General features: G+C 43.4%; 2 pseudogenes; both read left to right on the top strand.

The window, feature by feature from the left end:
- Positions 1-9,794: 9,794 nt before the first annotated feature.
- LOC123450809 lies at positions 9,795-10,312 on the top strand (annotated as a pseudogene).
- Positions 10,313-19,329: 9,017 nt separating this feature from the next.
- On the top strand, positions 19,330-126,921 carry LOC123450808 (annotated as a pseudogene).
- The last annotated feature ends 1,764 nt before the right edge of the window (positions 126,922-128,685 follow it).

The raw sequence follows: 128,685 nt of genomic DNA, 5'->3' as shown, positions 1-128,685 counted from the left end.
GCTCGTTGATCAAAGATGGTCAAGGTTTCCTGGCCATAGGCAAGTGTTGTCACTTGATAACGGGATCACATCATTAGGAGAATCATGTGATGGACTAGACCCAAACTAATAGACGTAGCATGTTGATCGTGTCATTTTGTTGCTACTGTTTTCTGCGTGTCAAGTATTTGTTCCTATGACCATGAGATCATATAACTCACGGACACCGGAGGAATGCTTTGTGTGTATCAAACGTCGCAACGTAACTGGGTGACTATAAAGATGCTCTACAGGTATCTCCAAAGGTGTTCGTTGAGTTAGTATGGATCGAGACTGGGATTTGTCGCTCCGTGTGACGGAGAGGTATCTCGGGGCCCACTCGGTAATACAACATCACACACAAGCCTTGCAAGCAATGTGACTTAGTGTAAGTTGCGGGATCTTGTATTACGGAACGAGTAAAGAGACTTGCCGGTAAACGAGATTGAAATAGGTATGCGGATACTGACGATCGAATCTCACGCAAGTAACATACCGAAGGACAAAGGGAATGACATACGGGATTATACGAATCCTTGGCACTGAGGTTCAAACGATAAGATCTTCGTAGAATATGTAGGATCCAATATGGGCATCCAGGTCCCGTTATTGGATATTGACCGAGGAGTCTCTCGGGTCATGTCTACATAGTTCTCGAACCCGCATGGTCTGCACACTTAAGGTTCGACGTTGTTTTATGCGTATTTGAGTTATATGGTTGGTTACCGAATGTTGTTCGGAGTCCCGGATGAGATCACGGACATCACGAGGGTTTCCAGAATGGTCCAGAAACGAAGATTGATATATAGGATGACCTCATTTGATTACCGGAAGGTTTTCGGAGTTACCGGGAATGTACCGGGAATGACGAATGGGTTCCGGGAGTTCACCGGGGGGGCAACCCACCCCGGGGAAGCCCATAGGCTTTGGGGAGACACACCAGCCCTTAGTGGGCTGGTGGGACAGCCCCAAGGGGCCTATGCGCCAAGAGAAGGAAATCAAAGGAAAAGGAAAAAAAAAAGAGGGAGGAAGTGGGAAGGGAGGGGGACTCCTCCCACCAAACCAAGTCCAACTCGGTTTGGGGGGGAGTCCTCCCCCCCTTGGCTCGGCCGACCCCTTGAGGGTCCCTTGGACCCCAAGGCAAGGTCCCCCTCCCTCCTCCTATATATATGGAGCTTTTAGGGCAGATTTGAGACGATTTTCTCACGGCTGCCCGACCACATACCTCCATAGTTTTTCCTCTAGATCGCGTTTCTGCGGAGCTCGGGCGGAGCCCTGCTGAGACGAGATCATCACCAACCTCCGGAGCGCCGTCACGCTGCCGGAGAACTCTTCTACCTCTCCATCTCTCTTGCTGGATCAAGAAGGCCGAGATCATCGTCGAGCTGTACGTGTGCTGAACGTGGAGGTGTCGTCCGTTCGGTACTAGATCGTGGGACTGATCGCGGGATTGTTCGCGGGGCGGATCGAGGGACGTGAGGACGTTCCACTACATCAACCGCGTTCTCTAACGCTTCTGCTGTGCGATCTACAAGGGTACATAGATCACTCATCCCCTCTCGTAGATGGACATCACCATGATAGGTCTTCGTGCGCGTAGGAAAATTTTTGTTTCCCATGCGACGTTCCCCAACAGTGGTATCAGAGCTAGGTTCATGCGTAGATGTCTTCTCGAGTAGAACACAAAAGTTTTTGTGGGCGGTGATGTGTGTTTTGCTGCCCTCCTTAGTCTTTTCTTGATTTCGCGGTATTGTTGAATTGAAGCGGCTTGGACCGACATTACTCGTACGCTTACGAGAGACTGGTTTCATCGTTACGAGTAACCCCCTTTGCTCAAAGATGACTGGCAAGTGTCGGTTTCTCCAACTTTAGTTGAATCAGATTTGACCGAGGAGGTCCTTGGATGAGGTTAAATAGCAACTCATATATCTCCGTTGTGGTGTTTGCGTAAGTAAGATGCGATCCTACTAGATACCCATGGTCACCACGTAAAACATGCAACAACAAAATTAGAGGACGTCTAACTTTTTTTTGCAGGGTATGCTTGTGATGTGATATGGCCAACGATGTGATGTGATATATTGGATGTATGAGATGATCATGTTGTAATAGAAATATCGACTTGCACGTCGATGGTACGGCAACCGGCAGGAGCCATAGGGTTGTCTTTATAACTAACGTTTGTGCTTGCAGATGCGTTTACTATTTTGCTAGGACGTAGCTGTAGTAGTAATAGCATGAGTAGCACGACAACCCCGATGGCGACACATTGATGGAGATCATGATGATGGAGATCATGGTGTGGCGCCGGTGACAAGAAGATCGTGCGGGTGCTTTGGTGATGGAGATCAAGAAGCACGTGATGATGGCCATATCCTGTCACTTATGAATTGCATGTGATGTTAATCCTTTTATGCACCTTATTTTGCTTAGAACGATGGTAGCATTATGAGGTGATCTCTCACTAAAATTTCAAGACGAAATTGTGTTCTCCCCGACTGTGCACCGTTGCTACAGTTCGTCGTTTCGAGACACCACGTGATGATCGGGTGTGATAGACTCAACGTTCACATACAACGGGTGCAAAACAGTTGCGCACGCGGAACACTCGGGTTAAGCTTGACGAGCCTAGCATGTGCAGACATGGCCTCGAAACACATGAGACCGAAAGGTCGAGCATGAATCGTATAGTTGATATGATTAGCATAGAGATGCTTACCACTGAAACTATTCTCGACTCACGTGATGATCGGACTTGAGATAGCGGATTTGGATCATGTACCACTCAAATGACTAGAGAGATGTACTTTTTGAGTGGGAGTTCTTAAGTAATATGATTAATTGAACTAATTGTCATGAACATAGTCTAATGGTCTTTGCGAATTACGGTGTAGCTTGCGCTATAGCTCTACTGTTTTTATATGTTCCTAGAGAAAATTTAGTTGAAAATTGATAGTAGCAACCTTTGCAGACTGAGTCTGTAAAACCAAGGATTGTCCTCATTGCTGTGCAGAAGGCTTATGTCCTTAATGCACCACTCGGTGTGCTGCACCTCAAGCGTCGTCTGTGGATGTTGTGAACATCCGACATACACGTTTCTGATGACTACACGATAGTTCAGTGCAAAGTACTTAATGGCTTAGAAGCAAGGCACCGAAAACGTTTTAAAACGTCACGGAACATAAGTGATGTTCTAAAGAGATGAAATTGTGATTTCATGCTTGTGCCCTTGTTGAGAGGTACGAGACCTTCGACAAGATTCTTTGTCCACAAAGTAAAGGAGAAAAGCTCAATCGTTGAGCGTGTGCTCAGATTGTCTGAGTACGACAATCACTTGAATCAAGTGGGAGTTAATCTTCCAGATGAGACAGTGATAGTTCTCCAAAGTCACTGCCACCTAGCTGTGAGAGCTTCGTGATGAACTATAACATATCAAGGATAGATACAATGATCCTTGAGCGATTCGCGATGTTTGACACTGCGAAAGTAGAAATCAAGAAGGAGCATCAATAGTTGATGGTTTGTAAAACCACTAAGTTTCAAAGGGCTAGAAGGGACACTTCGTGAAACGGCAAAACAGTTGCTGCGCTAATGAAGAGACCCAAGATTAAATCCAAACCCGAGACTAAGTGCTTCTGTAATAAGGGGAACAGTCACTGAGGCGGAGCAACTCTAGATACTTGGTAGATAAGAAGGCTGGCAAAAGTCGAGAGAAGTATATTTGATATACATAATGTTGATGTGTACTTTACTAGTGCTCCTAGTAGCACGAGGGTATTGGATACCGGTTCGGTTGCTAAGTGATTAGTAACGCGAAATGAAAGCTACGGCATAAACGGAGACTAGCTAAAGACGAGGTGACGATACGTGTTGGAAGTGTTTCCAAGGTTGATATGATCAAACGTCGCACGCTCCCTCTACCATCGGGATTGGTGTTGAACCTAAATAATTGTTATTTGGTGCTTGCGTTAAGCATGAACATGATTGGATCGTGTTTATTGCAATATGATTATTCATTCAAAGAGAATAATGGTTACTCTATTTGCTTGAATAATCACCTTCAATGGTTTATTGAATCTCGATTGTAGTGTTACACATTGGTACCAAAAGATACGAGTTAATGATGATAGTACCACTTACTTGTGGCACTGCCGCCTGAGTCATGTTAGTATAAATTGCATGAAGAGGCTCCATGCTGATGGATCTTTACTCACCTGATTTCGAATCACTAGTGACATGCAAATCATACCACATGAGCAAGGCCTTGTTTTCATTGAGATGAAACAAGATAGTAACTTATTGGAAGTGATACATTATGATGTATGCAGTCCAACGGGTGCTGAGGCACGCAGTAGATATCATTATGTTCTTACTTCACTGACGACTTGAGTAGATACAGGAGTATTTACTTAATGAATCACAAGTCTGAAATATTGAAAAGTTCAATTCCGTTTCAGAGTGAAGTTCGTCGTAACAAGAGGATAAACTGTCTACAATATGATCATAGAAATGAATATCTGAGTTACGAGTTTTGGTACGCAGTTAAGACAATGTGGAAATTGTTTCGCAGTTCATGCCACCTGGAACATCATAGTGTGATGATGTGTCTGAACGTCACAGCCACGCACTATTTGGTATGGTGCATACTATGATGTCTCTTATCGAATTACCACTATCGTTTATGGGTTATGCATTAGAGACAACCGCACTCACTTTAAATAGGGCACCGCGTATTTCCGTTGAAATGACGCAGTATAGACTGAGGTTTAGAGAAATCTAAACTGTCGTTTCTTGAAAGTTTGGGGTTTCGACACTTATGTGAAAAAGTTTCAGTCTGATAAGCTCGAACCCAAAGCGGATAAATGCTTCTTCATAGGGTATCCAAGACAGTTGGGTACATCTCCTATCTCAGATTCGAAAGCAAAGTGTTTGTTTCTAGAAACGGATCCTTTCTCGAGGAAAGGTTTCTCTCGAAAGAATTGAGTGGGAGGGTAGTAGAACTTGATGAGGTTATTGAACCATCACTTCAACCAGTGTGTAGCAGGGCGCAGGAAGTTGTTCCTGTGGCGCCTACACCAATTGAAGTGGAAGCTGATGATGGTGATCATTGAGCTTCGAATCAAGTTACTACAAACCTCGTAGGTCGACAAGGTCGCGTACTGCTGCAGAGTAGTACGGTAACCCTGTCTTGGAGGTCATGTTGTTGAGCAACAGTGAACCTACGAGTTATGGAGAAAGCGATGGTGGGCCCAGATTCCGACAAATGGCTGGAAGCCATGAAATCCGAGAGAGGATCCATGTATGAAAACAAAGTGTGGACTTTGAAAAGAACTACTTGATGGTCATAAGACTATTGAGTAAAGATGGATCTTTGAAAGGAAGACAGGCCATGATGGTGATAAGTCACTATTAAGAAAAGCTCGACTTGTCGCAAAGATGTTTCCGACAAGATCAAACAGTTGACTATGATGAGACTTTCTCACTCGTAGCGATGCTAAAGGTCTGTTAGAATTATGTTAGTTGTTGATGCATTATTTATGAAATATTGCACGTAGGATGTCAAAAACATTGTTTCCTCGACGGTTTCCTTGAGCAAACATTGTATGTGATACAACCAGAAAGTTTTTGTCGATCCTAAAGATACTAGCAAGTATGCAAGCTCCAGTGATCCTTCAATGGACTGGTGCAAGCATCTCGGAGTTGGAATGTACACTTTGATGAGATGATCAAAGATTTTAGGTTTGTACAAGGTTTATGAGAAACTTGTATTTCCAAAGAAGTGAGTGGGAGCACTATAGAATTTCTGATAAGTGTATGTGGTAGACATATTGTTGATCAGAAGTAATGTAGAATTTCTGTAAAGCATATAAGGTTGTTTGAAAGGAGTTTTCAAAGGAATACCTGGATTGCGCTACTTGAACGTTGAGCATCAAAGATCTATGGAGATAGATCAAAAGCGCTTAATGAAAGTTTCAATAAAATGCATGCCTTGACAAGTTTTTGAAGGAGTTCAAAGTAGATCAGCAAAGAAGGAGTTCTTGGTTGCATTGTAAGGTGTGAATTTTGAGTAAGACTCAAAACCCGACCACGGCAGAATAAAGAGAATAGACGAAGGTCGTCTTCTATGCCTTAGCTGTAGACTCTAAAGTATGCCATGCTGAGTACCGCACCTGATGTGTGCCTTGACTCAAAGTCTGTTGAGAGGTACAGAAAGTGATCCATGATTGAATCACTGATCAGCGGTCAAAAGTTATCCTTAGTAACTAAATAGACTAAGGAATTTTTCTCGATTATGGAGGTGGTTAAAGAGTTTGTCGTAAAGGGTTACGTTGATGCAAGCTTTGACACTAATCCGAATAACTGTGAGTAGTGAAACGGATTCGTATAGTAGAGTAGATATTTGGAGTATTTCCGAATAGCACATAGTAGCAGCATCTATAAGATGACATAAAGATTTGTAAAGAACGCACGGATCTGAAAGTTTGAGAACCGTTGACTAAAACCTCTCTCACGAGCAAGACGTGATCATACCCCAGAACTATATGGGTGTTGGATTCGTTGGAATCACATGGTGATGTGAACTAGATTATTGACTCTAGTGCAAGTGGGAGACTGTTGGAAATATGCCCTAGAAGCAATAATAAATTAGTTATTATTATATTTCTTAGTTCATGATAATCGTTTATTATCCATGCTATAATTGTATTGATTGGAAACACAATACTTGTGTGGATACATAGACAAAACACTGTCCCTAGTAAGCCTCTAGTTGACTAGCTCGTTGATCAAAGATGGTCAAGGTTTCCTGGCCATAGGCAAGTGTTGTCACTTGATAACGGGATCACATCATTAGGAGAATCATGTGATGGACTAGACCCAAACTAATAGACGTAGCATGTTGATCGTGTCATTTTGTTGCTACTGTTTTCTGCGTGTCAAGTATTTGTTCCTATGACCATGAGATCATATAACTCACGGACACCGGAGGAATGCTTTGTGTGTATCAAACGTCGCAACGTAACTGGGTGACTATAAAGATGCTCTACAGGTATCTCCGAAGGTGTTCGTTGAGTTAGTATGGATCGAGACTGGGATTTGTCGCTCCGTGTGACGGAGAGGTATCTCGGGGCCCACTCGTTAATACAACATCACACACAAGCCTTGCAAGCAATGTGACTTAGTGTAAGTTGCGGGATCTTGTATTACGGAACGAGTAAAGAGACTTGCCGGTAAACGAGATTGAAATAGGTATGCGGATACTGACGATCGAATCTCGCGGAAGTAACATACCGAAGGACAAAGGGAATGACATACGGGATTATACGAATCCTTGGCAGTGAGGTTCAAACGATAAGATCTTCGTAGAATATGTAGGATCCAATATGGGCATCCAGGTCCCGCTATTGGATATTGACCGAGGAGTCTCTCGGGTCATGTCTACATAGTTCTCGAACCCGCAGGGTCTGCACACTTAAGGTTCGACGTTGTTTTATGCGTATTTGAGTTATATGGTTGGTTACCGAATGTTGTTCGGAGTCCCGGATGAGATCACGGACGTCACGAGGGTTTCCGGAATGGTCCGGAAACGAAGATTGATATATAGGATGACCTCATTTGATTACCGGAAGGTTTTCGGAGTTACCGGGAATGTACCGGGAATGACGAATGGGTTCCGGGAGTTCACCGGGGGGGGCGGGCAACCCACCCCGGGGAAGCCCATAGGCTTTGGGGAGACACACCAGCCCTTAGTGGGCTGGTGGGACAGCCCCAAGGGGGCCTATGCGCCAAGAGAAGGAAATCAAATGAAAAGGAAAAAAAAAAGAGGGAGGAAGTGGGAAGGGAGGGGGACTCCTCCCACCAAACCAAGTCCAACTCGGTTTGGGGGGGGAGTCCTCCCCCCCTTGGCTCGGCCGACCCCTTGAGGGTCCCTTGGACCCCAAGGCAAGGTCCCCCTCCCTCCTCCTATATATATGGAGCTTTTAGGGCAGATTTGAGACGATTTTCTCACGGCTGCCCGACCACATACCTCCATAGTTTTTCCTCTAGATCGCGTTTCTGCGGAGCTCGGGCGGAGCCCTGCTGAGACGAGATCATCACCAACCTCCGGAGCGCCGTCACACTGCCGGAGAACTCTTCTACCTCTCCGTCTCTCTTGCTGGATCAAGAAGGCCGAGATCATCGTCGAGCTGTACGTGTGCTGAACGCGGAGGTGCCGTCCGTTCGGTACTAGATCGTGGGACTGATCGCGGGATTGTTCGCGGGGCGGATCGAGGGACGTGAGGACGTTCCACTACATCAACCGCGTTCTCTAACGCTTCTGCTGTGCGATCTACAAGGGTACGTAGATCACTCATCCCCTCTCGTAGATGGACATCACCATGATAGGTCTTCGTGTGCGTAGGAAAATTTTTGTTTCCCATGCGACGTTCCCCAACACAGATATGGCCTCTATGGTCAAGTCTTCATATAATTTGCAGCGGAAAATCTTTGATATCGTTAACCCATGCCATCTACCTTAACCCTACACGCATTCTGACTGGAAAGCGTACTAGCTCGCACGTACGTCACTGGGGTAATCTTCATCATATCATGTTTCCATTACAAGAAATAAGCTCATTTATGACAAAAAAATAATGACGGCGGTTTTATTGGTCATAGATCTATGAGTAAAATTGATAAAAAGTTCATGAGGTGTCTAAGAGGGTCCAAACTGTAAAAAAAATTGACCATCTCTATCAAGAAGGTCATAATCCCATTGCCCAAAATGGTCATTGGCATGTGTAGCTCTATTTATGCCCGCATTGTAGGTCCTCCATGACAAAATTAAGAAGGTCATAGACTTAAATAGAGGTGACAAGGCCACAAATGGAAAATGAATTTTACGTCCAAACAAAACGAAAAGTCCCTTTAACAACATTGTTTGCCATTCCAAGATGCATCCTTGTGCAAAATTGTTTGACCGATTTCCTTCCGATTCTATCTGATTTCCTTCTGATTCGGTAGAAAACCGTTTAAATGGCAAAAATAGCTTTAAAGAGCAAAATTGAAGAAGTTGGTTATCGCCCATTAAATGTGGTATTCTTGAGTAAAACATTTAGTGATGTCGTTTGGGAAAATATTGTTGGTACATGTTTCACAAACCCCTTCTATTTTTAGCACTTAGAAATTATTTTAGGTATCACCTTTCTCTAACAATTCAGGACCCAGAATCCCTCTCCCTCGGATCACACCACTGCAGACCATCTGAGCCGTTCACGCGATACGTATCCAACGTATCTCACCCACCTATCCTTCATGTGATAAAGACATGTAGATTGGTTTCCTAGTGACACATGAATCCGCAGTACTACGAGGTACGTTCGAATCGAAAAAGGTTTCAGAGGTCGTATGCTACACATGAATATCCTTTCCCAAAATCAATATCTGCTTGCCGTTCACGTACATGTGCATACCGTTTTTTTTCTTTTAAGAGGAAATGTGCATAAACAAACTTGGTATGCATCTGTCTATGTACATGTTAAATCTCGAACCAATCAAGACGCAGAAAACTCTTCCCACGGATCACCCCTTGTAGCCAATCTGAGCCGTCCACGTCTTACCAATCTGACGTCTCTCATTCACCTCTCTTAGAATAATTGAATGGGAAAAAAAGAGAGAGCCCCCTTCTCCCCCGTGATCTCTCTGTGTCTCACCCATGGCTAGGGTTTCAGCCGCCACCCCTAGGTTCGTCGGGATCTGCCACATCGCACGCCGCTTGCACGACGGAATCTCCACGCATGTCGATGGCGTGTGGGCTGCCGCTGCTGGAGTGTGTCTACTGCCTGGGGTGCGCGCGGTGGGCGTGGATGCGGTGCGTCCACACCAGATACCACGACAGCGCCACCTAGGGCCACGCCGCCACTGCCGACTTCGCGCCCATCCGCCGGATGTGCCGCCTCGTCATGGCGAACTACGAGCCCGACCTCGCCGCCCCGCTCCTCGACCCCTCCAACGTCGTGCACCGCCGCACCTACGCCGACACCGGGGGGCGGGTCACGCCCTACCTGCTCTACCTCGACCTCGGCCGCTCCGGGGCCTCAACCTCGGTCGCGAGTCCGACTACGCACTGCTCCTCGACAACCGCCTCGGCAAGCGCCGCTTCGACGGCGGCTACGTCCACAACGGCCTCCTCCGGGCCGCTGGCTGGGTGCTCGACAAGGAGTGCGACCTGCTCCGGGACCTCCTCGACCGGTACCCCGACTACACGGGCCACTCCCTCGGCGCTGTCATCAGAAATTGGTTGCAGAAGTCATGAGAATTGGTTACATGCCTGTCATCAGAATAGTTACGCGACGACATCATATTCCTAGCAAGGGTTCAGCGCTTCAGTGGCTTCCTAAATTTTGCATTTGCATGTACCTGTACATACTATATAGTTGAAACAATCTTCCAATCCAGGACAAACTGGTCCGATGTACATTGTTTGTTCCAGAAAGAAAATAGCTTAGTTAAATATATTTTGTGTCAGAATTTTTCTTAAAAGACCAAATACTCTATTTTGTGCCAGAATTTAACTCTATTGCTACTAATGTCACTCTCTGTTAACAAATAACTTTTTTTATTTTGTATCTTTTATCATTGACAAATTCATGTTCAATGGCCTTTACTTTTAAAATGTTTGCACAGTAGAAGAAAAAATGACACCAAATTGCTAGACTTCTCTTGATTATGGATCGGATGAATAGTTGCATGGAATTTAGATTGAGATTTCAATGTTTCATAGATAGATAATATGTTTTTAACCAATAACGTATTACCATAAATTAGTACAAGAAATGATTTTTCCTTTATTAATAGTTCGAGTATAGATAAACCAACCCCGTCCAAGAAATAACTAGACAAGTGAATATTAGTGTAACATAATTCGTAAACTACACATATATGGAAATTGTATGTTTAGGAATTTATTTACTCATAAATCCATTCTACCACGCCGTAAACAATACACATAGTTCCATGTTATTGCTTGCAATAAATCAAAAATACACTACAATTAGTATCTTCCCTCTTAATTTCAAACAAGTGTTACCATGAAATAAATATTAAAATAAGTCCAACCTATATACATCTATCAAAAATAGGCCCGTGCGGATGCACGAGTTGACGACTAGTATAGTCTAACGAAAGGGAGACCAAAGGGAGCACGTCTCGTGTAGATTCTTTTTTCTTTTCACAAGCGTAGAAGGAAAGACCAATGGGTAGACGTCTCCTGTTTCATCCTATGGCTACAAAACAACTGCATATTAGTTGGACGTTTGGAATTTTTTTACTTTCTAGGTTTAACGTGGAGTCGGTACCATTTTCTTCTTGCAGGCGGCAATGGCAAGAGCATATTGTGCAGAAGAAGATGATGAGAAGAAACTTGTGGTTCTCATTCAATCTTTGTGGAACTCTCTTTACGTGTGATTGTGCACTTGTTGGGTCCTTTTTCTGTGTACTTGCACTTGCAGAAGTATTCTGTTGTGCAGATGTAAAATTATTTTGATGTGCCCTTGTTAGGCGTTGAATCTTAATGTGTGGATGATGTATTGTGTTTGATGTGATATGCTACTGAAATGAAATATACATTTTATTTGCAATCTTTTATTTTGTTGTATTTATTTTTAATGGGCCTATCTTGAGATGTGCGTGCTTCTAGCAAAAAAATGCTTCAACCCAAACAAATCATACATTTTCAATAGTAAAATAGGTATTGGGCCAGGCCCATGTAGGCTAGATTGGTGGACAGAGATCTGAAATTTATGATGATTTCATTTGGTCACTAGCAATGCCACATCAGCTTGGCCACGTCAGATCCTACGTGGCACACAGAAATGGGTAATGACCAAACCAAAATTTTGGTCGATAGAGACCTACGACCAAAATTTTAGAAAGGTCATGTTTGTTCATTCTTGACGGCCAACTATTGAGGTTGTAAATTTGGTCAAAAAAAGTCAATAAACGACAACAATGATGAATCGATGACCAATATAGGGATTCATAATTGACCTTATTTCTTGTAGTGTTCTCTCATGCCTAGCCAATAAAATAACTAGTGACAAGACAATGAGTACTTTGAATGTACTCGCAAGCAACTCATGTTTGGAACAAGGCAATAACAAAGCATGATATAACACTAAGTAGGTAATTTGAAGAAATCTAATTTTGAGTGCAATGACATGATCAATCTTGTAAAAGCATACATCAACGTGTTGTAGATATCGAGATGAACAAGTTATAGATATCATCATAAGCACGGGTTGAACGTCCCATGTTCATTTGCCATGTCAAGTCATCTGACTTAACTCAAGTATCATAGTAAGCAGGGGTTGAACGTCCACGTTCATTTATCATGCCAAGTCGTGTGACTTAGCTCGAGTATCATCTTACACACACAACCATCTTTATCTCTCACACACACTTGGTTTATGCGAAAACAAGTGGGCGTAGTTTAAGCAGGATTAGCCAACTGTCCTTGACCGTGAACACGACTATTTGAATAGTTTTACACTCTACAAAGGTTGCGTGTTGTACCCAAGAGACTCGGGGAACTTCCGTGTCATCCACGACTCGCGGTATATTATTGTTGGAAATATGCCCTAGAGGCAATAATAAAATGGTTATTATTATATTTCCTTGTTCATGATAATTGTCTGTTGTTCATGCTATAATTGTATTAACCGGAAACCGTAATAGATTTGTGAATACATAGACCACAAAATGTCCCTAGTGAGCCTCTAGTTGGCTAGCTCGTTGATCAATAGATGGTCCTGGTTTCCTGGCCATGGACAAGACCCAATCCTAAGCATAGCACAAGATCGTGTAGTTCGTCTGCTAGAGCTTTTATAATGTCAAGTATCATTCTCTTAGACCATGAGATTGTTGATGACGAGATGATGAATATACTTCTCGCTCCTCGTTGGTTACCCCAAGTGGAAGGTGGAGATGTAGTCAGCAGCAAGTTTTCCCTTACACGGAGACTGTAAGGTTATCGAACCAGAAGGACTCTGAGGATCAACAAGTAGGTGTCCCCTGCCCTGGCGCAAGCAGAAGACGTGGACCTGCACACACACAAATAACTTTGCTCCCAACGAGTACACAGAGGTTGTCAATCTCTCTGGCCTTGTAGTTTGCAAAGGATCAAAACACAAGCGGGAATAGTGATATAGTGATTGCAACGGAAAAGTAAATGAAAGCGGTAAATGATGGAGGTGTAAGCAATGGTGGTGATATGGACCTGAGTCACATGATGTTCACTAGTGATGTATCTCTCCCAAAAGACGATAAACAACTATGCTTGGGTAAACAAATTACAGCTGGGCAATTGACAGAATTATGAACGCACCGCAATGCTAATTATGCTACTTGAAATTTAGAGGCTCAATAGTAATGGGCAGTATGCCAAGACAAGCAGACCGTTTATTCATCAACATCTACTTACTAATCATCCACCTTGAGATATCTATCCAGAACACCTCGCTCGTATTAAGTTGTGAGCCCCACCCAAAGTGTAAACTCAAAGCAACGGACAACTGCATTAACGGACTATGTGTAAGGTAAACAATCCTTGCGACCGTGGTCACAAACACCGTTGTTTTATCCCTGGTGGCAACAACACATCCCCTAGTCTCATGTTTCTGTCACTCAAGCTAGACATCAGGGGGCATGAACCCACAATCATGTATAACGCTCCCTCTTGGAGTTACAATCTACTACTTGGACAAAGCAATACAAAGCAACGGAGAACATGCATGAATCACTAAAGAACATAATATAAAAGGATAATCAAATATATAACTCATAACAATCTGAACATAATCTCATAATCCATCAAATTCCAACAAACCGAGCATAGCAATAGCATGAAAATTACATAGATGCCTTGATCATGTAGGGCAGCTCACCAGGGCTAATCATTGAAGCACAAGATTGGAGAGAAGACATCACATAGTTACTGGTCATGGACTCATGGTCCAAGGAGGACTACTCACGGCACGTCCGGGAAGCGTCCATGGCGGTGGAGAAGCTCCCGGAGGTCAATCCTCCCTCCGACAAGGTGCCGGGAAGAGGTCTCCTGACACTCTCGATCTCGGAAGCGCTGCGGCGGTGGAACGATGGAGAAATTCGCGATTATGGATGTGATGGAAGGGTTTCCTCACGGAGGAGTAAATATAGGCCAAAGGAGGGCGTCAGTGGAGGTGGGCCCACCCAGGCGGCCTGTAGGCGCGGCCAGGGGCCAGGCCGCGCACGGTGGCCGCATGGGCACCCCTTGGCTCCCCTGTGGCCCATCTTCGGTGATCCGAAAGCTTTCGTTACGCTGATTTTTATATATTTTTCTCGGGGTTTTTGGGGCTCCGAAAAATTGGGTAAAAGCCCCTGCAAAAAAGACATCAGCGGACAGAAATTGACACTGGGTGCACTGAGTTAGTTGGTTAGTCCAAATATGTGTAGAAGATATAAAAATGTAGCAAACCATATAACAATGTCATCCAAAAGATCATGGAACAAGCAGAAATTATAGATACGTTTGGGACGTATCAATTGTGCAACTCCCGGACACCGTAGGAATGCTTTGGGTGTATCAAACGTCACAATGTAACTGGGTGATTATAAAGGTGCACTATAGGTATCTCCAAAAGTGTTTGTTGGGTTGGTATGAATCGAGACTGGGATTTGCCACTCCGTGTGACGGAGAGGTATCTCTAGGCCCACTCGGTAATACATCATCATAATGAGCTCAATGTGACTAAGGAGTTAGCCACGGGATCATGTGTTACAGAACGAGTAAAGAGAGTTGACGGTAACGAGATTGAACAAGGTATAGGGACACCGACGATCGAATTTCGGGCAAGTATCATACTGGTAGACAAAGAGAATTGCATACGGGATTGAGTGAATCCCTGACATCGTGGTTCATCCGATAAGATCATAGTGGAAAATGTGGGAGCCAACATGGGTATCCAGATCCCGTTGTTGGTTATTGGCCGGAGAGGTGTCTCGGTCATGTCTGCATGGTTCCCGAAACCCTAGGGTCTACACACTTAAGGTTCGATGACGCTAGAGTTGTGATGGGAATTGTATATGTGGTTAACAAAGGTTGTTTGGAGTCCCGGATGAGATCTCGGACATCACGAGGAGCTCCGAAATAGTCCGGAGGTAAATATTTATATATGGGAAGTCCAGTTTTGGTCACCGGAAAGGTTTCGGGGTTTATTGGTATTGTACCCGAACCACCAAAAGGGTACCAGGGGTCCACCGGGAGGGTCCACCTGTCCCGGAGGGCCACATGGGCCGAAAGTGGGAGGGAACCAACCCCTGGTGGGCTGGTGTGAGCCACCAAGTTGGGCCCAAGGCGCCTAGGGCTAAACCCTAGGGCATGGGGCTGCCTCCCTCTTGCTTGGGAGGTAAGCCACCCCTAGGGCTGCCGCCGCCCCCTCCTCCTAGGGCTGCCGCCGCCCCTCCTAGGGTTTTCCTGGGGTGGTCGGCCCCTCTCCCCTTCCTCCTATAAATAGTGGGAGTTTGGGAGGGCCGCGACACCCTTGAACCTCTCCCCTTGGCGCAGCCCTACCTCTCCACTTCTCCTCCTCCGCGGTGCTTGGCGAAGCCCTGCCGGAGAACCACAAGCTCCACCGCCACCATGTCGTCGTGATGCCAGAGTTCTCTCTCAACTTTTCCTTCACCCTTGCTGGATCAAGAAGGAGGAGACGTCACCGGTCTGTAGGTGTGTTGAACACGAAGGCACCGTTCGTTCGTGCTTGGATCGGATCGCCGCGAGTACGACTCCATCGACCGCGTTCATAGTAACGCTTCCGCTTAGCAATCTTCAACGGTATGAAGATGCTCTCCCTCTCTCGTTGCTGGTATCTCCTAGATAGATCTTGGTGACACGTAGGAAAATTTTGGAATTATTACTACGTTCCCCAACAATTACGTACCTGAGGTAAGCACCCGAACAATGCCTTTCCCCTAGCGACACTAAACAAAGTGTCCACTTGATTGGTACCCGACCCTCATTATGTACATCATATGAGCCTCGCTCTAGATCATATCTGTCACACCCAAGATGCGACCCTATCCTCAATTTGGCACGGAGGCCTCGTCAGGGATAGAAGCGCATCTCGTCGTGTCGCAAGAATGGATATCGTTACAAGTACATGTACTAAAAAGAAGAGATATATAAATAGAGTTGGCTTACACTCGCCACAAGCTACATCAGAGTCACAGCAGTACAATACATAATCATCATGAAGAAGAGCAGGGTCCGAATACGGACGAAAACAAACGAGAAAAGAAGAATGACGTCCATCCTTGCAATCCCAGGCTGCCGGCCTAGAACCCATCCTAGATCGATGAAGAAGAAGAAGAAGAAGAAGCAACTCCAGATGAACAATCAACGCGCTCACGTCAAGTAACCTTTACATGTACCTGCAACTCGTGTTGTAGTAATCTGTGAGCCACAGGGGACTCAACAATCTCATTTCCAAAGGTATCAAGACTAGAAAAGCTTAATGGGTGAGGTATGGTTAAGTGGTGAGGTTGCAGCAGCGGCTAAGCATATATTTGGTGGCTAAACTTACGAGTACAAGAAATAAGATGGGGAAGATCTACGCATAACAGACGTGAACTACAGATGATCAAATGAATGATCCTGAACACCTACCTACGTCAGACATAACCCCACCGTGTCCTCGATCGGACAAAGAACTCACGAAAGAGACAGTCACGGTTACGCACACAGTTGGCAAGTTTTAATCAAGTCAACTTCAAGTTATCTAGAACCAGTGTTAAACAAAGTTTCCACGTTGCCACATAACCGCGGGCACGGCTTTCTGAAAAGATTTAACCCTGCAGGGGTGCTCCAACTAGTCCATCACAAATTACCACAAGCCGCATAGAAATCCTCGATCACGAAGCTCGCGATCTCGTCGGATTCCCTAGTGGAAAACCTCAACTCTGAGATTATCCAAAGCATCACCGGAATCCCGATGCACATGATATCTCGTCAAAGGTAAAACTAATCCAGCAAGGCCGCCCGACGTGTCGACGTACCCGATAGGAGCCGCGTATCTCGTTCTCAGGACACGACGGATGGAACTAGCTACGAGTGCCAAAAATCGAGTTTCCTCGCGGTGGCCCCGCAGGCAGACCGTTTGGGACCAACACCATCAGCACTGGCCCCCGTGTTTATGTAAAATTACTCCTCGGGTAGCGCTAACTCCCTATGCATTACAATATTATCAAAATTATTATGTTGGGCAAATGTAAAACCAATGTTGGGCCTTGCCAGACCAGCTTTAATCTAAACAAATTATCAAGGGGGTCCCTATAACAACCCCGATCGTGTTAGGAGCGCTCATTTATGGAACATAACACTGGTAGCCGAAACTAAGGGGGCAAAGGTGGAACAAAACACCAGGCTAGAAAGGCCGAGCCTTCCACCTTTTACCAAGTATATAGGTGCATTAAATTAAATAGCATTTAATATGGTGATATGACAAGGAACCCATGTTATCACATGGAAGCAACTGCACCTGCCACTAGCAACGCTACTCAAGGTTAAGCAAGCGGTAACATAGCCAATCAGTGGTTTGCTAGGTTGAACAAGTTGAAGGTTTCATGGCATTGTTGAGGGGCTGATATTTAACATGTGGTAGGCAACGAGACATAACGATAGAGACGGTAAAACTAGCATGGCAATGATAGTAATGGTATCTGGGGAAATGGTCATCTTGCGTGAGATCTCGCTTGGAAGAAGAATGCCTCCGTGAAGCAGACGAACCGACGTAGTCGAACGGGTCCTCACAATCCGACACGCTTGCGGAACTCTAACGAGACGAAGCAAACCGGAAACAAGTATCAACACACGGAATTCACCACACGATGCAACAACACAAATGATGCATGAGCAGCTGAATAAATGCAAGTCACGGCATGACAAATCACACAATCTAACACTACACATTAAGTGAAGTTCAATATGCAACGAGTTGCATATCGACGAAACTCCACGTTTAATTATTAGTTCACTCCCGTTTAATAACACGACAATATTAAAATGTTGTTAACATGGCAAGCGGTGAAGCACAAATTAAACTACCTATCTAGGCATTTTAAATGAGGTCGGAAATGACATATAGAGTCTCCGAGACGACCTCACATGTTAATTTACAATTCTGTCCAGATTTGTCCTAATCACATTTTAAGATTGTTAAACGTCGAAACAAAGTGGTTCACGTGAAACTACATGTCGTTCTAGCCCATTTACATGTATGGCTCATCTCCAACGGAGCTACGGATAAATAGCTATGGCCTAAATCGTTTATACTACGTCGACACACAGACCGAAGCAAACAACAAGCTAACAGTTTTAAACGTGCATGAGAGTTGGAAATTATTGTTCTGCGCAAAAATCCACACGCTCTACATATCTACGGGTTTTGCATATGAGGCGCCGTTAAAAAGTTACAAGCATATTAATATTAACCATCTATAATCCCTAGTGCAACCAACACCACAAAAAAAGACAACGATAAATAATATGGGCTTTGCTAGGATTTGAACCACAGATCCCTAGGATGGACACTAGTAGCCCAACCACAAGACTGAATAAGAAGCTGTGGCAAAAATAGACTAAACAACACAAAAATAACATACCGAAGCTGTTGCGCTCGAGAAGCACAAATCCTAAAAACAAAACTATGCATCGATGGGGATTTTATCCCTGGATCCCATGGTAAAACTAACCAGCACCAACCACTGCGTTATTGCATACTATTGTGTCAGAACATAACGAGTAAGCTAAAGCCTAGATATGCCACACGGATTAGGCTAAAAAACAGAGTTGAGATCGGATCTCACAGCAGGGAAACGAGACGTCGACCACCAAAACGAGGCTGGCCCTTGTCTGGCTCGTCCCGGCTATTAAAAGGGAGAGAGCCGAGGTGAGCGCTCGTCCTCCTCCCTGGCTGCACGCACAAGAGGCAACGGCACGAGGTAGGGGCTGGGACTCCGGCGGAACAGCAGGGAGAACTCCGTCAACAGTGGCTCAGATTCGTGCAAGGGGAACTTGTTCCTGGGGCTGGAGACCACGCGCGGAGCTCCTGGCGGTGGTGTTCATGGCATCGGCGGCCATGGGCGCTTCTGCTGCTGCTGACATTGAGAGAAACAAAGCGAGATGAAGGTTGAGAGAGCAGAGAAGGAAGGGAGAGAAAGAAACAGAGATGGGAGAGGGAGAGGAACAACACAGGGGCAGCCTGCTGCTCCGGCGAGGCGGGCTGGAGAGCTCTGACTGGCATGGGGCTCCAGCGCCGTGGTCAAGGCGGGGAGGGGTTAGGTGCTCGGATGGGCTCCGCGGCGCTGCGGGTACGTGTACGCCCCGCTGCAAGCGTTGGACGCGTTCGGCGGCTCTGCTCGCGAGGAGCTCCTGGGAAGAGCAGAATCGGGGATCTGGTGGTAAGGATTGGCTAGCTGAGAGGGGATTGGGTAGGCACGCAAACGTTTGAAGGTGGAGAAAACGAGGTGGGTGGCGGCGGCGCGGCTCGGGATTGGGGATAGGACAGACCTCCTAGATTTTAGGGTTGCTACCTATATATATATACACGAGATATGATAGGATGGGGCTATCTCATCCCTTTGATTTAAATCGAACGGTCGAGATTATAGGTTAGGGAGTCGAGTGGACAAACCGATGACGGTTTGCGGTATAACGGGGTTGATTCGGACCCAACGGTCACGACCGTCGGGTTCGGGTTCCGGGAGGTTTTTGGACTGGGCTGCGCGTAGGGTCGATGCACTGTGCAGAGGGGCAGGGCGGAGATGAGAGGGAAAACGGGCACCCGGCAACATATTTTAAAAACACCGACAACCTTCCGACGGTAGTCCGAATACGGTGCCGCTACGGTCGACCGCTCGGGTACTAGACAGACTCCGATCGCGACGATATTTGACAGGCGGTCTAACTATAACTAATCACGACCGCATGCCAAGTTTCACCCCGAACAGAGAAAGTTTTACGCACACTTTTAAAACAGGGTTCGACGATGCCGCGGGCGCGTGCGTGTGTGAACGGGCTCAAAACGAACTACAACGAGAACCGACAACTAACAACGGTTGCAAGTTTTGAAAACTGGCGGCAACGGAGATGTCGATGCAATGTTGATGATGCGCATGATGAGATGATGATGCAACAAATAAAATAAGACACATGACGAAAATGGAATAGAAGGGGAATCTTCTGGAACGTCGGCATCGGGCTGTCACAACTCTCCTACACTACAAGAGGGTCTCGCCCAGAGATCCAAGAATGAAAGAGGGAGAGGATGAGAAAGAACAAGAGGTAAAAACTTAGTAGCTTCTTTTACAAACGAGTGAAACCAACGATCCTTGAAGGTTGCAAGGCGATGAGGAATGATATGAGAAAGAAGCAAGAATTCACGAAAAATTTCGGCAGCACTTCGGTAGGAAAAAGGGACAAAAAAATTCGATAAGATGGAAGAAATAGACAATATTCACAACAAACAAGTAAATAGAACAAGGGAACACCATGATCTTGATAGAACAACATAATAGACCCAAAAGAGCAACAACACAATGCCTCCGGAAGAAGAGAATATGAACTAGCTCATACAGAAGAACAGAATGAAGAGAGAATGACAAGTATCATCACAATAGAATTGAAGAGCCTCCAGACAGAGAATTGACGTAGTAGTTGGAAAACCAACAACGAAAAGAACCAGATAGTAGTGGGCTTATGAAAATCATCTCAGCATCTATGAGGTGACAACCAACCACTAAAAGAAACAAGGATAGATTGGGAGAAACAAGATATGAACAGTTCTTACACCAAGAGGATACATTGAGAACTCAGAATAATGACAAGCACCATGATAGCAACAATCCATAGGAAAAGCTTTAGGTGAAATCCAAACCAAGATAGCTCAATGAAGAAATCATGAGTTAAGAATAATCTCATGATCAAAGGATTGGTGGTTTTAATTATCTCATACTTGAAAGGGAATCTCTTCAAGGCTCCTACACTAACAAGAATGCTATAATACCACCTCAAATGATAAAGGAAGAACAATGCACTTTGAAAAGCAAGAGAAGAAAACTTGAGGTACTCCAACAAGAATCTTGAGGAACACTTGAGAATGGATTGAAACCTTGATGAACCACCATGAAGGACCTCCGTATACAAACGAATGATGCAACGATATGAAGGTAGAAAAGAATAAGATTATGACCTTGCCAAGATTTAGATGAGGCCTCACCAAGTGAAACTTAAAAGAACTTGACACTCCGGAAAAGAAAGATAGGCACTTGAGAAAAGAATTGATATCATGAGCCCTCCGGAAGAAGAATTGAAATCTCTTGGAAGAAGGAGAACAAGAACAAGAATTATGTTATGCTTATCCTTCATCAAGTTTGAATGATGACAAGCAACGGATTTAGCGTAACACTTATTCTACTAGAAATGAATCTTGAAGAGGCAGACAGATAAGCACCACTTGAGGCATGATTGAAGGACGCACCGGTAAGAATTCACAACTGAATGGGAACACCACGAATTAATGGAGAAACATGAGAACGAAGAGATAATGAGCCACCTGAGAGAAAACTTGAATAAGGCACCGGATAATCGAGAGACGAACGGAGAGACAACAATTGAGGATGAAAGCTGAAAGCTGAGAACGAAGATTCTTCTCAAATAATGGCCTTCGGAGAATCGAGAATGAAACAATTCAGAAATGCACCGGATAGCAAGAAAGGGATACTCATGATTGGAGACAAATTCAAGATGATAAGACGAAGCTGAAATGATGAATCTTCAAGAGAATGGACCAAGATTTGAGAGAAACACTCCTTTAGACTGCAAGCTGAGAATGATGACGAGAACAACACCAAGAATTACTGAGACACTCCGGAATAATGAAGAATGAAAGGTTGAGCCAACTATGAGAATTAATTCAAATAGATCTTGAGAAGGAATATGACTGATGAAATTCATACTTACGTCATAGTTGAAAAAAATTAGAGAACTCCGGGAAAAGATTAAAAGAGCCAGGAAAGATCGTGGGAAAACTTGTGGGTTATGGGCCCACTCAAAGAAACCACCGTAGAAAAGATTGCTTAGAAGAGAGATATTGCGCTGGTATGAAGAGAACTAGATGAGGTTGAGCGCCTCGAAATAATTAAAGATCTGAAACAAGAAACTCCGAGATATCTTCAACACACCGGATAGAAAAAAGATGAATGAATAACAGGATATGTTGATAAGAATCTCCAACATAGGAAGAATTTACAAGGATGAAAAGGATATGATGAACACGGATAACTAAATTAAATTCACCGGTAAGGATGACAAGAATGAATAAATATGAACACGAAGCTCCTGAGAATCTTCACAATGAATCACCAGGTAAGAGAGAAAAGAACAGACCGCGGAAGCACAAAGAAGAGAAAACTCTTGGATGAAAATTGAATCACTGAAGAAAAGGGCGGGAGGGCGGGGAAAAACAAAGACAACTTGGGACAGATGAGATGAACTCCGGAAAGAAAAGAGAGAATGATCCGCAAAAACTAGAGAAGATTGAATTTAGTTGAAGAGAAGCACACCGGTTGAATGGAATTGACACGATGACTCCGGTTGAAAAAGGAAATGACATGACAACTCCGGTTGACAAGAGTTGACAAGACAACTGACTAAGCAAAAGGATTAGCATTCACATAAAAATATGAGAACACCTCTTAGGATAGATCTGAAATCACCACTTGACATCGAAGCAACACGAATTACCATATTCCAACAAAACAAAGGGAGAGGCTTATGAAACAAGCCAGAACAAACTCATGAGAAAGATTTCGTCCGATATTTTTGTGGACAGGAATCCACTAGATGTCGAACCCCAACCTAACATCATGCGTTTGTTGGAAGATAGTCCTATAAGGAACTACTTGAATTCCCACCTAAGAATTCCCGAAATATCTGGTCATGCAATCTGGTACACGGATACAAGGAGTAATATCACACAACTCCTATACTAACCCATCACCTGTATCACATCCGTCAACACACGACCAGAATCTCGGACCTTCATCTACAACAGACCCTCGTGATCACAACAATACAAGTATGGCAGTACTCCCGAACAATCTGCACCAGTACTGGGGACATCGGGGTTATCTCGCCACTACTAGTATTGAAGCAATTACGAACATCCTTCGTCCTGAGATACTAAGAAATCTGAATGATAACGATGTGCTCAAGAATCCCCTGGAGCTCAACTCCCCTGAACTTAAAGCAGATAGGAGGCACCAAGACAGAACTCCGTCACATCGGCATCATATAGATACCAAAAATATCCGCGTGATCCTAAAAAAATTTTGAGTGGGGAGAGGAGTAAAATAAGTTATTACGTCAAGATTCCTCACCAGAGCATAGAAGAGGAGAAAAAAAGAATCCTACTCTCCGATATATAACTAGACTCAAATAGTTTTTCACTAGACTCGACTCGTCCAAGTTCGATCAATCAAGGAGGCTCCTAGGTCGGTACTGCTCTGATACCAACTTGTCACGCCCAAGATGCGACCCTATCCTCAATTTGGCACGAAGGCCTCGTCAGGGATAGAAGCGCATCTCGTCGTGTCGCAAGAATGGATATCGTTACAAGTACATGTACTGAAAAGAAGAGATATATAAATAGAGTTGGCTTACACTCGCCACAAGCTACATCAGAGTCACAACAGTACAATACATAATCATCATGAAGAAGAGCAGGGTCCGACTACGGACGAAAACAAACGAGAAAAGAAGAACGACGTCCATCCTTGCAATCCCAGGCTGCTGGCCTGGAACCCATCCTAGATCGATGAAGAAGAAGAAGAAGAAGAATCAATTCCAGATGAACAATCAACGCGCTCACGTCAAGTAACCTTTACATGTACCTGCAACTGGTGTTGTAGTAATCTGTGAGCCACAGGGGACTCAGCAATCTCATTTCCAAAGGTATCAAGACTAGCAAAGCTTAATGGGTGAGGTATGGTTAAGTGGTGAGGTTGCAGTAGCGACTAAGCATATATTTGGTGGCTAAACTTACGAGTACAAGAAATAAGAGGGGGAAGATCTACGCATAACGGACGTGAACTATAGATGATCAAATGAATGATCCTGAACACCTACCTACGTCAGACATAACCCCACCGTGTCCTCGATCGGAGAAAGAACTCACGAAAGAGACAGTCACGGTTACGCACGCAGTTGGCAAGTTTTAATTAAGTTAACTTCAAGTTATCTAGAACCAGTGTTAAACAAAGTTTCCACGTTGCCACATAACCACGGGCACGGCTTTCCGAAAAGATTTAACCCTGCAGGGGTGCTCCAACTAGTCCATCACAAATTACCACAAGCCGCATAGAAATCCTCGATCACGAAGCTCGCGATCTCGTCAGATTCCCTAGTGGAAAACCTCAACTCTGAGATTACCCAAAGCATCACCGGAATCCCGATGCACAAGATATCCCGTCAAAGGTAAAACTAATCCAGCAAGGCCGCCCGACGTGTCGACGTACCCGATAGGAGCCACGTATCTCGTTCTCAGGACACGACGGATGGAACTAGCTACGAGTGCCAAACCTCGAGTTTCCTCGTGGTGGCCCTGCAGGCAGACCGTTTGGGACCAACACCATCAGCACTGCCCCCCCTGTTTATGTAAAATTACTCCTCGGGTAGCGCTAACTCCCTATGCATTACAGTATTATCAAAATTATTATGTTGGGAAAATGTAAAACCAATGTTGGGCCTTGCCAGACCAGCTTTAATCTAAAACGAATTATCAAGGGGGTCCCCATAACACCCCCGATCGTGTTAGGAACGCTCATTTATGGAACATAACACCGGTAGCCGAAACTAAGGGGGAAAAGGTGGAACAAAACACCAGGCTAGAAAGGCCGAGCCTTCCACCTTTTACCAAGTATATAGGTGCATTAAATTAAATAGCATTTAATATGGTGATATGACAAGGAACCCATGTTATCACATGGAAGCAACTGCACCTGCCAGTAGCAACGCTATTCAGGGTTAAGCAAGCGTTAACATAGCCAATCAGTGGTTTGCTAGGTTGAAGAGGTTGAAGGTTTCATGGCATTGTTGAGGGGCTGATATTTAACATGTGGTAGGCAACGAGACATAACGATAGAGACGGTAAAACTAGCATGGCAATGATAGTAATGGTATCTGGGGAAATGGTCATCTTGCCTGAGATCCCGCTTGGAAGAAGAATGCCTCCGTGAAGTAGACGAACCGACGTAGTCGAACAGGTCCTCACAATCCGACATGCTTGCGGAACTCTAACGAGACGAAGCAAAACGGAAACAAGTATCAACACACGGACTTCACCACACGATGCAACAACACAAATGATGCATGAGCAGCCGAATACATGCAAGTCACGGCATGACAAATCACACAATCAAACACTACACATTAAGTGAAGTTCAATATGCAACGAGTTGCATATCGACGAAACTCCACGTTTAATTATTAGTTCAATCCCATTTAATAACACGACAATATTAAAATGTTGTTAACATGGGCGGTGAAGCACAAATTAAACTACCTATCTAGGCATTTTAAATGAGGTCGGAAATGACATATAGCATCTCCGAGACGACCTCACATGTTAATTTACAATTCTGTCTAGATTTATCCTAATCACATTTTAAGATTGTTAAATGTCGAAACAAAGTGGTTCACGTGAAACTACACGTCGTTCTAGCCCATTTACATATATGGCTCATCTCCAACGGAGCTACGGATAAATAGCTATGGCCTAAATCATTTATATTACGTCGACACGCAGACCGAAGCAAACAACAAGCTAACAGCTTTAAACGTGCATGAGAATTGGAAATTATTGTTCTACGCAAAAATCCACACATTCTACATATCTACGGGTTTTGCATATGAGGCGCCGTTAAAAAGTTACAAGCATATTAATATTAACCATCTATAATCCCTAGTGCAACCAACAACACAAAAAAAGACAGTGATAAATAATATGGGCTTTGCTAGGATTTGAACCCCAGATCCCTAGGATGGACACTAGTAGCCCAACCACCAGACTGAATAAGAAGCTGTGGCAAAAATAGACTAAACAACACAAAAATAACATACCGAAGCTGTTACGCTCGAGAGGCACAAATCCTAAAAAGAAAACTATGCATCGATGGGGATTTGATCCATGGATCCCATGGCAAAACTAACCAGCACCAACCACTCCGTTATTGCATACTATTGTGACAGAACATAACGGGTAAGATAAAGCCTAGATATGCCACACGGATTAGGATAAAAAGACAGAGTTGAGATCGGATCTCACAGCAGGGAAACGAGACGTCGGCGACCAAAACGAGGCTGGCCCTTGTCTGGCTCATCCCTGCCGTTAAAAGGGAGCGAGCCGAGGTGAGCGCTCGTCCTCCTCCCTGGCTGCACGCACAAGAGGCAACGACATAAGGCAGGGGCTGGGACTCCGACGGAACAGCGGGGAGAACTGTGTCAATGGTGGCTCAGATTCGCGCAAGGGGAACTCGTTCCTGGGGCTGGAGACTACGCGCGAAGCTCCTGGCGGTGGGGTTCATGGCATCGGCGGCCATGGGGGCTTCTGCTGCTGCTGACATTCAGAGAAACAGAGCGAGATGAAGGTTGAGAGAGCAGGGAAGGAAGGGAGAGAAAGAAACAGAGATGGGAGAGGGAGAGGAACAACACAGGGGCAGCCTGCTGCTCCGGCGAGGCGGGCTTGAGAGCTCTGGCTGGCATGGGGCTCCAGCGCCGTGGTCAAGGCGGGGAGGGGTCAGGCGCTGGTACGGGCTCCGCGGCGCTGCGGGTACGCGTACGCCCCGCTGCAAGCGCTGGACGCGTCCGGCGGCTCTGCTCACGAGGAGCTCGTGGGAAGAGCAGAATCGGGGGATCTGGTGGTAAGGATTGGCTAGTTGAGAGGGGATTGGGTAGGCACGCAAACGTTTGCAGGTGGAGAAAACAAGGTGGGCGGCGGCGGCGCGGCTCGGGATTGGGGATAGGACAGACCTCCTAGATTTTAGGGTCGCTGCCTACATATATACACGAGATATGATAGGATGGGGCTATCTCATCCCTTTGATTTAAATCGAACGGTCGAGATTATAGGTTAGGGAGTCGAGTGGACAAACCGATGACGGTTTGCGGTATAACGGGGTTGATCCGGACCTAACGGTCACGACCGTCGGGTTCGGGTTCCGGGAGGTTTTTGGACTGGGCTGCGCGTAGGGTCGATGCAGTGTGCAGAGGGGCTGGGCGGAGATGAGAGGGAAAACGGGCACCCGGCAACATATTTGAAAAACACCGACAACATTCCGACGGTAGTCCGAATACGGTGCCGCTACGGTCGACCGTTCGGGTACCAGACGGACTCCGATCGCGACGAAATTCGACAGGCGGTCTAGCTATAACTAATCACGACCGCATGCCAAGTTTCACCCCGAACAGAGAAATTTTTACGCACACTTTTAAAACAGGGTTCGACGATGCCGCGGGCGCGTGCGTGTGTGAACGGGCTGAGAACAAACAACGACGAGATTCCGGCAACTAACAACGGTTGCAAGTTTTGAAAACTGGCGGCAACGGAGATGCCGATGCAATGCTGATGATGCGCATGATGCGATGATGATGCAACAAATAAAATAAGAAACACGACGAAAATGGAATAGAAGGGGAATCTTCTGGAACGTCGGCATCGGGCTGTCACAGTATCATCCATGAAGGGACCAACGGTGTGACCGGTGCATGTGAAAACAGCTCATGGTCTCCCTACCTGGCACGACCCTATCTCGAGAGGGTGACTCGGCCTTCCCGCCACTAGTAATGCGGGCTCTTTGCTAGCATCGACCAAGGTTATCTACAAAGCCCCGTCCCATAAGGGGTATCGTGGTCGCACATGTATGGTTGGGATGGTCAACAATTCTTAAATCTAATCCCGTTTTCGAAACCACACACACAAAACTTTTCTCGGTACACCATTTCTTTTCCAAGTGGTCACCCATCTCAACACCATCTCCCTCACGCATTACTGGCACCCGACGGGGTTTTCGAAAATCCTCTAAAATAATTTCTTCCATGGTCACCATGCATAGTCCCATCCCATTTGCATAGCAGCTACTAGCAACCTAAATACTTCCCACCCGCACAACCCTCATAGTGGTAGGGTCGTGCCCAAGTCCAAGTATCAACGAGGAGTATCTCGGAGGCAACCCACCAAGGTGGTCGCCGACTCATCATGAATCAAATGCAACAAAATATAGTGTTATATGGCATGCAAAATAAATGGTTTCTTAGACATGGTCAAAGGGCAGTTTGCCTGGTTCAGCAAAGTCTTCGAGGCCTTCTCACGCTTCTCGTCCAACTCCGAGCACTTCGTCTACTTCGTCAACTATCACCGGAAACTACCACGATAAGCCACGCAACAAGCAAAAAAATAAAGTGCTCCATAAATAGTAGTTTTTTTCTTGGACATCTCTGGTCATAAGAAAAATTACCTAAAGTTTTCTAAGGGATTTGGGCCACCAGAGATTTTTAAACGATGAAAATAGAGGAATTGGTGATCCTATAAGAAGTCTACAGAAAACATTTTTATAAAAATGGGTGGATGTGCCTATCACTTGGGGGATGTTTTTAGAAGAATGTAGGAAGTTGTTTCACTGGATTTGGAGTTGGGATGTTTCCCTATGACTTTTCTAAGATGGAAATAGTAGAAAAAAGGGGTTGTTTATTTTGTGTAACAGGAATAATGCATGTAAAAATGTTGACTGAGGCTAGAAAATTAGAGCATGATTTTAAAGTCACCTAGAAATTGGAATCACTCCGTTTGGAGTTGATTTGATCTCTCTCGGAATTTTGCAAGGTGGGGTTTGAATGACTCAAATTCAATTTAGAATTTGATTTTTACACAGAAGTTTCTGGAAAAAATGTGCAATGCACATATTTGGATAGCCCTTGATTTTTAGAATGTGTATGAATTTGAATCACCCATTTTGGAGTTCATGTGAATTTTCTAGCATTTATTTTGTCTACTAGTAAAAAGAAAAGGAGAAGGGAATTTACCGAGAAGGCCAAACTGCACCCAGGGCGCAAGATAACACTTGGGCCGACCTCGTGATGGAAATGGGTACCCATTATCTGCATACCCAGTGGGTATTTACCCATTAGGGTGAGGGTATGGGAAAAAAATCTTTACCCATGGGTAAATAAATGGTAAAAAGTATGCACCCGTTGGGTATTGCGGGTGCGGGCATGGTACATCAAAACCCATACCCGCGTACCCACATACCAGGTATATATGATACGTGGGTCTGTGAACCAAGGTAATTATTAAAAAAGGTCCCAAATAAATATATTAGTCCACGGAGATGCAGTCACGCGTCGTCTCAAGCTTGGGGATGCCCAAGGCATCCCAAGCCAAATTCAAGGACACCAAAAAGCCTAAGCTTGGTGATGCCCCGGGAAGGCATCCCCTCTTTCGTCTTCAATCCATCGGTAACATTACTTGGAGCTATATTTGTATTCACCACATGATATGTGTTTTGCCTGGAGCGTCTTGTATCGTAGGAGTCTTTTCTTTTTGTTGTGTCACAATCATCCTTGCTGTACACCTTTTGAGAGAGACATGCACTCATCATGAATTTGCTAGAATACTCATTGTGCTTCACTTATATCTTTTGAGCTAGACAATTTTTCTCTATGTTCTTCAGTTAGATCTTTTAGAGCACGGTGGTGCGTAACTTGGTAGTTGGCTTGTGCTATGAAAGTAGTCCCAAAGGTGATAGGCACCCAAATAGGATACAATAAAACTTCCATCTTCATGTGCATTGAGTAGAAAGAGAAGTTTGATTCCTCTCAATTAGTTTTGAGACGTGGATTCGGGAATATTAAGAGTTATGTTAGTAGGGTGTTGTGAATCTAGAAATACTTGTGTTGAAGTTAGTGATTCCCGTAACATGAACGTATGGTGAACCGCTATGTTAGGAAGTCGGAGCATAATTGATCTATTGATTGTCATCCTTTGTGTTGCGGTCGAGATCGCGCGATGGTTAACACCTACCAACCCTTCCCCTAGGAGTATGCGTTTAGCACTTTGTTTCGATTACTAATAAAAACTATCGCAACAAGTATGTGAGTTCTTCATGACTAATGTGAGTCCATGGTATAGATGCACTTTCACCTTCCACCATTGCTAGCCTCTCTAGTACCGCGCAATTTTCGCCGGTGCACAAACCCACCATATGCCTTCCTCAAAACAGCCACCATACCTACCTATTATGGCATTTTCATAGCCATTTCGAGATATATTGCCATCCAACTCCCACCGTTCCGTCTCATGAGATATATAGCTAGCGAGATGTTTCAACGTCATACGCCAAGCAAGATCGTTGCACATCCCGGTACACTACCGGAGGCATTTCCTATAGAGTCATCATCGTTCTAAGATTTGAGCTGTGAGTAAATAAAAGTGTGATGATCATCATTATTAAAGCATTGTCCCATGTGAGGAAATAAAAAAGAGAGGCCAAAGTTGCCCACAAAAAAAAAGAGAGATATGGAAAGAGGCCAAAGAGCCCAAACAAAAAAAAGAGAGAAGGGACAATGCTACTATCTCTTTCCGCACTTGTGCTTCATAATAGCACCATGTTCTTCATGATTGAGAGCCTCTCGTTTTGTCACCACCATATGCTAGTGGGAATCTTTATTATATAACTTGGCTTGTATATTCCAATGATGGGCTTCCCCAAAATTGCCCTAGGTCTTCGTGAGCAAGCAAGTTGGATGTACACCCACTAGTTCTCCTTTTTGAGCTTTCACATACTTATAGCTCTAGTGCATCCTTTGTATGGCAATCCCTACTCATTCACATTGATATCTATTAATGGGCGTCTCCATAGCTATTTGATATGCCGAGTCGATGTGACCATCTCCTCCTTTTTGCCTCACAACCTCCACCACACTCTATTCCACCTATAGTGCTATATCCATGGCTCACGCTCATGTATTGCGTGAGAGTTGAAAAAGGTTTGAGAAAGTAAGAGTGCGAAAACAATTACTTGGCCAATACCGGGGTTGTGCATGATTTAAATTCGTTGTGTGGGGATGATGGAGCATAGCCAGACTATATGATTTTGTAGGGATAACATTCTTTGGCCTTGTTATTTTGAAAGTTCATGATTACCTTGCTAGTTTGCTTGAAGTATTATTCTTCTCATGTCAATAGCAAACTATTGTTTTGTAACTTATGGATCTGAATATTCATGTCACATGAAAGAAGTTACAAAGGACAACTATGCTAGGTAGCATTCCACATCAAAAATTCAGTCTTTATCACTTCCCTACTCGAGGACGAGCAGGAGTTAAGCTTGGGGATGCTTGATACGTCTCCAACGTATCTATAATTTTTGATGGTTCCATGCTATTATCTTGTCAAACTTTGGATGTTTTGTATGCCTTTTCTATCTTTTTTTGGGACTAACTTATTAACTCAGTGCCAAGTGCCCGTTCCTGTTTTTTCCGTGTTTTTGACCCTTTTCAGAGGACAATTTTAAACGGTGTCCAAACGGAATAAAACTTCTGAAAAGATTTTTTCTGGAACAGAAGATACGCAGGGGACGTGAGAACCAAGGCAGAGGCCACTAGGGGAGGCCACAAGCCCCCTAGGCGCGGCGAGGGGGGCCCGCGCCTAGCAGGCTTCTGGGCCCCGTGTGGCTCGTCTGCCGTACCTCTCCTGCCTATAAATTCTCGAAAAATCCAAAACTACGCGAGAGATCCACAAAAAACTTTTCCACCGCCGCAAGCTTCTGTCTCCGCAAGATCCCATCTGGGGCACGTTCTGGTGCCCTGCCGGAGGGGGATTCGGATACAGAGGGCTTCTTCATCAACACCATGGCCTCTCCGATGATGCGTGAGTAGTTCACCATAGACCTTCAGGTCCATAGCTAGTAGCTAGATGGCTTCTTCTCTCTCTTGGATCTTCAATACAAAGTTCTCCATGATCTTCATGGAGATCTATCCGATGTAATCTTCTTTTGCGGTGTGTTTGTCGAGATCCGATGAATTGTGGATTTATGATCAGATTATCTATGAATATTATTTGAGTTTCTTCTGATCTCTTATATGCATGATTTCATATCCTTGTAATTATCTTCGAGTTGTGGGTTTTGTTTGGCCAACTTGATCTATGATTCTTGCAATGGGAGAAGTGCTTGGTTTTGGGTTGATACCGTGCGGTGACCTCACCCAGTGACAGAAGGGGTAGCGAGCCACGCATCGTGTTGTTGCCATCAAGGGTAAAACGATGGGGTTTACATCATTGGTTTGAGTTTATCCCTCTACATCATGTCATCTTGCTTAAGGCGTTACTCTGTTCGTCTTGAACTCAATACACTAGATGCATGCTGGACAACGGTCGATGTGTGGAGTAATAGTAGTAGATGCAGACAGTATCGGTCTACTTGTCACGGACGTGATGCCTATATGTATGATCATTGCCTTAGATATCATCATGACTTTGCGCGGTTCTATCAATTGCTCGACAATAATCTGTTCACCCACCGTAATATTTGCTATTTTGATAGAAGCCTCTAGTGAACACTATGGCCCCCGAGTCTACTTCACACCATATTTTCAGCCTTACACTTTTACTTCGTTGCACTTTCCGCCTTCATATCTCACTTTGCAATCAATCTTGAAGGGACTGACAACCCCTTTATAGCGTTGGGTGCAAGCTTGTTTGTGTTTGCGCAGGTACTCTGGACACTTGGCTTGATTCTCCTACTGGATTGATACCTTGGTTCTCAAAACTGAGGGAAATACTTACTGCTACTGTGCTGCATCACCCTTTCCATTTCAAGGGAAAAACCAACGCAAGCTCAAGAGGTAGCAAGAAGGATTTCTTTCGCCGTTGCCGGGGAGGATCAAGTCAAGAATAGTGTCCCGTCAACGTGTCAATCTCTGGCACCGGGGACTATTCTAGGTGAAGCTTATCCAAGTAAGTGTCGCAAACTCATCTCTTGCATTTACTTTTTTTTACTCTCGTTTTCCTCTCCCCCACTTCTGAAAACAAAAATTTACAAAAATATTTTCCGTTTTCGTTCGCCATTTTCTCCCGCTTGCTTTTTGTTCGCTTGTGTGCTTGTTTGCTTGCTGAAGCCACCATGACTGAAAACACCAAACTTTGTGACTTCTCGAATAATAATAATAATGATTTTATTAGTACTCCGATTGCTCCCGCCACTTGTGCGGAATCATACAAAATCAATGCTGCTTTGCTGAATCTTGTTATGAAAGAGAAATTCTCCGGCCTTCCTAGTGAAGATGCCGCATCCCATCTTAATACCTTCATCGAGCTTTGCGACATGCAAAAGAAGAAAGATGTGGATAATGATGTGATTAAATTGAAGCCTTTTCCGTTCTCGTTGCGAGATCGAGCAAAAACTTGGTTTTCATCTTTGCCCAAAAATAGTATTGATTCTTGGAACAAGTGCAAAGATGCTTATATATCCAAGTATTTTCCGCCGGCTAAGGTTATCTCTCTCCGTAATGATATCATGAATTTTAAGCAACTTGATCATGAACATGTTGCACAATCTTGGGAGAGAATGAAATTGATGATTAGAAATTGTCCCGCTCATGGCTTGAGTCTTTGGATGATTATACAAATCTTCTACGCTCGTGTGAATTTCGCTTCTAGAAATATCTTGGACTCCGCCTCAGGTGGAACGTTCATGGAAATCACATTAGGAGAAGCCACAAAACTCCTAGACAATATCATGACAAACTACTCTCAGTGGCACACTGAAAGGTCACCTACTAGTAAAAAGGTACACGCTATAGAAGAAATTAACTCGTTGAGTGCTAAGATGGATGAGTTAATGAAATTGGTTGTTAGTAAAGGTGATCCTTTAGATCCTAATGATATGCCCTTGTCTTCCTTGATTGAGATTAGAAATGCAAGCTTGGACGTTAATTTTGTTGGTAGGAATAATTTTGGCAACAACAATGCTTTTAGAGGAAACTATGTTCCTAGGCCTATTCCTTGTAATCCCTCTAATAACTTTGGCAACTCCTGCAACAATACTCATGGAAATTACAATAAATTACCCTCTGATCTAGACAGTAATATCAAAGAGTTTATCAACTCGCAAAAGATTTTCAATGCGTCCATAGAGGAAAAACTACTCAAAATTGATGATTTGGCTAGGAGCGTTGATAGAATGTCTATTGATATTGATGCTTTAAAAGTTAGATGTGCTCCTCCAAGATCAATATGGATGAAACTTTGAAAGCTATGCATGTTTCCATGAATGAGAGCAAAGAAAGAACCGCCCAAATTCATGCTAGACATGAATGGCTTAAAAAGGCGTGTTCTCGTGATAAGAATCACGAAGATGTTAAAGTGCTTGGTGTGACTCCCATTGAATCCTTGTTTTCTAGTGTCAAACCTAATGATGATGGGGTTGAATATGAATCCACTTTCGTTGAAAAACTCCCCAATGATTCGGAGTCCATCTATCTTGATGCTAAAAGCATTGAAAGTGGAGTAGTAGATATCAAAACTTTGAGTAGTAATGAAACTACTACTTTGGATTTCAAGGAATTCAATTATGATAGTTGCTCTTTGATTGAATGTATTTCCTTGATGCAATCCATGCTAAACTCTCCACACGCTTATAGCCAAAACAAGGCCTTTACTGATCATATCGTCGATGCTATGATAAAATCTCTTGAACAGAAACTTGAGTTGGAAGTTTCTATTCCTAGAAAGCTTCATGATGAGTGGGAACCTACTATCAAAATCAAAATAGAAAAACTATGAATGCAATGCTTTGGGTGATTTGGGTGCTAGTGTTTCCGCGATTCCAAAGTCTTTATGTGATGTTCTAGGCTTTAATGAGATTGAGGAGTGCTCTCTTAATTTGCATCTTGCGGATTCTACGGTCAAGAAACCCATGGGAAGGATCAATGATGTTCTTATTATTGCAAATAGGAACTATGTACCCGTGGATTTCATTGTGCTTGATATTGATTGCAATCCTACATGCCCTATCATTCTTGGTAGACCTTTCCTAAGGACTATTGGTGCTATCATCGATATGAAGGAAGGGAATATTATGTTTCAATTTCCTTTAAAGAAGGGCATGGAGCATTTTCCTAGAAATAAAATAAGATTGCCTTATGAATCCACGATAAGGGCTACTTATGGTTTGAGTACCAAAGACGACGATACGTGATTCCATCACCTTATGCCTAGCTAAGGGCGTTAAACAATATCGCTTGTTGGGAGGCAACCCAATGAATTTATCTTTTTCTTTATGTTTTGTTGCATCCACACCATCATAATTCTGCTATGATTGTGTCTTTTGTGTTTCTTTTTGTGTTTGAGCCAAGCAAAACCTTTATGACTAGTTTGGTGTTGGTTGTTTGATCCTGCTGGAAAAAGACAGAAACTTTTCACTCATGAAATTATTTTTTATTTTTATCCAGAAAGAGATTTTGAGTTGATTCTTTTTTGCTTCTGGTTGATATGCCTTTTGCCCAGGCTGTCGTAATTTGTCAGAATTTTTGAGGTACCAGAAGTATACGAAGTATACATATTGCTACAGACTGGTCTGTTTTTTACAGATTCTGTTTTTGTTGTGTTGGTTGCTTGTTTTGATGAAACTATGGATAGTATCGGGGGTACTAGACATGGAAAAGTGAGGATACAGTAATCTAACACCAATATAATATAAATCAAGATTTCTACAGTACCTCAAGAGGTGGTAGTTTGTTTTCTTGTGCTAATGATATCACAAGTTTCTGTTTAAGTTTTGTGTTGTGAAGTTTTCAAGTTTTGGGTGATGTTCTCATGGACAAAGCAATAAAGAGTGGAAAGAGCTCAAGCTTGGGGATGCCCAAGGCATCCCAAGCCAAATTCAAGGACACCAAAAAGCCTAAGCTTGGGGATGCCCCGGGAAGGCACCCCCTCTTTCGTCTTCAATTCATCGGTAACATTACTTGGAGCTATATTTGTATTCACTACATGATATGTGTTTTGCTTGGAGCATCTTGTATCGTAGGAGTCTTTTATTTTTTGTTGTGTCACAATCATCCTTGCTGCACACCTTTTGAGAGAGACATGCACTCATCGTGAATTTGCTAGAATACTCATTGTGCTTCACTTATATCTTTTGAGCTAGACAATTTTGCTCTATGTTCTTCACTTAGATCTTTTAGAGCACGACGGTGCGTAACTTGGTAGTTGGCTTGTGCTATGAAAGTAGTCCCAAAGGTGATAGGCACCCAAAGAGGATACAATAAAACTTCCATCTTCATGTGCATTGAGTAGAAAGAGAAGTTTGATTCCTCTCAATTAGTTTTGAGACGTGGATTCGGTAATATTAAGAGTTATGTTAGTAGGGTGTTGTGAATCTAGAAATACTTGTGTTGAAGTTAGTGATTCCTGTAACATGCACGTATGGTGAACCGCTATGTTAGGAAGTCGGAGCATAATTGATCTATTGATTGTCATACTTTGTGTTGCGGTCGGGATCGCGCGATGGTTAACACCTACCAACCCTTCCCCTAGGAGTATGCGTTTAGCACTTTGTTTCGATTACTAATAAAAAATTCCGCAACAAGTATGTGAGTTCTTCATGACTAATGTGAGTCCATGGTATATATGCACTTTCACCTTCCACCATTGCTAGCCTCTCTAGTACCACGCAATTTTCGCCGATGCACAAACCCACCATATGCCTTCCTCAAAACAGCCACCATACCTACCTACTATGGCATTTTCATAGCCATTCCGAGATATATTGCCATGCAACTCCCACTGTTCCGTCTCATGACTTGTGCCGTCACCCTCATATTGCCATTGCATGATCATAAGATAGCTAGCGAGATGTTTCAACGTCATACGCCAAGCTAGATCGTTGCACATCCCGGTACACTGCTGGATGCATTTCCTATAGAGTCATCATCGTTCTTAGCTTTGAGCTGTAAGTAAATAGAAGTGTGATGATCATCATTATTAGAGCATTGTACCATGTGAGGAAATAAAAAAAAAGAGGCCAAAGTTGCCCACAAAAAAAGGAGATATGGAAAGAGCCCAAACAAAAAAAACAGAGAAAAGGAGAGAAGGGACAATGCTACTATCTCTTTCCACACTTGTGCTTCATAATAGCACCATGTTCTTCATGATTGAGAGCCTCTCATTTTGTCACCACCATATGCTAGTGGGAATCTTTATTATATAACTTGGCTTGTATATTCCAATGACGGGCTTCCTCAAAATTGCCCTAGGTCTTCGTGAGCAAGCAAGTTGGATGCACACCCACTAGTTCTCCTTTTTGAGCTTTCACATACTTATAGCTCTAGTGCATCCTTTGTATGGCAATCCCTACTCATTCAAATTGATATCTACTAATGGGCGTCTCCATAGCTCTTTGATATGCCGAGTCGATGTGACCATATCCTCCTTTTTGCCTCACAACCTCCACCACACTCTATTCCATCCATGGCTCACGCTCATGTATTGCGTGAGAGTTGAAAAAGGTTTGAGAAAGTAAGAGTGCGAAAATGGGTTGCGCATGATTTAAATTCGTTGTGTGGGGATGACGGAGCATAGCCAGACTATATGATTTTGTAGGGACAACTTTCTTTGGCCTTGTTATTTTGAAAGTTCATGATTATGTTGCTAGTTGGCTTGAAGTATTATTGTTCTCATGTCAATAGCAAACTATTGTTTTTAATCTTACGGATCTGAACATTCATGTCACATGAAAGAAGTTACAAAGGACAACTATGCTAGGTAGCATTCCACATCAAAAATTCAGTCTTTATCACTTCCCTACGCGAGGACGATCAAGAGTTAAGCTTGGGGATGCTCGATACGTCTCCAACGTATCTATAATTTTTGATGGTTCCATGCTATTATCTTGTCAAACTTTGGATGTTTTGTATGCCTTTTCTATCTTTTTTTGGGACTAACTTATTAACTGAGTGCCAAGTGCCAGTTCCTATTTTTTCCGTGTTTTTGACCCTTTTCAGAGGAGAATTTTAAACGGTGTCCAAACAGAATAAAACTTCTGAAAAGATTTTTTACGGAACAGAAGATACGCAGGGGACGTGAGAACCAAGGAAGAGGCCACTAGGGAAGGCCACAAGCCCCCTAGGCGTGGCCAGGGGGGCTGCGCCTAGCAGGCATGTGGGCCCCCTATGGCTCGTCTGCCCTACCTCTTCCGCCTATAAATTCTCAAAAAAATCCAAAACTACGCGAGAGATTCACGAAAAAACTTTTCCACCGCCGCAAGCTTCTGTCTCCGCAAGATCCCATCTGGGGCACGTTCTGGTGCCCTGCCAGAGGGGGGATTCGGATACAGAGGGCTTCTTCATCAACACCATGGCCTCTCCAATGATGCGTGAGTAGTTCACCATAGACCTTCGGGTCCATAGCTAGTAGCTAGATGGCTTCTTCTCTCTCTTGGATTTTCAATACAAAGTTCTCCATGATCTTCATGGAGATCTATCCAATGTAATCTTCTTTTGCGGTGTGTTTGTCGAGATCCGATGAATTGTGGATTTATGATCAGATTATCTATGAATGTGATTTGAGTTTCTTCTGATCTCTTATATGCATGATTTCATATCCTTGTAATTCTCTTCGAGTTGTGGGTTTTGTTTGGCCAACTTGATCTATGATTCTTGCAATGGGAGAAGTGTTTGGTTTTTGGTTCATACCGTGCGGTGACCTCACCCAGTGAAAGAAGGGGTAGCGAGGCACGCATCGTGTTGTTGCCATCAAGGGTAAAAAGATGGGGTTTACATCATTGGTTTGAGTTTATCCCTCTACATCATGTCATCTTGCTTAAGGCGTTACTCTATTCGCCATGAACACAATACACTAGATGCATGCTGGATAGCGGTCGATGTGTGGAGTAATAGTAGTAGATGCAGATAGTATCGGTCTACTTGTCATGGACGTGATGCCTATATGTATGATCATTGCCTTAGATATCATCATGACTTTGCGCGGTTCTATCAATTGCTCGACAGTAATTTGTTCACCCAGCGTAATATTTGCTATTTTGAGAGAATCCTCTAGCGAACACTATGGCCCCTGGGTCTACTTCACACCATATTTTCAGCCTTACACTTTTACTTCGTTGCACTTTCCGCCTTGAGATCTCACTTTGCAATCAATCTTGAAGGGATTGACAACCCCTTTATAGCGTTGGGTGCAAGCTTGTTTGTGTTTGCGCACGTACTCTAGACACTTGGCTTGATTCTCCTACTGGATTGATACCTTGGTTCTTAAAATTGAGGGAAATACTTACTGCTACTATGTTGCATCACCCTTTCCTCTTCAAGGGAAAAACCAACGCAAGCTCAAGAGGTAGAAACCTATCGTGGTGATGTCCATCTACGAGAGGAGATTTGGATCTACGTACCCTTATAGATCGCACAACAGGAAGCGTTAAGAGACACGGTTGATGTAGTGGAACGTCCTCACGTCCCTCGATCCGCCCTGCGAACCGTCCCGTGATCCGTCCCATGATCCGCTCCGATCTAGCGCCGAACGGACGGCAGCTCCGCATTCAGCACACGTACAGCTCGACGATGATCTCAGCCTTCTTGATCCAACAAGCAAGACATAGAAGTAGATGAGTTCTCCGGCAGCGTGACGGCGCTCCGGTGGTGGTGAAGGATCTACTCCTGCAGGGCTCCGCCCGAGCTCCGCACAAATACGATCTAGAGGTAAAACTATGGTGTCTAGATCTGAGTTGCACGTGGCAAAGTTGTCTCAAATCAGCCCTAAATCACCAGTATATATAGGAGGGAGGGGGAGGGACTTGCCTTGAGGGCTAAGCCCCCAAGGTGTGCCGGCCAAGAGGAGGAGTAGGACTCCTACTCCAATCCTACTCAAAATAGGATTGGAAAGTGGAGTCCTTCTCTTCCTTCCCACCTTTTCCTTTTTTTCTTTCTTTGGTTTTCTTTACATGGCACATAAGCCTTATTGGGCTGTGATGACCCACAAGTATAGGGGATCAATCGTAGTCCTTTCGATAAGTAAGAGTGTCGAACCCAACGAGGAGCAGAAGGATCTGACAAGTGGTTTTCAGCAAGGTAAAATCTGCAAGCACTGAAATTGTCGGTAACAAGTGATTGTGTGGTGAGATGAATAGTAGCAAGCAACAAGTAACAAAAGTAGCAACGGTGCAGCAAAGTGGCCCAATCCCTTTTGTAGCAAGGGACAAGCCTGGACAAAGTCTTATAGGAGGAAAAACGCTCCCGAGGACACACAAGAATTTCTGTCATGCTAGTTTCATCATGTTCATATGATTCACGTTCGTTACTTTGATAATTTGATATGTGGGTGGACCGGTGATACGTCTCCAACGTACTATAATTTTTTATGGTTTCATGCTATTATCTTGTCAAACTTTGGATGTTTTGCATGCTTTTTATTTATTTTCTGAGACTAACTTATTAACTCAGTGCCAAGTGCCAGTTCCTGTTTTTTTCCATGTTTTTGACCCCTTTCAGACGAGATTTTGAAACAGAGTCCAAACGGAATAAAATCCCCGAAAAGATTTTTTGGAACGGAAGAAGATCGGAGAACTTGGGAGCCAAGCCAGAGGAGTGCCATGGGCCCCACAAGCCCTTGTTGGCCCCCTGGAGGTCCCATGACCTAGATATTGCGCCTATATATTTCCAAATATTCCCAAAAAAATCAAGAGACGATCACAATCACTTTTCCGCCGCCGCAAGCTTCTGTCTCCGCAAGATCCCATCTCGGGCACATCCTAGTGCCCTACCGGAAGGGGGATTCGGACACGGAGGGCTACTTCATCAACACCATGACTTTTTCGATGATGCGTGAGTAGTTCACCATAGACCTACGGGTCCATAGCTAGTAACTAGATGGCTTCTTCTCTCTCTTGGATCTTCAATACAAAGTTCTCCATGATCTTCATGGAGATCTATCCGATGTAATCTTCTTTTGCGGTGTGTTTGTCGAGATCCGATGAATTGTGGATTTATGATCAGATTATCTATGAATCTTATTTGAGTTTCTTCTGATCTCTCTTATGCATGATTTCATATCCTTGTAATTCTCTTCGAGTTGTGGGTTTTGTCTGGCCAACTAGATCTATGATTCTTGCAATGGGAGAAGTGCTTGGTTTTGGGTTCATACCGTGCGGTCACCTCACCCAGTGACAGAAGGGCTAGCGAGGCACGCATCATGTTGTTACCATCAAGGGTAAAAATATGGGGTTTTCATCATTGGTTTGAGATTATCCCTCTACATCATGTCATCTTGCTTAAAGCGTTACTCTGTTCGTCATGAACTCAATACACTAGATGCATGTTGGATAGCGGTCGATGTGTCGAGTAATAGTAGTAGATGCAGAAAGTATCGGTCTACTTGTCTCGGACATGATGCCTATGTGCATGATCATTGCCTTAGATATCGTCATGACTTTGCGCGGTACTATCAATTGCTCGACAGTAATTTGTTCACCCAGCGTGATATTTTCTATTATGAGAGAAGCCTCTGGTGAAGACTATGGCCCCCAGGGTCTACTCCACACCATATTTTCAGCCTTATACTTTTTACTTCGTTGCACTTTCCGCCTTCAGATCTCACTTTGCAAACAATCTTGAAGGGATTGACAACCCCTTTGAAGCGTTGGGTGCAAGCTTGTTTGTGTTTGCGCAGGTACTTTGGACGTGACAAGGCCCTCCTTCCGGATCGATACCTTGGTTCTCAAACTGAGGGAAATACTTACTGCTCCTGTGCTGCATCACCCTTTCCTCTTCAAGGGAAAAACCGACGCAAACCAGAGAAGTAACAAGAAGAATTCCTAAGCGCCGGGGAAGGACTTTTGTTGCCGTAGCAGAAGAATTTCTGGCGCCGTTGCCGGTGAGGAAGATCAAGTCAAGAACTCATTCAAGTAGGTGTCGCAAACTCATCTCTTGCATTTACTTTGTTTGCGAGTTGCATCTCGTTTTCCTCTCCCCCACTTAACCAATTTTCCTTTTTTAGTTTGCCTTTTCGTTCGCCCTTTTTCTCGCCTGCTTTTTGTTTGCTTGTGTGCTTACTTGCTTGCTGAAGTCACCATGAACGAAAACACCATACTTTGTGACTTCTCGAATACTACTAATAATAATGATTTTATTAGTACTCCGATTGCTCCCGCCACTAGTGCGGAGTCATACGAAATCAATGCCGCTTTGCTGAATCTTGTTATGAAAGAGCAATTCTCTGGCCTTCCTAGTGAAGATGTCGCATCCCATCTCAATACCTTCATTGAGATTTGCGACATGCAAAAGAAAAAAGATGTGGATAATGACGTGATTAAATTGAAGCTTTTTTCCTTTCTCGTTACGAGATCGTGCAAAACTTGGTTTTCTTCTTTGCCCAAAAATAGTATCGATTCTTCGGATAACTGCAAAGATGCTTATATATCCAAGTATTTTCCGCCGGCTAATATCATCTCTCTCCGTAATGATATCATGAATTTCAAGCAACTTGATCATGAACATGTTGCACAAGCTTGGGAGAGAATGAAATTAATGATTAGAAATTGTCCCGCTCATGGCTTGAGTCTTTGGATGATTATCCAAATCTTTTACGCTGGCTTGAATTTCGCTTCTAGAAATATCTTGGACTCTGCCTTAGGTGGAACGTTCATGGAAATCACGTTAGGAGAAGCCACAAAGCTCTTAGACAACATCATGACGAACTACTCTGAGTGGCACACTGAAAGGTCACCTACTAGTAAGAAGGTACACGCTATAGAAGAAATTAACTCGTTGAGTGCTAAGATCGATGAGTTAATGAATTTGGTTGCTAGTAGAAGTGCTCCTTTCGATCCTAATTATATGCCTTTGTCTTCTTTGATTGAGAGTACAAATGCTAGCTTGGACGTTAATTTTGTTGGTAGGAATAACTTTGGCAACAACAACGCTTTTAGAGGAAACTATGTTCCTAGGACTTTTCCTAGTAACTCCTCTAATAATTTTGGCAACTCCTACAACAATACTTATGGAAATTACAATAGATTACCCTCTGATCTAGAGAGTAATATCAAAGAGTTCATCAACTCTCAAAAGATTTTCAATGCGTCCATAGAGGAAAAACTACTCAAAATTGACGATTTGGCTAAGAGCGTTTATAGGATTTCTTGTGATGTTGATGCTTTCAAAGTTAGATGTGTTCCTCCCAAAATCAACATGGATGAAACTTTGAAAGCTATGCGTGTTTCCATGATTGAGAGCCAAGAAAGAACCGCCCAAATTCGTGTTAGACATGAATGTCTTAAAAAGACGTGTTCTCATGATGAGAATCACGAAGATCTTAAAGTGCCTGATGTGACTCCCATTGAATCTTTGTTTTCTTGTGTCAAACCTAATGATTATGGGGCTGGATATGAATCCACTTTGGTTGAAAAGTGCCCCAAGGATTCGGAGTCCATCTTTCTTGATGCTAAAAGCATTAAAAGTGGAGTAGAAGACGTTAAAACTTTGAGTAGTAATGACATTACTACCGTGGATTTCAAGTAATTCAATTATGATAGTTGCTCCTTGATTGAATGCATTTCTTTGATGCAATCCATGTTGAACTCTCCACACGCTTATAGCCAAAACAAAGCCTTTACCGATCATATCGTCGAAGCTATGATAAAAGCTCTTGAAGAGAAACTTGAATTGGAAGTCTATATCCCTAGAAAGCTTCATGATGAGTGGGAACCTACCATCAAAATCAAAATCAAAAACTACGAGTGCAATGCTTTGTGTGATTTGGGTGCTAGTGTTTCTGCGATTCCAAAGTCTTTATGTGATATTCTGGGTTTTAATGAGATTGAAGAGTGTTCTCTTAATTTGCATCTTGCTGATTCTACTATCAAGAAACCCATGGGAAGGGTCAATGATGTTCTTATTATAGCAAATAGGAACTATGTACCTGTGGATTTCTTTGTGCTTGACATTGATTGCAATCCTACATGCCCTATTATTCTTGGTAGACCTTTCCTAAGGACTACTGGTGCTATCATCGATATGAAGGAAGGGAATATTAGATTTCAATTTCCTTTAAGGAAGGGCATGGAACACTTTACTAGAAATAAAATAAGATTGCCTTATGAATCCAAGATGAGGGCCACTTATGGTTTGAGCACCAAAGACGACGATACGTGATTCTATCGCTCCTATGCATAGCTAAGGGCGTTAAACAATAGCGCTTGTTGGGAGGCAACCCAATGAATTTATATTTTTCTTTCTTTTTTGTTGCGTCCACACTTTCATAATTCTGTTGTGATTGTGTTTTTTGTGTTTCTTTTTGTGTTTGAGCCAAGCAAAACGTTTATGACTAGTCTTGGTAATGGTTGTTTGATCCTGCTGGAAAAAGACAGAAACTTTTCGCTCACGAGATGATTTTTACTTTTTATTCAGAAAGACATTTTGAGCTGATTCCTTTTTCTGCTGATTAATATGCTTTTTTCCCAGACTGTCGTAATTTTTCAGATTTTTTGAGGTACCAGAAGTACACTAAGTATACAGATTTCTACAGACTGGTCTGTTTTTGACAGATTCTGTTTTTGTTGAGTTGGTTGCTTGTTTTGATGAAACTATGGTTAGTATCGGGGGGTACTAGCCATGGAAAAGTGAGAATACAGTAGCCCATCATCAATATAGATGGAATTCAAGGTTGCTACGGTACCAAAAGAAGTGGTAGTTTGTTTTCTTGTACTAATGTTATCACAAGTTTCTGTTTAAGTTTTGTGTTGTGAAGTTTTCAAGTTTTGGGTGACGTTCTCATGGACAAAGAGATAATGAGTGGAAATAGCTCAAGCTTGGGGATGCCCAAGGCATCCCAAGCCAAATTCAAGGTCACCAAAAAGCCTAAGCTTGGGGATGCCCCGGGAAGGCATCCCCTCTTTCGTCTTCAATCCATAGGTAACATTACTTGGATCTATATTTTTATTCACCACATGATATGTGTTTTGCTTGGAGCGTCTTGTATCTTAGGAGTCTTTTCTTTTTGTTTGGTCACTATCATCCTTGCTGCACACCTTTTTGAGAGAGAAAGACATGCACTCATCGTGATTTTTCTAGATACTTTTGCTCTAGTGCTTCACTTATATCTTTTGAGCTAGATACTTTTGGTCTTGTGCTTCACTTATATCTTTAGAGCACGGCGGTGCGTGATTTGGTAGTTGGCTTATGCTATGAAAGTAGTCCCAAATGTGCTAGGTACCCAAAGAGGATGCAAAAACCTCCATCTTCATGTGCATTGAATAGAAAGAAAAGTTTTGATTCCTCTCAATTAGTTTTGAGACGTGGATTCGGTAATATTGAGAGTTATGTTAGTAGGGTGTTGTGAATCTAGAGATACTTGTGTTGGAGTTAGTGATTCCCGTAGCATGCACGTATGGTGAACCGCTATGTTAGGAAGTCAGAGCATAATTGATCTATTGATTGTCATCCTTTGTGTTGAGGTCGGGATCGCGCGATGGTTTACACCTACCAACCCTTCCCCTCGGAGTATGCGTTTAGCACTTTGTTTCGATTACTAATAAAAACTTTTGCAATAAGTATGTGAGTTCTTCATGACTAATGTGAGCCCATGGTATATAAGCACTTTCACCTTCCACAATTGCTAGCCTCTCTAGTGCCGCGCAATTCTCGCCGGTGCACAAACCCACCAAATTCCTTTCTCAAAACAGCCACCATACCTACCTACTATGGCATTTTCATAGCCATTCGGAGATATATTGCCATGCAACTCCGACCGTTCCGTCTCATGACTTGTGCCGTCACTCTCATATTTCCATTGCATGATCGTACTAGATCGTTGCACATACCGGTACACTGCCGGAGGCATTTCCTACGGAGTCGCAATCACTTTTCCGCCACCGCAAGCTTCTGTCTCCGCAAGATCCCATCTGGGGAACGTCCTGGTGCCCCGCCGGAGGGGGGATTTGGACATGGAGGGTTTCTTGATCAACACCATGACCTCTCTGATGATGCGTGAGTAGTTCACCATAGACCTACGGGTCCATAGCTAGTAACTAGATGGCTTCTTCTCTCTCTTGGATCTTCAATACAAAGTTCTTCATGGAGATCTATCCGATGTAATCTTCTTTTGCGGTGTGTTTGTCGAGATCCGATGAATTGTGGATTTATGATCAGATTATCTATGAATCTTATTTGAGTTTCTTCTGATCTCTCTTATGCATGATTTCATATCCTTGTAATTCTCTCCGAGTTGTGGGTTCTGTCTGGCCAACTAGATCTATGATTCTTGCAATTTGAGAAGTGCTTGGTATTGGGTTCATACCGTGTGGTGACCTCACCCAGTGATAGAAGGGGTAGCGAGGCACACATCATGTTGTTGCCATCAAGGGTAAAAAGATGGGGTTTTCACCATTGGTTTGAGATTATCCCTCTACATCATGTCATCTTGCTTAAAGCGTTACTCTGTTCGTCATGAACTCACTACACTAGATGCATGCTGGATAGTGGTCGATGTGTGGAGTAATAGTAGTAGATGCAGAAAGTATCGGTCTACTTGTCTCGGACGTGATGCCTATATGCATGATCATTGCCTTAGATATCGCAATGACTTTGCGCGGTTCTATCAATTTCTCGACAGTAATTTGTTCACCCATCGTGATATTTGCTATTATGAGAGAAGCCTCTAGTGAACACTATGGCCCCGAGGGTCTACTCCTCACCATATTTTCAGCCTTACACTTTTTACTTCGTTGCACTTTCCGCTTTCAGATCTCACTTCGCAAACAGTCTTGAAGGGATTGACAACCCCTTTGAAGCGTTGGGTGCAAGCTTGTTTGTGTTTGTGCAGGTACTTTGGATTGACGAGGCCCTCCTTCTGGATCGATACCTTGGTTCTCAAACCGAGGGAAATACTTACTGCTCCTGAGCTGCATCACCCTTTCCTCTTCAAGGGAAAAACCGACGCAAACCAGAGAAGTAACAAGAAGAATTCCTAAGCACCAGGGAAGGACTTTTGTTGCCGTAGAAACCGGTGCTTGGGTACTTTCCTTACTTGGAAAAGCATCCCACTTATGATTAACCCCTCTCGCAAGCAACCGCAACTACGAAAGAAGAATTAAGACAAAGTCTAACCATAGCATTAAACTAGTGGATCCAAATCAGCCCCTTACGAAGAACCGCATAAGCTAGGGTTTGAGCTTCTGTCACTCTAGCAACCCATCATCTACTTACTACTTCCCAATGCCTTCCTCTAGGCCCAAATAATTGTGAAGTGTTATGTAGTCGACGTTCACATAAAACCACTAGAGGAAAAACAACATACAACACATCAAATTACCGAACGAATACCAAATTCACATGACTACTATTAGCATGACTTATCCCATGTCCTCAGGAACAAAAGTAACTACTCACAAAGCATAATCATATTCATGACCAGAGAGGTAATGAGTAGCATCAAGGATCTGAACATAAACTCTTCCACCAAGTAATCCAACTAGCATCAACTACAAAGAGTAATCAACACTACTAGCAACCTTACAAGTACCAATCGAAGTCGCGAGACGGAGATTGATTACAAGTGATGAACTAGGGTTTGGAGATGAGATGGTGCTGATGAAGATGTTGATGGTGACGAGTCCCCTCCGATGAGAGGTGTGTTGGTGATGACGATGGCGACGATTTCCCCCTCCGGGAGGGAAGTTTCCCTGGCAGGATCGTCCTGCCGGAGCTCTAGATTGGTTCTGCTCAAGTTCCGCCTCGTGGCGGCGGCGAAACCACGAAAAAACTCCTCCTTGATTTTTTTCCTGGACGAAACCCTTCATATTGCAAAAGAGGGGGGCAAGTGGGCCAGCAGGGTACCCACAAGCCCCCATGGCGCGGCCTGGGGGGTGACCGCCGTGCAGGCTTGTGGCCACCCCCTGGCGCCCCTCTGGCACTTCTTCGGCCCAGTATTTTTGATAAATCAGGAAAAAAATCCTCGTTGATGAAATGAAATAATAGCCCAAGAATTGTACCGTGAAGTGAAATAATAGCCCAAGTAGCGATAAATATCAACATGAAAACATGATGCAAAATGGACGTATCAACTCCCCCAAGCTTAGACCTCGCTTGTCCTCAAGCGAAAGCCTAGCTCACTAAATATGTCTACATGTTTAGGGAGAGAGGTGTCGACAAAACAAGATACGAACATGCATGCATCATGATCATGATCAGAACAGCAATACGAACATATAATCTCTCATGCTAAAGTGATAATTCCTTCACAAAGTAAAGCATGGATCAAGAACCTTACCGAGAAGTAACAACCGATAGCCTTTAGTCATTGAAGAAACTGCAATTTATCACAACATCTGAAAGAGTCAAATAAGAGCTTGTAAAGCAAATTCACATACTCAATCATTCTTTCGTTCTCTACAATTGCTACAACTCACGTGGTACTCATGAGATCAAAGTTTCAGCTGGACACAGAGAAAGATAGGGGCTTACAGTTTTGCCTCCCAACTACTTACCTCAAGGGTAATGTCAGCAATAATAATTCATGAATACTTACCTCCAAGTTGACATATGCATATAGATCTTTCCCAAGCATATGACGTTAGCCAAGATAAAGGCGAGATAGGGAATTGGTGAAGATCACCATGACTCTTTCAAGGGAAAAAAGTAAAGGTACAAGATTGGCCCTTCGCAGAGGGAAGCAGAGGTTGTCATGCGCTTTTGAGGTTTGGATGCGTGTCCTCTTAGTGCGAAGGAACGTCACTTTATATTGCCCCCTGTGATAAAGAACTTTATTATGCAGTATGTCGCTTTTATGTCTTCCTCATCACAGGTTCGTACAAAGCTTATTTTCACACACTAATAGATCATACAAAATAGAGAGCAATTTTTATTGCTTGCACCGATGAAAACTTACTTGAGGCATCTTATTCAATCCATAGGTAGGTATGGTGGACACTCATGGCAAAACTGGGTTGAAGGTTTATGGATGCACAAGTAGTATCTCTACTTAGTGCGGGAGTTTTGGCTAGTATGAGGTGGAAGCCATCGTCACATGCTGAGGGATCTCTAATCATATAACATTGTTCGGAGCCAAGCAAACACAATTCATTATGTTGTCTTCCTTGTCCAACATCTACTTCTAGGCATGCAATAGTTTAGTGAGTGTTCACAATCATAGATGGTGTCAAAGATGATATATTTATATGTGAACCTCTCCTTCTTTATCACTTCCTATTAATTGCAACCATGACCAAGGTCTACGTTTGCCTACCCTCAGCAAGTTTCAATCCTCATTCTTTTTATATGTGAAGCCATCACTTCCCATAAGATCATTACATGATCTTTCATGCTTTTGTTCTATTCTCACTCTTTTGATCATGGCAAGAGGCAAAGCCCTTGAACTAAGACACTCTTTATTATATGGCTCACGAGCTCGAATACATCGGGGGTGACACAAGGCAAAACTCAATACTAAAACACTAAGAATTTTAATCTACTAGAGAAAGAGAAAACTGAAAAGGAAAACTAAAACAAAGGTAAAGGCAAAAGATGTGATGGTGATACGATACCGGGGCAACTCCCCCAAGCTTGGCACAAGCCAAGGGAATTCCCATACCAATGCTCAGTTGTCTTCCTTTGGTGGTGGTGGAGGAGTTGTTGCAACATGGGTTTGATCCTCCGTATTCCAAGGCATAGGTGCTCCATCATGGAAAGATGAACGAGTCTCCGGAATCCTCAAATCTGCAGCCAACCGTATTGACTTAAATCTATACTCATACTCACAGTTTTGGTTCTGCAGGTCATAGATCTGGGCCTGGAGTTGATCAATCCTGTCATAGAGCCTGGAGAGGTGCTTCCCAATGTCATTGGCATCAATCCTATGCTTGTTGGTGAACTCCGTGATCAATATGTGGTTGGTGTTGAGTCCACGCTCCACCATCCCTTGGCACTTGAAGACTTGTTGCTCCATTGCTTCGAGCCTCGTCTCCATGCTTCCGGTCTTCTTGGGCCCCTCAACATCACGGATGTGCAACATCCCCTCACGCATCTGTAGTAATTAACCTAGTTGTAGTCTAAACGTACACGTGTGTCCTAATTTGGTTAGTATTGCAAACCGAGTAGGATTAGTAGTAGTATTGCAAACCGAGTCGGTTTGCAGTAGGCCTAGCTTAGCAATATATATACGTATACCCCTGTGTAATCTTTGTATCAAGATCAGAGAGATCAAAGAAAAGTTAATACGCTCGATACGAGCTTGCGGCTATCGATTCGTTTTCGTTGAGTTCCGTCAACACCGCTGAAAGAAACTCGACCGACTAGAGCTAGCTAGCAAGCCAGGTTCAAGAATCCATTAACCTGCTTGCTTGCTTGCTTCAAGCCAGCTTTACACACGTCCGTGTATTAGCTTTGGTCGTGATTTGATCTATGGTTTAAAAGCCAACAGCATCTCGATAGACTGAGGGTGTTGCAGCACTCCCGTGAGGTCGGGATTGATGACCTTCTCGAAGATCTTGTCCTTCGGAGCTTTTGGGGAAGTCATAGCGATCTAGATCTACAACAGAAACAGGCTCGAAACAAAAAACAGAGGAAATCTGCGTGATGCAGGGGTCAGACCAAACGGGAGTATATATATAATCATTTTTTCCAGACCAGAAGGAGTACCCTGCATGAAAACGGAGTCCGGGAGGCGCACGAGGTGGCCACAAGCCCTCACGGCGCGGCCAGGGGGTGGGCTCGCACCGTGCAGGCTTGTCGCCTCCTCGCGCACTTTCCGGACTACTTCCAATTTTTGTATTTTTTTCAAATATTCCAAAACAGAGAAAATTTCCTACTAGAAAAGTTTTGGACTCTGTTTTCTTACCGAATCACATACCTCTTCGTTTCCGGAGTCTGAAACAGGCTGATAAATATCCCTTAGGTATTCTTCCGGAGTTATGGTATTGATGATATTGCTTTCAACTTTTATGGGAGTACCTGAGATATAATGCTTGATTCTCTGCCCATTTACCACTCTCGGACAATTACCCTCCGTGTTGTTGATCTTGATAGCACCGGAACGATATACTTCCTCAACAACATAGGGACCTTCCCATTTAGAGAGAAGCTTGCCTGCAAAGAAGCTTAAATGAGAGTTATATGACAAGAGATAATCACCTACATTGAACTCACGCTTTTGTATTCTCTTATCATGCCACCTCTTAACCTTCTCTTTGAACAGCTTGGCATTCTCATATGCCTGAGTTCTCCACTCATCAAGCGAGCTAATGTCAAATAACCTCTTCTCACCGGCAAGTTTGAAATCAAAGTTGAGCTCTTTGATTGCCCAATAAGCTTTATGCTCTAGCTCAAGAGGTAAATGACATGCTTTACCGTACACCATTTTGTACGGAGACATGCCCACGGGATTCTTATAGGCAGTTCTATAAGCCCACAGTGCATCATCGAGCTTCTTAGACCAATTCTTTCTAGACCTGTTGACAGTCTTTTGCAGAATTAGTTTAATCTCTCTGTTGCTTAGCTCTACTTGACCACTGGACTGAGGGTGATAGGGAGACACAATTCTATGGTTGACATCATACTTAGCAAGCGTTTTACGGAAGGCACCATGAATGAAGTGTGAACCACCGTCGATCATTAGCTATCTAGGGACTCCAAATCTAGGGAAGATAACTTCTTTCAGCATCCTGATAGAGGTGTTGTGATCAGCACTACTAGTGGGGATAGCTTCTACCCACTTAGTGACGTAATCAAGAGCAACTAGGATATGAGTATACCCATTGGATTTGGGAAAAGGTCCCATATAATCAAAGCCCCATATATCAAATGGTTCAATGACAAGTGAATAGTTCATAGGCATTTCCTGACGTTTGTTAATATTACCTATTCTTTGACATTCGTCACAAGACAAGACAAACTTACGGGCATCCTTGAAGAGAGTGGGCCAATAGAAACCTGATTGCAATACCTTGTGTGCAGTTCTATCTCCCGCATGGTGTCCTCCGTAGGCCTCGGAGTGACACTTCTGTAGGATCTGTCCCTGTTCATGTTCAGGTACACAACGTCTATTAACACCATCTACTCCTTCCTTATAAAGGTGAGGATCATTGCAAAAGTGGTGTCTCAAGTCAAAGAAGAATTTCTTCTTTTGCTGGTACATGAAACTAGGTGGTATATATTTGGCAACAATATAGTTTGCATAATCAGCATACCACGGTGCACTACGTGAAGCATTGATGACATTCATTTGCTCATCGGGAAAGCTATCATCAATAGGTTGTGCGTCATTAAGAACATTCTCCAACCTAGACAAGTTATCTGCTACTGGGTTATCAACACCCTTCCTGTCAACAACGTGCAAATCAAATTCTTGTAGCAAGAGAACCCATCTGATAAGTCTAGGTTTAGCATCCTTCTTCTCCATGAGGTACTTAATAGCAGCATGATCAGTGTGAATAGTGACTTTGGAATCAACTATGTAAGACCTGAACTTTTCACATGGAAACACGACTGCTAAGAATTCCTTTTCCGTAGTACCATAGTTTCTCCGGGCACTGTCTAGAGTTTTACTAGCGTAGTGAATAACATTCAACTTCTTGTCAACTCTTTGCCCTAGAACAACACCAACAACATAGTCATTAGCATCACACATGATTTCAAAAGGCAAGTTCCAATCAGGTGGTTGAACAATAGGTGCAGTTATCAAAGCCCTCTTAAGTATTTCGAAGGCTTCCTCACAATCATCGTCAAAAACAAAAGGAATATCCTTTTGTAAGAGATTGGTAAGAGGCCTAGAAATCTTAGAGAAGTCTTTGATGAACCTTCTATAGATACCACCATGACCAAGGAAACTTCTTATACCTTTGATATTTGTGGGGTATGGCATTTTCTCGATTGCATCAACCTTAGCCTTATCGACTTCAATACCTCTTTCAGAAGCTTTATGTCCTAAGACGATGCCTTCATTAACCAGAAAGTGGCACTTCTCGCAATTCAAGACAAGATTGGTATCCTTACATCTCTGTAAGACTCGATCAAGGTTGCTGAGGCAATCATCAAAGGAAGACCCGTAAACGGAAAAGTCATCCATGAAAACCTCAACAATCTTTTCACAGAAGTCAGAGAATATAGCCATCATACATCTTTGAAAGGTGGCAGGTGCATTGCATAAGCCAAAAGGCATACGTCTATAAGAAAAGGCACCCAAAGGGCAGGTGAAAGTGGTTTTCTCCTGATCAGGTTGTGCAATAGGTATTTGGGAGAAACCAGAATAACCGTCTAGAAAGCAGAAGTGTGTGTGTTTAGACAACCTTTCAAGCATTTGGTCGATAAAAGGCAAAGGGTAATGATCTTTCCTAGTGGCTTTATTCAATTTCCTAAAATCGATCACCATCCTATAGCCAGTAATAATCCTGTGTGGGATCAATTCATCCTTATCATTAGGGACAACGGTAAATCCTCCCTTCTTAGGGACGCAATGTACCGGACTCACCCAATCGCTATGAGCAACATGGTAGATAATACCCGTTTCCAGTAGCTTTAGTATTTCTTTTCTTACTACTTCTTTCATCTTAGGATTTAATCTCCTTTGATGATCAACAACTGTGTTGAAATCAGGATCAGTTTTGATCTTGTGCTGGCATATAGTGGGACTAATGCCCTTAAGATCATAAAGAGTATATCCAATAGCAGCACGGTGCTTCCTAAGAGTTTTTAGCAACTTCTTTTCTTCATGCTCTGAGAGGCTAGCACTAATAATAACAGGATATATCTCCTTTTCATCAAGATAGGCATACTTATGAGTATCACGCAACTGTTTATTCTCGAACACAGGATCGCCCTTTGGTGGGGGTGGATCCCCAAGCAGTTCAACATGCAAGTTATTCTTAAGGATAGGATATTGTTCTAAGACAACTCTATCTATTTCATCCCTTTCATCCATATGCATATCATTTTCATGCTCAAGCAAGTATTGCTCTAAGGGATCAGTAGGAGGCACGACAATAGAAGCTAAGGCAATAGTTTCATCCCTACTAGGCAACTCTTTTTCATGAGGTTGTCTACCAAACTTGGAGAAATTGAACTCATGTGACACACCTTCAAAGGCAATAGTGACAGTTTGCTTCTCACAATCAATATGAGCATTGACAGTATTGAGGAAGGGTCTGCAAAATATGATGGGACAAAAGCTATCTTGAGCGGTAGCAAGAACGAGGAAATCAGCAGGATACTTCGGTTTACCACACAAGACTTCAACATCCCTAACAATTCCCAGAGGGCAGATAGTATCTCTATTGGCAAGCTGAATAGTGACATCAATAGGCTCTATCTCAACAGGTGCAATCTTGTCTTTGATTTCATCATATAAGGATTGAGGTATTGCACTAACACTAGCACCAACGTCACATAAACCATGATAACAATGATCTCCTATCTTAACAGAAACCACAAGCATGCCAACAACAGGCCTATGTTTGTCTCTAGCGTGATGTTTAGCAATTCTAGCAGCATCTTCACAGAAGTGAATATTATGTCCCTCAACATCGTCGGACAGGAGATCTTTGATAATAGCAATGCTAGGTTCAACTCTAATTTTCTCAGGGATGTAGGTGTTCTAATATAGCCTCTACGTATTGATACGTCTCAAACGTATCTATAATTTTTGATGGTTTCACGTTGTTATCTTGTCATCTTTGGATGTTTTATGTACCTTTTATATCTTTTTTGGGACTAACTTATTAATTCAGTGCCAAGTGCCAGTTCCTGTTTTTTCTGTGTTTTTGGCTCTTTTCAGATCTGATTTTGGAACGGAGTCCAAACGGAATAAAATCCCTGAAATGATTTTTTCCCGAACGGAAGAAGATCATGGGGCCTGTGGGCCAAGCCAGGAGGGCTCCAGGGAGCCCACAAGCCCCTACTCCGCCACTAGGGGGAGGCGGCGGTGCCAGGGCTTGTGGCCTCCATGAGCGCCCCCTGACCTAGATCTTTGGCCTATATATTCCCTAAAATACAACAAAAAATTAGGGGAGCCTCGAAAATACTTTTCCGCCGCCGCAAGCTTCCGTTTCCGCGAGATCTCATCTGGAGACCCTTCCCGGCGCCCTGCCGGAGGGGACTTTGGAGTTGGAGGGCTTCTTCATCATCATCATCGCCCGTCCAATGAATCATGAGTAGTTCACTTCAGACCTACGGGTCCGTAGTTAGTAGCTAGATGGCTTCTTCTCTCTCTTGGATCTTCAATAGAAAGTTCTCCATGATCTTCATGGACATCTATCCGATGTAATATTCTTTGGCTGTGTGTTTGTCGAGATCCGATGAATTGTGGATTTGTGATCAGATTATCTATGATATATATTTGAGTCTTTGCTGATTTCTTATATGCATGATTTGATATCCTTGTAAGTCTCTCCGAGTCTTGGGTTTTGTTTGGCCAACTAGATCTATGATTCTTGCAATGGGACAAGTGCTTGGTTTTGGGTTCTTACCATGTGGTGACCCTTCCCAGTGACAGTAGGGGCAGCAAGGCACACATTGAGTAGTTGCCATCTAGGGTAACAACATGGGCTCTGTTGTTGATATGAGATCGTCCATCTACATCATGTCATCTTGCTTAAGGCGTTACTCTGTTCTTTTGGACTTAATACACTACATGCATGTTGGATAGCGGTCGACGTGTGGAGTAATAGTAGTAGATGCAGACAGTATCGGTCTACTTGTTTTGGACGTGATGCCTATAGATATAATCATTGCCATAGATATCATCACGACTTTGTGCGGTTCTATCGATTGCTCGACAGTAATTTGTTCACCCACCGTCTACTTGCTTTCATGAGAGAAGCCACTAGTAAACACTATGGCCCCCGGGTCTATTCACATCTATCGTTTACACCTTCGCTTTTACTTTGCTTTGTTACTTTGTGCTTCAGTTCTCACTTGGCGAACAATCTATAAGGGATTGACAACCCCTTCATAGAGTTGGGAGCAGGTTCTTTGTGTTTGTGCAGGCTCTTGTGATACTCCTTCACTGGATCGATACCTTGGTTCTCAAACTGAGGGAAATACTTACCATCGCTGCGTTACATCACCCTTTCCGCTTCGAGGGAACACCAACGCAAGGCTCCAAGGCCACGGGGGAAATCCTTTGCATATTTGCCTAGGAAGTCCCTTAAGGCGTAGCCGTAGCAGAAGGTTTCTTGGTGCCGTCGACACACCTATTTCTGGCGCCATTGGAAGGTCTTTTGTTGCAGTAGCACAACTGACATCAGAAGCATTTCTGGCGCCGTTGCCGGGGAGGGAGAGATCAAGATCTATCCAAGTAGGTCTCACAAACTCATCTCCTGCATTTACTTTTTTGCCAGTTGCCTCTCGTTTTCCTCTCCCCCACTTCACATTTGCCGTTTTCATTTGCTTTTTCCGTTCGCCCTTCTTCCGCTTGCTTTCTGTTTGCTTGTGTTACCATGTGCCTTCTTTTAGCTTTCATCTTTGCTTGCTAAAAATCCATTGATATGGATCCTCACCCACTAGCTAATCTCTTTAAGAGACCCACTTATGTGGAACGAATTGCTAGTGATTTGAGGGCACTTGACTTTTTCTATGGAGTTTTGCTTGAGATGCGTGAATCTGAAAATCGTAATGAAGATATTCACGAAGTGATTCACGAGGGCTCCTTGGATGAAAAGCATGATTGCAATGATTTCACTATAAATCCTATTAGTGACAATCATGCTAAAAATATGCAAAACCCTAAGCTTGGGGATGCTAGTTTTGCTATGTCCACTACTTGTTGCAATAATCATGATTGGGGTGATGATCTTTCTTATGATCTTGAAAATTTGTTTAAACCTCATGATGAATATGATATTTGCAATATTATTGAAAGTGGGTTTGGAGAAGTCATGACTTTAGATGATAATCCCACTATTTTTGAAAAGCGTCAACTTTGCATGCATGTGGATCATGAAAAGAATATCCTATTGGATAGCTATTGATGTTTGTTGTGTATCCCTTGCAATGGTGCCACAAATAGTTGTGTCGACGGCACCAGGAATCCTTCAGCTACGGCCACGCCTTAAGGGACTTCCTAGGCAAGTATGCAAAGCATTTCCACCGTGGCCTTGGAGCCTTGCGTTGGTGTTCCCTCGAAGCAGAAAGGGTGATGTAGCACAGCGACGGTAAGTATTTTCCTCAGTTTGAGAACCAAGGTATCAATCCGGCGGAAGAGTATCTCAAGATCCTGCACAAACACAAAAGTTTGCACCCAACGCTATGAAGGGGTTGTCAATCCCTTATAGATTGTTTGCCAAGTGAGAATGGAAAGCAATAAAGTAACAAAGCAAAGTAAAAGCGGAGATGTAAATGATGGATGTGAATAGACCCGGGGCCCGTAGTGTTTACTAGTGGCTTCTCTCATGAAAGCAAGTAGACGGTGGGTGAACAAATTACTGTCGAGCAATTGATAGAACTGTGCAGAGTCGTGACGATATCTATGCAATGATTATTTCTATAGGCATCAGGTCCGAAACAAGTAGACCAATATTTTCTGCATCTACTATTATTACTCCACACGTCGACCGCTATCCAGCATGCATCTAGTGTATTAAGTCCATGAGAACAGAGTAACGCCTTAAGCAAGATGACATAATGTAGAGGGATAATCTCAAACCAATGATAAAAACCCCATCTTTTTACCCTTGATGGCAACTGCTTGATGTGTGCCTTGCTGCCCCTACTGTCACTGGGAAAGGTCACCACATGGCAGAACCCAAAACCAAGCACTTTGAGCCATGCACCGCTGCGCTCTAAAAGATATAAGTGAAGCACATAGAGCAAAATTATCTAGCTCAAAAGATATAAGTGAAGCACATGTGAGCTGAATTGTCTACCAAAATATATAAGTGAAGCTCGACAAAATCAGTGTGTGCATGTCTCTCTCTCTAGGTGTGCAGCAAGGATGATTGTGACACAGCAAAAATAAAAGACTCCTACGATACAAGACGCTCCAAGCAAAAACACATAACATGTGGTGAATAAAAATATAGCCCCAAGTAACGTTACCGATGGATTGAAGACGAGAGAGGGGATGCCTTCCCGGGGCATCCCCAAGCTTAGGCTTTTACGGCATCCTTGAATCTCTTGGGGTGCCTTGGGCATCCCCAAGCTTGAGCTCTTGCCACTCTTTATCTCTTTGTCCATAAGAACTTCACCCAAAACTTGAAAACTTCACAACACGAAACTTAAACAGAAACTCGAGATAACATTAGTATGAGAAAGAAAACCACCACTTCCTTAGGTACTGTAGCAAACTTTCAATTCTACTTGTGCTGATGTTGGATTACTGTACTTTTAATCTTCCATGGCTAATACCCCCCGATACTATCCATAGTTTCATCAAAATAAGCAACCAACACAACAAAAAACAGAATCTGTTAACAGCAGACTAGTCTGTAGCAATATATATGTTTCGTATACCTCTGATACTTCAAAAATTCTGAAACATTACGACAGTCTGAAGAATTTGCGTAGCAATCAACAGCAAAACACAATCAACTCAAAATCTCTTACAGAAAAAATGACAATTCTTTTCGTGAGCAGAAAGTTTCTGTCTTTTCCAGCATGACCAAACGATCATCCCCAAGACTAATCATAACGGTTTTGCTTGGCACAAACGCAAAAAGAAACACAAAAGACACAATCATAACAGAATTATGATGGTGTGAAAAACACAAAACAGAAAGAAAAATGATAGATTCGTTGGGTTGCCTCCCAACAAGCGCTTTTGGTTAACCCCCTTAGCTAGGCATTGAATGATGCTCACACAAAAGACAAGAATTGAAGCACAACGAGAGCATCATAAAGCATGTGAAAATCACATCTAAGTCTAACATATTTCCTATGCATAGGCATTTTATAGGAGAACAAATTGGCATGACAACCAATAGTTAGCAAATGCAAGGAAGAAGAAAGAGACAAGAGCAATCTCAACATCACGAGAAGTGATTTGGTAAAATGAAAGTTTCTACCAAAATATTTTCCTATCTCATAGTAATTACATGTGGGATCATATTCAAATTCAACAATATAGCTATCCCATAGGATATTCTTTTCATGATCCACATGCATGCAAAGTTAACGCTCTTCAAAAATAGTGGGATTATCATCAAATAATGTCATGACTTCTCCAATCCCACTTTCAGTATTGTTGCAAATATCATATTCATCATGAGGTTTGAACAAATTTTCAAGATCATAAGAAAGATCATCACCCCAATCATGATTATTGCAACAGGTAGTGGACAAAGCAAAACTAGCATCCCCAAGCTTAGGGTTTTGCATATCTTTAGCATGATTGTCACTAACAGAATTTATAGTGAAACCATTGCAATCATGCTTTTCATCCAAGGAGCCCTCGTGAATCACTTCATGAATTTCTTCATCGCGATTTTTAGATTCACACATCTCAAGCAAAACTCCATAAAAATAGTCAATTGCCCTCAACTCACTAGCAATTCGTTCAACAATAGTGGGTCTCTTAAAGAGACTAGCTTGTGGATGAGGATCCGTATCAATAGATTTTCAGCAAGCGAAGATGCAAGCATATTGAAGGCACATGGCACACAAGCGAACAGAAAGCAAGCGAGAGAAAAAGGGCGAACGAAAAAGACAAACGAAAATGGCAAATGTGAAGTGGGGAAGAGGAAAACGAGAGGCAACTGGCAACAAAAGTAAATGCAAGAGAAGAGTTTGTGAGACCTACTTGGATAGATCTTGATTTCTCCTCCCCGGCAACGATGCCAGAAATACTTCTGATGTTTGTTGTGTATCCCTTGCAATGGCGCCAGAAATAATTGTGTCGACGACACCAGGAATCCTTCAGCTACGGCCACGCCTTAAGGGACTTCCTAGGCAAGTATGCAAAGGATTTCTCCCGTGGCCTTGGAGCCTTGCGTTGGTGTTCCCTCGAAGCGGAAAGGGTGATGTAGCACAGCGACGGTAAGTATATCCCTCAGTTTGAGAACCAAGGTATCAATCCGGTGGAAGAGTATCTCAAGATCCGGCACAAACACAAAAGCTTTCACCCAACGCTATGAAGGGGTTGTCAATCCCTTATAGATTGTTTGCCAAGTGAGAACTGAAAGCAACAAAGTAACAAAGCAAAGTAAAATCGGAGATGTAAACGATGGATGTGAATATACCCGGGGGCCGTAGTGTTTACTAGTGGCTTCTCTCATGAAAGCAAGTAGACGGTGGGTGAATAAATTACTGTCGAGCAATTGATAGAACTGTGCAGAGTCGTGACGATATCTATGCAATGATTATTTCTATAGGCATCACGTCCGAAACAAGTAGACCGATACTTTCTGCATCTACTACTATTACTCCACACGTCGACCGCTATCCAGCATGCATCTAGTGTATTAAGTCCAAAAGAACAGAGTAACGCCTTAAGCAAGATGACATGATGTAGAGGGATAATCTCAAACCAATGATAAAACCCCCATCTTTTTACCCTTGATGGCAACTGCTTGATGTGTGCATTGCTGCCCCTACTGTCACTAGGAAAGGTCACCACATGGCAGAACCCAAAACCAAGCACTTCTCCCATTGCAAGAATCATAGATCTAGTTGGCCAAACAAAACCCAAGACTCGGAGAGACTTACAAGGATATCAAATCATGCATATAAGAAATCAGCAAAGACTCAAATATATATCATAGAAAATCTGATCGCAAGTCCACAATTCATCGGATTTCGACAAACACATCGCCAAATAAGATTACATCGGATAGATATCCATGAAGATCATGGAGAACTTGGTATTGAAGATCCAAGAGAGAGAAGAAGCCATCTAGCTACTAACTACGGACCCGTAGGTCTGAAGTGAACTACTCACGAGTCATTGGAGGGGCGATGATGATGATGAAGAAGCCCTCCAACTCCAAAGTCCCCTCCGACAGGGTGCCAGGAAGGGTCTCCAGATGAGATCTCGCGGAAACGGAAGCTTGCAGCGGCGGAAAAGTATTTTCGAGGCTCCCCTTATTTTTTGCGGAATATTTGTGAATTTATAGGCCAAAGACCTAGGTCAGGGGGCGGCCAGGGAGGCCACAAGCCTGCCCACCGCCGCCTCCCCCGTGGTGGTGGAGTGGGGGCTTGTGGGCTCCCTGGAGCCCACCTGGCTTGGCCCAAAGGCCCCCTGGTCTTCTTCCGTTCGGGGAAAAATCATTTCGGGGTTTTTATTCCGTTTGGACTCCGTTCCAAAATCAGATATGAAAAGAGTCAAAAACACGGAAAAACAGGAACTCGCATTTGGCACTGAATTAATAAGTTAGTCCCAAAAAAGATATAAAAGGTACATAAAACAACAAAAGAAGACAAGATAACAGCGTGAAACCATCAAAAATATAGATACGTTTGAGATGTATCTGCTATATTGTTGAATTTGAAAATGATCCCACATGTAATTGCTATGAGAGAGGAAAATATTTTGGTAGAACTTTCATGTTACCAAATCACCCTTCGTGATGTTGAGATTGCTCTTGTCTCTTTCTTCTTTCTTGCATATGGCAGCTATTGGTTGTCTTGACAATTTGTTTTCCTATATAATGCATATGCATAGGAAGTATGTTAGACTTAGATGTGATTTTCACATGCTTTAGGATGCTCTCGTTGTGCTTCAATTCTTGTCTTTTGTGTGAGCATCACCTTATGCCTAGCTAAGGGCGTTAAACAAAAGCGCTTGTTGGGAGGCAACCCAACGAATCTATACTTTTTCTTTCTGTTTTGTGTTTTCTACACTTTCATAATTCTGTTATGATTGTGTTTTTTGTCTTTCTTTTTGCGTTTGTGCCAAGCAAAACCGTTATGATTAGTCTTGGGGATGATCGTTTGGTCATGCTGGAAAAAACAGAAACTTTTTGCTCACGAAAAGAAGTTTCATTTTCTTTCTGTAAGAGCTTTTGAGTTGATTCTTTTTGCTGCTGATTGCTACGAAAATTCTTCAGACTGTCGTAACTTTTTAGAATTTTTGAAGTAACAGAAGTATACGAAATATACAGATTGCTACAGACTGGTCTGCTGTTAACAGATTCTGTTTTGGATGTGTTGGTTGCTTATTTTGAACAAACTATTGATAGTATCGGGGGGTATTAGCCATGGAAGATTGAAAATACAGTAACCCAACATCAGCACAAGTAGAATTTAAGTTTTCTACAGTACCTAAGGAAGGGGTGGTTTTCTTTCTCATACTAATGTTATCTCGAGTTTCTGTTTAAGTTTCGTGTTGTGAAGTTTTCAAGTTTTGGGTGAAGTTCTTATGGACAAAGAGATAAAGAGTGGCAAGATCTAAAGCTTGGGGATGCACAAGGCACCCCAAGAGATTCAAGGATGCCATAAAAGCCTAAGCTTGGGGATGCCCCGGGAAGGCATCCCCTCTCTCGTCTTCAATCCATCGATAACGTTACTTGGGGCTATATTTTTATTCACCACATGTTATGTGTTTTTGCTTGGAGCGTCTTGTATCGTAGGAGTCTTTTATTTTTGTTGTGTCACAATCATCCTTGTTGCACACCTAGATAGAGAGACATGCACACACCGTGATTTTGTCGTGCTTCACTTATATCTTTTGGTAGACAATTCAGCTCACATGTGCTTCACTTATATCTTTTGAACTAGATACTTTTGCTCTGTGTGCTTCACTTATATCTTGTAGAGCGCAGCGGTGCATGGCTTGGTAGTTGATCTATGCTTTGAAAGTAGTCTCAAAAGGGGTAGTTATCCAAAGGGATACGAAAACTTCCACCTTCATGTGCATTGAATAGTAAGAGAAGTTTGATTCATCTCAATTAGTTTTGAGTTGTGGTTTTGGTAATATTGAAGTTATGCTAGTAAGGTGTTTTGGATCTAGAAATACTTGTGTTGAAGTTAGTGATTCCCGTAGCATGCACGTATGGTGAACCGCTATGTGATGAAATCTAAGCATGATTAGTCTATTGGTTGTCATCCTTTGCGTGGCGGTCGAGATCGCGCAATGGTTTATACCTACCAACCCTTCCCCTAGGAGTATGCATTGAATGCTTTGTTTCGATTACTAATAAAACTTTTGCAACAAGTATATGAGTTCTTCATGACTAATGTTGAGTCCATGGTTTATATGCACTTTCACCTTCCACCATCACTATCTTCTTAGTGCCGTGCAACTTTCGCCGGTGCACAAAAACCCACCATTAGATATACCTACCTACTATGGATTTTTCAAAGTCATTTCGAGATATATTGCCATGCAACTACCACCATGACATCTACATTGCCATTGCATGATCGTAAGATAGCTAGCATGATGTTTCCATTAATGTCTATGCCATGCTAGATCATTGCCACGGTACAGTACCGAAGGCATTCCATATAGAGTCATAGTTGCTCTAAGTTTTGAGTTGAAAGTGTGATGATCATCATTAATGGAGCATTGTCCCATGTGAGGAAATAAAAGAGGCCAAAGAAGCCCACCAAAAAAAAGAGGCCAAAGAGCCCACCAAAAAATAAAATAAAAATCAGAGAAAAATAGAGAAGGGACAATGTTACCACTTTTTCCACACTTGTGCATATTAAGCACCATGATCTTCATGACTGAGAGTCTCTCGTTTTGTCACCACCAGCTAGTGGGAATTTTTCATTATATAACTTGGCTTGTATATTCCAATGATAGGCTTCCTCAAAATTGCCTTAGGTCTTCGTGAGCAAGCAAGTTGGATGCACACCCACTAGTTTTCTTTAAGAGCTTTCACATACTCGTAACTCTAGTGCATCATTTGTATGGCAATCCCTACTCAATCACATTGATATCTATTGATGAGCATCTCCATAGCTCATTGATATGCCTAGTTAATGTGACTATCTTCTCCTTGTTTGTCTTCCAATCTCCACCACACTCCACACCACTTATAGTGCTAAAACCATGGCTCACGCTCATGTATTGCGTGAGATTGAAAAGGTTTGAGAAAGTAAAGGTGTGAAACAATTACTTGGCCAATACCGGGGTTGTGCATGATTTAAATTCGTTGTGCAATGATGATAGAGCATAGCGAGACTATATGCTTTTGTAGGGATAACTTTCTTTTGGCCTTGTTATTTTGAAAGTTCATGATTACCTTGCTAGTTTGCTTGAATTATTATTGTTTCCACGTCAATAGAAAACTATTGTTTTGAATCTAATGGATCTGAACATTCACGTCATATAAGAGGAGTTACAAAGGACATCTATGCTAGGTAGCATGAAACATCAAAAATTCATTCTTTATCACTTCCCTACTCGAGGACGAGCAAGAGTTAAGCTTGGGGATGCTTGATACGTCTCAAACGTATCTATAATTTTTGATGGTTTCACGCTGTTATCTTGTCATCTTTGGATGTTTTATGTACCTTTTATATATTTTTTGGGACTAACTTATTAAATCAGTGCCAAGTGCGAGTTCCTGTTTTTTCTGTGTTTTTGGCTCTTTTGAGATCTGATTTTGGAACGGAGTCCAAACGGAATAAAATCCCCGAAATGATTTTTTCCCGAACGGAAGAAGATCAGGGGGCCTGTGGGCCAAGCTAGGAGGGCTCCAGGGAGCCCACAAGCCCCCACTGACCTAGATCTTTGGCCTATATATTCCCTAAAATACAGCAAAAAATTAGGGGACCTCGAAAATACTTTTCCGCCGCCGCAAGCTTCTGTTTCCGCGAGATCTCATTTGGAGACCCTTCCCGGCGCCCTGTTGGAGGGGACTTTGGAGTTGGAGGGCTTCTTCATCATCATCCTCGCCCCTCCAATGACTCGTGAGTAGTTCACTTCAGACCTACGGGTCCGTAGTTAGTAGCTAGATGGCTTCTTCTCTCTCTTGGATCTTCAATACAAAGTTCTCCATGATCTTCATGGAGATCTATCCGATGTAATCTTCTTTGGCGGTGTGTTTGTCGAGATCCGATGAATTGTGGATTTGCGATCAGATTATCTATGATATATATTTGAGTCTTTGCTGATTTCTTATATGCATGATTTGATATCCTTGTAAGTCTCTCCGAGTCTTGGGTTTTGTTTGGCCAACTAGATCTATGATTCTTGCAATGGGAGAAGTGCTTGGTTTTGGGTTCTTACCATGTGGAGACCTTTCCCAATGAAATTAGGGGCATCAAGGCACACATTGAGTAGTTGCCATCAAGGGTAACAAGATGGGCTCTGTCGTTGATATGAGATTGTCCATCTACATCATGTCTTGCTTAAGGCGTTACTCTGTTCTTTTGGACTTAATACACTAGATGCATGCTGGATAGCGGTCGACGTGTGGAGTAATAGTAGTAGATGCACACAATATCGGTCTACTTGTTTTGGACGTGATGCCTATAGATATAATCATTGCCATAAATATTGTCACGACTTTGCGCGGTTCTATCAATTGCTCGACAGTAATTTGTTCACCCATCGTCTACTTGCTTTCATGAGAGAAGCCACTAGTAAACACTACGGCCCCCGGGTCTATTCACATCTATCGTTTACACCTCTGCTTTTACTTTGCTTTGTTACTTTGTTGCTTTCAGTTCTTACTTGGCGAACAATCTATAAGGTATTGACAACCCCTTCATAGCGTTGGGAGCAGGTTCTTTGTGTTTGTGCAGGCTCTTGTGATACTCCTTCACTGGATCGATACCTTGGTTCTCAAACTAAGGGAAATACTTACCATCGGTGCGCTACATCACCCTTTCCGCTTCGAGGGAACACCAACGCAAGGCTCCAAGGCCACGGGGGAAATCCTTTGCATATTTGCCTAGGAAGTCCCTTAAGGCGTAGCCGTAGCAGAAGGATTCCTTGTGCCGTCGACACACCTATTTGTGGCGCCATTGGAAGGTCTTTTGTTGCCGTAGGACAACTGACATCACGTATCACAGTTGAAGCTTTAGAATGATCCTTTATCCTAACAGGGAAAGGTGGTTTCTCAATGTAAGCACTGGGAACCACAGGATCATTATAGGCAATGACTTTCTCTTCAACTCGAGTGGGTTTAACTACATTGACTTCTCAAGGAGGATGATATTTAAACCACTTCTCTTTGGGGATATCAATATGAGCAGCAAAGGATTCACACAATGAAGCTACTATCTCAGAGTCAAGTCCATACTAAGCGCTAAACTCACAAAAAGTATTTGTCTCAACAAAGGATTTAACGCAAGCAAATGTGAAATTCATACCTGACTCCTTACCTTCTTCAAGCTCCCAATATTCAGAGTTGCATTTAATTCTCTCCAATAAATTCCATCTGAAGTCAATATCTCTCTTCATAAAACAACCGATACAAGAAGTGTCAAGCATGGTGCGATCATCATGAGAAAGCCGAGCATAGAAGTTCTGAATGATAATTTCTCTCGAGAGCTCATGCTTGGGGCATGAATATAACATTGATTTAAGCCTCCCCCAAGCTTGAGCGATGCTTTCTCTGTCACGAGGCCAAAAATTATAAATATAATTCCGATCACGATGTACTAAATGCATAGGATAAAACTTTTGATGAAATTCCTATTTCAACCGATTGTAGTCCCATGATCCAGTATCATCACATAGCCTATACCATGTCAACGCCTTACCCTTAAAAGATAAAGGAAATACCTTCTTCTTGACCTCATCCTCGGGCAAACCTGCAAGCTTAAATAAACCACAAACTTCATCTACATAGATTAGATGCAAGTCTGGATGTGATGTTCCATCTCCTGTAAAAGGATTAGCCAGCAGTTTCTCAAGCATACCCGAAGGAAATTAAAAGCAAATATTTTCAATAGGTGCAGCAGGTTGAGGAGCAACTCTTTGTGCTTCCGTTCGAGGTGAATATACCCCGAACAAGCCCCTCAAAGGATTAGTATCCATAGTGACAAGTGACAATAAATTTCAGCACACTATATGAATGTTTCCTTACCAAGTTCCACTTACCAAAGGCGCTTCACTCCCCGGCAACGGCACCAGAAAAGAGTCTTGATGACTCACAAGTATAGGGGATCAATTGTAGTCCTTTTAATAAGTAAGAGTGTCGAACCCAACGAGGAGCAGAAGGATCTGACAAGTGGTTTTCAGCAAGGTAAAATCTGCAGGCACTGAAATTGTCGGTAACAAGTGATTGTGTGGTGAGATGAATCGTAGCAAGCAACAAGTAACAAAAGTAGCAACGGTGCAGCCATTGGCCCAATCCCTTTTGTAGCATCCGCAACTATGACAGAAGAATTAAGACAAAGTCTAACCATAGCATTAAACTAGTGGATCCAAATCAGCCCCTTACGAAGCAACACATAAACTATGGTTTAAGCTTGTGTCACTCTAGCAACCCATCATCTACTTACTACTTCCCAATGCCTTCCTCTATGCCCAAATAATGGTGAAGTGTTATGTAGTCAACGTTCACATAACACCACTAGAGGAAAAACAACGTACAACACATCAAATTAACGAACGTATAACAAATTCACATGACTACTATTAGCATGACTTATCCCATGTCCTCAAGAATAAAAATAACTACTCACAAAGCATAATCATATTCATGACCAGAGAGGTAATGAGTAGCATTAAGGATCTGAACATAAACTCTTCCACCAAGTAATCCAACTAGCATCAACTACAAAGAGTAATCAACACTACTAGCAACCTTACAAGTACCAATCGGAGTCGCGAGACGGAGATTGGTTACAAGTGATGAACTAGGGTTTGGAGATGAGATGGTGCTGATGAAGATGTTGATGGTTATGAGTCCCCTCCGATGAGAGGAGTGTTGGTGATGACGATGGCGACGATTTCCCCCTCCGAGAGGGAAGTTCCCCAGCAGGATCGTCTTGCCGGAGCTTTAGATTGGTTCTGCTCAAGTTCCGCCTCGTGGCGGCGGTGAAACCACGAAAAAGCTCCTCCTTGATTTTTTCCTGGACAAAACCCTTCATATAGCAAAAGAGGGGGGCAAGTGGGCTAGCAGGGTGCCCACAAGCCCCCATGGCACGGCCTGGGGGGTGGCCACGCCGTGCAGGCTTGTGGCCACCCCCTGGCGCCCCTCTGGCACTTCTTCGGCCTAGTATTTTTGATAAATCAGGAAAACAAATCCTCGTTGATTTTTTCGGCGTTTGGAGTTGCGCAGAATAGGTATCTCAAACTTGCTCCACTTTCAGGCTAGAATTCCAGCTGTCGGCATTCTCCCTCTTCATGTAAACCTTGCAAAATAAGAGAGAAAAGGCATAAGAATTGTACCATGAAGTGAAATAACAACCCAAGAAGCGATAAATATCAACATGAAAACAAGATGCAAAATGGACGTATCACGATGTCCCACCAGCCCACTAAGGGTTGGTGCGCCACCCATAGGTCCTTTCGGCTTCCCCCGAGAGGGTTGCCCCCCTCCCGGTGAACTTTCAGAACCCATTCGTCACTCCCGGTACATTCCCGGTATTGCCTGAAAACTTTCCGGTAACCAAATGAAGTCATCCTATATATCAGTCTTTGTCTCCGGACCATTCTGGAAACCCTCGTGATGTCCGTGATCTCATCCGGGACTCTGAACAACATTCGGTAACCACGCATATAACTCAACTATACTAAAACATCGCCGAACCTTAAGTGTGCAGACCCTGCGGGTTCGAGAACTATGTAGACATGCCCCGAGGTACTCCTCGGTCAATATCCAATAGTGGGACCTCGATGCCCATATTGGATCCTACATATTCTCCGAAGATCTTATCGGTTGAACCTAAGCGTCAAGGATTCATATAATCCCGTATGTCATTCCCTTTGTCCTTCGGTATGTTACTTGCCCAAGATTCGATCGTCGGTATCCGCATACCTATTTCAATCTCGTTACCCGCAAGTCTCTTTACTCGTTCTGTAATACAAGATCCCGTGAATTACACTTAGTCACATTGCTTGCAAGGCTTGTGTGTGATGTTGTATTACCGAATAGGCCCCGAGATACCTCTCCGTCACACGGAGTGACAAATCCCGGTCTTGATCCATACTAACTCAACGGACACCTTCGGAGATACCTGTAGAGCACCTTTATAGTCACCCAGTTACGTTGTGACGTTTGATACACACAAGGCACTCCTCCGGTGCTAGTGAGTTATATGATCGCATGGTCATAGGAACAAATACTTGACACGCAGAAAACTATAGCAATAAAACAACACGATCAATATGCTATGTTCATAGTTTGGGTCTAGTCCATCACATGATTCTCCTAATGATGTGATCCAGTTATCAAGCAACAACACTTTGCACATAGCCAGAAAACCTAGACCATACTTGATCAACTGGCTAGCCAACTAGAGGCTTTCTAGGGACATTGTTGTGTCTATGTATCCACACATGTATCTATGTTTTCATTCAATACAATTATAGCATGGATAATAAACGATTATCTTTAAACAGGAAATATAATAATAACTATTTATCATTGCCTCTAGGGCATATTTCCAACAGTTTGGGCATATTTTTTTCCTTTGTAGTGATACTCACTGAATATTTTGTAAAAATGATGCTCACTGAATATGTAATTTGTGAATGATGCTCACTGAATATATATTTTGCTTTGTAGTGATACAACTAGCAACAGCCTGGCTCATGGCCGCTCTGATTCTGTTTTTCAATGCTTAATGGAGTTGAGACATCTTCATATGAGTGTATGGAAAAGGTTGATGACATGGTTGCTAGTCTGCATGCATTGAGAGAGGAGTATGAATTGGAAGATGATGCATATCACCCGAGTGAAGATAACACGATTACTACAACAAAACTCCTGAAATCATGAATGTCTTCCACAATATTGTAGCTCAACAAGCACCTACAACAGGTAGACTTCAAGGTGAAATTGAGCATTACTTGAGCGATGCCTTATTGCCTTGAGTTAAAAAGTTCAATGTGTTGGACTGGTGGAAGGTTGCTGGCACAAGATATCCAACTTTGAGGAAGGTAGCAAGAGATGTATTTCCTATTCCTGTCACAACTATTGCTTTAGAATCAGATTTTAGTACAAGTGGTCGAATAATTAATGAGCATAGGAGCCTCTCATATCTCATATGTTGGAGGTCTTAATGTGCTCACAAGATTGGCTTAGAAACAAGTTCAAAGGTAATCAAATAGTGCATTTTATTGACAACCCCTCTTTTTTTCTCGTTGCTCATATAGTCATACTCCTCCAATTTATTTATAGTTTCTCATAATGGAGAAGCTAGCTTCTAGACATGTCTTCAAGACATCCAAGAGGGGATGGAGGTTTGTACTTACGATTTACCAACAGATCTTTGTGTAATTTAAATATTCAAACTGTTGTCATGTTCTCATGTTTCGCAATTTTGTTTTTTGAACTAGGATTTGGCACTTTGACTTGGAGGAACTTGGAGACTTGCGTTGGTTTGCTTTCTAGAGGCGTGGAGAATTGAAGCAATTTATTAATGTGTGATAAACTTAGTTATATCTTATATTCCCTGTCATATGGACCTTTATGGTAAATTGTAATCGTTAAATTGCGGACTTCTGAAGTTGATTCTGGCATACCATGTGATTGTTTTGCACATGTGTTGGCCGAGGTTAGAACTATATATATATGTGTTATGCTTCTATGCACCTTATGTTGGGCTGCAGCCTCTGCATTAATGTTATTTTCGAATTACATAGTGTTGTTATTTTCATATACATCATAGTGTTGGAATTATGCCCTAGACGCAAGAATAAATATAGTTATTATTATAATTCCTCTATCAAGATAATAGTTTATTATCCATGCTATAATTGTATTGAATGAAGACTTATATACATGTGTGGATACATAGACAAAACACTGTCCCTAGCAAGCCTCTAGTTGGCTAGCCAGTTGATCAAAGATAGTAAGGGTCTTCTGATTATGAACAAGGTGTGGTTGCTTGATAACTGGATCACGTCATTAGGAGAATCACGTGATGGACTAGACCCAAACTAATAGACGTAGCATATTGATCGTGTCATTTTGTTGCTACTGTTTTCTGCGTGTCAAGTATTTGTTCCTATGACCATGAGATCATATAACTCACTGACACCGAAGGAATGCTTTGTGTGTATCAAACGTCGCAACGTAACTGGGTGACTATAAAGATGCTCTACAGGTATCTCCGAAGGTGTTCGTTGAGTTAGTATGGATCGAGACTGGGATTTGTCACTCCGTGTGATGGAGAGGTATCTCGGGGCCCACTCGGTAATACAACGTCACACACAAGCCTTGCAAGCAAAGTGACTTAGTGTAAGTTGCGGGATCTTGTATTACGGAACAAGTAAAGAGACTTGTCGGTAAACGAGATTGAAATAGGTATGCGGGTATTGACGATCGAATCTCGGGCAAGTAACATACCGAAGGACAAAGGTAATGACATACGGGATTATATGAATCCTTGGCACTGAGGTTCAAACGATAAGATCTTCGTAGAATATGTAGGATCCAATATGGGCATCCAGGTGCCGCTATTGGATATTGACCGAGGAGTCTCTCGGGTCATGTCTACATGGTTCTCGAACCCGCACGGTCTGCACACTTAAGGTTCGACGTTGTTTTATACGTATTTGAGTTATATGGTTGGTTGCCGAATGTTGTTTGGAGTCCCGGATGAGATCATGGACGTCACAAGGGTTTCCGGAATGGTCCAGAAACGAAGATTGATATATAGGATGACCTCATTTGATTACCGGAAGGTTTTCGGAGTTACCGGGAATGTACCGGGAATGACGAATGGGTTCCGGGTGTTCACCGGGGGGGGGGGGGCAACCCACCCCGGGGAAGCCCATAGGCATTGGGGGTGGCGCACCAGCCCTTAGTGGGCTGGTGGGACAGCCCAAGAAGGCCCTATGCGCCATAGGAAGAAAATCAAAGAGAAAAGAAAAAAAAAGAAGAGGAGGTGGGAAAAGGGGGAAGGACTCCACCTTGCAAACCTAGTTGGACTCGGTTTGGAAGGGGAGGGTTGCCCCCCTTGGCTCGGCCGAACCCCTTGGGGGTCCTTGGAGCCCAAGGCAAGGCTCCCCCTCTTCCCCCTATATATACGGAGGTTTTAGGGCTGATTTGAGACAACTTTGCCACGGCAGCCCGACCACATATCTCCACGGTTTTACCTCTAGATCGCGTTTCTGCGGAGCTCGGGCGGAGCCCTGCTGAGATTAGATCACCACCAACCTACGGAGCGCCGTCACGCTGCCGGAGAACTCATCTACCTCTCCGTCTCTCTTGCTGGATCAAGAAGGCCGAGATCATCGTCGAGCTGTACGTGTGCTGAACGCGGAGGTGCCGTCCGTTCGGCACTAGATCGTGGGACTGATCGCGGGACGGTTCGCGGGGCGGATCGAGGGACGTGAGGACGTTCCACTACATCAACAACGTTCACTAACGCTTCTGCTGTGCGATCTACAAGGGTACGTAGATCGAATACCCCCTCTCGTAGACGGACATCACCGTGATAGGTCTTCGTGCGCGTAGGAAATAATTTGTTTCCCATGCGACGTTCCCCACCACATAGTATATCATGTTGAGTTTTTTTGGTGGGTTTACACGTGGGTTTTTAATACCCACATGGGTACGGGTATGGTATAAAATTTGTACCCAGACGCTGGTGCGGGTGCGGGTGTGGTTAAAATTTGAGGACATGGGTGCCGGTTTGTATCCTTAGTAACTAATGGACTAAGGAATTTTTCTCGATTATGGAGGTGGTGAAAGAGTTTGTCGTAAAGGGTTACGTCAACGCAAGCTTTGACACTAATCCGGATAACTATGAGTAGTGAAACGGATTCGTATAGTAGAGTAGATATTTGGAGCATTTCCGAATAGCACGTAGTAGCAGCATCTATAAGATGACATAAAGATTTGTAAAGAACGCACGAATCTGAAAGTTTCAGAACCGTTGACTAAAACCTCTCTCACGAGCAAGACGTGATCAGACCCCATAACTATATGGGTGTTGGATTCGTTGGAATCACATGGTGATGTGAACTAGATTATTGACTCTAGTGCAAGTGGGAGACTGTTGGAAATATGCCCTAGAGGCAATAATAAATTAGTTATTATTATATTTCTTAGTTCATGATAATCGTTTATTATCCATGCTATAATTGTATTGATTGGAAACACAATACTTGTATGGATACATAGACAAAACACTGTCCCTAGTAAGCCTCTAGTTGACTAGCTCGTTGATCAAAGATGGTCAAGGTTTCCTGGCCATAGGCAAGTGTTGTCACTTGATAACGGGATCACATCATTAGGAGAATCATGTGATGGACTAGATCCACACTAATAGACGTAGCATGTTGATCGTGTCATTTTGTTGCTACTGTTTTCTGCGTGTCAAGTATTTGTTCCTATGACCATGAGATCATATAACTCACGGACACTGGAGGAATGCTTTGTGTGTATCAAACGTCGCAACGTAACTGGGTGACTATAAAGATGCTCTACATGTATCTCCGAAGGTGTTCGTTGAGTTAGTATAGATCGAGACTGGGATTTGTCACTCCGTGTGACGGAGAGGTATCTCGGGGCCCACTTGGTAATACAACATCACACACAAGCCTTGCAAGCAATGTAACTTCATGTAAGTTGCGGGATCTTGTATTACGGAACGAGTAAAGAGACTTGCCGGTAAACGAGATTGAAATAGGTATGCGGATACTGACGATCGAATCTCGGGCAAGTAACATACCGAAGGACAAAGGGAATGACATACGGGATTATATGAATCCTTGGCACTGAGGTTCAAACGATAAGATCTTCGTAGAATACGTAGGATCCAATATGGGCATCCAGGTCCCGCTATTGGATATTGACCGAGGAGTCTCTCGGGTCATGTCTACATAGTTCTCGAACCCGCAGGGTCTGCACACTTAAGGTTCGACGTTGTTTTATGCGTATTTGAGTTATATGGTTGGTTACCGAATGTTGTTCGGAGTCCCGGATGAGATCACGGACGTCACGAGGGTTTCCGGAATGGTCCGGAAACGAAGATTGATATATAGGATGACCTCATTTGGTTACCGGAAGGTTTTCGTGCATTACCGGAAAAGTTTCGGGCTCATCGGTAGTGTACCGGGAGTGCCGGGAGGGGTGCCGGGGACCATCGGGAGGGGTGTCACGCCCCAAGGGGTCTCATGGGCTATGGGAAGAGATAAACCAGCCCCTAGTGGGCTGGAATAAGTTCCCACTAAGGCCCATAAGGTTTGAGAAGGAAAAAACACAAGGTGGAAAGAGTTTCCAAGTGGGAAGGTGGAATCCTACTCCAAGTAGGATTGGAGTAGGACTCCTCCACCTCCAATTTCGGCCAAACCTTTAGGTTTTGAGGCTGCCTCCTCCCCTCCCTCCCACCTATATATACGGAGGTTTTAGGGCTGATTTGAGACGACTTTTCCACGGCAGCCCGACCACATACCTCCACGGTTTTTCCTCTAGATCGCGTTTCTGCGGAGCTCGGGCGGAGCCCTGCTGAGACAAGGTCATCACCAACCTCCGGAGCGCCGTCATGCTGCCGGAGAACTCTTCTACCTCTCCGTCTCTCTTGCTGGATCAAGAAGGCCGAGATCATCGTCGAGCTGTACGTGTGCTGAACGCGGAGGTGCCGTCCGTTCGGTACTAGATCGTGGGACTGATCGCGGGATTCTTCGCGGGGCGGATCGAGGGACGTGAGGTCGTTCCACTACATCAACCGCGTTCACTAACGCTTCTGCTGTACGATCTACAAGGGTACGTAGATCACTCATCCCCTCTCGTAGATGGACATCACCATGATAGGTCTTCGTGCGCGTAGGAAATTTTTGTTTCCCATGCGACGTTCCCCAACAAGGACAGGCCCGACGCTCGCTGTGGCGGCTCCGGTCAACTTCGGCGAGGCTGCGCACGTCGACGAGACCGTGAGGCGACGCCGCTTCCATCACGGGGATTGGCGCGTGCAGAGGAGGGTTGCAGCAGCGACGTCATGGATGGCCGTAGAGGATGTCGCCGACCATTGTTGGCCACGAACGCACGACGCTCTAGGGCAGAAGGTGGGCATGGGGGCGAATTTTGAGGTGAGGATGACGGCGGGCTTCGACTATTGATGAGGATGGAGTCCATGGGAGCATAAATTGGGGGGGGGGCTCTGGGAGTTTTGCAGGAGGGAGAGAGAGTCAAGGGAGATCAGAGGGGGGCCGAGGGAGGCCTTATATGGCCGTGGGTGTGGCTCACCGTGGACAGCACTGACGACCACGATACCAACGCGATTAGGGGCCATGGGGAGCCCTAGGGCATGTTTATGGTCTCCGTGGGGGTGGTCCACGACCATAAGAGAGAAGAGAGGGAGCGGAGCATGACCAGAGGCGCGTGCGTGCGGGGGCACCGATTGGAGGCCTCGGGCGTCCGTTGTGCATGTGAAGGAGGGGCATCACACACAGAGAGAGGAGGGGGCGACAGCCAGACGTCTCACGCACGCCGAGGGCAGTCTACTAGCGAGCGGGAGGGGCTCGAGGTGGCCAGTGTTGTTGCATCGGTGCTTGAGTGTCCTGCAGCACACTCCAGAGCAGGCATTTGGCCGGCATGGGCGCGTCTGCACGCGCTCTGGCGCGGCCACTCGCGTCTTCGGCACGACAAAGTTTGTCCACGAGCTGCAGGAGGGTGCAAAAGGGTGAAAAGGGGCTTTGGATGCCCTAGGTGCTGACTAGAGAAGGGGGGAGGCTGAGAGAGGGGTGGTTTCTTGCTGTACAAGGAAGGAATCCTGGGGTTTCATGCTCCAATGATTGTGCCACGCCCATGCAAAGCTTACTGGAGGTAAAGGGGGGCTAGGAGGGTTTGTCGTAAAAAATGAGCTCAAGGAGAATAGTGGAAGGGGCCAAAGCAACAAGTTTGGTAAGTGAGAAAAATGTGTTTGATGGGTGTTAGGGCTAGCATTCGAGGCCACTTGTTGTGAAACATAATAGGATCACATGTTAGGTGAAAATGAGGTTGGACACCACATTTGGGATTTATTGGAGAAAGTTTTCAATGTAAACTAGGAAAACCCTAGAAATGGGCAAAAATGGTTTTCTGTAGTTAAATCCATGCAAAGTAAATCCCATTAATGCACCACTTGGTGTGGTGGTATTATTTGAGTATTATGGCATGCCCAATTTTTTTGGGACCAATTGGAAAAACTTCACAATGTAAATTTTCCCAATTCAAGAAATGATCAGAAGTGGTTTTGAGGGGCTTGGGGTAAGTTCCTCTCGTCTCCTTGATGCACCACCTTGTGCGGATGTATTATTAGAGTTTTAGAACATGTCCACAAAATTTGTGCGCAATTGGAGACACTTGGCAATGTAGAGTTGCTCAAATTTGATTATGTATACATAGCATTTTGGAACATTTAGGTGAACCAAATTAACTTGGGTTGGGATAAAACTTTGCAGGATCACCACATGTAATTTTGCTAGAATTTATTGAGAATATTTCCTATTGAGGTATTTCAAAAGCTTGAAATAGGCAGAAAGGATTTTGAAGGGTTTTGTCCAATTTTTTTAACATGACCATGTGTTGAAACTCTTATATATGGAATACATATGTCCACTGAGTTTTCCTAAATTTTCACAAATATTTTAAAAGCAAAAAAAATATTTTTTCTTCATAAAAGACCATTCCCGGCCTCAGAAAAAGGTATTTAAATAAAATAGGAAAATAACTTTTAAAATATTATTTTTGTGGTTTTCGGAAGTCTTTTTGATAATAGGACTTAATAAAATATTCGAGGGCAAAAAACTTTCCTAATTTGAGGAACTGTAATACAAATCCCAACTGAGGGGGTTTTGAAAGCTTAAGTTAAATAAAATATTTTTGATCAAAATAATATTTGGTAAAAATAGTTTTAGGTCCCATACACATGGTATGATCATTTGGCAAAGGTTTGGGTCAAGGATATGTGTCTAGAAAGTAGGAGGAGTTTTAGTGATTTAAAACACAAGCACATAAGCAATCAAACAACAATCAGTTCAAGCATCACATCACACTGGAAAAGTTTTAATTGGTCATAATTTTTGAGATAGGTTAACGTAGAAAAGTAGGGCAAAACACAGGGTGTGACAGACCTACCCCCTTACAGGAATCTCGTCCCCGAAATTCCTTGGATAGGCGTTAAAGAGATACAGATTTTTGTGTCTGGGGTAGCCTTCACGTCCCAATGTTGCTTCTTCTTCGATGTGATTGCTCCATTGGATCTTCAAGTTCTTGATGATACGGCTTCAAATGTTTCGCTCGTCTTCATCTAAACATGAACGGGGTTCTTGCAATCAGTTAGGCTTGACTAAGGGTCAAGGGCATTGTGAACTAAGTTCTGACAAGGGTCTAACTTGCATGTGTATTCCAAAGTCGTAATATGTGGCAAAGTAGTGTGTCCTTGTGTTGGTCCTATGGTTGCTTATGTTGGTTAGTGACATCTAGATGTCTCGTGTTAGACTAGAAGGGTCGGGTCTTGGTGTAGCTCCCCGTTGACGGAGATGTCCTTGACTTCCTTAAAGCATGTGATCTTCAATTGGAGATGGTCTTCAGTCTTGAGAGTCTTGAAGTGTGTCAATGTAGCCTTCCCATCGAGATCTTCTACTTGAGTTGTGGCCCAAGCATGTCCTTCATTTTTCTTCAACCATTTGTCTTTATCGTCGCGTACGGACGTTTTTGGCGTGTCTTCAGATGCTTGGTCTTCTAGCCGCTTCGTAGCTTCTCGTGAGAAAGTCTGGGTTGGGTCTCGTCCATAAGTATAAGTTTAAAGATTTGGTGTTAGAACGGGTTCTATTATACCATCTAGGGAGGTTTTTTGGGAACGTTGCATGGGAAACAAAATGTACCTATGCACACGAAGACCTATCATGGTGATGTCCATCTACGAGAGGAGATTAGATCTACGTACCCTTGTAGATCGCTCAGCGGGAAGAGTTAGGAAACGCAGCTGATGTAGTGGTACGTCTTCACGATCCGTCCCTCGAAACGTCCCACGATCCGTCCCGACCTAGCACCAAACGGACGACACCTCCACGTTCAGCACACGTATAGCTCGACGATGATCTCAGCCTTCTTGATCCAGCAAGCAAGACAGAGAAGTAGATGAGTTCTCCGGCAGCGTGACCGCGCTCCGCTGGGTGGTGATGATCTACTCCTACAGGGCTCCGCCCGAGCTCCACAGAATCCGATCTAGAGGTAAAACTATGTGGAATAGGCTAGAGTTGCACGTGGAAAATTTGTGTCTCAAAAAGCCCTAAACCACCAATATATATAGGAGGAGGGGAGGGGCTCAAGGAGCCCATTGGTGCGTGATACGTCCATTTTGCATCATGCTTTCATGTTGATATTTATAGCTTTATGGACTGTTATTATACTTTGTGGTACCATATTTATGCCTTTTCTCTCTTATTTTGCAAGGTTTATTTGAAGAGGGAGAATACCGGCAGCTGGAATTCTGGACTGGAAAAGGAGCAAGTCTGAGTCATCTATTCTGCGCAACTCCAAATGCCCTGAAAATCAACGTGGAATTTTTTGGGAATATATAAAAAATACTGGGCGAAAGAAGTGCCAGAGGGGCGCTACCAGGGGCCCACAAGCCTGGTAGCTGCCGCCCCCTGGTGGCGGCTATAGGGTTTCTGGGCACCCTGGCGGCCCACTGGCCCCCTCTTTTGCTATATGAAGGGTTTCGTCCAGGAAAAAATCAGGGTGGAGCTTTTTCATGGATTCTCCGCCGCCACAAGGCGGAACTTGAGCAGGACCAATCTAGGGCTCCGACGGGACGATCCTGCCGGGGAAACTTCCCTCCTGGAGGGGGAAATCGTCGCCATCGTCATCACCAACACTCCTCTCGTCGTAGGGGAGTCATCTCCATCAACATCTTCATCAGCACCATCTCTTCTCCAAACCCTAGTTCATCTCTTGTAACCAATCTCCGTCTCGCGACTCCGATTGGTACTTGTAAGGTTGCTAGTAGTGTTGATTACTCTTTGTATTTGATGCTAGTTGGATTACTTGGTGGAAGAGTTTATGTTCAGATCCTTGATGCTACTCATTACACCTGTGATCATGATTATGATTATGCTTTGTGAGTAGTTACTTTTGTTCCTGAGGACATGAGATAAGTCATGCTAATAATAGTCATGTGAATTTGGTATTCGTTCGGTATTTTGATATGTTGTATGTTGTTTTTCCTCTAGTGGTGTTATGTGAACGTCGACTACGTAACACTTCACCATCTTTGGGCCTAGAGGAAGGCATTGGGGAGTAGTAAGTAGATGATGGGTTGCTAGAGTGACAGAAGGTTAAACCCCAGTCTATGCGTTGCTTCGTAAGGGGCTGATTTGGATCCACTAGTTTAATACTATGGTTAGACGTTGTCTTAATTTTTCTTTCTTAGTTGCGGATGCTTGCGAGAGGGGTTAATCATAAGTGGGATTCTTGTCCAAGTAAGGGCAGTACCCAAGTGCCGGTCCACCCACATATCAAACTATCAAAGTAACGAACGCGAATCACATGAACATGATGAAACTAGCATGACGGAAATTCCCGTGTGTCCTCGGGAGCGTTTTTCCTCCTATAAGACTTTGTTCAGGCTTGTCCCTTGCTACAAAAGGGATTGGGCCACTTTGCTGCACCGTTGCTACTACTTGTTACTTGTTACTTTTCACTTGCTACGTTTCACCTCACTACACCATCACTTGTTACCGCTACTTTCAGTGCTTGGAGTTATTACCTTGCTGAAAACCGTTTATCAGAGCCTTCTGCTCCTCGTTGGGTTCGACACTCTTACTTATCCAAAGGACTACGATTGATCCCCTATACTTTTGGGTCATCAAGACTCTTTTCTGGTGACGTTGCCGGGGAGCCAAGCGCCTTTGGTAAGTGGAATTTGGTAAGGAAACATTTATATACTGTGCTGAAATTTATTGTCACTTGTCACTATGGAAACTGTTCCTTTGAGGAATTTGTTCAGTGTATCTTCACCACAAACGGAAGCACGAGGAGTTGCTCCTCAACCTGAGGTACCTACTGAAAATTTCTTTTATAAAATTCCTTCGGGTATGCTTGAGAAACTGTTGGCTAATCCTTTTACAGGAGATGGATCTTCACATCCAGACTTGCACCTAATCTCTACTATTAAAGGGGGATCTGCCATCGTGATGGTTCAACCAGAGCGATGGTTCGACCCCCATACCCATCTCCCTTCGTACCACAACCATCGCGCGACCAACCTCCACCCCGCCTCGTGAGCTTCACACAAAAAAATCACAACCCCGCACGGTAAAGAAAAAACGCGACGGATTGACCTTGCTCTCATGCTCCCCACACAATAAAGAATAAAAAACCATCCACGAGGGCACACGTCGCATGCCCCATCTCCCACAAACCCCCTCTCTCTCCCAGGAAACTTGCCGCCGCCGCCGTCCAACCGAAATCAGTCGATCTCCCTCGTGCTCCTGGCCGCCGAAAGCCCTCGAGATGGACTCCAGGAGGCGCTGCCTCCGGCAGCTCCTAACCGATGCTCGCTGGGAGTCACGTCGGCCAAGACCAAGACGAAGGCCAACCCCGACTCCCTGTTCAGTGCCTCGTTGCCATCCGAAAGTGAACGGTATATCTCTCCCATGGCAGTCAACCACGACTTCCTCTCTCCCTCCTCACTGGTGACACCCAATACCAGATCCACACCTTGGGAGGTGTCCACCATAGGTGACATGAGGAGCCTCCCTACCTCGAGCCATCACTGACTAGAGTAATGGTGAAGTTGAGCCCCAAGGCCCCCAGCGGAGAAGAGATGACTTGCCAGGGCGACCGCTGAAAAGGTCTCCAGGACAAGACGTAAGAATCCTCGATCTCAATCATGGTTATAGCTTTACTCCCCCTCTATCAATTTTGTTATAGCACTGGACTAACCACAATGCACACAATTGCAAAGGTATATATACGCCATCTGTGCGTTTGATGAAATTCCGAACCAAGTCGGTCACATGAATTTTGGCCATCTTCGGTGGAGGTGGGCGACGGGTCACTTAAAACACGACAGCATCCCGGCACGCGGTGGCTGCTCCTGGGGACATGAGGAGAGGAGTGGTAGAGCAGAGACGTCAAGCTAGAGGTGCCCGAGCAGCTGCTTGACGCTCTTCCTGCACCATGTAGCGGTCATCCTGGGCTTCGAGGTATGATATCCATCAATGCTCGCTAATTGCTCTTTTTCAGTTAGTTTGTGTTTCGTTCTACTTTCAATTTTTTCTTCCAATTAAAAGGCACTCTGCTTCCAGTGAAAACATACTCTATGCGATAGATTATACTTTACTGTCAGAAAAGGAGCATACTCTCATATACTAAATGTTTTGCTATTCATATGTTCTATCATATTGATTAGCGGAGAAAAATTCTTTTTGCACACAACTAAGACTCCTATGTGTATAGAAAGAATGCCAATTCATGTTCATGTTTGATTGGAGGCTATGAAACTGATCTCAATGCTTGTGCCGCTGTTACTTGTCAACGACCCATGAAAACAGAAAGGGGAGAGATATAGTTGTGGGTTTGAATTGTGCACATGCTTGGACGGTTGTTGGTTTATTCTTGAGACTTCTGCAGCTTGCCGCATGTTATGAGACGATGTAAATTCGTAATAGTTTTCTTGGTCATGTGCAACACCACTTGCATCAGATTTACTAACACTACTACTTTTCAATTTACACACCCTGGCGCTTCTTTGACCAAGCAAGAAAAATCTCGCACTCTTCCTAGCACTGTTTGCCAAATTCAACAGATCATGGCACTTGTTTATTGTTTGCTTCAGAAACAGACAAGAGTAGTTCTTATGTTACTATGTTGTCTTCTGAACTATTATCTCTGAATTTGCTTAAGGTCACTTCTCCTATGTCTTTTCTGAAGTAAATGCATCTTGTCTTCTATTTTCGGTACAAATATGGGCTACAGCATATGTCTTGATTGATATGTAGATGTGCTACAAATATGTGCAGGAAAGAAGGGTTCGTGTGCAGGGATGCATAGAATATACATATGAGGCAAAAAAACTGAATGAAAAGGATCAAGGATACAAAAATAAATTTATTCTGAACTTCGAATGAATATGGTATGGGTGTTTAGAAATCTTCCCTTTATGAGTGTTTGTAAATCTAAACTATCAAGATTGTTCTATTTCTATAGGATTTTTTGTTTCAGGTACTACCTCTGATCCAAAAAGGGTTCAAATTTGAAGTAAAGCCATGCCACTATTTTTGGATCAGAGGGAGTAGAAAACATGCTTGTTGATATTGTTTCAAAATCATACTTTGGATTTTTTTTCTCATGCTATCTCCAATATTTGTTGTCAAATCTGAACCTAAAACTGCAAAATTATTTTCATTTGTAACCAACAGGGGGATAGATCACTCGTGTGCTCCAAAGTAATCGAACCATCGGCATTCTTGTGTGTAATTTGCACGTAGGGTATTAGCAAGTTGAATTGCTCCGATGTTGATTCACCCCTTGGCTTACAATTTTGCCATGTTATTTTGCTTCCGGGATATGTGATATTCATGTTTAGCTATGTTTTTGTTTTGCGGATTTTACCCATTAGTTTCATATGACAACAAGCAACTAAAGCAATTCCTATCACGAACCTGAATTCTTTGCTGACTTTGGGCGATTACTCAACTAGAACCTTCACCAAGAAGCGGCTCAAGCACGATTGGTCTATGCTCTATTTTTGCTTGTTTTGTGGACAGTTCAGAAAGATATAAATGAGAGGACCTTCAATACTACCACCTGCACCCAACTATCATCTTTTCAGAATACTGCTGAAGAGCATGTTTGTACACAAGGATGGGGCATCACCTGATGCTTGATGGAGCTGAATAAGAGAACTGACCTTGACAGAGTGGCCAACACTCTTTATTAGTAGAGATCCTTTTAATTGGTGTTGTTCGCTTGCTGTTATAGCCTTGCTTATAGTTGATCTTCAGCTGCTCCTTTTCTTGTAATAATTTGTAATTGCTTGCTCCTTTTCCTGTAATAATTTGTAATTGCTTTCCTCTATACCTATATCATTGAAAATGTAGCGTTGATTGTGTTTCATCAAGAACATTTATATATTAAGCGCCTCGAGTACATCTTAGTTAATAGAAGATAATCAGTTGGATCTTTGTTTTATGCTTATGTCATTTCTAACTATAGTATTTATTGGAACATACTCCCTCTATACCTAAATACTTGTTGTTGGGGAACACTAATACAAGTACCCCCCAACTACAAGTATTGTGGGACAGAGGGAGTACATTTGAAGAAAAAATCAATTTTACTTTTTTGGAATATTACATGTCTATGGTCTTGATACTTCTGTTTTCCAACATCCATTATGTCTATATACTCTAAAAATGTTGAAAATTTTGATAGGGCCGTGGAAACGCACGGGTAGTCAACTAGTCTATGTAGATGAAGTTTGTGGTTTATTTAAGATTGCAGGTTTGCCCGAGGATGAGGTAAAGAAGAAAGTCTTTCCTTTATCTTTGAAGGATAAGGCGTTGACATGGTATAGGCTATGTGATGATACTGGATCTAGGGACTACAATCGGTTGAAATTGGAATTTCATCAAAAGTTTTATCCTATGCATTTAGTACATCGTGATTGGAATTATATTTATAACTTTTGGCCTCGTGACAGGGAAAGCATAGCTCAAGCTTGGGGGAGGCTTAAATCAATGCTATATTCATGCCCCAATCATGAGCTCTCAAGAGAAATTATCACTCAAAACTTTTATGCTCGGCTTTCTCAAGATGATCGTACCATGCTTGACACTTCTTGTACCGGTTCTTTTATAAAGAAGGATATTGACCACAAGTGGAATTTATTGGAAAGAATCAAATGTAACTCTGAAGATTGGGAGCTTGAAGAAGGTAAGGAGTCAGGTATGAATTTCTAGTTTGATTGCGTTAAATCTTTTGTTGAAACAAACACTTCTAGAGATTTTAGCGCTAAGTATGGACTTGACTCTGAGATAGTAGCTTCTCTATGTGAATCTTTTGCTGCTCATGTTGATCTTCCCAAAGAGAAGTGGTTTAAGTATCATCCCCCTGTAGAAGTCAACATAGTTAAACCCAATCTAGTTGAAGAGAAAGTCATTGCCTTTAGTGATCCTATTGTTCCTTGTGCCTACGCTGAGAAACTACCTTACCCTGCTAGGAAAAAGGATTATTCTAAAGCACCAACTGTGATATGTAGGGGTTACATTAGACCACTTGCACCCCCTGAGGAAATTAGAGTTGAACCTAGTGTTGCTATTATCAAAGATCTCTTAGCAGTTCAAAAAAAGAAGATCTCTTAGCCGAAGACATAGAAGGGCATGTTATTAAATTCTGTGAGGACTCCGCTAGAATTGCTAAACCTCACGCGAAAGACAAATACGGACCTGTAGTTGGCCTGCCCGTTGTTTCTGTTAATATGGGTGCTAGTGTTAGTGCAATACCCCGGTCCCTATATGATGAAATCAAAGATGAGATTGCACCTGCTGAGTTAGAACCCATCGATGTCACTATTACGCTAGATAATAGAGAAACTATCTGCCCTGTGGGAATTGTGAGAGACGTAGAAGTCCTGTGTGGTAAGACGAAGTATCCTACTGATTTCCTCGTCCTTGCTACTGCACAAGATAGCTTTTGTCCCATCATATTTGGTAGACCCTTTCTCAACACTGTCAATGCTCATATTGATTGCATTAAACAGACTGTCACTGTTAGTTTCGAGGGTGTGTCTCATGAATTTAACTTCTCCAAGTTTGGAAGACAACCCCATGAAAAAGAGTCGTCTGGTAGGGATGAAATCATTGCTCTTGCCTCTATTGCCGTGCCTCCTACGGATCCTTTGGAGCAATATCTGCTTGAGCATGAAAATGATATGCATAGGGATGAAAGAGATGAGATAGATAAAATTGTCTTAGAACAATATCCTATTCTCAAGAATAATCTGCCTGTTGAACTGCTTGGGGATCCTCCCCCACCAAAGGGTGATCCTGTGTTCGAGCTAAAACAGTTACCAGATACTCTTAAGTATGCCTACCTTGATGAGAAGGAGATATATCCTGTTATTATTAGTGATCACCTCTCGGATCACGAAGAGAAGAAGTTATCAAAAACTTTGAGGAAGCACCGTGCGGCTATTGGATATACTCTTGATGATCTTAAGGGTATTAGTCCCACTCTATGTCAGCACAAGATTAAAACTGATCCTGATTCTAAACCAGTTGTTGATCATCAAAGGAGATTAAATCCTAAGATGAAAGAGGTCATGAGAAAAGAAATATTAAAGCTTCTGGAAGCAGGAATCATTTATCCTGTTGCTCATAGTGATTGGGTAAGTCCAGTACATTGCGTACCTAAGAAGGGAGGTATCACCGTCGTTCCTAATGATAAGAATGAACTAATCCCATAGAGGATTATTACTGGCTATAGGATGGTGATAGACTTCCGGAAACTGAACAAGGCAACCAGGAAAGACCATTATCCTTTGTCGTTTATCGACCAAATGCTAGAAAGGCTATCTAAACACACACACTTCTGCTTTCTAGACGGTTATTCAGGTTTCTCGCAAATACCTGTTGCACAATCTAATCAGGAGAAAACCACTTTCACCTGCCCCTTCGGTACCTTTGCTTATAGACGTATGCCTTTTGGCTTATGTAATGCACTTGCCACCTTTCAAAGATGTATGATGGCTATATTCTCTGACTTTTGTGAAAAGATTGTTGAGGTTTTCATGGATGATTTCTCCGTTTACGGTTCTTCCTTTGACGATTGCCTCAGCAATCTTGATCGAGTCTTACAGAGATGCAAAGATACCAACCTCGTCTTGAACTGGGAGAAGTTCCACTTCATGGTTAATGAAGGCATCGTCTTAGGACACAAAATCTCTGAGAAAGGCATTGAAGTTGATAAGGCTAAGGTTGATGCAATTGAGAAAATGCCTTGCCCCACAGATATCAGAGGAATATGAAGTTTCCTAGGTCATGCTAGTTTCTATAGAAGGTTCATTAAAGACTTCTCTAAGATTTCTAGGCCTCTTACCAACCTCTTGCAGAAGGATGTTCCTTTTGTTTTTGATGAGGATTGTGAGGAAGCTTTTGAAATCCTTAAGAAGGCCTTGATAACCGCACCTATTGTTCAACCACCTGATTGGAACTTGCCCTTTGAAATCATGTGCGATGCTAGTGATTATGCTGTTGGTGTTGTTCTAGGACAAAGAGTTGACAAGAAGTTGAATGTTATACACTACGCTAGTAAAACTCTAGACAGTGCCCAAAGAAACTATGCCACTACGGAAAAGGAGTTTTTAGCAGTCGTGTTTGCATGTGAAAAGTTCAGATCTTATATAGTTGACTCCAAAGTCACTATTCACTCTGATCATGCTGCTATTAAGTACCTTATGGAGAAGAAGGACGCTAAGCCTAGGCTAATCAGATGGGTTCTCCTGCTACAGGAATTTGATTTGCACATTGTTGACCGAAAGGGTACTGATAACCCTGTAGCAGATAACTTGTCCAGGCTAGAGAATGTCCTTGATGACCCACGACCTATTGATGACAGCTTTCCTGATGAGCAATTAAATGTCATCCGCACTTCACATAGTTCACTGTGGTATGCTGATTACGCAAACTATATCGTAGCCAAATACATACCACCCAGTTTCACCTACCAGCAAAAGAAGAAATTCTTCTTTGATATGAGACACTACTTTTGGGATGATCCTCACCTTTATAAGGAAGGAGTAGACGATGTTATTAGACGTTGTGTGCCTGAACATGAACAGGGACAGATCCTGCAGAAGTGCCATTCTGAAGCCTACGGAGGACACCATGCTGGAGATAGAACTGCTCATAAGGTATTGTAGTCAGGTTTCTATTGGCCCACTCTCTTCAAGGATGCCCGTAAGTTTGTCTTGTCTTGTGACGAATGCCAAAGAATAGGAAACATCAGTAAGCATCAGGAAATGCCTATGAACTATTCACTTGTCATTGAACCATTTGATGTGTGGGGATTTGATTATATGGGACCCTTCCCGAGTTCCAATGGGTATACTCACATCTTAGTCGCTGTTGATTATGTCACTAAGTGGGTAGAAGCTATCCCCACTAGAAATGCAGATCATCACACCTCTATTAAGATGTTTAAAGAAGTCATTTTCCCAAGATTTGGAGTCCCTAGATATCGTCATTCACGGTGTTTTCCGCAAGATGCTCGCTAAGTATGATGTCAACTATAGAGTTGCATCTCCTTATCATCCTCAGTCTAGTGGTCAAGTGGAGTTGAGCAATAGGGAGATCAAATTGATCTTACAAAAGACTGTTAATAGATCTCGGAAGAATTGGTCTAGCAAACTTGACGATGCACTATGGGCTTATAGGACTGCTTATAAGAATCCCATGGGCATGTCTTCGTATAAAATGGTTTACAGTAAGGCGTGACATTTACCTCTTGAGCTGGAACACAAAGCTTATTGGGCAATCAAAGAGCTCAACTTCGATTTCAAACTTGCCGGTGAGAAGCGGTTGTTTGATATCAGGTCATTAGATGAATGGAGGGCCCATGCATATGAGAATGCCAAGTTGTTCAAGGAAAAGGTTAAGAGATGGCACGATAAAAGAATACAAAAACGAGAGTTCAATGTAGGTGATTATGTCCTGTTATACAATTCTCGCTTAAGATTCTTCGCAGGCAAGCTTCTCTCTAAATGGGAAGGTCCTTACGTTGTTGAGGAAGTATATCGTTCCGGTGCCATCAAAATCAATAACACGGAAGGTAATTTTCCTAGAGTGGTAAATGGGCAAAGAATCAAGCATTATATCTCTGGTACTCCCATAAATGTTGAGACCAATATCATGTTGGGGAACGTCGCATGGGAAACAAAAATTTTCCTACGCGCACGAAGACCTATCATGGTGATGTCCATCTACGAGAGGGGATGAGTGATCTACGTACCCTTGTAGATCGTACAGCAGAAGCGTTAGAGAACGCGGTTGATGTAGTGGAACGTCCTCACGTCCCTCGATCCGCCCCGCGAACAATCCCGCGATCAGTCCCACGATCTAGTACCGAACGGACGGCACCTCCGCGTTCAGCACACATACAGCTCGACGATGATCTCGGCCTTCTTGATCCAGCAAGAGAGACGGAGAGGTAGAAGAGTTCTCCGGCAGCGTGACGGCGCTCCGGAGGTTGGTGATGATCTCGTCTCAGCAGGGCTCCGCCCGAGCTCCGCAGAAACGCGATCTAGAGGAAAAACTATGGAGGTATGTGGTCGGGCAGCCGTGAGAAAGTCGTCTCAAATCAGCCCTAAAACCTCCGTATATATAGGTGGGAGGGAGGGGAGGAGGCAGCCTCAAAACCTAAAGGTTTGGCCGAAATTGGAGGTGGAGGAGTCCTACTCCAATCCTACTTGGAGTAGGATTCCACCTTCCCACTTGGAAACTCTTTCCACCTTGTGTTTTTTCCTTCTCAAACCTTATGGGCCTTAGTGGGAACTTATTCCAGCCCACTAGGGGCTGGTTTATCTCTTCCCATAGCCCATGAGACCCCTTGGGGCGTGACACCCCTCCCGATGGTCCCCGGCACCCCTCCCGGCACTCCCGGTACACTACCGATGAGCCCGAAACTTTTCCGGTAATGCACGAAAACCTTCCGGTAACCAAATGAGGTCATCCTATATATCAATCTTCGTTTCCGGACCATTCCGGAAACCCTCGTGACGTCCGTGATCTCATCCGGGACTCCGAACAACATTCGGTAACCAACCATATAACTCAAATACGCATAAAACAACGTCGAACCTTAAGTGTGCAGACCCTGCGGGTTCGAGAACTATGTAGACATGACCCGAGAGACTCCTCGGTCAATATCCAATAGCGGGACCTGGATGCCCATATTGGATCCTACATATTCTACGAAGATCTTATCATTTGAACCTCAGTGCCAAGGATTCGTATAATCCCGTATGTCATTCCCTTTGTCCTTCGGTATGTTACTTGCCCGAGATTCGATCGTCAGTATCCGCATACCTATTTCAATCTCGTTTACCGGCAAGTCTCTTTACTCGTTCCGTAATACAAGATCCCGCAACTTACACTAAGTTACATTGCTTGCAAGGCTTGTGTGTGATGTTGTATTACCGAGTGGGCCCCGAGATACCTCTCCGTCACACGGAGTGACAAATCCCAGTCTTGATCCATACTAAATCAACTAACACCTTCGGAGATACCTGTAGAGCATCTTTATAGTCACCCAGTTACGTTGCGACGTTTGATACACACAAAGCATTCCTCCGGTGTCAGTGAGTTATATGATCTCATGGTCATAGGAATAAATACTTGACACGCAGAAAACAGTAGCAACAAAATGACACGATCAACATGCTACGTCTATTAGTTTGGGTCTAGTCCATCACATGATTCTCCTAATGATGTGATCCCGTTATCAAGTGACAACACTTGCCTATGGCCAGGAAACCTTGACCATCTTTGATCAACGATCTAGTCAACTAGAGGCTTACTAGGGACAGTGTTTTGTCTATGTATCCACACAAGTATTGTGTTTCCAATCAATACAATTATAGCATGGATAATAAACGATTACCATGAACTAAGAAATATAATAATAACTAATTTATTATTGCCTCTAGGGCATATTTCCAACAGTCTCCCACTTGCACTAGAGTCAATAATCTAGTTCACATCACCATGTGATTCCAACGAATCTAACACCCGTATAGTTATGGGGTCTGATCACGTCTTGCTCGTGAGAGAGGTTTTTAGTCAACGGTTCTGAAACTTTCAGATCCGTGCGTTCTTTACAAATCTTTATGTCATCTTATAGATGCTGCTACTACGTGCTATTCGGAAATGCTCCAAATATCTACTCTACTGTATGAATCCGTTTCACTACCCATAGTTATTCGGATTAGTGTCAAAGCTTGCATCAACGTAACCCTTTACGACGAACTCTTTAACCACCTCCATAATCGAGAAAAATTCCTCAGTCCATTTGTTACTAAGGATAAATTTTGACCGCTGCTAGTGATTCAATCATGGATCACTCTCTGTACCTCTCAACAGACTTTGAGTCAAGGCACACATCAGGTGCGGTACACAACATGGCATACTTTAGATTCTACGGCTAAGGCATAGAAGACGACCTTCGTCTATTCTCTTTATTCTGCCGTGGTCGGGTTTTGAGTCTTACTCAAATTCACACCTTACAACGCAACCAAGAACTCCTTCTTTGTTGATCTATTTTGAACTCCTTCAAAAACTTGTCAAGGCGTGCATCTTGTTGAAACTTCTATTAAGCGCTTTCAATCTATCTCCATAGATCTTTGATGCTCAACGTTCAAGTAGCGCAATCTAGGTATTTCCTTTGAAAAACTCCTTTCAAACAACCTTGTATGCTTTACAGAAATTCTACATTACTTCTGATCCACAATATGTCAACCACATATACTTATCAGAAATTCTATAGTGCTCCCACTCACTTCTGTAGAAATACAAGTTTCTCATAAACCTTGTACAAACCCAAAATCTTTGATCATCTCATCAAAGTATATACATTCCAACTCCGAGATGCTTGCACCAGTCCATTGAAGGATCGCTGGAGCTTGCATACTTGCTAGTATCTTTAGGATCGACAAAACCTTCTGGTTGTATCACATACAATGTTTGCTCAAGGAAACCGTCGAGAAAACAATGTTTTGATATCCTACGTGCAATATTTCATAAATAATGCATCAACAACTAACATAATTCTAACAGACCTTTAGCATCGCTACGAGTGAGAAAGTCTCATCATAGTCAACTGTTTGATCTTGTCGAAAACATCTTTGCGACAAGTCGAGCTTTTCTCAATAGTGACTTATCACCATCATCGTCTGTCTTCCTTTAAAGATCCATTTTTACTCAATAGTCCTATGACCATCAAGTAGTTCTACCAAAGTCTTCACTTTGTTTTCACACATGGATCCTCTCTCGGATTTCATGGCTTCCAGCCATTTGTCGGAATCTGGGCCCACCATCGCTTTCTCCATAACTCGTAGGTTCACTGTTGCTCAACAACATGACCTCCAAGACAGGGTTACCGTACTACTCTGCAGCAGTATGCGACCTTGTCGACCTACGAGGTTTGTAGTAACTTGATTCGAAGCTCAATGATCACCATCATCAGCTTCCACTTCAATTGGTGTAGGCGCCACAGGAACAACTTCCTACGCCCTGCTACACACTGGTTGAAGTGATGGTTCAATAACCTCATCAAGTTCTACTACCCTCCCACTCAATTCTTTCGAGAGAAACCTTTCCTCGAGAAAGGATCCGTTTCTAGAAACAAACACTTTGCTTTTGGATCTGAGATAGGAGATGTACCCAACTGTTTTGGATATCCTATGAAGATGCATTTATCCGCTTTGGGTTCGAGCTTATCAGACTAAAACTTTTTCACATAAGTGTCGAAACCCCAAACTTTCAAGAAACGACAGTTTAGATTTCTCTAAACCTCAGTCTATACTGTGTCATCTCAACGGAAATACGCGGTGCCCTATTTAAAGTGAGTGCGGTTGTCTCTAATGCATAACCCATAAACGATAGTGGTAATTCGATAAGAGACATCACAGTATGCACCATACTAAATAGTGCGTGGCTATGATGTTCAGACACATCATCACACTATGATGTTCCAGGTGGCATGAACTGTGAAACAATTTCCACATTGTCTTAACTGTGTACCAAAAACTCGTAACTCAGATATTCATTTCTATGATCACATCGTAGACAGTTCATCTTCTTGTTACGACGAACTTCACTCTGAAACAGAATTGAACTTTTCAATATTTCAGACTTGTGATTCATTAAGTAAATACTTCTGTATCTACTCAAGTCGTCAGTGAAGTAAGAACATAATGATATCCACTGCGTGCCTCAGCACTCACTGGACTGCATACATCAAAATGTATCACTTTCCAACAAGTTACTATCTTGTTTCATCTCAACGAAAACAAGGCCTTGCTCATGTGGTATGATTTGCATGTCACTAGTGATTCGAAATCAGGTGAGTAAAGATCCATCAGCATGGAGCCTCTTCATGCAATTTATACTAACATGACTCAAGCGGCAGTGCCACAAGTAAGTGGTACTATCATCATTTAACTCGTATCTTTTGGCACCAATGTGTAACACTACAATCGAGATTCAATAAACCATTGAAGGTGATTATTCAAGCAAATAGAGTAACCATTATTCTCTTTGAATGAATAATCGTATTGCAATAAACACGATCCAATCATGTTCATGCCTAACGCAAGCACCAAATAACAATTATTTAGGTTCAACACCAATCCCGATGGTAGAGGGAGCGTGCGACGTTTGATCATATCAACCTTGGAAACACTTCCAACACGTATCGTCACCTCGCCTTTAGCTAGTCTCCGTTTATGTCGTAGCTTTCATTTCGCGTTACTAATCACTTAGCAACCGAACCGGTATCCAATACCCTCATGCTACTAGGAGTACTAGTAAAGTACACATCAACATTATGTATATCAAATATACTTCTCTCGACTTTTGCCAGCCTTCTTATCTACCAAGTATCTAGAGTTGCTCCGCCTCAGTGACTGTTCCCCTTATTACAGAAGAACTTAGTCTCGGGTTTGGGTTTAATCTTGGGTCTCTTCATTAGCGCAGCAACTGTTTTGCCGTTTCACGAAGTATCCCTTCTAGCCCTCGCCTTTCTTGAAACTTAGTGGTTTTTCAAACCATCAACTATTGATGCTCTTTCTTGATTTCTACTTTCGCAGTGTCAAACGTCGCGAATCGCTCAAGGATCATTGTATCTATCCTTGATATGTCATAGTTCATCACAAAGCTCTCAAAGCTTGGTGGTAGTGACTTTTGGAGAACCATCACTATCTCACCTGGAAGATTAGCTCCCACTTGATTCAAGTGATTGTCGCACTCAGACAATCTGAGCACACGCTCAACGATTGAGCTTTTCTCCTTTACTTTGTGGTCAAAGAATCTTGTTGGAGGTCTCGTACCTCTTTAACAAGGGCACATGCATGAAATCACAATTTCATCTCTTTAGAACATCACTTATGTTCCGTGACGTTTTAAAACGTTTTCGGTGCCTTGCTTCTAAGCCATTAAGTACTTTGCACTGAACTATCGTGTAGTCATCAGAAACGTGTATGTCGGATGTTCACTGCATCCACAGACGACGCTCGAGGTGCAGCACACCGAGTGGTGCATTAAGGACATAAGCCTTCTGCGCAGCAATGAGGACAATCCTCGGTTTTACAGACTCAGTCTGCAAAGTTTGCTACTATGAACTTTCAACTAAATTTACTCTAGGAACATATAAAAACAATAGAGCTATAGCGCAAGCTACATCGTAATTCGCAAAGACCATTAGACTATGTTCATGACAATTAGTTCAATTAATCATATTACTTAAGAACTCCCACTCAAAAAGTACATCTCTCTAGTCATTTGAGTGGTACATGATCCAAATCCGCTATCTCAAGTCCGATCATCACGTGAGTCGAGAATAGTTTCAGTGGTAAGCATCTCTATGCTAATCATATCAACTATACGATTCATGCTCGACCTTTCGGTCTCATGTGTTCCGAGGCCATGTCTGCACATGCTAGGCTCGTCAAGCTTAACCCGAGTGTTCCGCGTGCGCAACTGTTTTGCACCCGTTGTATGTGAACGTTGAGTCTATCACACCCGATCATCACGTGGTGTCTCGAAACGAAGAACTGTCGCAACGGTGCACAGTCGGGGAGAACACAATTTCGTCTTGAAATTTTAGTGAGAGATCACCTCATAATGCTACCATCGTACTAAGCAAAATAAGGTGCATAAAAGGATTAACATCACATGCAATTCATAAGTGACATGATATGGCCATCATCACGTGCTTCTTGATCTCCATCGCCAAAGCACCGGCACGATCTTCTTGTCACCAGCGCCACACCATGATCATCCATCAACGTGTTGCCATCGTGGTTGTCGTGCTACTTATGCTATCACTACTAAAGCTACAGCCTAGCAAAATAGTAAACGCATCTGCAAGCACATATGTTAGTATAAAGACAACCCTATGGCTCCTGCCGGTTGCCGTACCATCGACGTGCAAGTCGATATTTCTATTACAACATGATCATCTCATACATCCAATATATCACATCACATCGTTGGCCATATCACATCACAATCATACCCTGCAAAAACAAGTTAGACGTCCTCTAATTTTGTTGTTGCATGTTTTACGTGGTGACCAAGGGTATCTAGTAGGATCGCATCTTACTTACGCAAACACCACAACGGAGATATATGAGTTGCTATTTAACCTCATCCAAGGACCTCCTCGGTCAAATCCGATTCAACTAAAGTTGGAGAAACCGACACTTGCCAGTCATCTTTGAGCAAAGGGGGTTACTCGTAACGATGAAACCAGTCTCTCGTAAGCGTACGAGTAATGTCGGTCCAAGCCGCTTCAATCCAACAATACCGCGGAATCAAGAAAAGACTAAGGAGGGCAGCAAAACGCACATCACCGCCCACAAAACCTTTTGTGTTCTACTCGAGAAGACATCTATGCATGAACCTAGCTCATGATGCCACTGTTGGGGTACATCGCATGGGAAACAAAAAATTTCCTACGCGCACGAAGACCTATCATGGTGATGTCCATCTACGAGAGGGGATGAGTGATCTACGTACCCTTGTAGATCGTACAGCAGAAGCGTTAGAGAACGCGGTTGATGTAGTGGAACGTCCTCACGTCCCTCGATCCGCCCCGCGAACAATCCCGCGATCAGTCCCACGATCTAGTACCGAACGGACGGCACCTCCGCGTTCAGCACACGTACAGCTCGACGATGATCTCGGCCTTCTTGATCCAGCAAGAGAGACGGAGAGGTAGAAGAGTTCTCCGGCAGCGTGACGGCGCTCCCGAGGTTGGTGATGATCTCGTCTCAGCAGGGCTCCGCCCGAGCTCCGCAGAAACGCGATCTAGAGGAAAAACTATGGAGGTATGTGGTCGGGCAGCCGTGAGAAAGTCGTCTCAAATCAGCCCTAAAAACTCCGTATATATAGGTGGGAGGGAGGGGAGGAGGCAGCCTCAAAACCTAAAGGTTTGGCCGAAATTGGAGGTGGAGGAGTCCTACTCCAATCCTACTTGGAGTAGGATTCCACCTTCCCACTTGGAAACTCTTTCCACCTTGTGTTTTTTCCTTCTCAAACCTTATGGGCCTTAGTGGGAACTTATTCCAGCCCACTAGGGGCTGGTTTATCTCTTCCCATAGCCCATGAGACCCCTTGGGGCGTGACACCCCTCCCGATGGTCCCCGGCACCCCTCCCGGCACTCCCGGTACACTACCGATGAGCCCGAAACTTTTCCGGTAATGCACGAAAACCTTCCGGTAACCAAATGAGGTCATCCTATATATCAATCTTCGTTTCCGGACCATTCCGGAAACCCTCGTGACGTCCGTGATCTCATCCGGGACTCCGAACAACATTCGGTAACCAACCATATAACTCAAATACGCATAAAACAACGTCGAACCTTAAGTGTGCAGACCCTGCGGGTTCGAGAACTATGTAGACATGACCCGAGAGACTCCTCGGTCAATATCCAATAGCGGGACCTGGATGCCCATATTGGATCCTACATATTCTACGAAGATCTTATCATTTGAACCTCAGTGCCAAGGATTCGTATAATCCCGTATGTCATTCCCTTTGTCCTTCGGTATGTTACTTGCCCGAGATTCGATCGTCAGTATCCGCATACCTATTTCAATCTCGTTTACCGGCAAGTCTCTTTACTCGTTCCGTAATACAAGATCCCGCAACTTACACTAAGTTACATTGCTTGCAAGGCTTGTGTGTGATGTTGTATTACCGAGTGGGCCCCGAGATACCTCTCCGTCACACGGAGTGACAAATCCCAGTCTTGATCCATACTAAATCAACTAACACCTTCGGAGATACCTGTAGAGCATCTTTATAGTCACCCAGTTACGTTGCGACGTTTGATACACACAAAGCATTCCTCCGGTGTCAGTGAGTTATATGATCTCATGGTCATAGGAATAAATACTTGACACGCAGAAAACAGTAGCAACAAAATGACACGATCAACATGCTACGTCTATTAGTTTGGGTCTAGTCCATCACATGATTCTCCTAATGATGTGATCCCGTTATCAAGTGACAACACTTGCCTATGGCCAGGAAACCTTGACCATCTTTGATCAACGAGCTAGTCAACTAGAGGCTTACTAGGGACAGTGTTTTGTCTATGTATCCACACAAGTATTGTGTTTCCAATCAATACAATTATAGCATGGATAATAAACGATTACCATGAACTAAGAAATATAATAATAACTATTTTATTATTGCCTCTAGGGCATATTTCCAACATATCATCAATATCATAACTCCATAGGAGTACATAAGGGATGTTTATCAGCCTGTTTCAGACCCTGGAAACGAAGAGGTATGTGTTTCGGTAAGTAATTGGACTCCGAAACTTTTCCAATAGGAAATTTTCTCCGTTTTAGAATTTATCGAAAATTAGAAAAAGAAAAAGCAGTCCGGAGAGCGCACGAGGCGGCCACAAGCTTGGTAGCCGCCACCTGCCCCCCTGGCGGCGGCTACAGGGCTTGTGGGCACCTCGTGTGCCTCCCGGACTCCGTTTTCTTGCGGAGCACTCTTTCTGGTCCAAAAAAGCATTATATATACGCCCGAGGTTTTTGATCTCCGTATCGCGCAGTTTTCCTCTGTTTTCGTTTCGAGCCTCTTTCTATCGCAGATCTAGATCGTCATGACTTCCCCAAAATCTCCTAAGAACAAGATCTTCGAGAAGGTCATCAATCCCTACCTCACGGAAGTGCTGAAACACCCTCAATCTATCAAGATGAGTGAGGGGATGTTGCACATCCGTGATGTTGAGGGGCCTAAGAAGACCGGAAGCATGGAGACGAGGCTCGAAGAAATGGAGCAACAATTCTTCAAGTGCCAAGGGATGGTGGAGCGTGGACTCAACGCCAACCACATGATGATCACGGAGTTCACCAACAATCACAAGATGGATGCCATTGACATCGGGAAGCACCTCTCCAGGCTCTATGACAGGGTTGATCAACTTCAGGTCCAGATCTATGACCTGCAGAACCAAAACTGTGAGTATGAGTATAGATTTAAATCAATACGGTTGGCTGCAGATTTGAGGATTCCAGCAACTTGTTCATCCTGCCATGATGGAGCACCTATGCCTTGGAAGACGGAGGATCAGACTACTTCAACAACTCCACCACCATCACCACCAAAGGAAGACAACTAAGCATTGGTATGGGCAACCCCCTTGGCTTTTGCCAAGCTTGGGGGAGTTGCCCTGGTACCGTATCACCTTTATATCTTTTCCTTTTACCTTTGTTTTAGTTCTTTCCTTTTCAGTTTTTATTTCTTCTCTTAGTGGAATAAGTCTTTAGTGTTTAGTTTGAGTCTTTTGCTTTGTGTCTCCCCCGATGTATTCGAGCTTGCGAGCTATATAATAAATAGTATCTTAGTCAAGGGCTTTGTTTTGTGTCGTGATCAAAAGTATTAAAAGAACGATAGCATGAAAGATCATGAGATGATCTTATGGAAAGTGATAGCTTCACATATGACAAGTATGATGATTGAAACTTGTTGAGAATAGACCAACATAGACCCCAGTCATTGTTGCAATTAATAAGAAGTAATAAGGAAAGAGAGGTTCACATATAAATATACCATCTTAGACACTTTTTACAATTGTGAGCACTCACCAAACTATTACATGCTTAGAAGTAGATGTTGTACAAGGAAGATAACATAATGAATTGTGTTTGCTTGGTTCCAAACAATGTTATATGCCTAGAGATCCCTTAGCATGTGACGATTGCTTCCACCTCATATTAGCCAAAACTCCCGCACCAAGTAGAGATACTACTTGTGCATCCTTAAACCTTCAACCCAGTTTTGCCATGAATGTCCACCATACCTACCTATGGATTGAATAAGATCCCTCAAGTAAGTTGTCATCGCTGCAAGCAATAAAAATTGCTCTCTAATATGTATTATCTATTAGTGTGTGGAAAATAAGATTTGTACGAACCTGCGATGAGGAAGACATAAAAGCGACAGACTGCATAATAAAGTTCTTTATCACAGGAGGCAATATAAAGTGACGTTTCTCCGCACTAAGAGGACACGCATCCTAACCTCAAAAGCGCATGACAACGTCTGCTTCCCTCTGCGAAGGGCCTATCTTGTACCTTTACTTTTTGCCCTTGAAAGAGTCATGGTGATCTTCACCAATTCCTTATTTTGCCTTTGTCTTGGCTACCGTCACAAGCTAGGGAAAGATCTATATTCATATATCAACTTGGAGATGAGTACGTTGTTGGAAATATGCCCTAGAGGCAAAAATAATTAGTTATTATTATATTTCTTTGTTCATTATAATCGTTTATTATCCATGCTATAATTGTATTGATTGGAAACACAATACTTGTCTGGATACGTAGACAAAACACTGTCCCTAGTAAGCCTCTAGTTGACTAGCTCGTTGATCAAAGATGTTCAAGGTTTCCTGGCCATAGGCAAGTGTTGTTACTTGATAACGGGATCACATCATTAGGAGAATCATGTGATGGACTAGACCCAAACTAATAGACGTAGCATGTTGATCGTGTCATTTTGTTGCTACTGTTTTCTGCGTGTCAAGTATTTGTTCCTATGACCATGAGATCATATAACTCACTGACACCGGAGGAATGCTTTGTGTGTATCAAACATCGCAACGTAACTGGGTGACTATAAAGATGCTCTACAGGTATCTCCGAAGGTGTTCGTTGAGTTAGTATGGATCAAGACTGGGATTTGTCACTCCGTATGACGGAGAGGTATCTCGAGGCCCACTCGGTAATACAATACCACACACAAGCCTTGCAAGCAATGTGACTTAGTGTAAGTTGCGGGATCTTGTATTACGGAACGAGTAAAGAGACTTGCCGGTAAACGAGATTGAAATAGGTATGCGGATACTGACGATCGAATCTCGGGCAAGTAACATACCGAAGGACAAAGGGAATGACATACGGGATTATATGAATCCTTGGCACTGAGGTTCAAACGATAAGATCTTCGTAGAATATGTAGGATCCAATATGGGCATCCAGCTCCCGCTATTGGATATTGATCGAGGAGTCACTCGGGTCATGTCTACATAGTTCTCGAGCCCGCAGGATCTGCACACTTAAGGTTCGATGTTGTTTTATGCGTATTTGAGTTATATGGTTGGTTACCGAATGTTGTTCGGAGTCCCGCATGAGATCACGGACGTCACGCGGGTTTCCGGAATGGTCCGGAAACGAAGATTGATATATAGGATGACCTCATTTGGTTACCGGAAGGTTTTCGTGCATTACCGGAAAAGTTTCGGGCTCATCGGTAGTGTACTAGGAGTGCCGGGAGGGGTGCCGGGGACCATCAGAAGGGGTGTCACGCCCCAAGGGGTCTCATGAGCTATGGGAAGAGATAAACCAGCCCCTAGTGGGCTGGAATAAGTTCCCACTAAGGCCCATAAGGTTTGAGAAGGAAAAAACACAAGGTGGAAAGAGTTTCCGAGTGGGAAGGTGGAATCCTACTCCAAGTAGGATTGGAGTAGGACTCCTCCACCTCCAATTTCGGCCAAACCTTTAGGTTTCGAGTCTGCCTCCTCCCCTCCCTCCCTCTTATATATAGTGGGGTTTTAGGGCTGATTTGAGACAACTTTTGCCACGGCAGCCCGACCACATACCTCCACGGTTTTACCTCTAGATCGCGTTTCTGCGGAGCTCGGGCGGAGCCCTGCTGAGATTAGATCACCACCAACCTCCGGAGTGCCGTCACGCTGCCGGAGAACTCATCTACCTCTCCATCTCTCTTGCTGGATCAAGAAGGCCGAGATCATCATCGACTTGTACGTGTGCTAAACGCGGAGGTGCCGTCCATTCGGCACTAGATCGGAGCGGATCGTGGGACGGATCGCGGGACGGTTCGTGGGACGGTTCGCGGGGCGGATCGAGGGACGTGAGGATGTTCCACTACATCAAACGCGTTTCTTAATGCTTCTGCTGTGCGATCTACAAAGGTACGTAGATCGGAAATCTCCTCTCGTAGATGGACATCACCATGATAGGTCTTCGTGCGCGTAGGAAAATTTTTGTTTCCCATGTGACATTCACCAACAGTGGCATCATGAGCTAGGTTCATGCGTAGATGTCTTCTCGAGTAGAACACAAAAGTTTTTGTGGGCGGTGATGTGCGTTTTGCTGCCCTCCTTAGTCTTTTCTTGATTCCGCGGTATTGTTGGATCGAAGCGGCTCGGACCGACATTACTCGTACGCTTACGAGAGACTGGTTTCATCGCTACGAGTAACTCCGTTGCTCAAATATGACCGGCGAGTGTCGGTTTCTCCAACTTTAGTTGAAGCGGATTTGACCGAGGAGGTCCTTGGATGAGGTTAAATAGCAATTCATATATCTCCGTTGTGGTGTTTTCGTAAGTAAGATGCGATCCTACTAGATACCCATGGTCACCACATAAAACATGCAACAACAATTAGAGGACGTCTAACTTGTTTTTGCAGGGTATGCTTGTGATGTGATATGGCCAACGATGTGATGTGATATATTGGATGTATGAGATGATCATGTTGTAATAGTTAATATCGACTTGCACGTCGATGGTGCGGCAACCGGCAGGAGCCATAGGGTTGTCTTTAAACTAACGTTTGTGCTTGCAGATGCGTTTACTATATTGCTATGACGTAGCTTTAGTAGTAATAGCATGAGTAGCACGACAACCCCGATTGCGACACGTTGATGGAGATCATGGTGTGATGCCGGTGACAAGAAGATCGTGCCGGTGCTTTGGTGATGGAGATCAAGAAGCGCATGATGATGGCCATATCATGTTACTTATGAATTGCATGTGATGTTAATCCTTTATGCACCTTATCTTGCTTAGAACGACGGTAGCATTATGAGGTGATCTCTCACTAAAATTTCAAGACGAAGTTGTGTTCTCCCCGACTGTGAACCGTTGCAACAGTTCTTCGTTTCGAGACACCACGTGATGATCGGGTGTGATAGACTCAACGTTCACATACAACGGGTGCAAAACAATTGCACACGCGGAACACTCGGGGTTAGCTTGACGAGCCTAGCATGTGCAGACATGGCCTCGGAACACATGAGACCGAAAGGTCGACCATGAATCGTATAGTTGATATGATTAGCATAGAGATGCTTACCACTAAAACTATTCTCGACTCACGTGATGATCGGACTTGAGATAGTGGATTTGGATCATGTACCACTCAAATGACTAGAGAGATGTACTTTTTGAGTGGGAGTTCTTAAGTAGTATGATTAATTGAACTAATTGTCAAGAACATAGTCTAATGGTATTTGCGAATTACGATGTAGCTTGCGTTATAGCTCTACTGTTTTTAATATGTTACTAGAGAAAATTTAGTTGAAAGTTGATAGTAGCAAACTTTGCGGACTGAGTGTGTAAAACTAAGGATTGTCCTTGTTGCTGCGCAGAAGGCTTATGTCCTTAATGCACCACTCAGTGTGCTGCACCTCGAGTGTCGTCTGTGGATGTTGTGAACATCCGACATACACGTTTCTGATGACTACGCGATAGTTCGGTGCAAAATACTTAATGTCTTAGAAGCGTGACGCCGAAGACGTTTTGAAACGTCACGGAACATGAGTGATGTTCTAAAGAGATGAAATTGTGATTTCATGCTTGTGCCCTTGTTAAGAGGTATGAGACCTCCGACAAGATTCTTTGTCCATGAAGTAAAGGAGAAAAACTCAATCGTTGAGCGTGTGCTCAGATTGTCTGAGTACGACAATCACTTGAATCAAGTGGGAATTAATCTTCCAGATGAGATGGTGATGGTTCTCCAAAGTCACTGCCACCAAGCTGTGAGAGCTTCGTGATGAACTGTAACATATCAAGGATAGATGCAATGATCCTTGAGAGATTCGTGATGTATGACACTGCGAAACTAGAAATCAAGAAGGAGCATCAATGGTTGATGGTTAGTAAAACCACTAAGTTTCATGAAAGGCAAGGGCTAGAAGGGATACTTCGTCAAACAGCAAAACAGTTGCTGCACTAATGAAGAGACCCAAGTCTAAACCCAAACCCGAGACTAAGTGCTTCTGTTATGAGGGGAACGGTCACTGAGGCGGAGCTACCCTAGATGCTTGGTAGATAAGTAGGCTCGCAAAGTCGAAAGTAGTATATTTTATATACATGATGTTGAAGTGTGCTTTACTAGTACTCCTAGTAGCGCGAGGGTATTGGATACCGGTTCAGGTGCTAAGTGATTGGTAACACGAAATGAAAGCTACGGAATAAATGGAGACTAGCTAAAGGCGAGGTGACGATACGTGTTGGAAGTGTTTCCAAGGTTGATATGATCAAACGTCGCACGCTCCCTCTATCATCGAGATTGGTGGTGAAACCCAAATAATTGTTATTTGGTGTTTGCGTTGAGCATGAACATGATTGGATCGTGTTTGTTGCAATACGATTATTCATTTAAAAGAATAATAGTTATTCTATTTGCTTGAATAATTACCCTCAATGGTTTATTGAATCTCGACCGTAGTGTTACACATGTTCATAATATTAGTGCCAAAAGATAAAAAGTAATAATGATAGTACCACTTAGTTGTGGCACTGCCACTTGAGTCATGTTGGTGTAAAATGCATGAAGAAGCTCCATGCTGATGGATCGTTTGGACTCACTTGATTTTAAAACACTTGAGACATGCAAAACATGCCACATGAAACAAGTAGAGTAACTTGTTGGGAGTAATGCATTTTTGATGTGTGCAGTCCAATAAGTGCTAAGGCACGCAGTGGATATCATTGTGTTCTTACTTCACTGACGATTTGAGTAGATACAGGAGTATTTACTTGATGAATCACAAGTCTGAAATGTTGAAAAGTTCAAAGCTCTTTTAGAGTGAAGATCGTCGTGACAAGAGGATAAACAATCTACGATATGATCCTAGAGATGAATAACTGAGTTACGAGTTTTGGTACGCAGTTAAGACAATGTGGAAATTGTTTCGCAGTTCGTGCCACCTGGAACACCATAGTGTGATGATGTGTCTGAACGTCTTAGCCACGCCCTATTTGATATGGTGCATACTATGATGTCTCTTATCGAATTACCACTATCGTTTATGGGTTATGCATTAGAGACAACCGCATTCACTTTAAATAGGGCACCGTGTATTTCCATTGAGATGACACAGTATAGGCTGAGGTTTAGAGAAATCTAAACTGTCGTTTCTTTAAAGTTTGGGGCTTCGACACTTGTGTGAAAAAGTTTCAGTCGAATAAGCTCAAACCCAAAGCGGATAAATGCATCTTCATAGGATATCCAAAACAGTTGGGTACATCTCCTATCTCAGATCCGAAAGCAAAGTGTTTGTTTCTAGAAATGGATCCATTCTCGAGGAAAGATTTCTCTCGAAAGAATTGAGTGGGAGGGTGGTAGAACTTGATGAGGTTATTGAACCATCACTTCAACCAGTGTGTAGCAGGGCGCAGGAAGTTGTTCCTGTGGCGCCGACACCAATTGAAGTGAAAGCTAATGATGGTGATCATCGAGCATCGGAACAATTTACTACAAGCCTCGTAGGTTGACAAGGTCGTGTACTACTGCAGAGTGGTATGGTAGCCCTGTCTTGGAGGTCATGTTGTTGAGCAACAGTGAACCTATGAGTTATGGAGAAAGCAATGGTGGGCCCGGATTCCGACAAATGGAATCCATGAAATCCGAGAGAGGATCCATGTATGAAAACAAAGTGTAGACTTTGGAAGAACTACTTGATGGTTATAGGACTATTAAGTAAAGATGGATCTTTAAAAGGAAGACAGACGATGATGGTGATAAGTCACTATTAAGAAAAGCTCGACTTGTCTCAAAGATGTTTCCGACAAGATCAAACAGTTGACTATGATGAGACTTTCTCACTCGTAGCGATGTTGAAAGTCTGTTAGAATTATGTTAGTAGTTGCTGCATTATTTGTGAAATATTGCACATAGGATGTCAAAACATTGTTTCCTCGACGGTTTCCTTGAGCAAACATTGTATGTGATACAACCAGGAGGTTTTGTCGATCCTAAAGATACTAGCAAGTATGCAAGCTCCAGCGATCCTTCAATGGACTGGTGCAAGCATCTCGAAGTTGGAATATACACTTTGATGAGATGATCAAAGATTTTGGGTTTGTACAAGGTTTATGAGAAACTTGTATTTCCAAAGAAGTGAGTGGGAGCACTATAGAATTTCTGATAAGTATATGTGGTTGACATATTGTGGATCAAAAGTAATGTAGAATTTATGTAAAGCATACAAGGTTGTTTGAAAGGAGTTTTCAAAGGAATACCTGGATTGAGCTACTTGAACGTTGAGCATCAAGATCTATGGAGATAGATCAAAACGCTTAATAGAAGTTTCAACAAGATGCATGCCTTGACAAGTTTTTGAAGGAATTCAAAATAGATCAGCAAAGAAGGAGTTCTTGACTGTGTTGTAAGGTGTGAATTTGAGTAAGACTCAAAACCCGACCACGGCAGAATAAAGAGAATAGACGAAGGTCGTCTTCTATGCCTTAGCCGTAGACTCTAAAGTATGCCATGCTGAGTACCGCACCTGATGTGTGCCTTGCAGCAAGTCTGTTAAGAGGTACACAGAGTGATCCAGGATTGAATCACTGATCAGCGGTCAAAGTTATCCTGAGTAACTAAATAGACTAAGGAATTTTTCTCGATTATGGAGGTGGTTAAAGAGTTCGTCGTAAAGGGTTACGTCGATGCAAGCTTTGACACTAATCCGAATAACTATGAGTAGTGAAACGGATTCGTATAGTAGAGTAGATATTTGGACCATTTCCGAATAGCACGTAGTAGCAGCATCTATAAGATGACATAAAGATTTGTAAAGAATGCACGGATCTGAAATTTTCAGAACCGTTGACTAAAACCTCTCACACGAGCAAGACATGATCAGACCCCAGAACTATATGGGTGTTGGATTCGTTGAAATCACATGGTGATGTGAACTAGGTTATTGACTCTAGTGCAAGTGGGAGACTATTGGAAATATGCCCTAGAGGCAATAATAATTAGTTATTATTATATTTGTTTGTTCATGATAATCGTTTATTATCCATGCTATAATTGTATTGATTGGAAACACAATACTTGTGTGGATACATAGACAAAACACTGTCCCTAGTAAGCCTCTAGTTGACTAGCTCGTTGATCAAAGATGGTCAAGGTTGCCTGGCCATAGGCAAGTGTTGTTAGTTGATAACGGGATCACATCATTAGGAGAATCATGTGATGGACTAGACCCAAACTAATAGACGTAGCATGTTGATCGTGTCATTTTGTTGCTACTGTTTTCTGCGTGTCAAGTATTTGTTCCTATGACCATGAGATCATATAACTCACTGACACCGGAGGAATGCTTTGTGTGTATCAAACATCGCAACGTAACTGGGTGACTATAAAGATGCTCTACAGGTATCTCCGAAGGTGTTCGTTGAGTTAGTATGGATCAAGACTGGGATTTGTCACTCCGTATGACGGAGAGGTATCTCGGGGCCCACTAGGTAATACAACATCACACACAAGCCTTGCAAGCAATGTGACTTAGTGTAAGTTGTGGGATCTTGTATTACGGAACGAGTAAAGAGACTTGCCGGTAAACAAGATTGAAATAGGTATGCGGATACTGACGATCGAATCTCGGGCAAGTAACATACCGAAGGACAAAGGGAATGACATACGGGATTATATGAATCCTTGGCACTGAGGTTCAAACGATAAGATCTTCGTAGAATATGTAGGATCCAATATGGGCATCCAGGTCCCGCTATTGGATATTGACCGAGGAGTCACTCGGGTCATGTCTACATAGTTCTCGAGCCCGCAGGGTCTGCACACTTAAGGTTCGACGTTGTTTTATGCGTATTTGAGTTATATGGTTGGTTACCGAATGTTGTTCGGAGTCCCGGATGACGGACGTCACGAGGGTTTCCGGAATGGTCCGGAAATGAAGATTGATATATAGGATGACCTCATTTGGTTACCGGAAGGTTTTCGTGCATTACCGGAAAAGTTTCGGGCTCATCGGTAGTGTACAGGGAGTGCCGGGAGGGGTGCCGGGGACCATCGGGAGGGGTGTCACGCCCCAAGGGGTCTCATGAGCTATGGGAAGAGATAAACCAGCCCCTAGTGGGCTGGAATAAGTTCCCACTAAGGCCCATAGGGTTTGAGAAGGAAAAAACACAAGGTGGAAAGAGTTTCCAAGTGGGAAGGTGGAATCCTACTCCAAGTAGGATTGGAGTAGGACTCCTCCACCTCCAATTTCGGCCAAACCTTTAGGTTTTGAGGCTGCCACCTCCCCTCCCTCCCTCCTATATATAGTGGGGTTTTAGGGCTGATTTGAGACAACTTTTGCCACGGCAGCCCGACCACATACCTCCACGGTTTTACCTCTAGATCGCGTTTCTGCGGAGCTCGGGCGGAGCCCTGCTGAGATTAGATCACCACCAACCTCTGGAGCGCCGTCACGCTGCCGTAGAACTCATCTACCTCTCCGTATCTCTTGCTGGATCAAGAAGGCCGAGATCATCGTCGAGCTGTACGTGTGCTGAACGCGGAGGTGCCGTCCGTTCGGCACTAGATCGGAGCGGATCGTGGGACGGACCGCGGGACGGTTCGCGGGGCGGATCGACGGACGTGAGGACGTTCCACTACATCAACCGCTTTTCTTAACGCTTCTGTTGTGCGATCTACAAGGGTACGTAGACCGGAAATCCCCTCTCGTAGATGGACATCACCATGATAGGTCTTCGTGCGCGTAGGAAAAATTTTGTTTCCCATGCGACGTTCACCAACATACTTATGCTTTATTATTGTTGACTTTACCCTTGAGGTAAATGGTTGGGAGGCAAAACTATAAGCCCCTATCTTTCTCTGTGTCCAGCTCAAACTTCGATACCATGAGTACCACGTGAGTTGAACAATTGTGGAAAACAAAAGAGATGATTGACTATGTGGGTTTGTTTTACAAGCTCTTATTTGACTCTTTATGATGTTATGATAAATTGCAACTGCTTCAATGACTATGGACTGTTGTTGGCTACTTCTCGGTAAGGTTTTTGCTTCATACTTTGCTTTGTGAAGGAATTGTTACTTTCCCATAAAAATCTTTATGATGTATTGATGTTCTACGTGTGATCATGATGCCCTCATGTCCGTATTATGTTTTATCAACACCTTCATCCTTGAACATGTGGACATGTTTATGGATCTTGGTTTTCGCTTGAGGACAAGCGAGGTCTAAGCTTGGGGGAGTTGATACGTCCATTTTGCATCATGCTTTCATGTTTATATTTATCGCTTTATGGATTGTTATTATACTTTGTGGTACCATATTTGAAAAGGGAGAATACCGGAAGCTGGAATTCTGGACTAGAAAAGGAGCAAGTCTGAGTCATCTATTCTGTGCAACTCCAAATGCCTTGAAAATCAACGTGGAATTTTTTGGGAATATATAAAAATACTGGGCGAAAGAAGTGCCAGAGGGGCGCTACCAGGGGCCCACAAGCCTGGTAGCCGCCGCCCCCCTGGTGGCGGCTACAGGGCTTGTGGGCACCCTGGCGGCCCACTGGCCCCCCTCTTTTGCTATATGAAGGGTTTCGTCCAGGAAAAAATCAGGATGGAGCTTTTTCGTGGATTCTCCGCCGCCACGAGGCGGAACTTGAGCAGAACCAATCTAGGGCTCCGGCAGGACGATCGTGCCGGGGAAACTTCCCTCCCAGAGGGGGAAATTGTCGCCATCGTCATCACCAACACTCCTCTCGTCGGAGGGGAGTCATCTCCATCAACATCTTCATCAGCACCATCTCTTCGCCAAACCCTAGTTCATCTCTTGTAACCAATCTCCGTCTCGCGACACCGATTAGTACTTGTAAGGTTGCTAGTAGTGTTGATTACTCTTTGTAGTTGATGCTAGTTGGATTACTTGGTGGAAGAGTTTATGCTCAGATCCTTGACGCTACTCATTACACCTATGATCATGATTATGATTATGCTTTGTGAGTAGTTACTTTTGTTCCTGAGGACATGGGATAAGTCATGCTAATAATAGTCATGTGAATTTGGTATTTGTTCGGTATTTTGATATGTTGTATGTTGTTTTTTCTCTAGTGGTGTTATGTGAACGTCGACTACATAACACTTCACCATCTTTGGGCCTAGAGGAAGGAATTGGGGAGTAGTAAGTAGATGATGGGTTGCTAGAGTGACAGAAGCTTAAACCCCAGTCTATCCGTTGCTTCGTAAGGGGCTGATTTGGATCCACTAGTTTGATGCTATGGTTAGACGTTGTCATAATTCTTCTTTCGTAGTTGCGGATGCTTGCGAGAGGGGTTAGTCATAAATGGGATGCTTGTCCAAGTAAGGGCAGTACCCAAGTGCCGGTCCACACACATATCAAACTATCAAAGTAACGAACGCGAATCACATGAACATGATGAAACTAGCATGACAGAAATTCCCGTGTGTCCTCGGGAGCGTTTTTCCTCCTATAAGACTTTGTTCAGGCTTGTCCCTTGCTACAAAAGGGATTGGGTCACTTTGCTGCACTATTGCTACTACTTGTTACTTGTTACTTTTCACTTGCTACGTTTCACCTCACTACACCATCACTTGTTACCGCTACTTTCAGTGCTTGCAGTTATTACCTTGCTGAAAACCGTTTGTCAGAGCCTTTTGCTCCTCGTTGGGTTCGACACTCTTACTTATCGAAAGGACTAGGATTGATCCCCTATATTTGTGGGTCATCAGTGCGCCGGCCGCCAGGGTTTGGGAAGGAGTCCTCCTCTTCCTTCCCACCTCAATCTTTCCTTTTTTCTTCTTATTTTCCTTTGGGATTTTTACATGTGGCGCCATAGCCCTCTTGGGTTGACTCCACCAGCCCACTAAGGACTTGGTGCGCCACCCTAGGGCCTTGTGCTCACTCCCGGGTGGGTGGCCCCCTCCCGGTAAACACCCGGAACACATTCGTCACTCCAGTACACTGTCGGTAATGCCCGAAACTTTCCGGCAACCAAATGAAACCATCCTATATATCAATCTTTGTTTCCGGACCATTCCGGAAACCCTCATGACGTCCGTGATCGCATCCGGGACTCCGAACAACATTCGGTAACCACACATATAACTCAACTATACTAAAACATCATCGAACCTTAAGTGTGCAAACCCTGCGGGTTCGAGAACTATGTAGACATGACTCGAGATACTCCTCGGTCAATATCCAATAGCGGGACCTGGATGCCTGATACGTCTCAAACGTATCTATAATTTTTAATGGTTTCATGCTGTTATCTTGTCATCTTTGGATGTTTTATGTACCTTTTATATCTTTTTTGGGACTAACTTATTAATTCAGTGCCAAGTGCCAGTTCCTGTTTTTCTGTGTTTTTGGCTCTTTTCAGATCTGATTTTGGAACGGAGTCCAAACGGAATAAAATCCCGGAAATAATTTTTTCCCGAACGGAGATCACTTGCTTTCATGAGAGAAGCCACTAGTGAACACTACGGCCCCGGGGTCTATTCACACCTATCGTTTCCACTTTTGCTTTTACTTTGCTTTGTTACTTTGTTGCTTTCAGTTCTCACTTGGCAAACAATCTATAAGGGATTGACAACCCCTTCATAGCGTTGGGAGCAAGCTTTTTGTGTTTGTGCAGGTACTTGTGATACTCCTTCACTGGATAGATACCTTGGTTCTCAAAACCGAGGGAAATACTTACCACCGCTGTGCTACATCACCCTTTCCGCTTCGAGGGAACGCCAATGCAAGGCTCCAAGGCCACGGGGGAATCCTTTTCATATTTTCCTTGGAAGTCCCTTAAGGCGTAGCCGTAGCAGAAAGATTCCTGGTGCCGTTGCTGAGGAGTATCAAGACAAGAATAGTCTCTCGTCAGCACGTATTTCTGGCGCCGTTGGAAGGTCTTTTGTTGCAGTAGTAGAAGTATTTCTGGCGCCGTTGCCGGGGAAGGAGAGATCTATCCAAGTAGGTATCACAAACTCATCTCTTGCATTTACTTTTTTGCCATTTGCCTCTCGTTTTCCTCTCCCCCACTCCACATTTGCCGTTTTCATTTGCCTTTCTCCTTTGCCGTTTTCTTTTGCCCATTTCACTCTCTCTTCCTGCTCGTTTGTGTGTGAGATAGTCCATCAATGGATAGACCCACCACTCCAAACGATACCCATGAGAATGAAGTTCTCAATTTTAGGCAGAATGAGGAAGAAAATTTAAAGGACGCTTGGTACAGGATTTGCAATGCTCAAAGTAGATCTACTCGTAAGCAATCCACTACCGTTCTTCTTCGCAGTTTCTATGTTGGAATTTCTCCTTGGAATAGGTATATCCTTGATACCATTGTAGGCGGGATTTTTTCGGGGAGCCATACTGTTGACTCCTATGGAGCTATCATGAATTTGGTAGGCTCACCCCCGCTCATGGTTAATGGAACTACCTTAACCTTGGAACACGTGATGCAAAGGCTTGACGCTATTGAAAACAAAATTGCCACAGTTGAACTTATTGTTGGTTTGGATAGGAAGATCCACAATCAAATTACTCAGTACGGATCCAAAGTGGGAAATTTTTTAAAAAATTGAAGGGAGAAGGAACTTATAGTTAATGATTCTTCTAGAATTGGCAAACTAGAAGATGTCATAACCAACTTGGGTTCCACTTTTGTCGTTGTGCAAAATACTACAAATCTCACTCTCAAGAAGACCGTCAAGTCTGTTTTTGTTCCTAAAGCTAGTGGTGAGTCATCCAATAAAGATGAAGATCTTAAGATGATAAATGATCACACTACTTATGGTTTGAGCACCAAAGATGATTATACGTGATTCCATCATCTTTTGCCTAGCTAAGGGCGTTAACCAAAAGCGCTTGTTGGGAGGCAACCCAACGAATCTATCCTTTTTCTTTCTGTTTTGTGTGTTCCACACTTTCATAATTCTGTTATGATTGTGTTTTTTGTGCTTCTTTTTGCGTTTGTGCCAAGGAAAACCGTTATGATTAGTCTTGGGGATGATCGTTTGGTAATGTTGGAAAAGACAGAAACTTTATGCTCACAAAAAGAATTTTCATATTTTTAGGTAAGAGCTTTTGAGTTGATTCTTTTTTCTGCTGATTGCTACGCAACTTCTTCAGACTATCATAATTTTTCAGAATTTTTGAAGTGCCAGAAGTATACGAAGTATACAAATTGCTACAGACTGGTCTGCTGTTAACAGATTCTGTTTTTGTTGAGTTGGTTGCTTATTTTTATGAAACTATGGATAGTATGGGGGTATTAGCCATGGAAGATTGAAAATACAGTAACCAACATCAACATAATTAGAATTTAAGTTTGCTACAGTACCTAAGGAAATGGTGGTTTGCTTTCTTATACTAATGTTATCACGAGTTTCTGTTTAAGTTTCGTGTTGTGAAGTTTTCAAGTTTTGGGTGAAGTTCTTATGGACAAAGAGATAAAGAGTGGCAAGATCTCAAGATTGGGGATGCCCAAGGCACCCCAAGAGATTCAAGGATGCCATAAAAGCCTAAGCTTGGGGATGCCCCGGGAAGGCATCCCCTCTTTTGTCTTCAAATCCATCGGTAACGTTACTTGGGGCTATATTTTTATTCACCACATGTTATGTGTTTTGCTTGGAGCGTCTTGTATCGTAGGAGTCTTTTATTTTTGTTGTGTCACAATCATCTTTGCTGCACACCTAGAGAGAGAGACATGCACTCACCGTGATTTTGTCGAGCTTCACTTATATCCTTTGGTAGGCAATTCAGCTCACATGTGCTTCACTTATATCTTTTGAGCTAGTTGATTTTGCTCTATGTGCTTCACTTATATATTTTAGAGCACGGCGGTGCGTGGCTTGGTAGTTGATCTATGCTATGAAAGTAGTCTCAAAAGGGGTAGTTATCCAAAGGGATATGAAAACTTCCACCTTCATGTGCATTGAATAGTTAGAGAAGTTTGATTCATCTCAATTAGTTTTGAGTTGTGGTTGTGGTAATATTGAAGTTATGCTAGTAAGGTGTTGTGGATCTACAAATACTTGTGTTGAAGTTAGTGATTCCCGTAGGATGCACATATGGTGAACCGCTATGTGATGAAATCTGAGCAGGATTAGTCTATTGATTGTCATCCTTTGTGTGGTGGTCGGGATCTCGTGATGGTTTATACCTACCAACCCTTCCCCTAGGAGTATGCGTTGAATGATTTGTTTTGATTACTAATAAAACTTTTGCAACAAGTATATGAGTTCTTCATGACTAATGTTGAGTCCATGGTTTAGATGCACTTTCACCTTCCACCATCACTATCTTCTTAGTGACGTGCAACTTTCGCTGGTGCACAAAACCCACCATTTGCCTCCCTCAAAACAGCCACCATACCTACCTACTATGGCTTTTCCAAAGTCATTCCGAGATATATTGCCATGCAACTACCACCATGACATGTGCCACCACTTCTACATTGCCATTGCATGATCGTAAGATGGCTAGCATGATGTTTCCATTAATGTCTATGCCATGCTAGATCATTGTCACGGTACACTACCGAAGGCATTCCATATAGAGTCATCGTTGCTCTAAGTTTTGAGTTGTAAGTGTGATGATCATAATTGATGGAGCATTGTCCCATGTGAGGAAATAAAAGAGGCCAAAGATGCCCACCAAAATAAAAAAATAAAAAAAGAGGCCAAAGAGCCCACCAAAAAAATGATAATGAGAGAAAAAGAGAGAAGGGACAATGCTACTATCCTTCCACACTTGTGCTTATTAAGCACCATGATCTTCATGATTGAGAGTCTCTCATTTTGTCATCACCATGTAGCTAGTGGGAAATTTTCATTACATAACTTGGCTTGTATATTCCAATGATAGGCTTCCTCAAATTGCCTTAGGTCTTCGTGAGCAAGCAAGTTGGATGCACACCCACTAGTTTTCTCTAAGAGCTTTCACATACTCTTAGCTCTAGTGCATCATTTGTATGGCAATCCCTACTCATTCACATTGATATCTATTGATGAGCATCTCCACAGCTCATTGACATGCCTAGTTAATGTGATCATCTTCTCCTTGTTTGTCTTGCAACCTCCACCACACTCCACACCACTTATAGTGCGAAAACCATGGCTCACACTCATGTATTGCGTGAGAGTTGAAAAAGTTTGAGAAAGTAAAGGTGTGAAAACAATTACTTGGCCAATACCGGGGTTGTGCATGATTTAAATTAGGTGTGCAATGATGATAGAGCATAGCCACACTATATGCTTTTGTAGGGATAACTTTCTTTTGGCCTTGTTATTTTGAAAGTTCATGATTACCTTGCTAGTTTGCTTGAAGTATTATTGTTTCCACGTCAATAGCAAACTATTGTTTTGAATCTCATGGATCTGAACATTCACGTCACGTAAGAGGGGTTACAAAGGACATCTATGCTAGGTAGCATGAAAGCATCAAAAAGTCATTCTTTATCACTTCCCTACTCGAGGACGAGCAGGAGTTAAGCTTGGGGATGCTTGATACGTCTCAAACGTATCTATAATTTTTGATGGTTTCATGTTGTTATCTTGTCATCTTTGGATGTTTTATGTACCTTTTATATCTTTTTTGGGACTAACTTATTAATTCAGTGCCAAGTGTCAGTTCCTGTTTTTCTGTGTTTTTGGCTCTTTTCATATCTGATTTTGGAACGGAGTCCAAACGGAATAAAATCCCCGAAATAAAATTTTCCCGAACAGAAGAAGATCAGGGGGCTTGAGGGCCAAGCCAGTAGAGCTACAGGGGCCCACAAGCCCTGTAGCCGCCACCAAGGGCGGCGGCTAGCAGGCTTGTGGCCTCCCTGGCGCCCCCCTGACCTAGCTCCTTCGCCTATATATTCCCTAAAATACAGAAAAAAATCAGGGAATCCACGAAAACACTTTTCCGCCGCCGCAAGCTTCCGTTTCCGCGAGATCTCATTTGGAGACCCTTCTCGGTGCCCTGTCGGAGGGGACTTTGGAGTTGGAGGGCTTCGACATCAACATCATCGCCCCTCCAATGACTTGTGAGTAGTTCACTTCAGACCTACGGGTCCGTAGTTAGTATCTAGATGGCTTCTTCTCTCTCTTGGATCTTCAATACAAAGTTCTACATGATCTTCATGGAGATCTATCCGATGTAATCCTCTTTGGCGGTGTGTTTGTCGAGATCCGATGAATTGTGGATTTGTGATCAGATTATCTATGATATATATTTGCGTCTTTGCTGATTTCTTATATGCATGATTTGATATCCTTGTAAGTCTCTCCGAGTCTTGGGTTTTGTTTGGCCAACTAGATCTATGATTCTTGCAATGGGAGAAGTGCTTGGTTTTGGGTTCATACCGTGTGGTGAGCTTTCCGAGTGACAGAAAGGGCAACAAGGCACACATCGTGTAGTTGCCATCGAGGGTAACAAGATGGGCTTTGTCCTAGATATGAGATTGTCCATCTACATCATGTCATCTTGCTTAAGGCGTTACTCTGTTCTTTTGGACTTAATACACTAGATGCATGCTGGATAGCGGTCGACGTGTGGAGTAATAGTAGTAGATGCAGAAAGTATCGGTCCACTTGTTTTGGACGTGATGCCTATAGATATAATCATTGCCATACATGACGTCACGACTTTGCGCGGTTCTATCAATTGCTCGACAGTAATTTGTTCACCCACCATCGACTTGCTTTCATGAGAGAAGCCACTAGTGAACACTACGACCCCCGGATCTATTCACACCTATCGTTTCCACTTTCGCTTTTACTTTGCTTTGTTACTGTGTTTTGCTTTCATTTCTCACTTGGCAAACAATCTATAAGGGATTGACAACCCCTTCATAGCGTTGGGAGCAAGCTTTTTGTGTTTGTGCAGGTACTTGTGATACTCCTTCACTGGATCGATACCTTGGTCCTCAAAACCGAGGGAAATACTTACCACCGCTGTGCTACATCACCCTTTCCGCTTTGAGGGAACACCAACGCAAGGCTCCAAGGCCACGGGGGAATCCTTTGCATATTTTCCTAGGAAGTCCCTTAAGGCGTAGCCGTAGCAGAAAGATTCCTGGTGCCGTTGCTGAGGAGTATCAAGACAAGAATAGTCTCCCGTGAGCACGTATTTCTGGCATCGTTGGAAGGTCTTTTGTTGCAGTAGCAATGTCCATATTGGATCCTACGTATTCTCCGAATATCTTATCGGTTGAACCTCAGTGTCAAGGATTCATATAATCTTGTATGTCATTCCCTTCGTCCTTCGGTATGTTACTTCCCCGAGATTCGATCGTCGGTATCCGCATACCTATTTCAATCTCGTTACCGGCAAGTCTCTTTACTCGTTCCGTAATACAAGATCCCGTGACTTACACTTAGTCACATTGCTTGCAAGACTTGTGTGTGATGTTGTATTACCGAGTGGGCCCCGAGATACCTAGCCGTCACACGGAGTGACAAATCCAGGTCTTGATCCATACTAACTCAACGTTGTGAGGTTTATAGTCACCCAGTTACGTTGCGACGTTTGATACACACAAGGTATTCCTCCGGTTCCAGTGAGTTATATGATCTCATGGTCATAAGAATAAATACTTGACACGCAGAAAACAATAGCAATAAATGACACGATCAATATGCTACATTCATAGTTTGGGTCTAGTCCATCACATGATTGTCCTAATGATGTGATCCAGTTATCAAGTGACAACACTTGCACATAGCCAGAAAACCTTGACTATCCTTGCTCAACTGGCTAGCCAACTAGAGGCTTGCTAGGGACATTGTTTTTTCTATGTATCCACACATGTATCTATGTTTTCATTCAATACAATTATAGCATGGAGAATAAACGATTATCCAACATGAAATATAATAATAACTATTTATCATTGCCTCTAGGGCATATTTCCAATAGTCTCCCACTTGCACTAGAGTCAATAATCTAGTCCTCACATCGATATGCGATTTACATTGTAATAAATCTAACACCCATAGAGTTCTGGTGTTGATCATGTTTTGCCCGTGTAAGAGGTTTAGTCAGCGGGTCTGCTACATTCAGATATGTGTGCACTTTAAAAATATTCACGTCCTCTCCTTCAACGTAGTCGCGGATGAGGTTGAAGCGTCATTTGATATGTCTGGTCTTCTTGTGAAACATTGGTTCCTTTGCTAAGGCAATGGCATAGTGATGTGATAGTACAGAGTTATTGGATTTAGTGCTTCATCCAGACACCCTCCTTAGTTGCTTCCGAGGGAGCCATGTACTCCGCTTCACATGTAGAATCTGCTACAACGCTTTGCTTGGAACTGCACCATCTTACCGCACCCCCATTAAGAATAAATACTTATCCGGTTTGAGACTTAGAGTCATCCGGATCAGTGTCCAATCTTGCGTCGACGTAACCCTTTACGACGAGCTCTTCGTCACCTTCATAAACGAGAAACATTTCCTTAGTCCTTTTCAGGTACTTCAGAATATTCTTGACCGCCGTCCAGTGATCCACTCCTGGATTACTCTGAAACCTGCCTGCCATACTTATGGCCAGGCTGACGCCTGGTCTAGTGCACAACATTGCATACATGATAAAACCTATGGCTGAAGCATAGGGGACGAAACTCATTTGTTCTCTATCTTCCGCAGTTGCTGGGCACTAAGTCTTACTCAATTTGATACCTTGTAACACTGGCAAGAACCCTTTCTTGGACGGTTCCATTTTGAACTTCTTCAAAACTTTATCAAGGTATGTGCTTTGTGAAAGTCCTATGAGGCGTCTCGATCTATCCCTATAGATCTTAATGTCTAGAATGTAAGCAGCTTCTCCTAGGTCCTTCATAGAGAAACTTTTATTCAAGTAATCCTTTACGCTCTCCAAAAACTCCACGTTGTTTCCAATCAGCAATATGTCATCCACATATAATATTAGAAACGCCATAGAGCTCCCACTCACTTTCTTGTAAATACAAGATTCTCCAACCACTTGTATAAACCCAAATGCTTTGATCACCTCATCAAAGCGCTTATTCCAACTCCGAGATGCTTACACCAGTCCATAAATGGATCGCTGGAGCTTGCATACTTTGTTAGCATTCTTTGGATCGAAAAAACCTTCGGGTTGCATCATATACAACTCGTCCTTAAGAAAACCGTTAAGGAACGCCATTTTGACATCCATCTGCTAGATATCATAATCGAAAAATGCAGTTATTGCTAACATGATTCGGACGGACTTAAGCATCGCTACCGGTGAGAATTTCTCATTGCAGTCAACTCCTTGAACTTGTGAAAAACCCTTTGCCACAAGTCGAGCTTTATAAATGGTCACATTACCGTTTGTGTCCGTCTTCTTCTTAAAGATCCATTTGTTCTGAATAGCCTTGCGGCCTTCAGGTAATACTTCCAAAGTCCACACTTTGTTTTCATACATAGATCCTATCTCGGACTTCATGGCCTCCAGCCATTCGTTGGAATCTGGGCCCACCATTGCTTCTTCATAATTCGCAGGTTCATTGTTGTCTAACAACATGACTGATAAGACAGGATTACTGTACCACTCAGGAGTAGTACGTGATCTTGTCGACCTGAGAGGTCCCATAGGAACTTGATCCGAAGTTTCATGATCATCATCATTAACTTCCTCCTCAACCGACATCGCAATGACAAGGGTTTCCCCTTGACCTACGCCACCATCTAGAGGGGTTAGATGTTCGACAACCTCATCAAGTTCTATCTTCCTCCCACTCAATTCTTTCGAGAGAAACTCCTTCTCAAGAAAAATTCCGTTTTTAGCATCAAACACTTTGCCCTCGGATTTGAGATAGAAGGTGTACCCAACTGTCTCCTTTGCGTAACCTATGAAGACGCACTTTTCCGCTTTCGGTTCCAGCTTTTCAGGCTAAAGCTTTTCGACATAAGCATCACATCCCCAAACTTTAAGAAACGACAACTTCGATCTTTTGCCATACCGCAGTTCGTATGGTGTCGTCTCAACGGATTTTGATGGTGCCCTATTTAAAGTGAATGCAGTTGTCTCTAATGCATAACCCCGAAACGATAACGTCAAATCAGTAAGAGACATCATAGATCGCACCATTTCTAACAAAGTACGATTACGACGTTCGTACACACCATTACGCTGTGGTGTTCCAGGCGGTGTCACTTGTGAAACAATTCCACATTGTCTTAAGTGAGCACCAAACTCGAAACTCAGATATTCACCCCCACGATGAGAACGTAGGAACTTGATCTTCTTGTTATGGTGATTTTCAACTTCACTCTGAAATTGCTTGAACTTCTCAAACGTTTCAGACTTGTACTTCATCAAGTAGATATATCCATACCTACTCAAATCGTCAATGAAGATGAGAAAATAACGATATCCTCCGTGTGCCTCCACACTCATTGGACCGCACACATCGGTATGTATGATCTCCAACAAGTCACTTGCACGCTCCATTGTTCCAGAGATCGGAGTCTTAGTCATCTTGTTCATGAGGCATGGTTCGCACGTGTCAAGTGATTCAAAATCAAGTGACTCCAAAAGCCCATCAGAATGGAGTTTCTTCATGCGCTTTACACCAATATGACCTAAGCGGCAGTGCCACAAAAACATGGCGCTATCATTGTTAACTCTACATCTTTTGGTCTCAATGTTATGTATATGTGTATTATCGCTATCAAGATTCAATATGAACAATCTTCTCACATTGGGTGCATGACCATAAAAGATATTACTCAAAGAAATAGAACAACCATTATTCTCTGACTTAAACGAGTAACCGTCTCGCAATAAACAAGATCCATATACAATGTTCATGCTTAACGCATGCACTAAATAACAATTATTTAAGTTCATAACTAATCCTGATGGTAACTTAAGTGAAACTGTGCCGACGGCGATTGCATCAACCTTGGAACCATTTCCCACGCGCATCGTCACTTCATCCTTCGCTAGCCTTCGTTTATTTCACAGTTCCTACTTCAAGTTGCAAATATGAGCAACAGAACCGGTATCGAATACCCAGGCACTACTATGAGAGTTGGTTAAGTGCACATCAATAACATGTATATCAAATATACCTGATTTTTCGTTGGTCGCCTTCTTATCAGCCAAATACTTAGGCAGTTGCGCTTCTAGTGACCCAGTCCCTTGCAATAATAACACTCTGTTTTAGGCTTAGGCCCAGCCTTGGGTTTTGTAACGCCCAGATGTGATCCTATCCTCAATTTGGCACGAGGGCCTTGTTAGGGATAGAAGCGCATCTCGTTGTTTCACAAGAATGGGTATCGTTACAAGTACATGTACTGAAAAGATGAGATATATGGAATTGGCTTACACTCATCACAAGCTACATCAGATTCACATCAGTACAATACATAAACATCATGAAGAAGAGCAGGGTCCGACGACGGACGAAAACAAACGAGAAAAGAAGAACGGCGTCCATCCTGGAACCCATCCTAGATCGATGAAGAAGAAGAAGAAGCAACTCCAAATGAACAATCAACGCGCTCGCGTCAAGTAACATGTACCTGCAACTGGCAACGCTAACACATGGTTAAGCAAGCGGTAACATAGCCAATCAGTGGTTTGCTAGGTTGTGAACAGGTTGAAGGTTTTCATGGCAATGTTGAGAGTTTGATATTTAACAGGTGGTAGGCAACGAGACATAGCGACAGAAACGATAATACTAGCATGGCAATGATAGTAATGGTATCTAGGGAAATGGTCATCTTCCTGAGATCCCGCTTGGAAGAAGAATGACTCCGTGAAGCAGACGAACCGATGTAGTCGAACGGGTCCTCACAATCCGACACACTTGCGGAAATCTATCGAGACGAAGGAAACCGGAAACAAGAATCAACACACGATATACACCACACGATGCACAACACAAATGATGCATGAGCGGCTGAATAAATGCAAGACATGGCATGGCAATTCACGACAATCAAACACTACACATTAAGTGAAGTTCAATATGCAACGAGTTGCATATTGACGAAACTCCACATACGGATTATTTATTTCTATCTCGATTAGGTACACGGCAATATTAAATGTTGTTAAACATGGCAAGAGGTGAAGTGCAATTAATATACCTATCTAGGCATTTTAAATGAGGTCGGAAATGACATATAGCACCTCCAAAACGACCTCACATGTTAATTAACAATTCTGTCCAGATCTGAACTAACATGTTTTAATAGTTGTTAAACAGAAAAACAAATAGGTTCACATGATTCTACGCGTTGTTACAAGCAATTTACACATAGAGAACATCTCCAACAGAGCTACGGTTCAAAAGATACGAACACCGCAAGATATGATGGCATGAATGCAATATGTGTGCAAATGGCATCCACAACATTCAAAACACACAACCAGCAAGATAATATGAAACTACACGAGATTCTAAGCAAGTTTCATGTAGGACACGATCAAAACGGAGCAACGGTTCAACAACTACAAGCTAAACAAGAAATCACTACAATGTGCCAAAATCAGCCACATAGCATTTTCTACGCCCCACAACTACAAGCTACATAAAACCAATATGCTCAACCAAGGCATGAGACGATAGAGGTCAAGATGCACTACCACATGCAACTTATAACACCTATCATGGAAGCATGGATCACTAGGAAAAGAAGTCACAAAATGGCTTCTCAGACACACTTTCAGACTTAGTGAAAACCACAGATATGAAAGTGCAGTTTTTGATCTGAAGGCATATTGACAGCAGCAAAACCATAAGCTACAGGACTCCAAATGGCATGCAAATTCACAGCATGCTAGAGAATCCTAAAGTCTACAACTAACTCCATTGCATCAACCTCAAAAGAGCTATAGATCACCAGATAAACTCATGCAAAGACAGCAACAAAATATAACAGATTTCAGACTTAGAAATATTTCAGCATCTCCAAATCAGCACTATTTCCTAGCAAGTTGAGAGCAAGCAAACCACACCTAAACATGGATTTCTATTGCAAGCAAAATTACCAGGGGCTAGACAAAACATCCAAGAGCAACTCTCTAGTTGACAACTCCTTCAAATCACGCACGGATTAAATCCCACGAAAAAAACGAAAGGGCATCATGGCAAAATATCCCGCGAACTAACTTGCTCAAAAGCCAAAACTAAATGCACAGTAAAATTCTATGGATTTTTCTACCCCGAAAACATATATAGCATGTGGGGTTGCAAAGAAAAAACAACGCCACACGTATATGCGGGAATATGTCCTAAACATGGTATAGCAAACTAGCTACGGAATCCTACATGCAAATATACCAACAACTACTCTAAAATACATGGCAAAAGGGTTCCTAAAACATGAGCATTTTATCTACGGAGTTCGAACAATCCGGACACGCACGAGAATTAGCTACGGAATAAAAACATAATAGGACAACACACGTTTCTAGGCATTCGGCAGGAAAACTACTTCAAACATTTATGCAAGTTGCAAATTCATAATCTACGCGAAATTCTACACAAGTTACACATATAAAGAACTCCTATCCGACACACGGTTAAAAAGATACGGGCATTTTAAATGTCTAATAATTTCCTGGAATTAAAATAATTCCGAAAATCCAAAATAATCTAACCGGGCCAAATTGGTGGGTGCAATAAAACTAAGGTGCGCATAGGCGTAGTTTAGAGGGGATGGGGGATCCTCACCTTGCGGGGCAAGGCCCAGGAGCGGAGAGGCGGCGTGGCTCGAGGCGGCTCGGCGCAGAGGGGAGGTCGAGGGGGCGACTGGGCCGTCGGCGCGCTGCTGGGCCGTCGGCGCGCTGCTGGGCCAGCGCGGGGCGACCGAGCTGGGCCGGCTGGCCCACCTGGCGACAACGGTCAGCGCTGCTCGGTTGCGCGAGCGGGAGGTCTCCCCGATCCGATCTGGATCGTGGGTTGACCCGGCAGCGGCGACGAAGCGGCGAGGGACGCGACCGAGGGCGACGGGATCCGGCGTGCAGAGGCAGTGCGGGTGGCAGGGGGTGCTGGCCGGCGAGTGGAACGACGACAAGGGAGCAGGCGGCGGCGGCCTGAAGTCCGGGAAGAACCGGCCTCGGGAGGAGATCCCGCGGGGCTCCGGCGACCTGCAGGAGGCGGCTGTCCGGCGGCGGCGGGAGGAGGCGAATCCGGGCCCAGGCGGCGACGCAAGACGAGGCAAGGCCGGCGACGGGAGCTCCGGCGGCAGCGGGGAAGGAGCTGCAGATCAGAAGTCCTCTCCCCAAGCGAGCAGGGGCGCGGGTGGTTCGGGCGCCGGTGAGCTCGATCTGGGTCACGCGGGTCGCGGCGGTAGGAGGCGCTGGAGGGGCCATCACTACTGGAAAACAGTTTTTTGCCATGTGCCTTGTCTTTGCCGTCTGCTAGCTGATGGCAAAGAGTGTCTTTGCCGTCACCTTCAACAAAGCAGATGGCAAAGCACTCGCTGATGGCATAGAGTGTTTTTGCCATCAGTCACATCTTTGCCGTCAGCTAGCACACGGTAAAGAGTCGCACAGCAGACGACAAAGATGTAGATGGCCCACCTGACCGCGGGGTGGTTAGGTCAAACTGGAGTCCCTTCTTTGCCATCTGCTAGCGAACGACAAAGAGTCCGGAGGCAGACGGCAAAGCTCTAACTCCGTTAATGGCTCCTTCCCCCCCCCCACCCCGCCCCTCTCTCTCTCTCTGTAACGGCTCACCCCGCGCGCCCCTCTCTCTCTCTCCCAATCCCCGACGCCCATCGGCCGCCGCCACCACCGTCGCGCCGCCGCCCCTCTCACCCCCGCCGCCGCACCTGTCGCCCCCGCCGCCGCCCGTGTCGCCCCTGCCGCCACCGTCGCGCCACCACCACCGTCCCGCCGCTGCCCCACCTCGCCCCTGCTGCCGCTACCCCACCACTGTCGCGCCGCCCCGCCACCCCCAACACCCTGGCCCCTCCACAGCCCCCCCTCCCGGTGAGCCCCCAGATCCCCCCCCCCCCGCACCCGCATTATTTTTTAGTAGTTTTAGGAGTTGTTATTGTCAGTAGTTTTAGTGGTAGATTTAGTTAGGTTAGTAGTTTTTGTTAGGTTAGTTAGTTAGCTTGGTTAGTTAGGTGGAGGAGGAGAAGAGGAGAAGAGGAGGAGGAGGAGGACAAGAAGAGGAGAAGAAGAAGAGGAGGAGGAGGAGGAGGAGGAGGAGAAGAAGAAGAAGAAAAAGAAGAAGAGGAGGAGAAGAAAAAATAAGAAGGAGAAGAAGAAGAAGACAAAGAAGAAGAGAAGAAAAAAATAAGAAGGAGAAGAAGTAAAGAAGAAGAGAATAAGAAAAAAATAAGAAGGAGAAGAAGAGAAAAAAGAAGAAGTTGATTTTTTATTGTTTGGTATTTAGTGGTAGCTAGATTCTTTTTTAGTTACTTAGTGGTAGATTCTTTTTTTTATGTTTAGTGCTATCTAGGTTTACCGATAGGTTTAGTTAGCTTGGTTAGTTAGGTTCAGTGGCGGAGCCAACGCCAGGCTACCCTGGGCACTTGCCCAGGCTCGCTGGACACTAGCAGCAGCAATAGGTATATTAAATAAAAGCCTAAACTGATCTGTAACTTACTCTACCCGGGCAAAGAAAACTGGGCCTTAGTTTCTCTCACGTAAACAGGCTAATCAGCCCAACAATTAACAAGCCAGACAATTACGTGACTGTCCAGGCTACCGAAACAAGGACTATTGCTGGTGTCTCTTCGTTTTTCACAGGCGACAGAATCATACGATGGATCACGGAACTGCTGGTGGCTGAACCCTAGACGGCTGGACGCACTCCCGGCGCTCGGCGCCGGCCGCCGACGGCAAGCGACGCAAGGCTCCGAGCCCCCGACGCAGCTCATCCCCTCATTCGGCTTCAGCTTCCTAGTTCCTTCGGTAAGAAATCTCCATGAAAATTAGGGCCAACCAGTACTGGGGCCAACTGACCAACGATATCTCATGTCTCATCTATAGAGTCTGAATAGTTGGGAAGTAGAAAATACTGATCGAGATAAGTATACATATGCGGTAGCGGTCAACAGTCTCAATAGTTATACATATGCAAATGATATTGCTGCTGCTAGTGTCCAGTTTTAATTTTTTGCTGCGATACTGATATTGCAAATAATATTCTCGTCAATAGATATTGCTGCTGCTATTGTCCAGTTCTTATTTACCTGTTTAGCAACTAAGTTCAAACTTTATCATTAAATTTCAGAGATGAGGAGGTTTTTGGTTGATAGATCAAGCACTGAAAATGTGAATGGTGTGCAATCGGAAGTAGAGGTGGAGGCACAACCACCTCCTAACATTGCCAATGAATTTAATCCAAATGATATTGAGCGTGATCCAGGAAAGAGGAAACAAATTAGTGAGTATCCTCCTAATATTCAAGATCAAGTGAGAAGAGCATATGTATTGAAGGGTGCAATGCAACCAGATTTTAATAAATTTCCTCGTACTGAATTTGGAAGTTCACGTACATCAAGAGCATTTTCTAAATCTTGGTATAAAAAACATCCATGGATTGAATACAACGAGTAGAAGAAGGCAGCTTATTGTTTTTATTGCTTTCTCTTTAAGCAACCTGGAAGGGCTGAGCACTTTGGTTATGAAGTATTTACCAAAGAAGTATTTACAGATTGGAAGCATGCATCTAAATCCTTCAAAGATCATATTGGTGGTCCTGGTAGTAAGCACAACTCTTGCGTGAAGCATTATGATGATTATAGTAATCAAAGACAAAGTGTGGCAAGCAATCTTGCTAGAGCAAGCAAGGAATCAGAAGAAATGTATAAGATCCGCTTGACTTGTTCTGTGAGTTGTTCAAGATATCTCATCGCACAAGGCTTGGCTTTTCGTGGACATGACGAATCCTCTACTTCTCTGAACAAAGGAAAATTTAGAGAGATGATAGATTTAGAAAAAACTAAAAATGAACAAATGAGAGATGCTTTTGACCGTGGTGCAAGAAATTTCACAATGACATCCGGTGACATTCAAAAGGAGCTTACAATGTGTTGTGCACATGAAGTTACCAAGAGGATCATGGCAGAGCTTGGTGATAAACAATTCCCTGTGCTTATTGATGAATCACGTGATATATCTGTTAAAGAGCAAATGGCGGTGATGTTGAGGTTAGTAATTTCACTTTCTTTCATTATTTGTTTGTCATTTATTTTCTATGTTGTCAACTAACCTCGTTTTTTATATAGGTTTTTGAATGACAAAGGAAAGGTTGTTGAACGATTTATTGCTTTGTACCATGTCAAAGATACTACATCTGAAGCACTAAAGAATGCTCTTTATGGTATTCTTAATATAAGTTATCTATTTCAAGGATACGAGGGCAAGGATATCATGGTGCTAGTAGTTGCTCATCTATTCATGATTTCTTTGACTACATCTCCTTAATTGTGACCACAACAACTACATCTTGCAAGAGAAGGGATGCATTGGCAGAGGCACAACACCAAGATATTTTGGATAGACTTGAGAGTGGTGAGATATGTACAGGAAGGGGCTTGCACCAATTAACTACCCTTGCTAGGCCAGGTGATACTAGATGGGGTTCCCATCATACTACCTTGCTTCGTTTGAATCAAATGTGGTCCTCCGTGTTACAGGTGCTTAGTACGGTTGATGAACATGGACGTGGGCCATCTCAAGCAGAAGGTTTGATAGAAAAAATGGAGGGCTTTAAATTTTCTTTCATTCTAAAACTTATGTTGAAGTTGTTTGGCATCACAAATGAGCTCTCAAAAGTCTTGCAAAGAAAAGATCTTAATATTGTGCTTGCCATGGAATTAGTGGATGATGTCAAAACTCGGCTGGCAACATTAAGAGAGAGTGGTTGGGATGATTTATTTTGTGATGCTCAAGAATTTTGTGCTCCTAATAGTATTCCAGTGCCAAACATGGATGAAGTAATACCAGTTCGTGGTCACTCAAGGAGAGCAGGGAGGACTATCACTAATCTTCATCATTATCGTGCAGAGATTTTTTATGTTGCTATTGATAAAATTTGTGTGGAGATGGATCATCGCTTCAGCGAAGGAGCTAATGGCGTGCTTGATTGCTTCTCATGTCTTGACCCCAATAATTCTTTCTCAAAGTTTAACGTTGATAAGCTTGCGCGTCTTGCTGAAATATATCATGATGACTTTTCCAGTGATGATCATGGAATAATTAGAGAGCAGCTTCTCACTTATATAAGTCAAGTGAAAAGGCATGCTTCTTTTTCTACTTGTGATGATGTTCTAAGTTTGGCCGTGAAGATGGTTGAAACTGAGAAACATTTGGTATTTCCATTGGTATACAAACTTATTGAGTTGGCTTTGATATTGCCGGTGTCAACGGCATCTGTTGAGAGAGCTTTTTCAGCAATGAAAATTATGAAGACTAAACTGCGTAGCAAGATCAATAATGAGTGGTTCAATGACTTGATGATATGTTACACCGAGAGAGAGTTATTCAAGTCAGTTGATGATAAGGATATTATTCGAACATTTACTGCAATGAGGTCTCAAAAAGGGCACTTGCCTCGTAATTTTCTTTAGTGCATTATCGGTATGTTCAATTTGACGATCTCTATTCCTTAAGCTTTTGATTTCACATCTCAAAACTAAATTTATTTAATTACAAATCCATTTTTATATTGCACTCCCTTCTAGGCTAATTATATGTCTCTTTTCATTACAGATGGTATGGATAGATTTACTTTTGCTCACAACATGGCGAGTTCGCCTCTATGTAAAGTAGGCTATGTATCTTTTGTTGTCATGTCTCAACTTTATTTGGTCTATGAAGCGGATAATGAAATATTAGGTCAGTTTAAAATTAAATTATGTATGACTATTAGGCTTAACTTGGTGGTATATTGCATGTTGTCTATTCAACTAGCCGATTTTTTTAGATTATACACTTAGGCTTAACTTGCCCAGGCTCCATAAACTTTCTGGCTCCGCCACTGGTTAGCTTAGTTAGTTAGTTAGCTTAATAGAAAGAATAGGAAGAAGAAGAAGAGGAGGAGGGGGGAAGAGGAGAAGAGGAGGAGGAGGACGAGAAGAAGAAGAAGAAGAAGAGGAGGAGGAGTAGACAAAAATAAGAAGGAGAAGAAGAAAAGAAGAAGAAGAGAAGAAGAGAAGAAGAGAAGAAGAATACCTTCTCCTCCTCCTTCTTCTCCTCCTTCTTCTCCTCCTCCTCCTTCTCCTTCTTCTTGATTTCTTCTTCTTCTCCTCCTCCTCCTCTTTCTTCTCCTCTATCTTATTCTCCTTACCTTATTTTCCCCCAACAATGAGATAATTGGCCCATTTAGCTACAAAATGGCATAAAAACCTTGGTTAGCTCATGAATATTATATTCTTAACTTGTTTTCCTCTAAAATGACATAATTAGAATATTTGTGTTGATCGGGTGGATTTACATGTGATAGTTGTCTCGTCGCTGTGAGGTGTGCTGCGCGAAGACCTCCCCGTGCGTTGTACGAGCTCCGACCCTGCATTCGTGGGTCAGTACAAATTTCATCTCCTCCCCGCCCCTTCATTTACTGTGGCTCGGTTTTCGGATGAAACTTTCTAGATTTAGGTAATTAAATTAATTTATCACTATGCGTGACCAGTATGCGTCTCCCGTTCGAAAGGGCGATATCTATAAATATGCATGTCTTTGCATATTTATAACCGCCATCCTTTCGAATTGTCCAACATTATCCATGGACAGCCCGAGTATGTGTAGATTGGGTTCGTTTTCCCGTATGATGTGCTCTGGATCCGATGCGGAATTTCGTCAGTGCCTCCCTGTTGTTCTCCGGATGCACATCCTCTCTGTTTATTGCGGAGATGTGTATCAGGAGAACAGCGGGGAGGTGCTGCCAAAATTTTGCGTTGGATCCGAAGCAGAGCATGGGAAAACGAACCCAATCTACACATACTCGGGTGGGATTAGGACATATCTTTACCTATTAGCGTGTAGGTTGCCTGGACGTAATAAAAATGGCAAACCTGATTAACCGATGAATATAAATGCTAAATTGTATATAAATATATTTCTTCTGTCTTCAGTAGCTAGGTAAGATGAGTGATCGTGCGTGGATGTATACCAGTCACCCTAGTCAGAAAGAGATGATGAAAGAATGGTTTGTAAAAACAAAGGATTTTGTGAAAGCCGCATTCGCAAATGGCCAGGAAAGAAACTATTGCCCCTGTCCTGGATGCGACAACTATAAAAAGACGACAGAGGCTGTAATGATTAAACACCTGCAGAGGAGGGGTTTTAAGCCTAATTATACGGTGTGGATATTTCATGGTGATTCTATACAACGC

Source organism: Hordeum vulgare, chromosome 4H, assembly GCF_904849725.1.
Source record: "Hordeum vulgare subsp. vulgare chromosome 4H, MorexV3_pseudomolecules_assembly, whole genome shotgun sequence".
In the NCBI taxonomy this organism is placed as follows: domain Eukaryota; kingdom Viridiplantae; phylum Streptophyta; class Magnoliopsida; order Poales; family Poaceae; genus Hordeum; species Hordeum vulgare.
Note: the sequence above shows the minus strand (reverse complement) of the source record. Positions and strands in the feature narration are given on the sequence as shown.